The sequence below is a fragment of the Lepisma saccharinum genome, chromosome 3 (genome assembly GCF_977018435.1).
Source record: "Lepisma saccharinum chromosome 3, izLepSacc3.1, whole genome shotgun sequence".
Lineage (NCBI taxonomy): Eukaryota > Metazoa > Arthropoda > Insecta > Zygentoma > Lepismatidae > Lepisma > Lepisma saccharinum.
Window position 1 is genome coordinate 111536734 of NC_139231.1, and position 144179 is coordinate 111680912.

Here is a 144179-nt window from a genome sequence, read left to right on the forward strand (position 1 = left end):
CTCTACCTCCGCACAGCGCATCCCTCACCACCAGCGGGGCACTTTGGAAAAGCGGTTGTTGTTGCAGTTCGCGGTCGAGATCCGGTCGGTCCCGTCGAAACTCTCGGAACGAGCACTCTCACATTTCCACCACAGTGTAGCCCGATGTTCGAAAGTTCGATGTCACCCTCTGGGTTCGCTCGTACCTAGCGCCCATCGTGTCCGCACATAGATGGTCCTCGTAGTCTCGTCGTAACCGTTCACCGCAATGTCATTCACAGCTACATGCTCTCTTTCTTTACCGGCATACTCCAGCTCTATGTTCTCCGTCTTCTCCACGTGCAGCAACCATTTCAGAGCGATCTCGCTCTGATAGCCCATGTTGCGGTAGCCATCGCGGCGAATAACACCTATAGTGTTGTCCGCAAGAAAATGTCTTCGGTACCCCAGGGAGCATGTCGATGCTATGGTGAAGCAGTTCTGTAGACATGGGCGATTTCTAGGAAGTGCTGGCGAAATTTTAGTACTCGCTTCCGAAGAACTGTGACGTCCGGAATGCAATACTTGCAGCACTCGTAGGCGTTGTCGTACAGGTCGCACTCCTTCGATGCTCGGCTGTACCACTCGTAGAATTTCTCGCGGTGCTGCGGCGACATGTGGTCCGGATCGAAAAACCGTTCGTTGGGGAAGGGACCCTTGAGGTTGCGGTTTCCTTTGGTGTTGAACAAATGGAGGTCTCTTCCAAGTCGAATGTCTTGGAGAAACTTGACAGCGGAATCTGCAGGTAGTTCAATGAGTCCAGGAATCGAAACTTCTTCCCCACGCTCATAAACAGAATTTTCGTACCGTCCATGATCACCTCGGGTGCTTCCACATCCCTCTTCAGCAAATCGGACATAACGAACATACCGTAGTAGGCTCCGAAATTGTGGGCTACCAACACAATCCTTTTGAAGTAGGGTCGCTCCACGAACACATAGTCCATAAACTGTCGCAAAGGGTCCTCTCTCTCGAAACAGTGCTGTAGAATACCACACTGTACCCAACTTTTCATCACATGTCGATGCATGCACTGCAGACTTGCTGCACGACACACAAACAGGGTTCGTGCACATTTGTCGAGGGTCGTCCGACGTACAGAGTGCACTGCGTGGCCTCCAAATCGTAGAACATAAACAGGTATTTTTTTGGAGGCTGTCTTCTCACCGTCTCCTTCATCCCTCTGCATGTAGCACAGGTGGTTCATCTCGCGGTGTTCATTGCACGTCTTGCAGTATCTGTAGCCGCGACGATGTTTTGCACTCTCCGGATAGGTGACATCCAAAAACTGGTACCAGCTCGTGCAGCTTCGTATCTGCGTGCACATCGTGCCCCTACCGTCGCGAGTGCAGAGGTGGTTGTTGTAACACACATCGCTGTTGAACATTCTGTTGCATCGTTCGCAACGCACCACATGCTCCTTCTCGCACACGGGCGACGTGTGACACAGATGACAAATATTTTTTGCAAACGTTCCGCATGTTTCTGGAAAACACATAACAGCGTTCGCAGAAATAAGGAATCGAGAACGCAGCCACAAGATTCACAATGACGTCATAGTGGTTGTCTCTCTGATTCAGCAACAGGTATATGGACTTCTTCGGCTGGGGAATCTCTTGGGCGAACAACAACTCGTCAGATCTGTTCTCCAACACCACACCAACTTTGTCCGCTGGCTTATGTCGGTCCACAATATCGTTCAGGACGGCGTCCAAACCCTCGTCCACCCACGTCATAGCGTCCGTTTTCTCATCCGGTGATCTGAAGGTGAACGTCATCGTAGTGCACGTGGCGTTATACTTTTTCACTCGACGAATGTCCATTTCTTTGATCCACATATTTCGTCTGGGGAATCTCTCCCGGACCACGCACCATTTCCTCCTCTACCAGCTTTTCTCCGTCGAAATTGTCATCTCTGCTAGACGATGTTCCGGCTCCCTCCTGATTTCCAGCCAAAATACACACTTCCGACCTCAAACGTTCCAACAAATCACGGCGTCGACATGGTTCACCTCGAGCCATCATTCGGATAATCTCCTGCAGGATCATCCTCTTCCTCCCCGTTCCAACGCCTTCTGCCCTTTCATATTTCTCCGGCAGTATATAGCAAGCGCTCACATATATCGTACTCGATGCCAAGGATACCATAGTGTTAGCACTTGTAGTCTTCCCAAGAACAACAGCAGGCACATAACCGCTCACATCGATTGACGCCACTTACATTCTATTCCGATGTGCGCCTGCGCTCGCGCATTCTTTTGGCATACTCTCCACCCAGAGCATTCTTGCAATACAAACAACTGCAGTTCTCGGAATCCGTGGGAACAATTTCTAGTCGTGCGTGCTTTAGCGTGGGAAACAACAATCGCTGACCACACACATTGTCAAATTCGACATCTACGATTGGCACCTGGCCCCGTAAGTATTCCCACGACTCTTCGACCCTAGCTGCAGATGCAACACTGACACGTCAGCGATCCCACATGCATGTGGCAATCGGATGCGATCTTCGTACCCCGTGGGAAGAAATGTCACTCAACTCAAAACATATACTCTGACATTGCACAACAACTTCGTGTCTACAACATCTGGATCGACAATGCTGAGTCGCCTTCCCTTGGGAACCTACGAAGGTCGAACGTGTCCCATCTTCAACTTCTTACAAAAACCGACACCTGCAGTTCTCGGAATTCGTGGGAGCAATTTCGCGTTCTTGGTGTTCTATTTGATACTCCGATGCGCGCACACATGGATTGTTATTGGTTCACACAGCTGTGTCTTCACTTTCAAACGCACAGCACGGCCAGTCGCAACGCAGCCACTGAGACATCTACAGGCGACGACCATTCTTTACCTGACGCAGCCGCATCCAAAAACACAATCAATCGATAACGTAATACCTGGACACTACCTTTCATAACAACCAATCAATGACCATATTAGGAACTCCATTGTTTACCTGCCGCAGCCCCAAGCAACACATAAACAAATAAATACCTGACCGTGCCCATTCATAACAATTAATACCGCAACCAACAACATATAATCAATCGATGACGTCATAGCGTGGGATAATACTGTGAGAAAATAGCGTGGGAAAATAGCGTGGGAACACAATTCATTATTTTCCCACAGTGTACTCGGAGTGTGGGAAAATGTTTGAGGACGTCATAGCGGGGGAACGTAGCGTTGGAAAAACGTCATTATTTTCCCATGGTGTACTCGGGAGTGTGGGAAAATATTCGATGACGTCATTGCGTGGGAACACGTCATTTTTTCCCACGGTGTAAGAAAGAATGCTGATTCAGCCGGATTTTTGCCTTATGGCCCCTACTCAACTACTTGTATCTGTAAGGGTTCGAACCCGGAACTTCTTGATTCCAAGGCGTCAGTATTACTATGCCATAGATGAAACCCTGAGAAAATATACGTAACACTACAATAGTGTATAATAAATATCAGACAAGAAGAGACATTATAAAATTACAATGCTTTGCAATTACATATAAAAGCAGTGCTGTGCTGATGATTGCCACATAGGAAACTTGTAGCAACGTGTATGTAAATATAGGTTCAGTAACTGACTGCGTAATATTAGTCCTAGATCCAGCCCATACCGCCGTAGAAATATTTAGGTTCAGTCTCGATTAGGCTAAAGAGGCAAGAAAGACTCTATAAGAAAGACGTATACAAATATACGAAACGCTTCGTTACTTATCCACTTACCCTTAGGCACTGGTTTCACTGTCCTATTGTTGTTGTCCATCGCTGTTGTAGACAGGAGCATTGTTGGGCCTGGCGAACAATACAAAGCAATAGTAGTTCACGTACAATGAAGCAGCTACGCTTGAGAAACACGTGCTAATTACATGCGTGAGAGTTTTAAAAACTGAAGAAGGAAATTTTACGAAAAATAGAAAAAGCAACAAGAGGCTTATTTAGGAACGAACAACGGCGGAAAACCCTCAGAAAGTTGGCTTCATTTTAATTTATTGTCGAACTGTTTTATAATCTCTGTAGTATTTTGTATAACTTTCCTGCCTCTTTTGGCTAATCGCTACAATGAGGATGCTCTAGCGTACGAAAGACGTTTTCCGCTAGGGCTGGAATCGTAATGTTTCCTACTACACAGCTGCATAAAATATTTCGTAATTTCCATTTTAACCTTTGTAAATCGGGGAATATTGTAAAGGAAGTTTGGTTATACCACTTTGTTTCTCCAGAGTAATTTACTCCCTTCATTGGAAATTTACATCTCTTTTTTTCAAAATTTCGGGAGAGGCTGTAGCCAGTTATTTGTCCAGGATTTTCGAAAGGTGGTTAAGGATACATTTTTAGAAATCAGTCCTCATCTTGCTATCAATTCTTGTCTTTGACGTTCTTTTTTTTATGAATACTGGGACAAAGGGTGTTATGACTCCCACAAACTCCCTTGGACACGCCACTGGCTGTAACTCCATCAGTTCAGCGAGAGAAGAGGGGAAAAGGGAAAAGATAAAAGAAAGCCCAGTCGGAAAGGAATTAAGAGAAAACAGAGAAGGAAATGATAGAAAATATGGAAAGAAGCGAAATAAAAAGATAGAAAGAAACGAGAGAAAGAGAGAGAGAGAGAGATAAGCGGTAGAAGGATGTAAAGGGAGAAATGAAAAATAGCGAGAAAGAGATAGAAGAAAGCAAAGGAAAAGAGAAAGAGATGAGAAAATGAGAGAAAAGAAGGCAATGGAAACAGGAGGAATCGATAGATTCCCACCGACATTTTTAGAAAATCAAAAATCAAATGAAAAACAATAAAGAAGTCGGGAAACGCTCTTCAAAAACCCCGATAACAATTTTTGTCTTTGAATAACTTTACAAAACTAAAGTTAAAGACGTTAATTGGAGCTCATAACTCATGAAATAGGAAAAGCGACAAGAACGGGGTATCAACGGAACTGATTTATGATCAAAGCAAATTTAATTTCACTCTGATCAGTAAACGTTAGATTCATGGCTCTGAACCCGTGTTTACATTCAGGTGTAGATATTGGTACAATTTTCATTCAATTCACACATAATCTTCGAGTGAGGTGGAAATGTGTTTTGGACTTTCTTCGTAGATTCGGAAACCTTTAACTACTGACCCACACATAGTAAGTAGTGGTATTGACTGTATTATAAACCCAAGAAAGTATGAACCCCCCTGAAGCAGATTTGGCTACACTTAAAACAAGCTCAACATGCCCATATGAGCTTTTTGCTCAAGTGTGGAACCCTGTCTAATCCATGATTTTTGTAAAAAAGCCCTCATGGATTCCATGAGAAAGTATGACCCCCCTCAGATTGATGTGCCTATACTTACAAAAGGCACTTCTGTGAGATTGTTGTCCATAAACTTGTCAAAAATATGCTCTTTTTGATATTTTTTTTGGCCACACTTAATACTATGCTAAGATACACACATACACACACACCCACCCATATACACACATATTTACTTCCAGTTTAAGTTTAATTGGACCCCAGCTTCAATTTGTTTATCTAAAATATTAAAATATTATATGCAGAGACCCTCTAGAATTGCTCCGTGACTCTTTCATTTCTTACATCATAAACATATGATTTTTCCCCTATGAGAATAACACTACATATGGTGTCATCAGGTAATGCCTCATGGAATTCACAGATAATTTTAATGTTTGTCCTGTCATTCACCACAACTTGTTTCCTTTTTGAAGTGTTAATTACAAACATGGGTCTCTGTGCTTTGAATTCATCTGGATTGTAATACATATCAGTATTGCCTGTAGTGACCCTCTTGAAAGCCGAAAATGCCTCATATAATTTGAGGAAATCATCCTTGGACATGTCTAAATTGTAATTTTCTCTAGGAAAGACATCATTTCTGCCATTTTTAAGATATATGTTCTTGATGTTGCAGTTATCAAATTTACTTGAATTTTTTTCCTGATTATTGTGCCTTCCAGTCTGAAACAATACCACTACAAAATCAGGCATGTCATATTGTATGCTGGAGAATGAATTTGTAGCATCAAACTCATAATAGGTACCAGTTGCGGGCTTCTGTACACATTGATATGTATAAAATTGCAGAGGAACCTGTGGATTTTTTATTATATCAGCTTTGTATTTAAGAGCATAACTGGCCTCATACTCAACAACAGGGATTCTTAACTCCATAGTCTGAATAATGCATTTGCCTGCATCAGGTAGGGTATTGGGCAGAGCTTCCCCTGTAGAGTTTAATGTGCTGTACCTCATCAAAGCATTATTATCATTTGCAGCTCTTCTAAATGTGATTCTTAAACCACCCTTCCACATAATATCTTTGTAATCTGAGAAGAATTCTGGCAACAGGCGCATGGGGAACAGTACTGTGTGGTTCTTAGATAATATCTTATCACCAGCCTCAAATCCACCTATTTTGTAGTAAGAAGCCTCGGTTTTGGATAATTTTAATGTGGCCAAAGCTGTGGAGGTAATGCCGGGATAATCCACTCTGTTTATGACAACGCCATGCTTTCTGATCTCAATTTCAGAGAATATATGTGGCACAAAATTATCTACCAATCTTATATTTGAATTTGCCGGATAATCTGTACCATCGAGCTTTACAACATCAAATTTGATGTATAAATCTGCTCTGTGGGGGTGTATAAAGCCATCCCCTACATCAAGATCAACCTCAATCTCTGTGTTGGGTTGATTTAAATTTGCAAATGTCCTCCTGTTTGGGGGGAATGATTGTAGCTCATAACTCTCAATATTTTCCATTTTCTTCTTGTATGTATTTTTATTTAAATGTTAATCTCTACGATAGCAGTTGTTGTGGCTCCAGCAAAATCAACTAATTCTTCTTTTTCATTAGTGACCATCAATTCAATATAATCTATTCTATTATGACACACAGGAAAATATAATGTTGGGGATGGATTGTAGATGATGGGCTCCATAAATTCAGAATTAGGCTTGAATGTTGCAATAATGCCTGTTTGTTTGTGAGTGCCTATGCCATTTGATTTGGTGATCATACCCTCAGCCACATTACAGTGAATATTTAGAGTCTCTATGGCTAAGAATTTAGGTATATTCATAGCAGTGTGTTTAATGGCTGGTTCAAGTTTTGTGTTGTTCTCAAATCCTAACAGCTCTCCTATAGTACCCAGATCCACTGTTTCTGTGGCAGATACAATTTCTACTCTGTGAGTGACAGAATTTTGACTTAACACTACACCTCTGGGTAATTGAGCATTTAGAGTGGATAGATTATACTGCCCTGGAGTAATGACAATGTTTTGATCCCCTACTGCAATTGTGTTGTTGTGGTGTGTAATATTGGGGATTAGGTACATGCCATAAAATGCTCTGAGAGCTATTGTTTTGGGATACACTATGTCATCATGTAATTTGAGTTTCAATATTGAATTTTGGCTGGTGAGATGGAATACCCCCATGATGTTTCAGATACCACAAGGCTTTTTGAAAATCTTCAATTGATGGTTTATTTATTTGAGACATGTATCTAAGAACAGATAAACACAAATGTCCGCAATTAACATCTTTGAAGTTTTGAACACGGGCATTATTGTAATAAAAATTAGCTGAATTTAGATATTTTATTAAATTTTCAGGTGGAACACCTCCAAATGAATCAAACACAAATGCCTCATTTTTTAAATATTTAAGATAGCAGATCCAGTGAGTGCCCTGATTTTTGTACTTATCCAAATTAACAATGCCACACTCTTTGTTGAGTGGTTGTTCAGGTAAAGAATCAGACATGTACACACCTCTAAAATTTTTGATGCCCAGTGGCTTGATTAAAGCTTCAATATCTTGGTTTGTAAGCGGCTCTTGTTTTTTTTAAACTTATTCATGGCTTTTTTAACACCTTTGCCTTGTTTCTCCATTGCCAGGTTATGGCGCCTCTGCTCATCTAATTCTGCCCTATTTTTCTTGGCATCTATTACTGTTTTTGCTATGGCAGCTGATCCCCCAGCCAAGCTCCCAACAGCCCCGAGAGCAGCTAAGATGGCAGGGATAGTAAATATAAATCCCCCCACATGTGATTTTTTTCTTGATTGCTGTAATTTTTTTAATTGGGGGGTGCTAAGCAACAATTTCATACCATGCCCCTTTGCAATACAAGAATTTTTTTCTTGCGCTGCTTTTTAGTTAAAAGACTATCAATAGTTTTAAGAGATTTGAGACCTGCATAAGGAATTTGATACATAACACCCTTGGCCTTCATTGTAGGTTTATTATATACATATTCACAACCCCCACCCCAGTTTTTGTTTGGTGCTCATAGCTATTGTGGTTCCCAATGCTGCTATTTTTTCACTCAAAGAAGCATCTTTGCTTACAAATCTGCCAAATGCAGCCTCTTCTAATTTCTTATCTGCAACATGTCTCTTGTCAAGATCAGAATGTGTGTTGTATGCAATATCATGGTCTCTACAAGCAGCATCTAAGGGATTAACACCAGGATCCCCTCTGTTTAATCTATGATCCAATTTTGTGCCTGGACCACAATACTGATAGCCTGGAATATGTAGTTCAAATGGCAGCTTGTTTATAATGTCATTAACAAGGCCCCGACCCTCAGAAATATTCCAAAATTTAGGTGGTAGAGTATTAATAATTTTTATGAGATATCCAATCCCCTTAGTGTCATTCACTATAAAATTAGACAATTTTGTGCTTATCATGTCCATAATTCCAACCTTTTCATTGTAAAAATTGTTGTTGCCAGCATTTTCCTCCCCAGCTATCACCAATAGCCTATCTACAAGTTTCCTGACATCATCAACCCAGACAAATTCTTTGGGCAGGGTGTTGTATTGTTTGATTCCACTGCCAGTCTTAATTTGTGACCATATGGGCTTGATTAAATTATTGTATTTTGCTCCACTGCTCGACTTGACTCTTTTTTGTGTGGGATCATTGTTCTGGTATAGAGCATCTGATTTTATTAATATTTCTTTGTAATCCTCATAATCTTGATCTGTATAGCTGCCAGGCCTTTTCCGAGTCATCAATTCCCACAATCCAGGTGTGCCGGGGTACTTAACAAAAGCACCTTTTTCTCCAAGTCGAGATTCTGAATATACAATTATATCATCTCCCATAAATGTTACTCTGAAATTGCCAATTCTATGTATGATGTTCCCATCAAGCTCTGTGTCAGCATATAAGCCAAACACCTCATCTTTATTGTCTTTAGGTGTGGTTAAATATTTTTGAGCAAGAAGACCCAATTCAATAGGATCCTGAGTAGCTTCAATTCTTCTAGGAGCAATAGGACTAGGTGTATGAATACTGGAAAGTGGGGTGAATGGATAATCTAATATGTTCCTTGCAGCTACAGGTACAAGCTCTGTGATCAAATTTTGATTTTGCTCTGTAACAGTTTTGATATTTTTACCTAAATTATTAATAGCATCAATTACAGGCTGTTCTTTTTGTTTGTGTTTTTCATAAATTCCACGGTTCTCTGATTTCCATCCCTTAAATCTTTTTACAAGATAATCTCTTAATTTAAGATCATCAATAATTGGCTTTTTCATGGTTATTTATATATGTTTCAAAGTCTAGAAAATTGTTGATTTTATTTCTGTATTTGCCACTATTGGGTGTTCTTGTCATATCAATTGTGACAAACCCATAACTGTCCTGGTTCCAGCACCTGCTGCAAAACTTAGAAAAATCATTGTAGCTCAGGTCCCCACCTACATATTCATCATGTATGTGTTTGAGGTTGGTATGGTCTTGATGAAACACACATATAAAATTGCTGTTGTCTCGGATCAGCTGCTTCGGTATTTTTGAAAAAGTCTGTGCCAGGTAGAAGCAATCAATATTTTTGTGCCGGCCCTGTGTGAAGAAATTCCTAACCTTGTTTTGATTATCCAGTATAATGTCATCAAACACAACAACAGAATTATCGAGTCATTCATGGAGTGGCTTAACATCTGGTTCAAAAGTGGCAATATCCAATCCATCATATAGCTTCATCAGCTGCTGATATTTTAATTGTTCCAAGCTCTTAGAGAAGATATACAAGTGCCTGTTTTTCCAGTCTAACCAGTTGGGTGCCAATAAAAAATTATCAACCATTAGTGTAGTTTTACCACAAGCAGATGGCCCAACAATAAGACACCTAATATTATCAGGCAGCAAGTTGCCATTTCTCTTATTCTGTTGTTCAGGTTCTGGCAGCCTTTTTATAACATCCCAGGTGCTCATATTATCACTTTGTTTGCATCGATCCAGCTGTTTTCCGGATGACCCAGCCATTTGACAAATAACTTGTTGCCTTTTCTGCGGATAATTTTTTCTATGAGATATGTGTCAGGCTGTTTAGTTTTGCTGAGCTCTTCTTCATAGAACCTGCCTTTGAGAATTTCTCCTCGGTGATCCTTTATTATATATGTGTTAAGGGTCCCAGGTTTAACTTGAACCACTGTAAATAATTCGGTGCTCCAGTTTCTTGTAAAGCCTCTTTTGAATAAGTGCTTATATTTGCTGATTCTTACTTGATCACCAATCCTGTATTTGGCCTTTCTTATTGTTGGCTGATATTTAGGATAATAAACAGTGCTGATCAATTTTTGCTCATCAGATAAAGTTACTTCAGAGGGTTTCATGTTGATTGTGGAATGGACCGAGTTGTTATATTTATGTAGAAGTTCTGGAAGAATATTAATCCATTTATAATTACCTTGCAGGGTAAATTGCTTATACATAAGATTTTTTAAGGTTCTGTTGAATCTCTCTACAATTGAGGCTTTGAGATCACTGTAACTTGAATAATGTTGTATTGCCTGGCTTTTAATAAATTGTTGAAACACTGAATTATAAAATTCTTTGCCATTATCTGTTTGCAAATAGTGCGGGGATCTTCCACTCTGATTGATGATTGTCCTGATGGCTTCTGTAACACATTTTCCAGTCTTGGATTTGAGTGGCACAGCCCAGGCAAATTTTGAAAATGTGTCTATCACAGTGAGTAGATACTTGTAGCCCTTGTTGATTTTGTCTAAGTTTTTCAACTGTCCACTTGCCATTTCAATCAAGTCGCTCTGCCATAAATCATCTATGCCTTTTGTGACTACTGGGAGCCTCTTAAAATTATGTCTGGCCTGTCTGTGTAATTCATCAACAATAATTTTTCTAGACATAATATGTAAACAAGAATATTGCAACTATGGGGTGTTCAGCAGCTGATACTGCAGGATTTTCTAAATATAATTTGTCCCCTACTTGTATTTTAAATTCCAAAGTGCCATCATCTTCAGTATAGGCTGTTTCTAATGTATTGGGATCTGTAAAATCCTCCAATTCTACACTGGTGATTTTTTGTTTGTTGTCAGCATTTGTTATTGATAAGGTAGGGTAGTGGTGTGCCTGTGGCTGAAGCCAATATTTGATCTTGATTGGTCTCAATGTGCCCCCAACAAAAAACTGGTAATAAAATTGTGCAGGGGACAGCATATATATTTTGCCACCTGGTGTAAATGGAGAATCATATTCTCTGTTGGGGATGCTGTTCAATTCAAGAATTACTGTGTGCTTAGGATTCTCGATTATGCCTGTTATTTCTTTTTCTGCTGTAAGCAATCTACTTGTTACAGATTCAAGGTGCTCATTAATAGTTCTAACAACATCATCGTGGCCTGGCTTAATTTTTATGTCCACAGCAAGTTTCTTGTATTGTTGCACAATTTCTTGTAGCTGGGTGGCAAAAACAGACAGAGCATTTGCTTGATTGGATTCCATGGTCCCTAGCTGTTGCTTGATATTGGCTACAATTTGCTGTAAATTTTCAACAACTGCCAATTTTGAATTTTGAGCAGTAAGATCATGGACCTGTCTTCTGATATCCTCAAACAGGGCATGCAATTCATTAATATGTTGATTTGTTGGAAGAGTGGCAACTGTCTGAGTGAGATGTTTGATCTCTGCTTGGATATTCTTGATATCTTCTGATTTCAATATCCTATTCACTGCCCTCTTAATATTTTTAAGTTCCTGTGATGTAGGCAGATTTGATACTGTATTTTGTAAAAATTCAAGTGCCAATTTCACATTGTTTAATTCAGAAGCATCAGCCATATTTTGCATAGCATTTTGGAGCAGAGCTATATCTGCCTGGGAGGGTGTTGATTGTTGTAAAATTTCAAGTTTTGTTTGGATATCATCAATCAAGTGATGAAAATGAGATAGTTCAGATTCAGTGTTGAGGTTTTCAAGCTTTGTGATTTGTTGCTGGACACTGACAAGGGTATCTACAATCCCAGGCAATCTGGATTCTAGTACATTTGCCAAATCACTTTGCACTGCTGCTATTGTACCTTCAAGATGGGTTATGGAACTTTGAATTTTTCCAAAATCTTCATATGTTTCAAGTTGCAGCTTAATATTTGCAACACTCCGAGTTATTGCATTCAAAGCATCAGAAGATGGCAAATTGTTCATAAAATTTTCAAGTGTCTCAATTTTTTCTTTAACCTCGGCTATGGCATTGTTCAGAGGGTCCAGATTAGGTATTTGGAGTGACTGAATCTGTTCCTTTAGAGTGGAAATCACTAGATCAAAATCTTCTTGTGATTTTATGCTTTTGACAATTGTTTGGAGCTGTGCCTGGACATTATTTATTTGCACTTCCAATTGTTGTTTCAATTGCTCAGAGTTGTTGGCCTGGGTCTTAAATTTGGCTTGAAGAGCTGCTACAGCTTCTTCTAAACTTTGAAAATTATCCAATGTGGCCAGGTCAGTATATTTCTGAAGCAGCAATTTGAGTTCAGAATCAATTTTAAGAAGAGGGTCCATGCATTGTGATTGCAAATTTGTAATTTCTAATTGAAGACTGGCATTGAGTGTAGTTTGTAAAGCTTGTAAATCACTTCTTAATTTCTTGACTCTGACATCAAGCATCAGAATCTCATCACTGTGATCTTCATGTCTTGTATGGCCAAAAATATCATTAGGCATTTTGTTTAGTAGTTATTTATTATAGAGTATCTGATTCTTAATTCTATAAAAAAGGGTATAAGCTTGTCATAAGATCCAGGGACTTCAATATATAAGCAGTCACCAGCAGAAACAGTATAAACAGTGCCAGAAACCATGTTTGAGTGCTTAATTCTATAAATATTTCTCCCTATTGAAATTTTAACATCACCCTCAGGGGTTGTAATAAATTGCAATTGCCCACCTACAGGTAATTGGTAATGATTTAAATTATTGTTAAATATGTACAATATTTTGCCTGTTTCCTCATCAATATCTGTAAGTATGCTGTTCAGATGAATAATTAAGAAACCACTCAGTTTAGACAGTATATCAGAAGAGGGTTGTGGTGTTGCCAGCTCCATAATAGCCTGTTTTTTGAACCCAAATAAGTTCATGGGCATGTTTATTTATTTCAAATCATGCTCTGTAATTGGGCATTGATTCCCATTTTTCAAATCACAATGACCCCATGGTAAAGTATGAATTCCACATGATAAAATGCATCTCTTATCATCATGTGGGTCCAGGGCCACTTTTCTTACAACATTTGAAGTCAATAAGTGATCCACACTCTGAATTCTGGATTCTGATGTTTTGATTAAATTCTGGGATTTGAGGCAATTTTTATAATCCTCAAATTCAAGCTCTTTTTCAACAGTAACTCTGCCAATGCCCTTGGCTTTTTTGACAACAGCATTACATGTTTTAAAACTATACATCTTGGCACTTAACCCAGCAAATTCCACAATAACATCACCAAGTGTCTCATCTTTTAACTTGCCAGGCACTTTTTTGTTGTGGGGTTGAATCCTTGTATGTTCACTGGTATCAAAGTATTTAATCAATTCAGGCTGTGCAATATCTTGATAAACATCTTCTGTTTGAATATCAAGAACAAAACTATCCGTGTCCATGTACATCAATTTTACACGATCCTTATAAAAAGGTTTCAACACATCATAATACAATGTTAACATATGTGATTTGGCCAATTCCAATATCGCAGCCCCTACATAAATAGGTTTATCAAACTTAATCTTTGTTCTTTTCATGTTGAAAAGTGCCATATTTTCATCATAAATTCTTCTATAATTGAAATTAGGCTTTGCAACCAATTTTTTGCTCAGGCTGGGGTCAGTAATTATTTTAACATCGGTATGTTTTCTGACATTTTCAATTGTTTTGCCATACACAGAATTAACCATCAATTTAAACAAGGCCTTATCAAATTGGCTCTTTGCAGATGTTCGAAGCTCCGTGTTTGTATCAATATATGGTTTCAACCATTCTGAGTGCCTGAACCTCAAAACTTTTCTAACTTTGGTCACTTGAACACCATGTTTCATCAGGAACTGGAGGTTTTTGTGATATATGACATAACCCTGTTTTGGCTCCAGTGTCATCATGAGCTTCTTCTGTTTAGAGCCAGATGAGCACTGAACCTCAGGAATTGGGGGCAGATCAGAAAATTTGTTGTGCAAATCATCAGGAATTGTCACATCAACCTCTAAGAAGAGGCCATAATTACTGTCATCAAAATCCTTAAAACCTTCAATATTGAAATCTTCATCCCACTCAAGCCCTGCATATGGCAGTTTTTGCATCATGGCATGACCATAGAGGCTGTTTGCATCTACATACACTATATAATTTGATGGCCGTGCTGGATCATAATCAGGCATATATTTGTTATTTGCTCTGGCATATCTCTGAGAACATTGCACCATGCCTCCTCTTATACATTGCTCCATAAACAGATACATATTTTGATCTTGGATCAGATCCAATTGCATTCTAGTGTTCAAAAACATTGCAGACCATGCTAGCCCCGGAGCACTGTAAAAATACATTGGATCCAGCTTATAATTTTGCATGGAAGATTTTCTGAATGCCTGAAGTATATCAGCCAAGAGAGTGACATGAAGTTTTAAATATGCATTGTGATAATCACCAAATTTCTGGCATTTTAAATTGTTCCACATCAACTGGGCATGGTGATAATCATCATCAGTGATTCCAGATCCTCTGATTTTGCTGTAAAACTCTTGTTGTGGTGGCAGAGAACACTCATCAAATTTAGAAAAATCTGTAACATAGTCATATGGATATACACCCTTCCGCCTAATTAATTTCAGGTCCTGATTTGGAAACAAAGCACATGTGATTTTGAATTGATCATCAGATAATTGACTGGCCAGTGTAGCCAGGCTAGTGGACAGAATTCTGTAGGACTCAAGAAATCTTAAGTGAATAGGAACACCATTAACTTTAATTATTTTGCTAATAGATATATATTTCTCATCATTTTCAGCTAAAATATTTAAATCCTCCTTGTCAAACCCCTCGTACCTGATCAAATGATGGAAATCATAATTGGATGCTCCATGGCAAAATATGGGGATAAATTTTGGTCTCTTGATCTGAATATTACATCTATTACACAGGGCCATTTTGAATTTACCATCTGTATGAGAATGGTGTTTCACCTTGATATTTGTATCTGAAAATTCAGAATCACATACCGGGCATTTTTCTGCATTGTTGAAATCTTCAATCTGTTTCTCTGTTAAAGGCAACATGGGTTTTGATTTTAATAAAATATTAGATGCTATGTCACGGCACTCATTTTCTATTTTATGTGCAAATATTTTGATGGCATCTGGCCCCATGTATGAATATTCTTTAGTAACAACACCATCCTGTACAACCACATAACAAAAGCTGGAAGGTTCATGTAGCTGGTATGGTGTAATTGAAGATTCTTCAGGATCTGGATTGCAGAATGCAAAAGATTTGAGAATTGATTCAAAATCACAGACAATATATGCTGGGTGTTCCAACAAGGCTTCAAACTTTTTGAATTTGCAATTTTCACTTGGATTAGGCATCACCATATGAACAGGTTTATGGTTCCCACAGTATTTCAGATGCTCAATTAACTTGTTTTTGGCAATTTCTGCACTCTCTTCACGAACCCCCTTCACCATTTTTTGACCATAAAATACAGTTAAGCATCTTCTGCACAACTTAAATATTATATTAGATTTGTCTAGTTGTGTTCTCACTAAAGCTTCAAGATTATGTATCAGAGTATAATGATATTTGCCATCCCCTTCAATTAAGAGCAAATCAATCGGAATAGCAGAATCATCATCAATTGTACTGATTCTGAGAGGTTCTATCGGGCAATTGCCAGTGGAGCAAGTAAATACATTAATAGATAATTGTTTGCCATTCATATCCCTGGCTCTTTTTTCAAATTTATCAATATTCTGAACAGACATTGGATATTCTAAACTCTTCATTGCATCGTCAAAAAAGTGTTCATGTTGTTTATAACAACTTATTCTCTCAGGATGCCTTGAAACTAGAAACAAAGCAGCTAATATACACCACAAAAAGCATTTCTGGTCGGTATTTTCTATATTAACCACGGTTCTTCTGTTTTTAATATTATCAGGTAATGGCAGATATGTAGATCCTTGTAATGGAGTGAATTCAGAAATATTAACATAGAGCCTGTGTGGAGAGCCGCATAGGCTCCATCCAGACTCTTTTGCCGCAAATTCAGAGTGTTTAATATTCAATTGATCTATCAACCTGCTTATTATTGTGTCTGAATTTGCATTTGAATATACCGGTACAGTTTCTGTTATGTGGGGCTGTGTAAATTTTGTGCCATTTGGTTTCTTATATTGAGTATACAATTTGAGGGACAGCTTATAAGAGCCATTTTGTGCATTTAGAATTGCCTGCACATCAGGATTTACACTCTTCAAAAAATTCTCAATGCCACATCTTGGCTCTGATACAAACCGATAATCTCTTAATTGGCCATTAAAACTGCTATGGATGGGTGGTTCATAGCGTGGCTGCTTTGCTGCTCTGGCATTAAGAGGTGCTTCATGCTTTCTTTTCAGACCAGATGTGGATGGTTGTGAAGGCAATGTTGATGACTGTGCAGAACAAGTATTTTTATGTGTATATGTGAAGTATTGCATGTTATATTTTCTATTGCATTTGGGGCATATTTTTGTGGGAGTTCTGTATTTGTCTGGGTCACAAATCTTTTGGTGCTTGGCCCAATTGGGGCTGGATATATTCTTATTGCATTGATTACAATATTTTTGACTTGGCATTTTTGTTTGTTGTTTATTATATACAATTTCCTGGGATTCAAATCAAAATTCTATGCTGGATAAAAAATATCAGTTGGGTTCAGTACTGTGCCTTGTGTGTGTGTATGTGTGTGTGTGTGTGTGTGTGTGTTAATATTTTTGGCTTTGGTATTTATATAAAATTTCTTGGGAATCAAATCAAAACTCTATACTGGATAAAAAATATCAGTTGGGTTCAGTACAGACAAAAAACTGCATAGCTCTATGTTAATTAGTTCTTGAGATATTGTATTTAGGAACCACTTTGGCCGGAATAGAACTGCCCGGGCGAGGAGTATTAATCCCGCAGCTCCTCGGGGCGGGAATTTGAGGAACTGCCCCGAGTATTGATCCGGGCAGTGGAACTGGCTGCGCCGCAGCTCCACGGTGCGGGAATCTGAGGAACTACTGCCCCGAGTATTGATCCGAGCTGCAAGCAGCCTCACTGCGAGAATCTTAGGAACTAATGCCCCGAGTATTGATCCGAGGATTTACAGGCAATAAAACTGCTAATAAAACTGCAGGAGCTGCTAATAAGACTTGCCGGAAGGCAATAGAACAACTCGAGTATTGATTTTGTGATGTTTATTCCTAAGAACTGGGTTAATTGAGAATCAATATATTGATTCTTAGCACCGTGCAGAATTGCCCGGGTGTCTTGTATTAATATAAGCTTAGAGCTCTGTAACAAAACTTAAATACATACTTATGGCCTATAGACAATACGGCTTGGCCCTCTGAGCAACATACTCAAATTTTGGAAAAAATCGATAATTTTGTTTCTTTGATATCTTCGGAACCATAAACCCTAGAGACATGGGGTTTGTTGCTTTGGCATGGGCATGGCAAGATGCAACTTTTTGATGTCTATAAATTTTTCAAAATATCTTGTTGTTCTCTAGATCTTGAATAACTTGCCCATTTTTCAAGATATCAACATGGGAGTTGTTTATTTCAATTCTAAATGAGATTTAGAAGATTTTTGAAAAAATCGATAATTTTTTTAAATTTGAGATTTTTCAAAAACTATCAGTGCTGGAGACTTGAAATTTTGTAGCCATGTTCTAGGCGTGATTCTCTATATTTTATGTCTCTATAAGTTTCCTGATATAAGCAATATTTAAGCTGCAAATCTCTGATCTATGTCTGTTCTATAAATAGAATTTTTTGAAAAAAGCAATATTAACAAAGTTGTTAATATCTCTGGAACCATGAGTCCTAGAGACATAGGGTTTGTTGCTTTGGCCTGGGCATTTCAAGATGCAACTTTTTAATCTCTATAAATTTTTCAAAATATCTTGCTGTTCTCTAGATCTTGAATAACTTGCCTATTTTTCAAGATATGAGCATGGGGGTTGCATATTTGAAATCTAGAGGCTGTTTAGAAGTTTTGTTAAAAAATCGATAATTTTTTTAATTTGAGATTTTTTCAAAAACTATCAGTACTAGAGACTAGAAATTTTGTAGGCATATTCTATTCGAGATTCTCTACATTTTATGTCTCTATAATTTTTCTGATATTTACAATATTTAAGCTGTAAATCTCTGATTTTTATAAATAGAATTTTCTGAAAAGTACAATATTAACAAAATTTTGAAATCTATACATGCTAGGGCAATATAGCAGTTACTATACTTAAGATAACATACAATATCAAAAAGAGCATATTTTTGACAAGTTTATGGACAACAATCTCACAGAAGTGCCTTTTGTAAGTATAGGCACATCAATCTGAGGGGGGTCATACTTTCTCATGGAATCCATGAGGGCTTTTTTACAAAAATCATGGATTAGACAGGGTTCCACACTTGAGCAAAAAGCTCATATGGGCATGTTGAGCTTGTTTTAAGTGTAGCCAAATCTGCTTCAGGGGGGTTCATACTTTCTTGGGTTTATAATACAGTCAATACCACTACTATAGTACTTTCGCTTAGATTAAAGTTCACCTGACTTGTCACCATAAAACACACATTCACAATTATCTAAATGCCATGTATGTGCATTTAATAGGACTACCTGAGAAAATAAACGTAAGTCTTCAAACCGGCTATTCACATTGTCCACCAATGAAAAAAATGGTCTGGAACGTATGGTTTTCCTGTAACTCCTTAATTACGGTCGTCAATTGTTTTCAATGTTTCAAGAGTGTCGATGCCTTGTTTCTCTCTGAGAACTGAGGGATTTTTGTTTTACAAAGACAATTATAGTATTTTTAGTACTTGTACAGGGTGCGGCACGAAAAACTAGCCCGTCTCCGATCAGTATACAATATGTACGGTACATTTGAAATAATAATGAAACATGCACTGATGAACAAATTCAAACTTTTTTTTGCTCCTTTGAACGAAAATAGGCGATTATTTATAATTCGACCCCACTGAATCCAAATCTGAAAGTAGAAATGCTGTATCACCTATCGTTTTCCCTGGATTTTCATTTTTGGTTTTTAATAAAAATTTAATTCCATTTGTAATAATACATCGAAATTTGAAATTATTTTTGTTTGTTTGCTCATGAAATAAAATGTAAATATTGAAGTAAATAACTATGAAATATAAAAAAAAATAAAAAATATATATATAGGACCGATTTTGACTGTTTAATGAACAAATTTCATGCAAAAAAAGAAAAAAAAACACAATTTTACTCGCATTTTCAAAATTTCTTTCTTGAACTCGCCGTTTGTAACTGACACCAGAAACCTCTTCCTTGAGGTTCCAACAGTAGTCTGCTAACATGTTCTGTACCGATTTTCCTGCATATCGTTTCTCCATGACAGAAATATCCTGGTGAAATCTCTCGCTGCATTTGTCACTAACCACGCCTAAGTTAGGGGGAAGAAAGTCCAAATGCGAATGTAAAAAGTGAATTTTCAAGGACATATTGCACCCCATGCGCTGATAACACTTCAACAAGTTCATAACAAGTTCCTTGTAGTTGTCAGCTTTCACATTTCCAAGGAAATTACAGCATACTTGTCTGAAAGCTAACCATGCGCATTTCTCTTTTTCTGTTAGCAATTCCACAAAGTTGTCATCATGAATGATCTCACGGATTTGTGGCCCAATAAATATGCCTTCTTTTAACTTACTATCACTGAGTTTAGGAAATGTTTTTCTCAAATACCCAAAACCCTCACTGTGTTTATCCAATACCTTAACAAAATTTTTCATGAGCCCTAACTTTATATGCAACAGTGGTAACAAAATCTTGTCTTTCTCAAGTAGAGGGTGGTTCCTAACACTCTTCTCTCCAGGAATTAAGTTTTTTCCGTATGGGCCAATCCAAAATGTTGTAATGTTAATCTTCTGCCCGGCTGTCCCATTCGCAAAGAAAGCAACAAAATTTTGTAAACCCAGATTGCATGCCCAACAGTATACCAATCATTTTGAGGTCTCCGCATATCTGCCAACCATATTTTTCATAAATTATCACTTTTAATATTGTATCCATATTTTCATATGTTTCCTTCACGGTGGAAGAATAGGCAAGGGATACTGATGGGTATATATTCCCATTATGCAACAATACTACTTTTAAACTATTCTTAGATGAATCTAAATATAGTATCCACTCGTTTGGGTTGTGACTACTTCCAAGTTCTTGCAGAAGGCCTTCTACATCATTGCAGTGAGTTAACTCGTTACTAACAGAAAAAAAATGTGTCAGTAATTGTTGGCGTTTCCGATATGACACCTTAACACCATCTTGTAATAAATTCCACCCTCGGAGACGAGAACCTAATAATTCCGCTTGAACTTTAGAAAGGTTGGTATCTCTGACTAGATCATTTAGTTCGGTTTGGGAAATAAAGTGAGGTATATTTGGATCAGGAAAATTTGGATCGGTGTTTGAATATGAGGGTCCAGGTTCGTCATCTGGAGAAACACTGCTTGGTTCTGTTTCATCCACTGTCCATTCTTTAGGAGGCTTAGTAATTGGTATAAACTCATGACTCGTAGGTTTCTTGGCTGAAGGAACATCGGGATAAAATATAGAATGTTTTGATTTAGAACTATATCTTACTATGTTTGTTAAACAGAAGTAACAATCCGTAGTATGATCTTTCTGTTCTGTTCATATTTCAGGGTTTCTGAAGGGCATTGATTTGTGAGTGCCATTAAGCCAACCACGTAAAGTTCGCGAACAATTACAACGAATTTTACCTGGTGCCCAGCTTTTTCCCTCCTCTACTTTACTTCAAAATACAACTCATATGCTTTTTCACTATAGGAGTGATAGTATTTCTCTGTGACTTCAGAGTAAATTCCCCGCAAACATAACAAAACAAGTTCGGGTTATTCACACATTTGCGTGACATGGCGAACTCATTAATTGAGTTATAATATATTTCTTTAAAAAAAAAAAAATATGAATGCTCTTATCGTTTTGTTAAAATACAACTTACACTTCACTTCACTATACACAATATTTATTACATTCACAATTTCACGAACATACACAAACATAAAATACGGCTACTCGCGAAGTTATCGGAAAGGAAGTTAAGACTCGACTAACCCACAAAAGAACAAATTTTAACAGAGAAACAGGAAATTTCTCTACTGCCAGATGTTTCCTCCACTTAATATTAAGTGCCAGTCATAAACACACAAGGTCGCTGAAAAGTTCTTATCCATTTGCTAGGAACCAAACGTTAAGCCGGATGCGGAGCAGGGTGCGAAGACCTGAAACCATATAACTATAAAATGTGGGTGTTCTGCAAAAAATTTAGGTGATACAGAAAAACGGATGCGATATTCGTTATCAGCACATCTGAATACATAAAGATCACTTAGTTTTATTGAAAGGAGTATTTCATTGTTTATCAGTGGTATTTACTGTTTACAATAGATGTTGAAAGTGGTCACCAATAACCTGAAGACACATTAGCGTACGGGATAACATGTTTCGTAAGACAGCTTGCAGTTCGGCATGTACATTTTCTATACTAATCGGAACGGGGATAGTTTTCCGTGTCACACACAGTACAACGTCGTAAGATATAGCAAAATCCATTATTAATAACTTCTTTGTCAAATGTTTTACCGGTGCTTAAAATTTCTATCTTTCATGGGTCCATCGGGAACCATCTTTGCTTATTTTTTAAAGACATATCAAAATTCTACACATGTCAAGAAGCAAACAGGATAAAAAAAACGACGCAACCAAACATACGTCAAAAACACAGCCCAGTTCTACTATTTGATAGAAAAGTATTTGCGAAACTCCAGAAGTCTTAGAAAGTACTGAATACACGTATATAGCATCTAAAAGAGGCAGAGCCAGGGACGACAGCCTTTCAAAAACATTGGATGGGCTCTAACACTTGAATTATAAGTTCACAGAAAATCACATAAATCTTTCCATCCATGTATTATGATTTCAATTCCCACAAACAATGCATCCTAACTTTATAAATTTGTTGTTTACTTAATTCAATAACCACTCCATCACGAATGACGATAACAAATATAATAATAATCGTTTATTTTAAGTGTTGAGCACAGTATGAAACCTAATACAGCACTAAGTCAAATACAAAAGTACAAAGTTACACGAATAAAATACGTAAGCTGTAGAATAACATAACATAACAAGTTTGCATATGCACTTCAAGTTACAGTTTTCAACGAGATCTATTATATCTCTGATACTAATAATGGTTTATTGTTATATAATATTGTGCAATTAACTGTGTATTGTTCTAATAATAATAATAATAATCATATTTATTGAAGTGATGCTAACGATTAAACAACCACTATGTTATACAAAATTAAAAAATTGAATACATAATTATAAAATAAAACAGTGGATCCTACAATCTTATACATCAACATAAATTCAAATTGTAGGTTTCAACAAGATCAGCTACTAAACCTCTTGCATTGTTTAGGCATGTGAGAATTGAGATATACCTATGGGAATATCTGGGAATTTTATAAGCTATAATATTCAAAAAGTATTCACTGTCAACTTGGAAATTTAATATCTTCTTTACAAAATGTATCCTTTTCATTTTTCTTCTTCCTTCTAAGGAAAACATATTCAACTGTGATAACCATTCAGAGTAATGTTGGTCATAGTAATTTTTTTAAACTTTGTGCATAATAACCTGATAAAAAGTTTTTGAACTGATTCAACTTTTTGAAGGTGACTGGTTGCAGTCAGAAACCATAATTCATTTGCATATTCAAGAATAGGACGAACTATCGTTTTATACAGGAATATTAAGGTATCTTCCTTTTTAAAAACTTTCCTTGAGAAAAATATATAACCAAGCATTCTCTTTGCTCTTTTGCAAATTTCTGAAACGTGCTCATCAAATATGAGAGACGAGTCTATTACTATTCCTAAGTCTTTATGACTGTCGCACACTTGGATTTTATTTTCATAAATAAAATAGTTGGAGACTATATAATGAACTTTCTTAGTACATCTTAAAACTTTACACTTTTTCAAGTTAATTTCCATTTCATTAATCTTGCACCAATATGTCATTCTATCGAGATCAGCCTGAAGTTGAGCGACATCATTATTTGTTAAAATACTCTAAAAATTTTTTATATCATCTGCATATAGTAAACATGTGCTAGATTTAAAACATAATGTAACATCATTGAACAGAATTGGGCCAAGTTGCGACCCTTGAGGTACTGCACAAAGTATTTCTTTTTTTAGAAGAAGTTGTTTCACGAATCTTAACAGAGAAACTTCTATTTACTAAAAAGTTGGAAAAACATTTCAGAAATCGTGGTGATAATCCCATTTGGCCGAGTTTGTAAATTAATAGCTGATGGCTGACCCTATCAAAGGCTTTAGCCAAGTCAATAAATAAAATATCGGTCTGGGATTGCTTCCTAATGTTAGATTTAAGAGAGTCTATTAAAACAAATAAATTTGTAATAGTACACCTTTTTCTAAAACATCCATGCTGATTTCCATCAATATATTGTTTAAAAGAAAAAGACAAATAGTCAGCATATGTGTTCAAAAACCTTTGACATGGAATTTAATATAGTAATTGGTCTATAATTATTGAGATCATTGGCTTTTCCATCTTTGTTTTTAGTTACAGGTATAATAAACACATTTTTCCAGATATCTGGAAATATTCCAGAAGTAAGTGACATGTTGTAAATTTTAGTTAACAATGGTACAAAAACATCTTTGTTTGCTTTCAAAATAAAATTAGGTATGCCATCAGGACCTATTGAAGACCTGCCTTTTAGTTTGTTAATTGTATCACTTACATCCTTTTCCAAGATAACAGGTACATCAATTAAGTTGGTGTATGAATGAAGATTGATATTTTTAAAATAATAATAATAATAATAGCACGTCAAATTATTGGATGGGCTCGGACCCCGCGGATCTATATAAGTTCGTGACACTGTACCCAGCCACCATAAATTTTGACGAAATTTTGAAACGCTATAAGTACGATATATTTAATAATATAGTTTGCTTATTCATTAGGTTCGATGGTTCACGAGAATGGGGTGGATCCCTCCTATCCCCTTTCAAATCGCACCCTGCACATAAATAAATAGGTGCATGTTTGCTTGCTATTTTCATGCGACAAACTTCTGATTTTTCGTTCCATCGCATTCGAAATTAGCCTAGAACAAATTCTAGAGCTTTACATGTTTTGGAATTATTTTTTAAAAAAATATAAATTATATAAAAATAAAGAAATAAAAGTTTCTGTAAACTTTCTATTAAGATCAGAAATATGTGTGTACTATTCCAAAAGTGAATTTCTCATGCCCCCACATTGTATATTATATAAATGGAGGTTCAATTTCAATTTTGTACTCCCGCCCCAAATTAAAAACGTTCCTGTTCCACTAAACGCTATGCATCATCCAATTTTACAAGTTCAGCCACCCCGAAAAAAATTCTCCGTACGCCAGTGTTGTGAGCATCATTGTACTTATCTTACACTTTATTATGCCATTCCAAAGTCATATTAACCAGATTCTCTCTAAATGAAAAATTAACTTTAAATTTCATAATATGAAAATATAATATGACAATTTATTTCTCAATCAATACAACAATGAACAACTAAACTTTCATTTTCAGGCTAATGAGAAACGTTTGTCTTCATGTGTATAATGATGCCCAACAATATTTCTTAATTAGGTTGCTATATTGAGTTACTGTTCATGAGGTTTCTGATCAGAGAAACACATTCCATTCTTAAAATTTCGCACTTCTTCCATGCCGGAGATGATGACCTGTAAGAATGACAAAATTATTCAATTGGTACACTGTTAATAAATATATTCACTATTGTTCTAACGTTATCTACGTAGTATGTCATGAAAAAAATGTACATACAAAGACTCTGTATCTTCTTGAGAGTATATCTATATTTGTTTAATATACAGAATGTTTCCATACAAAACTGCCCAAATTTCACAGCGTGTACAAGACTTCAAGACGAACAACATTTTTTAACGTTCTGCTCTTTGATGCCTCGTTTCAAAGATTCGAGCCCTCGAAAAAGGCATTGTCTATCCTTTCTGTATGCCGCCATGCGGTACAATTTCATGGTAGCCACTGGCATTATCTTTTTCTGTTATTAAACGACAAAATTCTTAGTACGCTACCAACAGACTGTGTATGGGGGGAGGGAGGTGTATGAAGACTTCCAGACAAAATCCATGTAACCGAATATAACATTGCTGTTAGTTTCTTCTATCCAATACCATTAAATTTATTTGGCAAATGTGATTTTCATTGGCATGTTCCATTTCGGACACCGAAAAATTCCAATTAGTGAGAATATTTCCACTTCAATATATTTGTTAATGAAACTTGCTCCCCAAATTAAACTGAGTGTGGTACCCGTTAGTCAGCATCCAAAGTTGGAGGCAGGAAGCAACGTACACCCTCATATATCGTTTGATTGCTCACTGCTACTGTCGCGAAATCATTTTCTATCTCTCGCAGTCGAACTCAAACTCGAGAGAGAAAGACCCAACCGTTAAGATTCAAATTTGCAGGCTGCAGGATGCACACCGTCTTTTTACCCCAACGGTTTAGCATTAAAAAATTGGCATGTTTTATATTTATAATTGAATACATTTATTTGGACATGTTCTTTTATTGTTTGTTTGTGTCTTTGAATTTACAAATGTTTATTTTTTATTTATTACTTTATTTCTCTTCATTCATACAATGATTCGTTGTTCTTATAAAGGGTCTACCAATTTGAACGTCAGAACTTTGAAAAACTGTTGTGGCAACACTGGCTGGAATGACGAGATGGAACTGTGACATCTATGGGCAGTGGTCTGTGGCAAGTTATCATGGAGAGATGCACAATGCAACAATGCGTAGAAATTATTCGAATTTATTATCAAAATTCGTGTTCAGTTCGACAGACATTTCGTGCATTGAGAGGAATTTATGGCCAACATAATCGACCGACAGACAAACAAAACTGTAGGATTTGGACAAATGACAATCCGCAAGTGATTCTGGACGTACCCCTTCATCCTAAGAAAGTGACTTTGTGATATGGTTTTTGTGCCTTACAGTGGCGTCTCGTAGCCTCAAATTTGGCCGGGGCTTATTTTTTAAAGAATTTAAAATATAATGACAATTCACATGAATTACAAAAAAAAGGTATTTTTTTCTCCTAGACTACAAAACTGGACTTACTTTTTTTAAATAATTTAAAATATAATGGCAATTCACATGATTACAAAAGAAACAGGTATTGTTGTGAAACATACCTTTCTACGAACGTTGATTCCTGTTCTTCTGCTCAGCAAATTTTGTTATTACTTTTTCGTTGAAGCCCTCTATGTTTGAAATGTATCTCTATTGTAAGCAAGTGCCAAGGCATATGGTCTGTCTTGTCCCATTGCATTTCTTAAGCAGGTTTTAATACGCTTCAATGTGCTGAAACATCGTTCAGATTCAGCTGTTGCCACTGGAGTTATTAAAACTATGTTTGTCATTTTTACTGTTTCTGAAAAGGTACCCTCTAAATAATTTTAAATAAAAAATGAATGAAATCTACTGATAGAGTTTATGTTTTTCAACTCTTCACTACAATAAAGAACACGAAATTCACTCTTTAGTTTTCCCTCTTCTATGAAGGGATAATAAATCTGGGAAGATGCCTCTGTTTAAAGATTGTTCTCTTTCATTATGTCCTCGTAGAGCAAGTTCATGTCGACCACAGAATTTTAAGCAATCGATAATTCTATTTAATATATGCCTATTTTCCCGGACAAATTCATTGTCTTGTAATTGACAGCCTATGTCCTTCATCAATTTGTGTTCGAACATCAACCCTGCCAAACTCACTCAAACATAGCGAATGAAAGCCACCAAAACACTACAAAACAACACGCGAGATCGAACGCGACGCAACGGAGCTAGCCCCGAATCAGCACTCAAATACATTGCACTCTTTCCTCCTCTCTCTGCTAGCATGTGACCTTCACTGTAGCGTAGGTGGGTGTAGGCCACGCCTTCCTTTGCGACGTGCCCCGGGAAACGATAATTGACATCAATGCCGCTAGGAGCGCTGTCGTATCCATTGCAACAGACGATGTATTTACGTGAGTAAAAATCGCCTTTTAAAAGACTGTGTAATAGTTATGCGTTATGGTGATTGATAATTACGTGAATACGTCCGTTTTTCTTTAGAGGCTAAGCCCCGGAAGCCCCAAGGGACGAGACGCCACTGCCTTATTGTTTTGAGGACTAACATGGAAATCACGTGACTGTCAATATGAAGCGATATAGGAATATGGTGCTGCAGTTTTTGTGGCCTAAACTGTCAAATCTTGACATCAACAATCTGTTTTTCCAACAGGACGGTACAACTTGCCACACAGCTCGCCAAACAATGGAATTATTGCAGGAAAAGTTCCCCGGACGAGTTCTGTCCAGAAAGGGTGATGTGAACCGCCCATCAAAGTCATGTGACCTTATCCCTCTGGATTATTTTCTATGGGGTTATGCCAAATCTATGGTCCATGATACTAAGCCAGGCACAGTTCGTGACCTGAAACGGATCTTCGAACGAACCATTGAGGCTGTGCCGCTTGATATGTGTGCAGACGTGCTGGACATTCAGAATCCATTCCACCCACCAGAGCAGAGGAGGACATTTGAACGACGTATTGTTCAAAACATAATGGCATTGTTTGCTATTCAAAATAAAAAAAAAATGTATGTCATTATCACTTGTGGTTTTCATTCTATCTAATTTTAAAGATCTGACGTTCAAATTTATAGACCATATATAATATCTATATATGTATATTTGGGTCTAAACATATTTATGACATTTATTTATTTTCGCTTGTAAAGTAATAAGGTTCTTTCATACTTTATTTGTGTCTTTGAGTTTACAAATGTTTACAAAAGTTTATTTTTTTTTTAAATTTCTTTGCACTCATACAATAATAAGTTGTTCTTGCACAATACTAGGAATACTTGTATCTTTTAGTTTAAACATATTTATTTTATTTATTTACTTTCTCTTTTACAACAATAAGGGTCTTACATACTTTGTTTGTCTTTGAGTTTACAAATGTTTACAAATATTTATAAATGTTTATTTTTTGATTTCTTCTCACTCATACAATAATAAGTTGTTCTTCCGATAAATGGTATGATGAATAACTAAATAATAAAAATAATATAAATAAAAATAAAACTTCATTGCTATAAAAGCGGTCAATGATAAAACTAGTAATGGATGCAAAATCAAATAAAAAAATAAATTAAAGTTTTACTTACATCAGAAGGCGCGTGAGGAAACTCAGTTATCCCAAGAATGAAAACAAATTATGAATGGTACCTTCTAGAGTCGGTAGCAGAAACTCCAATAGAACAATTGGAGAGCGGACGGTGGATGGCGCTAATAATGTGGAGACAATGTGGTTGCGGGGTAACAAAGTTCCCCAACGCACCTGCCGGAGGGTTAATTGTAGTGAGAACCAAGAGTTACCTGGGGTTTTTGAATATGCAGACGTGAGGTTTGCTCCGTGTAAGTTGCAACCCATAGGCATTGTGCGAACAAGAATGTCCACTCGATTATAGCACTTGTAACATGCATCCCGTATCCACCATCCTCAGGCAACCATTTTGGTCGATCCGCTCCTGTAAAACAAGGAAAAGATTGCAAACGTATTTCTAAATATTTACTTTATTACTAATAGTACCAGTTCGTTATATCTAAATTTTCCTGCTCAGAGTCCTCTGTAAGACTTACTAAAATTATCGAGTTACGCTGAAACTGGGTATAGAGCTATGGAGGCTGTGGGAAAGTGAACGCTGACGTGAAAGAAAGTCCAAATTTTCACCATCAGGTGGAAATGTGGCGCTGAAATATGGTGCACAGTGAACAACATCCTGCTGTCTTACTCTTCCAAAAAGTTATTCACGTTGACAGCGCGCATTTAACACTTTTGTACTGGCAAGTTTTGAATGTCCCGATTTCTGGTTTTCCACCGGCTGGTGAAAATTTGAACTATTTTTTTCGTCAGCATTCGCTTCGTCATGGTCTCTCCATAGCATCTATACCAACTTTCACCGCAATTCGATGGTTGGACCTTGCTCCAGAGATTCCCGAGATAGAGTATGACGTCAGGAGATCCTATCTTGCATCTTCGGAAGTTAATTTACAATTACCTTGTTCAAAAAAGTAACTTGCTCACAGTTATTATTATTGTGTTTGTGTACAGTCACCCGCAATAATAATGGAGCATCTAGATCCTGAAAAACTAGCTTCCCTGCAAGGCGTTGTATGTGTTGCCTAACTGTACGGCGATAAGGGGATTTTTAGACCAAATTTTCAATGGCAAATTCTGCCACCGCCGTAGTTTTAGCCAACGCACATAACATTGTGCAGGGTAGCGAGTATTTCAGGATCTAGATGTCCTATTATTATTGCCGGTGACTGTACCAATACGGTCTAGAAGTGACTGCTTTTGCCTACATGTGGGGGTGCTCACTTATCATACACTGTTAATTGGACATTATTTATTTATTTAATAAAGAAATGATGCCACAAAACATTGTTCTATTGAGGCATGCATACATTTTGTGCATTATATTTGTGCAATACATACATTTTGTGCATTTTATTTCTACATTACATATATTTGTGCATAACTTAATTTGTTTCACTAATTACTATACATACGAACCCCTCACTCCTTTCTCCACTGATCCAGTAAGGCTCCTTGAATGATTGAAGTTAAATACAGTTCATATCAACGCTTGGATCATTTGCTACCACTTCATTATAATTTTTACACATTTTTCACATCGGAGAAATCTTTACAAAATTTGTTCTAGATTTTGGTACATGAAACAACCCGTGTTTCGGTCTGGTTCTCATTTGAGGTACACGATATAGTAATGCAGATACTAACCCCATAGGGTCTATTTAGTTATTACAATTTTGTATAGCGTGCTCATCAAATTTAAATTAAACCTTTCTTCAATTTCTTCGATGTTAAACTGTGATACAAGCTCAGAGTACGGAGTGAATTTAGGGTATCCCTTGTGTAGTGTTTTTACCTGTACAGGAAAGTAGACAAATATAGTATAGGGTGATAAATATGGAATAACGACATATCTAGTTTAGTATGTGTTGATATCTGGCAAAAAGCTGATAAACCCCATCTTAGGAGCCGGACGTTAGTTGTGAGACTGCTTTGGTCAAACCTGGACGTGTTTGCTGGTTAATGCACAAAAAAAAAACTGTTTTCGGCTGTGGAAAAAGTTTTTATGCATGTAGTCGCTAATTTAGTGCATGTGTGTGCCATGAATGTTTTACGTTGGTGTTCAAATGCGCACATTTGGAGCTCGTATCAATAGGGAGAGGTGTTGAAATATCTTTCGAAGAATGGTGACTGCTGCGACAAAGACAAATCCAACATGGCGGAGCGATAACTTTGGAATACCGAAGGGGTGTTAAATATGGAATGGTATCTTCAAGGTGAGCAGTGGGCACAGTGTGCCCTGTGTCAAGAATGTGTGCAGGATATTCAGGCTAAGTGTATGTTTGGGATGTCTGCAAATAGTTTCGTGTCGCAATAGACCCATCTTGGCTGTTGGAACAGTTTCTGCTGTTATGTCCCTCATTGCTCTATAACATGGTATAGTCGACGAGCTAGCTTCGTTAACGACAGGCTGGCTTGGAGTCCACGGAGCGCGCCCACCAGCTGCAACAATCACTATCAAAGCACAGTGTTGCCACATATCTACAATCCACATCTACTCTACGCCACTTCGTCCCTCCCCCGCACTTGCTCCTTCCCACGGTCTCCACATTGAAGTTGCAAATTACGGCAACAGCGTATCCGCAGTCATGTGACTGAAACTCCACGTGGAGTAGACGAGCAAAATGACAGCTGCGCATATTGTCTGAAGGTTGAGTGTGATTGGACGAAAACAACTCCACCCACATTCTTGGCGGCGGCTTCCTTCAGTTCTTGGACGTTAACGAAGTAAATGCGTAGACTATATATTTGACGATTATCTTGTTTCACAATTCTATTAGTTTGTCAATACATTCCCCTTTATTTTGTGTACAAAGATAAAATTTAGGTCTATATTTTATTTTTTGCATAGTGTAGTACAAGGTATTTCATATTTGTCAACGCTTTTCCTAAATGTAAACATTTGTCCTTTTCTAACTTTTGTTTACTTTTCTGCTAAGTGTCTATCTTTTACTAAACAAGATATATACCACAACACACCTAACATGTCTCTATACATATTAGTGCAAAATCTTCATTTTATACTTCTTTTTAATAGTTATGACACAAAAAATGGCATTCCATATTTGTCTCGTTTTGAAGTGAACTTATTCCTTTTTGCAGACCTGTGATTTCACTACACATCCGGTGCGCTAACCAAGTACTCCACGAAACCCCCGGAATTCACTGCTACAGGTCAGTCGTAAGTTCGATTCCAAATGAATAATGTCCAAATTACATTGCATGTTTGTAAAGAACCATTGTTGGTAACATTCATTAAATTATTGATATACTTACCTTTGGTTTGCTGTTCAGCGATGTATCCAGTCACAACTGTCATTACTACTGACACACTTGCTATTATTGTAAACAGAGTTCTCAAGTTAGCAGCCGTTCTAGAGGTAAATAAAGGACCCAACGAGTAGTCGAAAATCACCTTTAAAAATCAGAATTACACAATTAACACTAGCTTGGAATTTCGCACAAGAAAATATTAAAAACCATAAATATAATTTTTAAAGAAAGAGATGTAGAAAAGAATGGAACTGTTAACGTCGCAGCTTAGTGATCAACGGGTCCCAGGTTTCACACCTGGTGGAAGCAGATAATGGTTCAGAATCAACTTTAAAGTGTAGGTCCAGTCCCGATTAGCCTATCTGTGCACGAAATAGACTTAAAACTAAAGGTATAAAAAAGAAAGAAGGCACGTTGGGAAAAAAAATAAAAATTAGGAGGAAGAAAAAGAGAATAGAAAATCACAAAGAACCGAAATATAACAATACGTATACGAAGGAAAGAAGCTGTGAAGACTTGAAATCATTGAGGAAATGAAATAAATGAGAAAGAGAAGGAGGAAGGAAAGCAAATACAAAAAACAAAGATATAATGATTAGAGGAACATAAATAATGAAAAATAAGAAAGCAAGAATGAGAGAAGAAAAGATTAAAAGATTAGCAAGGGCATGGAATAATTAAGGAAGGAAAAAAACATGAGAGAGAAATGAAAATTAAAATAAGAAGCAAAGAACAACGAGGTGATAAGGAAAACTATATAGATTTGATTTGATTTGATTTTTGTTACTTATGGTCGCTCTTTTGCCACTTTTTCAGCTAATTCGAACAACAAGGATGAGTGATGATATGATGAAACTGATAATGGGACATTCACAAAGATCACTCATGCAGACCGGGATTCGAACCCAGGACACCTAGCGTCGGAAAACTAAATGTATGTATGTGTATATATCTTTACCTTTATATATATATATATATATATATATATATATGAGCACTTGCCTGAATCCACATGTAACTGATGAACGTTAGAACACCGACAGCGGAAGATGTTGCATGGACTGCAAACATAGTTGTGGATTGACAAGTACCAAGGAGGTTCATGGCGAAAGCGGAAACCCACACCAGCCAGAGACTTAACCAGTTTAGGGACCTTAAGTTAGGATTGCGTGTGGTTCTAAGGAATTTCTCCACCAGCAGGTAGTTAAGATACGCAATGAAGGCACCTGGAAAAACAAGAGCAATTTTACTTCTTGAAGCTTAAAGTTTGTCACCCACTGGCACATGCATTTTTCTACAAGGATAATAATCTATATTACACAAATCAAATTAAATTAAGGCACTTCGTTATGGCATATGTGTGCATACTTGTCCTTTACTGTCTGATTGAACATATATTAACTGTTCTATTCAGCACGTTTTCGCTCTTTCAAGATATAAAGAACTTTCTTCTGCACTTACCTAGTCCAGTACTTAAAATTTCACTTACCTAGTGTAGTGCAAGGTGTATCATACTTCTTCTTTTTCAAAGACTACAAAGTCAGAATATGAGACAGAGAAATTTACACTTGGCACAGATAAGGGTAGAAGGAAAAAAATACAAAGTGTTACTCAACTTTTGTTCTCAATGAAATTTTATCAAGTGATAAAGTGACACCTACATACTTCATTTGGGGGGTTAGCACATGAAACACATTAGATGTCACCATTCAACTCAGTACATGACATTCCCTGTGTGTGCGTGTGTGTGTGTTTATTTATATCTATTCCAACACACATTCGACTTGCCCCGAATTAGTACTCGTATTATGCATATTATATGTATTAAGTATTTTAATTATTGTAACTATCTTTTTTCATTTGCCAAAATATAGTAGTAATAGTACGTTTCTAAAGATGTTCTGCAAACACTAAGACACGTCTTAAATATTCTTAAATATGCTAACTTTTTTTAAAAATCAGAAATGAAAAACCTTAAATCGCTAAATGTAGCTAACCTGTATTATTTGAAATGTTTTTTTCTTTGTTTCCTCATTGCATTCTTATTTGTAGGATGTATATATCACAAACCATGCCATAAGAAGAAAATATGAAAGGATGTGCATAAAGCGTCGGTACTTTGGGTGGTAGATTGGCGCCAAACCATAATCCTGCCTGTGGTGCCAAAATATCTAGCCACTGGGCTGATGACCCATCTTCAAGTCATCCCAACATAAATGTTCAAGTGTTAAAATGATGGTTAATTAAACATAGTTATATTTAATTTAATTTAATTACATATCGGAGGTAGCGGGCAATTTTAAAGTTTTAGCATTGTTTTATTAGCAATATTAGTAATTTGACATGACATGACATTCCCCCGGTTAAAAGTGGTTGGATTAAACACTGTTTGTTTTCCTTTGACAATCGAAATAGAAGGAAGCTTTTCCAGGTGCAAGGTTTAGTTGACTGACAATAAGCTGTCAATTACATTTATACCATGACTTGGTTTGTGCAAATTTTGAAAAATATAAAGCAATATCTGTGAGAATATCTCTGCACAAAATGTTGATATTTGTAAAAAACCTATCAGACAATGGCTGATTGATTGATTGATTTGGTGAGGAAATTAGTGTATTTTTACTAAATATGTGCCGTGACGAAGTACATTAATATTGCTGCATCTGGAAGCTATTTTTTTTCTTTCAAAATTTAAATTCATGATAAATGTATAGGGTAGGTTCCTATAAGATTATGCGGTCTTCACAGAGTACGCAGTGTCAATTTTCAAAGTTGGTAGCATTGTGGGATAGTAGCTTATAGACGTTAGCAAACAGCAATACGGAGGGTTATGTATGAGCATGAAGGAAGTAACAACCGACTGGCAGGGACTGAGTAATTAGCAGGTAAGTACTTTAATGCCATTTCAGTGTAATATTACGCTTACGTCTGCCCAATAACGCTAAAACGGGAAGACAATGACCTGTACAGTAAATATCTGTGCACGCCTTGAGAATACATTGGTGTGGATTTCACATGTCTAGTCTGATTGATTCTGCCATATGGTGACCAAATATTAAATGTGACGTTGTCCTCAAAGAGTACGCATTGAACATGACCCAAAGAGTTTGCATGCTTACTCTTGAGGGACAAGGCAGTTTCTACGTAGTAAAATGTCTGGAATCTGTGATATTTTTTTAAAAGATGTCTGAGGTCACAATTTCTCAATAATTTTCTGTATAATTAGAAGAATTTACATAGACTGAATCACAAGTAAAATGAAAGTACAGTATCATATGTGCATAAATTCATACATAAAAGACAAACTTTGTAACAATAGTTATTATTTCATCTATAGGAAACATGTCACGCTACAAAAGGAAAACAATCCGTAAATTGGTGTTCACGGAGGAAGTATTGAATGACTGCTACAGGCGATTACAACTGGGAGAAAGCAAAAGGGAAATTGCCGCATCGCTGGGAGTAAATGATTGCACACTCCGGAAAAGAATGAAGGCTGTAAGTCCGTTTTCCTACAAAAAAATATTTTATTACAAAAATCTTTGGCATGTTACAAAAAAATAACTAGCCTATTCCTTTCCAATCATGGAGGCATAATGACATCATCACCATATGGAATAACATTGGAGTGCGCATCATCCCAAAGTATACGGAGCCAAGTAAAGGGGGCAAGCGTTGCAAAGGGAAAGAGCGCTTGAAATTTGATGCTGCTGTACCTTCCACATCTACAGACCTTTAAGTAGTTGGCAACTACCCAGGATGCTACGAAATCTACGGGGAACCAATTACAGAAGGCTGGATTCAATGTGGAGGTTGCGAGTAACGGTGGAATGAAGCTTGCTCTTCATATTAAAGACAGGGTGCCTTTCAGTGTGACATGTGTTAGAGGTTTTATTTCCTTCATCTCCACGACACTTTCAAGTGCGTACTTTTAGAGGACGTGTTGCGTACTCTTCAAGGACTAGTCCCGTAAGAGTATTATTTTGCATCCATTTAAAAAAGATTATTTCATATCCTATATTTTGTTCCCATTCATTTTATTCTTTGTTCCATACGAAAGTGAAGATACTACTTAAGAAGTAGGTGCAGTTGTTTTGTGTTTCTGTTTGTTTACGTTCCCGTAATATGACTTTAAACACTAAGTGCGTACTCTTATAGGAACCTACCATATTGCTTTCATGGTTACATCTGCCTCTGTGGCAAAGTGGTTGAGAACAGTGTGGTACTTAAGAAATTTCCAGAGAGAGGGAAATTCTAATGACTGTCTAGGGACAGCATGAGATAATGATTTTCCGCCATATAACATTTCCCCTTTATGGTTAGAATTTATCAAGCAGACGGGGGATACAAGTACCCAGAGGGGGGAAATCCCCCCTATATATACCGCCCTGGTTGGGACTGAATTCAAACCGAAGACTACATGTTCGAGTCTACCAATGGGATAAACTACGAGAGGAAAACATAATATATTTAGATATTTATATCGCTGTTACAGCATATTTTTATGTTCTAGGGCATACTCATTCAAATATTAGGTTATATAATACCTAACCGTAATGGCAAATAATTTAGAGTAAATATTTTTCGCTTCGTACTACTCAAAAGACATCTTACACATCGTAAAATAATAAAATAAAAAAAGTCAAATTCTAGCAGTATCGTCTTCTGCGATGGTCCATCACACTACACCGATTACCCTTTCAGCCAGCGTTCTCCAGTACGTTCAGAACTCAATTTAGAAATTTAAAAAAAAAATCGATAGTTTCACTCACCTATAGAACAAGCGACATTGAAGACCAATGTAAACAAACAGCTTTCTGGTGGTCTGGCACCTACGTCACTAATGTAAGGGAAAATTGGCTCTACGTGCCCATTAAGCACAGCAATGGCGTACCTGAAATGAAACAACAAAAATAATTAGAATCATTATTGACAATTTTAAATAGGGTTCGAAACAGCTTGAAGTAGAAGGAGTTTATTCCTTCATCGGAATCCTAGTACTAGGATGATTAATATCAGAACCTACTTTGACTAAAATTAAGCTATACATTTATATCTTCTGATGGATTTAGCTAATCTATACGTGTATCAAATTGCATAACCATGCTACAAATTCTAAATACTCGTACTAGATGATTAACAAGAGCTCAAATTCTTGGAATATCTAGCTTGGGAATATTCTATTCTTAGGGTGATGTGACTGTTAGTAGTATAGAATATACTATTACTGGAACACAAAAGTATGACCCCCCTCAGATTGGTTTTGGCTACACTTAAAACTATGACAAGATGCTTATATAAGCTTATTGCCTACAGTGTGCTACTCTGTCGAATCCAAGAATTTAGTAAAATAGCCCTCGGGGATTTCCCGTGAAAAGTATGATTTGGCTACACGTACAAGAGCTGCATCTGTCAGATTGTTGTCCATAGGATCGTAAAAAATATGGCCCTCTTGGCATTGTTTTGGCTACACTTAAAACTAAGTCAAGATGCTCATATGAGCTTATTGCCTTTAGTGTAATACTCTGTAAAGTATAATCTTATTAGCTACATCTACACACACACCTACACCCACACAAATTTACTTCCGGTCTACTTGACAGACACCTGTGGGTTTTTCAATTTTTTTTAAGTATATAGTTTTTGATTTGATCCCCAAAAAATTATATATAAATACCAAAACCAAAAATAGTAACAGACTAAGTATACACACTAAGTATACAAAGCTCACTGCTGAACCCAACTGATATTTTTTAAGTATATAGTTTTTGATTTGAGCCCCAAAAAATTATATATAAATACCAAAACCAAAAATAGTAACAGACTAAGTATACACACTAATTACACAAAGCACACTGCTGAACCCAACTGATATTTTTTATTAAGTATATGGTTTTTGATTTGAGCCCCAAAAAAATATATATAAATACCAAAACAAAAAATAGTAACAGACTAAGTATACACACTAAGTATACAAAGCACACTGCTGAACCCAACTGATATTTTTTATTAAGTATATAGTTTTTGATTTGAGCCCCAAGAAATTATATATAAATACCAAAACCAAAATTGGCAAATCAGAAATATTGTAATCAATGCGATAAGAATATATCTAGCCCTAATTGGGCTAAGCACCAACGTAATTGTGATCCTGAGAAACGCAAAATGGCCACTAAAATATGCCCAAAATGCCATAGAAAATTTAGCATGGCATATTTCAATAGGCATATAGGCACTTGTTCCGCACAACTATCTTCATCGTCCCTACAGCAATCTACATCTTCATCTGGTCTAACAAGAAAGCTTGTTACATCTGATAATACTAGACCAGCAAAGCAGCCATGCAAAACACCCATTGATAGTAGTTTTAATGGTCAATTAAGAGATTACCGTTTCGTATCAGAGCCAAAATGTGATATTAAGAATTTTTTCAATAGTGTAAATTATGATGTGCAGGCTATTCTAAACGCACAAAACGGCTCTTATAACTATCCCTCAAATTGTATACTCAATATAAGAAACCAAACAGTACAAAATTTACACAGCCCCACATAACAAAAACTGTACCTGTATACTGAAATACAAACTTAGACGAAATACTAAGCAAGTTGATAGACCAATTGCTTATCAAACATTCTGAGTTTGCTGCTAAAGAATCAGGATGGAGTCTTCGTGGATCTCCACACAGGCTCTATGTTAATATTTCTGAATTCAGACTTCTACAAGGTTCTACATATCTGCCTTTACCTGACAATATCAAAAACAAAAAAGCCGTGGTTAACGTAGAAAATACCGACCAGAAATGCTTTTTGTGGTGTATTTTGGCTGCTTTGTTTCCAGTTTTAAATCATCCACAGCGAATAAGTCATTATAAACAGCATGAACATGATTTTGATGATGCTATGGATGGCTTAGAATATCCAATGTTTGTCCAGAATATCGATACATTTGAAAAAGAGGCCAGAGATAGCAATGGCCGACCATTATCTATTAATGTGTTTTCTGCTGCTCTCTTAGAATCAGCAAACGTGATGATGACTCTGCTGTCCCGATCGATCTGCTCTTAATTGATAGAGACGGTACATACCATTACACTCTGATACGCAATCTTCAGGCTTTAGTCAGAAAACAACTAGGCAAATCCAATACAATATACAAGTTGTGTCGAAGATGTTTGACTGTATTTGATGGTCGAAAAATAGTAAATATATAATCTGTGATTTTGAATCAAATTTCAAACCGCTTGCATTCTGCAGCCCAGATCCCGAAGAGTCTTCAAGTACACCGTATCAGCTACATGAACCTTCTAGTTTTTGTTATGTGGTTGTACAGAATGGTGTTATTAGTAAAGCACACTTATACATGGGGCGGGGTGTAAGGGGTACCTTCTTCGTAGGCGCCCAAAAGTCAACCTCACTTCCACGTAGTGCACCCTGGACTAAAGACTAACAAGGCTCTGGCGACTGGCACTGTGGCCAGTATAATTTTCTGTGTGTTGTCCTGTTTTTTGTCCTTGTGTGTGCTGAGTGCCCGTTTACAGCCTCAGCTTTTAACAGAAGTCAGAACATTTTAAGATTTTTAGTTATGCAACATTAGAGTTGTTATTTGTAATGATAAGGGGCTGGCCCCCGTATAATGTGACGGGAGCAAAATAGCATAAGTGCTGACGCTCCCAAAATTTTAAATTCAAATTCAAATTCAAATTATACATGGGGCAAGATGCTATTAAAAAATTTGCACGTAAAATAGAAAATGAGTACCGTCGCATAGCCTACGATATATTATTAAAATCAATACCTATGCGGCATATAACAGAGGATCAGAACGAAGGTTTCAACAGTGCACAAAGATGCTCGGTATGCAATTCTGAATTTTCGGACACAAATAACAAGGTGCATCACCACTGTCATACAAACGGCAAATATGAAAAGGCTCTGTGTAGTAGCTGTAATATTAAGATCCGGAGACCAAAATTTGTCGCGATATTTTGTCACGGAGCATCCAATTATGATTTGCATCATCTGATCAGATATGAGGGGTTTAACAAGCAGGATTTAGATATTTTAGCAGAAAATGACGAAAAATATATTGTTATTAGCAAGGTAATCAATGGTAATGGCAGGCCTATACACTTAAGATTTCTAGATTCATACAGATTTCTGTCGGCTAGCTTGGCTACTCTGGCTGGCCAATTATCTGATGCCCAATTCAAAATCACATGTGACATGTTTACAAATTTGGACCTGAAATTGATTAGGCGTAAGGGTGTGTACCCATACGACTATGTTACCGATTTTTCAAAATTTGACGAGTGTGCTCTGCCACCGCAACAAGAGTTCTACAGCAAACTCAGAGCACCAGGAATTAGTGATGATGATTATTGCTATGCCCAGTTGATGTGGACCAACTTAAAATGCCAGACGCTTGGTGATTATCATAAGATATACTTGATGCTTGATGTGACTCTCTTAGCCGATGTACTTGAAGCATTTAGAACATCATCGATGCAAACCCGGTCCATTTTTACAGTGCTCCAGGCCTAGCATGTTCTGCCATGTTTCTGAAGACTAAAATGGAATTGGATCTGATCCAGGACCAGAACATTGTATACGAGGGGGCATGGTACAATGTTCAAAAAGATATGCCAGAGCCAACAACAAGTGTGTTCCCGAATTTGATTCTGCGCGACCATCGAACTATATACTTTATGTGGATGCCAACACCCTGTATGATTATGCCATGATGAAAAAGCTGCCATATGCAGGGCTTGAGTGGGTCGAAGATTTCAACATTGAGGATGTTTAAGACTTTGATGACAGTGACTATGGCCTGTTCTTAGAGGTCGATCTGGCAATTCCTGATAATTTGCACAGCCAGTTTTCTGATCTGCCGCCAATTGCTGAGTTCCAGTGTCCGCCTGGCTCTAAACAAGAAGCTGATGATGACTCTAGAGCCAAAACAGGGTTATGGCATAGACTACAAGAACCTCCAGTTCCTGATGCGTCATGGTCTTCAAGTGACCAAGGTTGGCAAAGTCTTGAGGTTCAAGCACTCAAGGTGGTTGAAGCAATACGTTGATACAAACACCGAGCTTCGAACACGTGCGGTAACCCAATTTGAAAAGACCTTGTTCAAATTGATGGTCAATTCGGTGTATGGTAAGACCATAGAAAATGTCAGAAAACATACTGATGTCAAATTGTTTACTGACCCCAGCCAGAGCAAAAAATTGGTAGCGAAGCCCAACTTCAATTACAGAAGAATTTATGACGATAATCTGGTGCTTTTTAACATGAATAAAACAAATATCAAGTTTGATAAGCCTATTTATGTAGGGGCTGTAATATTAGAATTGGCCAAATTACACATGCTGGAGCTTTTTAACGATATGCTGAAGCCTTTTTATGGTGATCGTATAAGGCTGATGTATATGGACACGGATAGCTTTATCCTTGATATTCAGACAGAAGATGTCTACCAAGATATAGCAGACCCTGTATTGCTTGACTATTTCGATACCAGCGAATTGCCTGGCCATCTGAATTTTCAACCCCACAACAAAAAGGTGCCAGGTAAGTTAAAAGACGAGACACTTGGCGATGTTATTGTAGGATTTGCTGGGTTAAAAGCCAAGATGTACAGCTTTGAAACATCCTGTGGTGCTGTCACCAAAAAAGCCAAAGGCATTGGTAGCGTAACTGTAGACAAAGAGCTCAAATTTGAAGATTACGAAGATTGTCTCAAATCATGTAGTACAATCAGAACATCAGAATGTAGAATCCAGAGTGTGGATCACTTGTTGACTACAAATATTGTAAGAAAAGTGACTCTGGAACCACATGACGATAAGAGATGCGTTTTATCATGTGGTATACAAACTCTACCATGGGGTCATTGTGACTTGATAAGTGGCAATGAATGCCCTATCACAGAGCATGGTTTGGAATAAATAAACATGCCTATGAACTTATTTGGGTTCAAAAAGCAGGCTATTATGGACCTGCCAACACCAGCACCCTCTCCTGATACACAATCTATGCTATCTAAACTAAGTGGTTTCTTCATTATTCATCTGAATAGCATACTTACAGATGTTGATGTTAATATAGGTAAAACATTGTACATATTTAACAATAACTTAAACCACTACCAGTTACCTGTAGGTGGTCAATTACAATTTATTACAACCCCCGAGGGCAATGTCAAGGTTTCAGTAGGCAGAAATATTTACAGAAGTAAGCACTCAAACATGGTTTCTGGCACTGTATATACTGTCTCTGCCGGTGACTGTTTATATATTGAGGTCCTGGGACACTATGACAAGCTTATACCTCTTTTTCTAGAATTAAGAATCAGATACTCTAAATAAATAACCGCTAAAAAAACACAATGCCTAACGATATATTTGGCCATACAAGGCACGAAGATCACAGCGACGAGATTCTGATGCTTGACGTCAGAGTCAAAAAATTAAGAAGTGATTTACAAGCTCTACAAACCACACTCAATGCCAGTCTTCAACTCGAGATTACCAATTTACAATCACAATGCATGGACCCTCTTCTTAAAATCGACTCAGAACTCAAATCGTTGCTCCAGAAATACACTGACTTGGCTACACTCGATAATCTTCAGAGTTTAGAGGAGCCATAGCAGCTCTTCAAGTCAAATTTAAGACTCAGGCTTCCAACTCTGTGCAACTGAAACAGCAACTAGAATAGGAGATTGGTAGTGTCCAGACACAGCTCTAAACAATTGTCAAAAGCATAAAGTCCCAAGATGATTTCGATCTAGTGATTTCTACTCTAAAAGAACAGATTCAATCACTGGAGATTCCTAATCTGGACCCCCTGAATAATGCCATAGCCGAGGTCAAAGAAAAAATTGAGACACTCGAAAACTTTATGAACAACCTACCATCTTCTGATGCTCTGAGTACCATCACTCGTAGTGTTGCCAACATTAAGCTGCAACTAGAGACATACGAAGATTTTGGAAAAATTCAGAATACCATAACCCATCTCGAGGGTACTATAGCAGCAGTACAAAACGATCTGACAAATGTACAAGAAACTCTGGAGTCCCGTTTACCTGGTATCGTAGAAACCCTTGCCAGTGTCCAGCAACAGATCACCAAACTTGAAAACCTCAACACCGAATCTGAGTTATCCCATTTTCATCACTTGATCGATGATATTCAAACAAAGCTTGAAATTTTACAACAATCAACACCTACTCAGGCAGACATAGCCCTGCTCCAAGATGCTATGCGTAGTGTAGCTGATGCTATTCAATTAAATGTTGTAAAATTAGCTCTTGAGTCTCTGCAGAATACGGTGGCCAATCTGCCTACATCACAGTAACTTAAAAATATTAAAAGAGCCGTAAATCGCAGATTGAAATCTGAAGACATCAAGAATATTCAGACAGAGATCAATCAGCTTACTCAGACAGTGGCTACTCTTCCAACCAATCAGCATATTAACGAACTGCATGCTCTGTTTGAGGATATCAGAACCCAAGTCCATGATCTTACAGCCCAAAGTTCAAAATTGGCTGTTCTTGAAAATCTACGGCAAATTGTAGCCAACATCAAGCAACAGCTAGGGACCATAGAATCCAACCAAGCAAATGCTCTGTCTATTTTTGCCACTCAGCTTCAAGAGATTGTGCAACAATACAAGAAACTTGCTGTGGACATAAGAATCAAACTAGGCCACGACGAGATTGTTAGGACTATCAACGAGCATCTTGAATCTGTAATGAGTAGATTGCTTACAGCAGAAAAAGAAATAACTGGCCTAATCGAGAATCCCTCGAATTGTACAGTGTCCCCAACAAAGAATACGATTCACCGTGTACACCAGGTGGCAAACTGTATATGTTTTCCCCTGCACAATTTTATTACCAGTTCTTCGAGAGGCGCAGACTCAGAGCGGTCAAGATCAAATACTGGTTACAACAGCAGGCTCACCACTACCCTACCTTATCGATAGCCAATGCTGACAACATACCAAAAATCACCAGTGTGGAGTTAGAGGATTTTATAGACCCCGATACACTAGAAACAGCCTATGCTGAAGATGATGTTCTCTCGAGTTTAATATACAAATAGGGGACAAGTTGTATTTAGAAAATTCTGTAGTATCTGCTGCCGAACACCCCATAGTTGCGATATTCTTGTTTACGTACTATGTCTAGACAAACCATATATGTCTAGACAACTTGCTACACAGACCAGCCAGACGTAACTCTAAGCGACTGCCAGTGGTCACAAAAGACATAGACGATCTGAGGCAAGCTGACTTGGTTGAGATGGCAAGTGGAAAGCTGAAAAACTTATACAAGATCAACAAGGGCTACAAGTATCTACTTACTGTCACACACACATTTTCAAAATATGCCTGGACTGTGCGGCTCAAATCCAAGACTGGAACATGTGTTACAAAAGCCTTTAAAACAATCTACAATCACAGTGGAAGATCACCAAGCTATATACAAACAGATAACGGCAAAGAATTCTATAATTTGGTGTTCCAACAATTTGCTAAGAGCTAGTCAATACGACATTACTCAAGTTACAGCGATCTCAAAGCCTCTATTGTAGAAAGATTCAACAGAACCCTAAAAAGTCATATGTATAAACAATTTACGCTTCAAGGTAATTATAAATGGCTTACTATCCTACCAGAACTTCTAGATCGATATAACAATTCGGTCCATGCCACAATCAACATGAAGCCCTCTGATGTAACCACATCTGACGAACAACTATTGATCAACACTGTTTACTATCCTAAATATCAACCAAAAACCAGAAAAGCTAAATACAAGGTCGGTAATCAAGTAAGGATCAGAAAATATAAACACATATTCGAAAAAGGCTTTACCAGAAACTGGAGCACTGAATTATTTACAGTGGTTCAAGTTATACCTGGGACCCGTAACACATATATAATAAAATACCATCGCGGTGAAGTTCTCAAAGGTCGATTCTACGAAGAAGAACTCAGCAAAACTAAACAGCCCGACACATATCTCATAGAAAAAGTCATCCGCAAAAAAGGCAACAAGCTACTGGTCAAATGGCTAGGCCTCCCAGAAAACACCTGGAATAAAGCAGACAAAGTGATACTATGAACACCTGGGATGTTATAAAGCGACTACCAGAGCCCGAACAGCAGACTAAGAAAAATGGCAATCTGCTACCTGATAATATTCGTTGTCTTATTGTTGGGCCGTCGGGTTGCGGTAAGACTACGCTACTGGTTGATAATTTTTTACTGGCACCTAACTGGTTGGACTGGAAAAACAGGCACTTGTACGTCTTTTCTAAGAGCTTAGAACAATTAAAATATCATCAGCTGATGAAGCTATACGATGGACTGGATACAGCCACTTTTGAATCAAATGTTACGCTACTCGATGACGGTCTCGATAACTCTGTTGTTGCGTTTGATGACATTATACTGGATAATCAAAACGAGGTTCGAAATTTATTTACACAGGTTCGACACAAAGAGATAGATTGCTTCTACCTGGCGCAGACCTTTTCCAAAATACCGAAACAGCTGCTACGAGACAACAGTAATTTCATATGTGCGTTTCGTCAAGATCATACTAACCTCAAACACATACATGATGAGTATGTAGGTGCAGACTTAAGCTACAACGATTTTTCCAAGTTTTGTGGTAGGTATTGGAACCAGGACAGCTACGGATTTGTCACAATCGATATGACAAAGAAGCCCAATAGTGGTAAATATAGGTGTAAAATCAACTATTTTATAAACGTAGAGACATATATAAACAACCATGAAACAACCAATCGTTGACGATCTTAAAATAAGAGACTATCTTGTAAAACGATTCAAGGGATGGAAATCAGAGAACCGAGGTTTTTGTAAACAACACAAGCGCACAGAACAGCCTATTATTGATGCTATTAGAAAACTAGGTAAAGATATTAAAACTGTTACAGAGCAGAACCAAAATTTGATCACAGAGCTTGTGCCGGTAGCTGCTCGGAACATATTATATTATCCTATCCTATTGAATTGGGCCTTCTTGCTCAAAGATATTTAAGCACACCTAAAGACAGCAAAGACGAGGTCTTCGGTTTATACGCTGGCACGGAGCTTGACGGTGGCATCATACATAAAATTGGCAATTTTAGGGTAACGTTTATGGGCGATGATCTGATTGTATATTCAGAATCTCATCTTGGAGAAAGAGGCGGTTTTGTTAAGTATCCTGAAACACCTGGATTGTGGGAACTGATGTCTCGCAAACGACCTGACAACTATACAGATCAAGACTATGAGTACTACAAAGAAATACTAATAAAATCGGATGCCTTGTACCAGAACAACGATCCTACACAAAAAAAAAGTCAAGTCTAGCAGTGGAGCAAAATACAACAACTTAATCAAGCCCATATGGACACAGATCAAGACAGGTAGCGGGATCCTAAAGAATTCGTCTGGGTTGACGATGTCAGGAAACTCGTAGATAGGTTGCTGGTCATAGCTGGCGAAGAAAATACCGGTAACCATAAATTTTACAACGAAAAGGTTGGAATTATGGAAATGATAGCCACCAAATTGTCCTATTTCATAGTCAATGACACTAAGGGCATTGGATATCTTATAAAAATTCTTAATACTCTACCGCCTAAATTTTGGAATATCTCTGAGGGTCGGGGGCTGGTTAATGACATCATAAACAAGCTGCCATTTGAGCTACATATAGCAGGCTATCAGTATTGTGGTCCCGGTACCAAACTGGACCATAGACTAAACAGAGGGGACCCTGGTGTGAATCCCCTAGACGCAGCTTGTAGAGACCATGACATAGCATACAACACACATGCCAATCTTGATAGGCGACATGTTGCAGACAAAAAATTAGAAGAGGCTGCATTCGGTAGATTAGTAAGCAAAGATGCTTCTTTGAGTGAAAGAATAGCAGCGTTGGGGACCACCATAGCTATGAGCACCAAACAAAAACTGGGGTGGGGGTTGTAAAATATATATATACAGACTAGCCCACCAATAATTGTTACAACTTAAATTTTGGATCTTAAGCTGGTCAATTCTATATAATAAACCTACAATGAAGGCCAAGGGTGTTACGTATCAGATACCATATACAGGTCTCAAATCTCTTGGGACTATCGATAGTCTTCTAACCAAAAAGCACCGCAAGAAAAAAAGCTCTTGTCTTGCCAAAGGCCACGGTATGAAATTGTTACTTAATACCCCCAATTTTTAAAAAAATACAGCATTCCAGGGAAAAATCCCATGTTCGGGACTTCATATTTAGTATCCCGGCTATTTTAGCAGCGCTAGGAGCAGTCGGTATCTTAGCAGGGGGATCAGCAATAGCAAAAACAGTAATAAATGCCAAGAAAAATAAGGCGGAATTAGCTGAACAGAAGCGCCATAATCTGGCCATAGAGAGACAAGGTAAAGGTCTTAAAAGAGTCATGAATAGGTTTAAAAAAACAAGTGCTGCTTACCAACCAAGATATCGAAGCTTTAATCGAACCACTGGGCATTAGAAATTTTAGAGGTGTGTACATGTCTGATTCTCTACCAAAACAACCGCTCAAAAAAGAGTGCGGAATAGTCAATTTAGATAAATATATAAATCAGGGCACTCACTGGATCTGCTATCTTAAATATTCAAACAAAGCATTTGTATTCGATTCGTTTGGAGGCATTCCACCTAAGAATTTAGTAAAATATCTAAAATCGACAAATATTTATTACAATGAAGAGCGTGTTCAAAATTTTCAAGATGTTAATTGTGGACATCTGTGTTTATCTATTCTTATATATCTGTCTCAAATAAATAAACCATCTATTGAAGATTTTCAGAAAGCCTTGTGGTATCTGAAACAACATGGGCGTATTCCATCTTACCAGCCAGAATTCAATATTGAAACTCAAACTACATGATGATATTGTATATCCCAAAACAATAGCTCTCAGAGCATTCTATGGCATGTACTCGATCCCCAACAATACACACCACAGCAACAAGATTGCAGTTGGTGACCAAAAAATTGTCATCACTCCAGGGCAATATAATCTGTCACTTCATAAGTCCGAATAATCAGGATAGCACAGTAGTAACTACAGTACCGTTTGACCCAATGACACCTCGTCTTCAGAATCCGATTACTTAGTTGAATAACCGTCCTTCACAAGCAATAGTAACTGGCTGTAATGACACTATGCAACGCATATTAAAAGTGAGTGACTTGAACCTACTCCCAAAGTTCGGGGTAAATTTAGAGAAACAAAGTCCTAGGGACTACATTGATCAGTTAGTTTCAACATTCAATCTAATGGGAGTTCCGGAGGAATACAGGCTGAATAGTATATATAAGTGTTTTTACGGCAAGGCTTTGTTATGGTATAATTCTCATAAGAAGAGATTTTCATGTTTTCAGGATTTCGTAGGAAAGTTTTTGCATCATTATGCTTCTGAACAAGTAGTACAAGCACAATTCGCAGCTCTACGAACAAGAAAATATGATCCTAATCTTGATGAAAACTTAGCTACTTTTGCCTTAAAACTCTATTCTGCCTATTCAAATTTGGAAGAAGACCCATCTGAATCTGATATGATTCAGTTAGTGTTGCGAACCGAGAAATGTGTCAGAATATGTGTCATGTCATGACATACCAAGTATGGACAGACTGATATCTATTTTAGACAGAATTGATTTGGTTCATTCCGGAAAAAAAACAAATCTTTTCGAGTTCCAGAGGACCAGGAAGAATTTATGAGAAGAAATAAGACAACCAAATTTCTGAACAACAAAGCCAAGCAATCATTCAATGTTGGACAAGTTTCTGTCAAAACGTAAGATTTTCGTAAGACCAGAAATTTTACATCTTCCCAAAATACCAAACCTACAACAATTGGTGGTGCAATTAGAATTTCGAGCAACGTTCAGCAATCAAATCCATGCTCAAATCAACAGATCCAAAATACTTTACGAACGGATGAAGGCTTTTCATCTCCGAATAGTGTTCAACCAAATACACAAAGTGGTTATAATAAACGTCCAGTAAGGAACCAACGGGGTAAATGTAATTGGAACACAGTACGAAGCAACACTGAACAATCTAAACAACAAACTCAACCTTCTTTAGCTGAGCCGTGGTTAAGGCCTTCGCAGAGTATGCAGGTGAATCCATCTGTACCTTTACCTCAGTGGAATGCAAATAATTTAAATTCCATGGTGCAATATCCTACTCAACCGTGGATATTCTCTCCCTGGACTACACCATTTACTTCTTGCAGTACTACAGTAACTCAGCCAAGTATATATCCAGCGAATAACTCTTTATGGTATGGTAATAATTCCAATTTGTTACCACAACCCGGGACTAGCAGTAACGTGAACCAAAGTCAAGTACCTTCGAGTAGTGGAGTGTTCAATTTAACAGGAACGACTGCTAATACAAGTGAACACTCATCCTTAAACATTTAAGGCAGAGTAATGATCTCCGGTTCCTCTGTCCAGTTAATTACAAGGAGCATATTCATCACTATACTCCAACATCAATTGAAGATAATCTCAATTTTCAGAGCAACACATCTATTGTTCCCAACCATTCGGAGAAGGAAGTTCTTACTATAAACTTTGTACTCGATTGGTATGAAGCTGAACCAGAATGGATAATGGACGATGACGGTGTTCTTGTTTCAAACAGAAGAGTTATTGTGTTTCCAGGTCAAATTTGTGATTTAACCATTAACTGTATTATTGATTGTGGGAGTCAAGCAAATTTAATGGATTATGCAACTTGGTTAAAATTGAAAACTATTATTCCTACTGCTAGATTATATTCAGTGGATAATGTTAAATTATTTTCTTTTGCTGGGGACAAAAGATTTAGAGTTATTGGTTCTAAGAATATTAGTTTAATAATAGCTTCAGAGCACTTTCATATAGAGTTATATGTTATTAAGCAGTTACATGCTGAAGTAATATTATAATTGCCATTCCTTTGGCGCTTCGGATCAATAATTGATTTCAAGAAGCAAAATATCACATTATCAAGTGATAAGGGAGTTCAATCTAATTATGTTTTAGAAACGACTGACACATTCCCTTCATGTTCTCTTCAAAGTAACTTTGTAACATTTGCTAAGAATTCTGTGGAAGAAGAGGATGAAAACTACTTAGCATCAGAAACCGATCTTAAAGCTTCTTTAGCTAATAATAGTTTGTTGATTGCTACTCATGAAATGTATGATTTATTTTTTAAGTTATTGTTAAGTTTCAGAACATTGTTTTCTGATAAACCAAGGCAAGCTAAAGTAGAGCCTTACGAGATTAAATTAAATACAACAGAAACAATTGTGGCTCCCATATATCCTATACCTATAGCTCGAAGAGATGATTTGGAGAAGGAACTCACTAAATGGAAGTCTTGGGGAGTCGTTCAAGAATCGGCTTCACCTTATTTCAATCCGCTACATATAGTACCAAAAGCTGGTGGACAGTGGCGGCCAGTTGTTGATTTTCGTCGTTTAAATAAACATGTGATATCTCCTCTAGTTCATGTGTAACCGATTAATGAACTACTTCAGAGATTCCAAGGAGCTACAGTGTTCTCAACCTTGGATTTATCGTCGGGTTATTTCCAAATTCCACTTACAGAGTGCTCTTACAAGTATACAGCATTCTCATACAGAGGCCGACAGTACGTTTTTAAATTCTTGCCGTTTGGCATAACGTCAGCAGTATCTGTTTTTGTGGAAAGAATGAATCAGATTTTTAATCCATCTACAAGTTCGTTCCTAATCTCTTACATAGATGATCTTCTTATATTTTCACCTGATTTGTCTTCTCATTATGAGCAATTGAAATATGTGCTAGAGACACTTCATAACGTAAATATGTCTGTAAAATTGTCTAAGTGCAGGTTCATTAGGACTGAAATTAAATTTCTAGGACATATAATATCTGGCACCGAAATAAAAGTAGATCCAGAAAGCAATAAGGAAATCTCCGAATTTCCAGTTCCAAAATGTAAGAAGGATGTTCGTCGTTTTCTGGGTTTGGCTAACTGGAGGAGAAAGTTTGTGCGAAATTTTGCAACTGCTGCAGCTCCTTTGTATCAATTACTGAAAGAAAACTCAAACTGGTGCTGGACGGAAGATCATCACCAGTCCTTTAATAACCTAAAGAAATTAATCCTATCATCTTTATAATTAGGACAACCTGATTTTAATAAGGAATTCAGTATTAATGTTGATGGTTCTAAGATCGGCGTAGGAGCAGTACTTTGGCAAACGGATGAAGATGGAAATGTAAATGTCATTCAGTATGTCAGTCGCACTTTGAAGGGAATTGAAACCACGTACAGTACACATGAAATAGAATGCCTTGCTATTCTTTACGCCGTGGAAAAGTTTACAGTGTATATTACTGGAAGACATTTTACAATCTACAGTGACCACAAATCGTTGTGCTGGCTTGAATCAGTAAGGACACTGAACCCTAGGTTGAACCGATGGGCACTTAAGCTACAATCATACAATTTTACAATCGAACATGTATCTGGTTCTCAAAGTCCAGTTGCTGATACGTTAAGTCGTTATCCTATTAGTAAATCACCAGTGACTACGATTAAAGAAATGTACATAAATCATGTAATCTCTGATATAGAACCCAATTTCTGGCGAAGTGCACAAGAGAAAGATCCGCTTTGTTCGTCATTAAGAAGAAAATTGGTGTCTCAAGAAGTAAATCTGATAATTAAAAGGAAGTATTCCGTTCATGATGGCATACTATTTTTCAAACCTTATGTAGATGATAATTGGAAGATAATAGTTCCTAGTGCTTTAATTGGAGATGTTTTGTATAAACAGCATGATTTAAAGGGACATTTCGGTTATTTTAAAATTTATGATTTTTGTAAAAGGTTTTATTATTGGCCTAAAATGCGTAAAAGTATTAAGGACTATTTAAGAAACTGTCTTTCATGTGCAAGGGATAAGCAATGCACCTTTAAAATTGCAAAGGGAGAATTACATGTGTATTCAAAAAAACCTCACTACTTACTTTCAGCCGACTTAATTGGTCCATTACCTTTGTCTAAAGGTTTCCAACATATATTAGTCATTGTAGATGTAATGAGTAAATTTGTGATGGTTTATTGTCTTATCCGTGCAACCTCAAAGGAAATAATTAACAAATTTACTTTAATCATTACCCAAAATGTAAGGTAATTCCCACCGACAATGGTTCGCAATTTAAGTCAACTGAATTTGAAAGTTATTTGGATTCTGTGAGTGTTAAACATGTGTTAACTTCACCATATGCACCTTTTGCCAATCCTGTCGAACGATACAATAAAGAGCTGGTGAGACTATTGAGAATGTTTTGTAAGTATAACCATAAATTTTGGTTTAATTATGTGCATATTGTCGTTCATCTATTGAATAATTCAAAATCGTAAACAACCGGTTTCACACCATCTGAACTTTTTATGCATGTTGATTATCACGATGAAATAATAGACAAAATAAGTTGGCCAGATGACTTGAAACATTTACCCTGGAAGACAAAGTGTATAATGGCTGAAGCAAATATAAAACAGAAAAACCAAAAGATTAAAAGGGATTTTAATGAACCTAAGCATCCGATAAAATCTGGTGACCTGGTTCTTGTTAGAAACCATCTTAAAAGCAAAGCTATTAGTGATAGCATTCACAAATTTTTCAGCTTGTATGTTGGTCCTTATCAAGTCAATGAAGTTAAGAATAACCATGCACATTTAATATCATTGTCGACGCCAGCAAAGGATCAAAAGCAGAACTTAACAAATCTTAAACTTTTTAATTGTACAGAAGAAAAGAGAAGAGAGTTATTGAAAGCAAGAAATGTGTAACCCAGATGATTTTTGTGTATAATGTGTTTATTTTCTGTATTCTCAATTAAATATTTGTGTATATTTATGAAAGTCATATATTTTGCTTCTTTGTATAAAGATAATATGACAAAGAAATTGCCTTAATTATGTATGAATGGCATGCTTGAACGCAAATATTTGTATTGCGTTAGTGTTTGTAGAAAGCAGTTTGTAATATGCCCTTTTTATTGTAAATTTTCTTCTTGTTCGACAATTTAATGTATATAGAATAATTGTCTCACGCAGAAAATGTTTCCTAAGAGAGGGGATTATATTGTGACAAGCACAATAGTTACAATGTTGTGTTATGATGAGTTTGTAATGTGAATTTATGAACGTACGTGTTGTGTTATGTTGAGTTATGATGAGTTTGTAATGTGAATTTATGAACGTACGTGTTCAAAATGAAACAAATGACTATCGAATATAGTAAACAGTTTGTAAAAAGTTATGTACCATATCTAAGTTATGAATACAAGAAATATTAATATTGGAATCTAGTTTTATGTTGATAAAATGTGTAGGTTTCAGAATGGTGCCTTAGTTTGAGTTAGTGCCTGACCTAGGTCAACAATTATGTTGAGGTAGGTTATTGCTACCTAAAATAGTTCCTTAGTTATGAAAAATGTTGATTCTACCTAACATAGTTCCTTAGATATGAAAGTGTTAAGAAAGTTATTTAAAATTAACTAATAGAAATTTATACATACCTTTTTGGTATAATACTCCAACATGCAGATACTCTAAAGACTAGCTAAGAACTGTTTGAAAAAATATCCTGTCTCTGATACATGTATAAGTATTGACATTTCTAGCCCCACTTATACACTTAAGGCCATTAGTGGTGGTACCAGGCCGCTTCTACGCCAAAAAATGGGGTTCGTGGGGTTCCCCTAAAGAGGAAAAACCATGTAAGGCAGGAAATGGGGCTCCCAGTGTTGCCAACCCTCCCCCCAAAAAATAACATAATTTTCTCATGGCCTTTTTTGGCCTAACCTAACCTATATCAAGGAGCTGGCAACCATGTCGTAGCCTTTCTCGCTGTATATTTTGAGGGGGGCTCACAGCTTTTCACGCTGTATGTTAACCTCACTGGCAGTGTTGTTAACTTATGCTGCCGAGTCATGTTACGTTTTCACACTCTAATCTAAACTAACATCGTACTCTATTACGACCCTATCTAACTAAAATATGTAGATAGCATCTTACGACCTGAACTACGTTACCCTGGCAACTGATGTTACTCTAGCAATCGTTATGTTGCCAACCCAGCCTAACGTAAAAGGATAGCATGTAGTGCTGGTGCATCGATTTTGTGCCTGGAAATGTGTCTTCTGGGGCTTGCCTTACGGTGCTCAGTGATGACGTAGGGTTCCAACTCGCGCGCATAAAAATAACCATGCCTATGAACTTGTTCGGGTTTAAAAAGCAGACTGTCATGCAAGCGCCGAGTCAGGCTGCAAATATTCTATGCTGTGTATTCTAGCTTCTTGCAGTCTCCTACACTGTGTGTATTCTAGCTTTCTTATAATCTTCTACACTGTAGTTTCGCGAGAATAATCCTGGTGGTGTCGACCAGATGACACGGAAAGAGCGTACTGCCTCCCCAAGGTTCTGCATATCTATTTTTGATAAACGCGAAACTAGACAACACGCACTCCTATAGAGTGCTCGAGCTGCTTTTTCTGTCATCTATTTGCGTGTATTATGTGAGTGGTTGTTGTTGCTGCAAGTTTCTAGGACCTTCCAGAACTGTTTACCTTTACGTGACTCGCTAGCTGAAGAGAGGCGCTGAAAAAAAAATAGATTCACGTGGAATTTGAACCCAAGACCACCAGTTTAATCCGTAACATGCAACTAAGGCAACGCACTTATGCTCCAACTTAATATATACTGATTTTGGTATTCTAATCTTTAAAATTGTAGTTCTATACAGACATAATACAGACCTGTTTTTCCTACTGTCGTGACAAAAAAAAACGGTATTTGTAGTGAGTGTGATTTTGTTCAATTTTCCGGTTTCGTAACCTTCAGTTTCCTGTTTATTTTTCTCCCTCATGCAACATTCGCTTTTCAGTGTGTAAAGCGAAATGCATGCATGCTTACTCGTAATGTTTGACTTCTTTATTTCTAGTTCGACATGAGATGCACACAATTTTAATTTTTGAAGTACAGTAGTAGTAACACACCGCCGTATACTAGATTTTGTGCCCTGAGGGCATATTTATTTTGCTTGTTTTTGGTGCCTTAATTGGGGGTGACGTTAATGAGTTGAAATTCTCGGAATTGTGTGTGAGTATGGTTTCTGGGGTGGGGGATGCGAAAAAACGTGTTTAATGTGTAAAACGTTGATCTTTCTTTATTTTAGTAGTTCCTGGAAACCGTGAGAGTTTTATCGGTCGTTCATTGAAAAGAAGATGACGGTTGAGAAGCTAAGGGAAATTTTATGAAATTCTCGGAACCGTTGAGCGGTATGTTTGAAATGGGTAGAGTTTAAATTGCATAAATATGCTTAAGGAAAACGTGACGTAGAAAACAAGAAGGTATAAAAAGAAGGGATACAAGATAATAGGAACATGTGGGGATGGACGCGCTTTAACCATTCTATATTTAAACTATGATTTATATCGTCCTCAATTTTGTGCACAAAAGCTAATTTGGACTTTTAAACAAATGGAATTAAATATTAAAAAAATGGGCGGGATATATTTTGTGTGGAGGATTTTGATTGGGACTCCAACCTGGAACCTTTTGAATAAACAAGAACATTGTCAGCCATCTTGTTTTCCATTTTGAATATCTGTTCGTACATAAATGCTAATCGGGATCGATAAAACATTTCTTTAAAAAAAAAGAAAATAATTATTAGGAAATTTGACATCATTGGGAATCAAACCTGGGATCTCTTGATTCCAGCATTAACTTTTATATCTTATTTCCTCTTTAGTCCATTTCCTCTTTGTGCACAAAAGCTAATCGAGACTTTTAAACAAATGGAATTAAATACCCAATCTTGTCTAACTTGGGAATCGAACACGGAACCGTTTTTATTAAAAACTTCAGCTTTAACAATTTTATATTTAAAACGTTGTTCTTTTTTCTCATCTTTAGTAGCTCCTGGAAACCGTGCGAGTTTAGTCGCTCGTTAATTGAAAAGAAACGAACCTGGCACCTTTTGAATACACAACAACATTTTCAGCTATCTTGTTTTGCTTTTTGAATATCTGTTCGTAAATAAATGCTAATCGAGACCGACAACACACTTTTTTTCTTTTAAAAAAAAGAGAAAATAATTATTAGGCAATTTGACAACATTGGGAATCGAACCTGAGATATCTTGATTTCAGCATTAACTTTTACATCCTATTTCCTCTTTAGTTCATTTCCTCTTTGTGCACATAAGCTAATCGGGAATTTTAAACAAATGAAATTAAATACCCAATCTTGTCAAAATTGGGAATCGAACCCGGAACCTTTTGATTAAAAACATCGTAATATTATACAATTAATTATCATCTCAGGTCATCATGACAATGGGGCCGCCATCTTGGCCGCAATGTTGTTGTTTTAATTTTGGCCGTAGACTCCCCTTCCATATTTTCTATTGAAAGGTCTTGTTGTGCAGATTTCGAATATACGATTACTTTCACTGTAGGTTAATTAGGAAACATTTTTCCGGACAGGTTTTTCAAGTTTTCAAATTTACCTACATTGTGTGCACAAAAGCTAATCGGGACTTTTAAACAAATTGAATTGAATATCCAATTTTGACAACCTCGGGAATCGAACCCGGAACCATTTAATTAAAAACTTCAGCTTTAACAATTTTATATTTAAACTAGTATGTATTTCACCCACAACCGCCGCCGCCGCCACTGCACTCAAAACACAGCCGGCATAATGTTTTATAAAGATACTATTTTCCCACAGATAGACTAATCGGGACCTATATTTGGGGACAAATAGCAATTGACTCCATTTGAGGGGTAAGGATGCGGAAAACATGTTTCATGCATAAAACGTTGTTCTTTTTTCTTACTTTTAGTAGTTATTGGAAACCGTGAGAGTTTTGTCGCTTGTTAATTGAAAAGAAACGAACCTGGAATTTTTTGAATACACAACAACATTGTCAACCATCTTGTTTTGCTCTTGAATATCTGTTCGTGTATAAATTCTAATCGGGACCGAAAACATTTTTTTTTTTTAAAAAAAAAAAAGAGAGAGAGAGAATAATTATTAGGCAATTTGACAACATTGGGAATCGTACCCGGGATCTCTTGATTTCAGCATTCACTTTTACCGCCATGTTGTTGTTTTTAATTTTGGCCGTAGACCCCCCTTCCATATATTATATTGAAAGGTCTTGTTGTGTAGATTCCGAATATTAGAATTGAGTTTTACAATTTTGCCAACATAGGGAATCGAACCTGGTATTTAATAAAAGATTCTACTTATTAAACATAAAAGCAAAAAATACAATAAATATTTTTTTAACCCACAGTTCTAATTAATATAATTGTTATACGTTTACCTAAACTGGAGGGGAAGTTAGGTGTGCTAGGAAGATATTGAGAAAGGACGATTTTATAGGTGGAAACGAACACTTCGCAACATAGGCAGGAGAACAGGTGTATCGTGATTGCCTCAGGCAGCTGAAAACTTGATCATGTTTTTCTCCATCGCCAAAAAGTGCCCGACCCTGTGGCCGAGTGGTATCGTCGACCTCCGTGGCGAAGTGGTTAGCACAGCGCGCTACAACGCTAGGGGTTCTAGGTTCGAGTCCCGGGTAAGGCATGGGTATTTGTGTTCGTCCAGTTGATAAGAAACAAAGAAAATGTAAGAATTGAAAAGTGTAAAAGTGAGAAAAAGAGTGAATGGTGGGGGATACCTCCGTGTAGGGGGTATTTCCTTTAAAAAAAAAGTGGTTAGCACATCGCGCTGCGACGCCAAGGGTCCCGGGTTCGAATCCCGGTCTGGCTTGGTTGTTTGTGAATGTCCATTCATCAATTTCATCACTCATCCCCATCTTCGCAAATTAGCCAAGAGGCACAAAACGCGAAGTAAAATAAACTAAATCAATCAATCAATCCATCGCCAAAGAGGTGGAGACTCAAACGAATCCTATCTGAGTTGTAATAGTTTTATTTTGCTCACAGTAACCAAGCTTATATATGCATTGCCTCCAGGGAAGGGGTTCAGTGAGAAACGGAGATTCTTAGAAAACATAAGGTATATTTCGTAATCGTTGAACTTGGGTATAGAATGAGCCGGAATCATTCAAGGGCATCTGGACCTACAACAAGCAGAACCGGGTTCAATTCTTTTCATGCATTCACTGTGTGAAATACCAGGTGTTTGTCTTCTTTATTCACCATGTGAGGGGTGGGGAATGCGAAAAACATGTTTAATGGTTAAAACGTTGTTCCTTTTTCTCATTTTTAGTAGTTCCTGGAAACCGTGAGAGTATTGTCGCTCGTTAATTGAAAAGAAACGAACCTTGAAGCTTTTGAATACACAACAACATTGTCAGCCATCTTGTTTTGCTCTTTGAATATCTGTTCGTAAGTAAATGCTAATCGGGACCGATAACACACTTTTTTCGAAATAAAAGAGATAATTATTATTAATCAATTTGACAACATTGGAAATCGAACCTGGGATCTCTTGATTTCAGCATTAACTTTTACATCCTATTTCCTCTTTAGTTCATTTCCTCTTTGTGCTAATAAGCTAATCGGGACTTTTAAACAAATGGAATGAAATACCCAATCTTGTTAAAATTGGGAATCAAACCCGGAACCGTTTGATTAAAAACATCGTAATATTATACAACAATTGTCATCTCAGGTCGTCATGACAATGGGGCCGCCATCTTGGCGGCCATGTTGTTGTTTTTAATTTTGGCCGTAGACTCCCCTTCCATATATTCTATTGAAAGGTCTTGTTGTGCAGATTCCGAATATACGATTACTTTCACTGTAGGTTAACTAGAAAAAGTTTAGGGACAGGTTTTTGAAGTTTCCAAATTTACCTACATTGTGTGCACAAAAGCCAATCGGGACTTTTAAACAAATTGAATTGAATATCCAATTTTGCAAAACCTAGGATTCGAACCTGGAACCATTTGATTAAAAACTTCAGCCAGACTGCAAATTTGCTTCTGGAATTTTAGTACTCTTCTGGCTCACTTCACCTTATTTAATGTAGCAGTGCTTACAAAGGTTTTCTTTCATCATCTCATCCTGACGTATTACTGGTTTCGCGCAAGTTAACATACGCTTACAATGACAATGCGCAATTCTTAGATATCAAGTATAATCCAACAATATATATATTGAATACTATTACGAAAAAGTGAAACATAAAACTGCATTGGTGAACGATATAAAAATTGGCAAGTGCATCCTCCCAACCTCAAATTTACTGCAATGCTAGTATTGCACTGAAATTAACGCCACTCTCTGTCCTGTCTGTTTAAACTCGTGAGAGATGGTCATTAATCTCTCACTGGGTGAAGTTATTGTCTAATATTATGAAATAAAATACTAATAATAAATAAGTAAATATTTTAATATCATATTTACTCGAATTATTCAATCATAAAAGAAAATCACTTTCCTCAAGAATTTACTTTTCTCTGCCAGCCCTTCTAAATTTTTACTTTCCATATACTGATTTATACGAGGTGTGGTCTGAAAGTAATTTAAATTAGTAAGGAGATGGATTTTTGCAAACGCGAAAACCGTTAAAAATGGTAATTGCTCCGAAGTTGTGTTTATGAATGTGCAGTGATGTCTGGACACATTTTTCACCCGTTCGAAATATCGAAATAATGCGAATTTGGCATAAAATGCGAATTGTTAGCGTTTTTAGCGATTTTTATAATTTTTATGTCCTAAAACAACGAATAATTCCATGAAATCCAATAGTACAAATATAAAAAATACACCAATGTGAAAAAAATAACAAAAAAACAAGGTCCCTACCGATTAGGCAAAAATAAAATAAGAATATCATTTGCAATTTATTGCATTAGTAACAGTGAGTCCTGATCTAATTTTCGGCATAATTCCCACCGTTGTTTTGGCATTTCTCGTAGCATGAAACTTTGTATGCCTATGGCATATGTGTCTGACAGCAAAAACTGGAACTATCTCTACCGCAGTGTAGCTGTCAAATCCTTGTCCTGTCAGAAACTTCTTCAGTTGAATAAAGAGCTGAAAGTGGGTACATTCAAGGCCAGGGCTGTACAGTCACGGACATTGCTGGGTTGTAACGACCTTATTGAAAATGCGCTGAAGCAAGCCATCCATGTCCGACCACCAAGCGCCTTGTGACTAGACAACCCAACCAGCATTGCAATTCTGCGGCTTGTACACCAGTCACGGGTAAGCATCTCTGTAAATTGAGTAGTGATGCCAAAGAGAAATACGAGATGAAGATTGTCGATCGTAATGTCTCGTGTTCTCGACATGGAATAATACTCGGTCCACGTTACGTTCCATTATTTAATGTTGTTTGGGAATGAACCTGACGGACTGGGTTTATATTCTCACTCCTTGCATTACAGTAAATTCCATATTTTACAATTATATTAATGCTTTGAACGAAAATAATGCCCAGAAAAACACCGAACACACGTTCACACCATTCTTCTCACCTACATGCACGTGAAAACAAACACACAAAGCTAAGTTTTAACTTTGTATAAGTAACTGAAATCATTCTGCAAGCGTCGCTGATAAGCAGTTTGTAAGTTTAGAAAAGACAAGAGATGCGGAGATGAAAAATTGCGTAATGAGGGAACCCTGTGACGGACTATAGCTAGGAAGAAGTTAAAGACTGAATCGATTCTGGAGAGGTGAGTGGGACATGCCATGGACCAGACGGGAGAGCAGTATTCTATTATTGGGGAGATGAATGATTTGAAGTACAAACTACAATTTGTTTAAAAGTCCCGATTGGCTTTTGTGCGCACAATGTAGGTAAATTTGAAAACTTGAAAAACCTGTCCGAAAAATTTTCCTAATTAACCTACAGTGAAAGTAATCGTATATTCGGAATCTGCACAACAAGACCTTTCAATAGGATATATGGAAGGGGAGTCTACGGCCAAAATTAAAAACAACAACATGGCGGCCAAGATGGCGGCCCCATTGTCATGACGACCAGAGATGATACTTAATTGTATAATATTACGATGTTTTTAATCAAACGGTTCCGGGTTCGATTCCCCGGTTTGACGAGATTGGGTATTTCATTCCATTTATTTAAAAGTCCCGATTAGCTTTTGTGCACAAAGAGGAAATAGAATGTAAAAGTTAATGCTGAAATCAAGAGATCCCAGGTGCGTTTCCCAATGTTGTCAAATTGATTAATAATAATTATCTCTTTTTTTTAGAAATAAAGTGTGTTATCGGTCCCGATTAGCATTTATTTACGAACAGATATTCAAAAAGCAAAACAAGATGGCTGACAATGTTATTGTGTCTTCAAAAGGTTCCAGGTTTGCTTCTTTTCAATTAACGAGCGACAAAACTCTCACGGTTTCCAGGAACTACTAAAAAATAAGAAAAAAAACAACTTTTTACGCATTAAACATGTTTTCCGTTCCACTTTCTTTCTATAGTGAAGGACCATATTCCTGAATTTTCATGAGTAAAAGAGAGCGCCATATTGCCCCCCTGACTTTCTGGGCACGCCACTGGTTCCACGTATATAGCTCTGGTTTGGTGCATGCATATGAATAATGTATGCGCTGTGGAGCAAGACGCTATTGCAGTATTATAAAGAAACGGCTACTCACAATATTTCATTGTCTTTTTTGGGAAGGGGGACTTAGGTTTACGGCCACGTCTTTCATTTGATCTGTTTTCTGTCCCTTGTTCCCATTTCTTTCCTTCCGTCTGTCTTCCCTCTATACGTATTTCCTTCGTAAGTGCTTCCGGCGCATTCTTTCTGTTTGTGCGTGACTATAAATCAGAAAGGTGGGTGCAAGGGAGGAAAGGGGAGAAATATCTGGAGTGCGAATTGTGGAACCTTGCTTATGATTCCGCGCGCGTGTGTTATTATGTTGCTAAGGTTGGCATCTGCTGCGTTTTTAACATCACCGTACGGAGGCTCCTAATTTTCGCGATACGATCTGAAAAAAGGCAAGGTCGAAGCAATAAATATAATGACTCCATTCCACATCGATGACCTTGAACCAGGAGGGAGACAAAAAAACGCGTAATACGCAGGTGGAACGGAATTGTTTGAAAACGTAGATTCATCGTCTTACGCCAGGTTTGTGTGCCATTAAACATGTTTTCCGCTTTCCCCACCCTTCAAATGGTAGCAATTGCTATTGGTCCCCAAACATAGGTTCCGAGTCTATCTGTGGGAAAATAGCAGTGGCGATGCTACATAAAGGGAAACTAGGGCACTGCCCCACAACAATTTTAACATAAAAAGTTAATCTGAAGAGACGATCGGTATATACGCGTAAATATTTTTTTTGTTTTTTCCCTCAACTCTATGTTGCTGCAACCAGACTTACAGGGTATGCACCCTGTGCGAGGTTAATATATTTCTCCGTCCTGTTGGAGAGAGTCCAATTTCGGCTCTGTCCCGGAGACGTGACGTCACTGACTGATCCAAACATTTACAGCATAGGCAAGGGACTGTCCCCTCACAATGGAAAAGCGCAAAATTCGTAGCCGTCTCTGGGCAGAGAACGAGGTGCCCTGCCCATTCATGTTTGCCTCGTTCACCGTTAAGTGTTTCCAACGCTTGGCAGGCAGTTCATTCGTTCTTCCAGCTTGCAGCAATAAGATAGAAAAAAATCCCTCGAATGCTTTTCTTCGCGCTTGTTCAGGCGACCTGAAAAGTTGACAACACTTTTTATTGCACAAACTAGTCCCTCGTATTTTCAAAAAGATCCTCCTTTCTTCCCATTGTAATACGGATTTGCATTTGAGTTAGTGTGTGAGTTTGCGTTGCGTTCCGTCTGTGCGTATTGGTCGCTTATGAAATAATTAGTTTTTCGCGATTTTATAGTTACTGTACGTGTTTATTTATTTGTGTAATTGTGTCTGTGTTCCAGCAACTTGACATGCAAGAATATCTTCGTAAGTATAAACGAACATTTTGGGGGTACATGGCCAATGTAAAGTGTTGTAACTGAACTTAACGCTGCATCATCTTCCTATTTAGTCATTGATATTAGTGGATACTTGGTGAATATGACATTGAATCATGTAGAAACTTTAATATCTACGCCTTTCAATTCATTGACAATGGAAGAGAAACTGCAGTGTAACATTTTCCTAATCATTCCAGTATATACCCAAAGTTTAGTTACTGCAAGCGTACAGGGTTCCGACGTCAGTATTCGAGATTTTTTTGTTCGAACAATTTACTTACTCCATATCAAGGAACTCCCCTCAAAAACCTTAAAGAGGAATATAGAGGTAAACTGCCCCCCCTCCCCCCCAAAAGAAAAATGTGCCCTGCCTGACTGAAAAGGCACGCGCCGCCCCTGGAAAATAGTATCTTAATAAAACATTATGGCGGCTGTGTTTTGAGTGCAGTGGCGGCGGCGACGGCGTAGCGGTTGTGGGCGAAATACATACTATAGTGGAGCCCAAGTTAAGAGTTCAGTATGGGCTCTTATGGGCTTTTACTTTTGAGATCACCACCCCTAAACAAGTGTGTTTCTGTCAGAAACAAAAGTCGTTATCATTCGAAGAGAAAATAATAAATAAGCAAAAACCAGAGGAAATGTAAGGCTTTGATGGTTTACGCCTTCTTTTGCAATTCGGACCATCAAAACAAGACGTTTTCCTTTCTTGTGTTTACCGTGATTTGGGGAGTTAAAGCTAACAGCCGTCCGACGGTTGCCACTTGCTGCAAACACGTGTTGGGAAGAGGGAAGGAGGCGGGGAATGTTCAGGCAAAAGTTCGTGAATAGGCTTCTGTCGGGGTCAAGTGGTTTGTTGTTTGCGTGCGAGCTTTCTCATTTTGGGTATTTCTTGGGGGAATTTATTATTATAATTATTCTACAACAGCAAAATGGCAAGGGGTGGTATTATTAAGCATAAAAGTATCCAGAGTCTTACAAGTAAAGAGAGACAAGTTGTAATAAATATTATTGTATACTTAAATCAGAAAAATCCTGGTAAAAGTGTTAGTTGGACTGCAAGCGAAAATGCTGAAACGACTGGAATTTCGTTCAAAACTGTTTACAAAATTAATAGCGAATCGATTAAAGGTCCTCTTGCAACACCAAACGAGAAGAAAAACGTCAAGAAACAACAGGTACGCAAAATCCAACGACTTCGAATATAACGTTTATACGAGGCGGTGTGCGGCGAAAATTCCCAGGCACATTGTATACATATAATACATTGGCTGATTTTTCTGGCTGAGGTTCACTTGCCTCTCCCAAAATGATGACTAAGTATTATGAAAAGTATTGATAGCATCATATTAAAAGATAAAAAAGTAATCGAGCCGTTTTCCCCAGATAGTTAAAATAATGCCAGTCTCCTTCTTTCTGTAATTATTCTTCATACAAATACAATACAACTCCTTTTATTTCACACCTCTACTAATAATTGATTGATTGAGTTTTAAGTCCACTTCTATGCACAGATAGGTTAATTGGGACTGGACCTACAGTTTTATGTAAGATATGAACTACTATATGCCTCCAGCAGGTACCCTGGATCCCTTGATTATAATGCGGCGACGGAAATTTTGCTAATGCTATCCCCTTAGAATCGAAGGGCCCTGGGTTTGTTTCCTGGCGGAGGTACATTCTAGGATGGATTATACATTGAAGATTCAGTCCCGATTAGGTCATCTGACCACAAATTAGACCTAGAACGAACCCTTATAATTGTATTGATGTGAATGACGTGACATGTCCAATGGGCGTATGTGCTGGTCATAACTCCCCCTTGGATAAGTAATCCTAAAAGAAGAGGGTCAACGGCAGGAGAAGATGGCATATGAGGACCGGCTACTATCAATATTGTGGTCCAGGGACCAAGCAGAGTATCTAAAAAATAACTAGTAATCAAGTAGTCAATAGTTTTCATATCTAAGAGACTACTCAGGCACCATTCTCAAACAAAACTAGCCACTATCTGGAGGATAAGTTAAGTATACTCTCAACCAATCAACAAGTGGTCACATGACCCTAAAAGTAGAATATTCCCAAGCCAGCTTAGTTCTCAGACACTCCACCAAAGAGTTACTGCTAACTAATTAATAGGGATCACATTATCTTTGCAGGATATTTATGAGTTAGCTTAGTTCTCGGGACATTCCCGAATTTCACTTACAAATATAGTTCGCATTCTCAAAATCTGCAAGTTTGGAGGAGAGGAAAGGGAAGGAGCATACTAATATACCCAACCAATCAACATAGTCACGTTACCCTAGGATAGAACTGGACTCTCAGAACATCAGCTGAGCTCTTGTTAATCATCCTGGAATATCAATTTGCTACACCTATATAATAGCTAAGTCCACCAGAAGATATAAAAATATAGCTTAATTTTAACCAAAAATAGACCCTGATACGTATTAATCATCCTAGTACGAGGATTCCAGTGAAAGAATAAACTCCTTCTACTGCTTGATTGAACATACAGAAAAAGTAAAAAAAACTCTCCCCACATCAAACGTATTACGTACAAGGTTATTACAGTTGTATTTTCCTTATATTGATTGCCCAATACATGTAAATTGGTCCATAAACCACGCCGATTAACCCATACGATCAGAACTCAATTTTAGAACTATTAAAGAAAAAACATTATCTCGATATATACAACAAATATATACTATACAACATTAAGTCACTAGTGTTTCGAAGAAAGTTAAAGATATTCAACAACAGTTTGGAACATATACATGTTGGAGATACAACTTGGTCACAAATTGGGCGCAGTCTCCCTGTATTTTCGACACTACAATGGTTATAGTTGAATTCTGTATATGAACACATACCTGATGGTTTAAGTGTCCGGAACATCGGTATGGAGACCGTCTTTTTCGTAGCACGGCCGAACTTTGGCACACTTCGCAATCCAAGTGTGAGTGAATAAGACCTTTTTTCCAGCGGTGACGTTCTCCTCAATAACGTTCTGAAGGGCCTCCAAGAAGTCCCACAGGTGGTTAATCAATGACAAAGGTATGTGTTCATATCAAGTAATCCGACAATTACCATCGTAGTGTCGAAAAAAAGGTGGCACGCCCTCTTTGTGACCACCCTGTATAACAGTACCTGATCTCAGCAACTTTGCCTACAAATCGCAAACGCGGTGTGAGTGTGTGTAGTTGCATTTGGCCATAACATAACCGAGTTCCACACATCAAAACTGGTGCATATCTGATATTCCTGGTTGATTGATTGATTAAGTTTGTAACGATTGATAAATTTTGGTAAATTACTTTTTATTTAAATTACTTTTCAATAGCCCTCGTATAAATTCTTTTGGAGTTTTAATCTTTTGAATGTACATTTTATCTTTGTTAAAATTGTAACGCAGTTTCTGGCGAGCGAAAAAGAACGCGAAGCAAGTTGAAGCAGCATTATTTTTCTTTCTTAACAACAATGGGTTCTTTTTCGTTCGGCGCTGCGCGGGTTTGTAAATAAGTTTAGCTTGCATTGTGTTTCTGGATATGCCTTTTTGGAAGGGGTAATTGTTGGATGCTAAAAATAACTTTTCAGTTTGTCGAAATCTTTTGTTGGGGAATAGAATTGCGCAATCCCGCAAGTATAAATACCAGCAGTTTCGCTGGCAAAATAGGGAGGATTCTTCTTTGGGATTTCGATCCTGACAGACGTATTGTTTGCCCAGGGCAGCAAGAAGAGAGGAGACCAGATGCAGAGAAACGTTTACGAGCAACGCCGAGGAGGCGGACCGCCATTCGTCCGACCACGGAATTCAAGGAAGCCATTGACCAATGAACAAAGAGAAGCCCATGAACTCTGGAAGCAGGAAAGGAAGAAAGTGAGAGACCGAGAAAAGGAGGAGGCGAGGAAGAGAGAAGAAGAAGAGAGAGAACAGGCACAATCAACATCAAGACCTGGCCAGCCTACCAGAGGGAAGGAAGTAAACCTCATGCCACAGCCCATGGAAGAACAGCCAAATCCAGAAACTCCAAGCGAGATGCAAACCAAGAAAAGGGAATACCCCTGCAATTCTTCCGATGATGAAGAAGACATGGACGAACCATTTATTCATCCTAAAAAGCCAGTACGTGCTAGAACACCACCGATAGCCAAGCCAATTGATACATCCAACACGTATCAAACGTTCTCAGATAATGACGAAGAGACAATTGATCGACTGACTGCCAAGTTACCAGCAGTCTACATCTACAACGCAGATAGAAGCCATCAATTTCACCTCGGTGACAAAGATAATAGATGACAAACAAGCCAAGATCCGAATTCTACATGATGGAATGAAGATACAAGCCAACACCAGATCAGCTTACAACAAGCTTATCAATCACTGCAAAGAGCACTCGCTCAGCTACGCCACCGACAAACCACGCCGAGAGAGGCCGGTCAAAGTAGTACTCCGGCATCTGCCGATCGACCTATCAACGAAAGAAATACAGACAGAGCTAGCAGCGCAAAACTACAAAGTACAACAAGTTCAGCAGATGAAGAAACGAGACCCGAAGACCTTCATTAAGACACCGATGCCATTGTACTTAGTCTCATTGAGCAAAAGCGAGACAACACAAAACATCTACAGCCAAGATCACATCCTGAATTATGAGATGAAAGTGGAACCATACCGCTCTCCAGGTATACTGCAATGCCACAGATGCCAGAGGATAGGGCATTCCCAGAGCCAATGCAAGGCTCAACCAAGATGTGTGAAATGTGCAAATAATCATTTCACAGCAGAATGCCAAAAGAAAGACCGAAAACTCCCTGCAAAATGCTGCAACTGCGGAGGAAACCACCCGGCCAACTACAGGGGCTGTAAAATGTTCCAATCAATACATCAGATGAAACCAAAACCAAAGCTAGATGATGGGAAGGAACAGCAGAAACAACTACCATTCAGCTTACCACAAGAGAAGCCACCGGCTAAGACTACTCCATCGACTACCAAGAACTATAGCCAGATACTTCAAACTACAACTGAAGAACAAGAAGAGACAAATGAAATCATCAAATGGATACTGACAAAACTGCAAGACAAGAAAATAAGAACGCTCATCAAAACGGCGAAAGACAAGATCGAAAAGGCGAAGAACGAATCAGATAGAACCGTCGCAGCCCTGCAGGCACTAGTCGAGTTCGTCACAGAAGTATTCTAAACAGACAACCAAAAACAACCTAGATATAACACGAAATGTCATAGCAAAACGGCCCTTTTAGGACCAAAAATTAAGATAGGCCCTTGTAAGGACCAAAATTTTGTCGGCCCTTTTAAGGACCAAAACACTCAGTTCGTAATAGAACTGCCACTACAGACCGAACCTCGAGCGACAGTTGCAGAGGTAACAGAAGCCAGATCACCATACTACGCCACTACCACAACTTAAAACAGATGGGAGTCAAGGAAACGGTACTTCTACAAGAAAACTTCAAGAAAATGCAACGTGCAACGTGGCAAAATAATCAGTATAGCAGTAGATTCCGGAATCGTTAGGTGATTAAATCGCTTGTCGAGGTCCAGGGCTGGGAGAATACGGGCGTGTGTGGGGAGTGGCTGGTCAGCTCTCCCTTCCACAATGTCCGAGGTTCTCCGTAAGCCACCTTTCTGGATTTGTGCTGGTCAGCATGATTCTTAAAGGGGATTTAGCGAGCATATAAATAATTTGATTCATACATATTTAATCTTAATAATTTAAAATTTTGATTCATAAATTCTGTTGGAGTTGTCACTGGTCAGTGTGACTCCGATATAAATTCAAGATATACATCCTTCTCGTCGAGTAATTATTCTTAAATCATTCTGAATTCTCCTGGTCAGGAGGTTCATTTAAATAAATTTGTTTCTTTGATACTTAAATCCGAGAGCATACCTCTGGTCAGAGGATGTCTTTTAAATCTGATAGCTTATATAGTTTCACGTCCATTTTTAAAGTCTGAGTATCCGGAACGTTTATTGCTTTCTCTTATTTAGGTTTAATATTAGATATAATTTTGAAACAGTTATAATAGGTGACCGGTCGAGTATATGTTTTTATAGAAATTCGTTTAATGTAAAGGTCTATTGTTTTGCTTTTGCAATGTGAGTAGCCAAGAAGGGTAGACAGTGTCCCCTGTTATGTTAAGGAATTCCACGTGGACATTTGTAATTTGTGGCCGAGAAATGGCTTTGGTATTGGGTAGAGAAAGGCTCCCCTTATATTTTGTTATGAATGTTATTGGAGGTTGGCCCCGAAGAGGGTAGTATACCTCATGAGTTCTAGAGAACATAACGCAGATGTGAAAATATGACAAAAGCACGAATAGATATTTACGGCAACATGTTATGTAAATTTTTCTTTTCTTTTGTTTCCTGGAAATTTTTGTCGACCATTACTGAATAATTTGTCACCTGTTTATTGAAACCAAGTTAAGCTGGGTTAGTTCCATGATGGGATATGGACAATATATATATAAGAGAGAGCTCTCTGGATTGTATGTTTACTCGAAAGCAAGTTTCAGTCTGTTACGGAAGTCAGTTTTGAACAAATTTAATTTTGGCATTGTAGTTTTCTCTTGATCAGAAGATTGTATATATATTTTTTTAACCTAACTATGCTTTGTAAATAAATTTATAATCGTTAATTGGTATTTCCTTAGCAAATTTGTCTCATAAGTATAAATTAACTGGCATCCTTTGGGTTTGGTGAGGTGTCCCGCCATCACTGGTCAGTGAGGCGGAGGCTTTATCAATCCAAAGGACGTCAGATTCGATCGTGCTGATTTCGCTCGCGACTCGCATGCGTATCCTCACTGGTCAGTGGGATGCGGGTGCGATCACGAGGGAAGTTCAAGCACGAGGATGGTTACCTTATTTTGGAGCCTTAGTTAAGTAAGCATAAATTTAATTTTAATTATATTATTATTCAAAAGCAGACCTTTACCCGAACTTTGGGATGCGGGGTCTCATGCCCCGCAGGAACTGAACGTAGTCGTGGCATTTATATATTTATAACAGAAAGATATTTGATAGGCAGCGACGCCCGGTCTTTGTCTGTCGAGGGGACCGAGCCGGTGTGTCGTGTGTCTTGGCAACGGGCTGACGGCCTTCATTGTTGCAAGTTGGTGTTTTAAATTCACTTTGTGCACAGTAAGGCTAATCGGTACTGGAACTACAGTTTAAAGTGACCCGGCGGCGACCCTACCCAAGACCATCTTGAGGTTCAGGCCGCAGCGCTCAGTCAAGACGTCATCATCTGGAGGCAATCGTCTTAACGCTGTAAACCCATTGTCGTATTTTTATCATATAGAATTAAGGTATATGTATTTCTTTTATGATGCTAAATTTCTACATTTACCCTCCGGATGAATATAGTTAGAAGAAAATAGTAGAATATTGAATATTTACACCAAAATTGAGGAAGTCACTATGGAGTCATTCCATGCGAAATCAACACAGCCTTTGACCTGACCATCTCCGATTTTCATGAAATTTGGGGAATTGAAACTATGCATGGAACTTAGTAACTATGAAAATTTTTAGTTTCGTGCGTCTTGTAATTGTTAAATTATTCAAGGTCAAGTTAGCAGAAATTGCCCTTTTCGAGCCCGCTTAGCTATACTAAATCTGCTGTAATTCCGCCCCTATTTTGCCTAGGAAGCTCAAATAAAGCTTATTGTACAGGGAATTGAATAAGCTTTCCAGCGATATATAACAGGCTACCTTTGGATAAAAATATAATTTTGTCACGTGACCTTGACCTTTGACCTTGAATATCTCAAAACATGTCATCACCAAAAATCTTGAAAAAAATATATTTGGTCCCTCATACCATACTCTAAAACATACCAAAAAATCATTCTGGGACTGCAATGGGATCAGAAGATACAAAATAATATGTGCAACTATGTGACTGATAAAAGCCCCATTACATGAACTATGAAGAGTCAAATGTCCCTTAACACCCCCTACAAAATGTGAAGGAGTTATCCTGGGTATAATTGGTCATAAAAGAAATAGGTTAGGCACAGGGAGATCCCTAGCCATGTGTGTTAAGCGCAGATCCGGCATATTGTTGACAGCCATATTGAATTCAACGCAAAAATTTCAAAGGAAAGGGGGTTATGTGATATATCAAATCAGGCTAGAATTTCACGAGAAATGAAGTGACGAAGGATTTTCCAACGTATCTTACGCCAGCAAAAAGTTATACACATATCTTTCACTTACGATATATGCACATTATAATGTTGTCAATGTTCCTGTGAGCACACTCGTTGACGTCTCTCACACTCGCATAGAACATTTGGTAATGTAGCATGTTCAACAACATCGCAAGCAGCAACTATGCCTTCTCTCAGATGGTCAATATCAGGGATTTTTAGTGCATGCACCATTCTCTTCAAATGTTTCTGAAGGTAAAAGTCCTCCTAAGATATTAGATCTGGGAAATGTGCAGGCCTTTTAATAGATCCCCATCTGCCCATCAATCTTCCTAGACATTTACCATGAAGAAATTGCGAAAATGTCTACATAGTGTGGTCACACTCTGTCCTGTTTCAAAACTCTCGAAAAGTGCCATATCCCGTAAGCAAGGGTGAAAAAACCTGTTCACTTAACAAATCCAAGAAGCCCTCACCATTTAAGGTTCCGTTGTTGAATATGGACCAACCATTTCCGTTCGCTATACATTATACCACATAATTAGCTTACCAGCAACAACCATTCGACTGAGCAAATCACAGGTATTCCATATTATTTTTATTAACTTCACCGTGAACATAAAAATTGGCCTCGTCACTGAAGAATTTTTCATTCCAAAGGAAGTGTCACGTAATTGTTTGAGATATTCTTCACTATTCAACTATTTGGTGAATGTAGCTGATTAAAATCATATGCAATGGTGCGTATACTTCTTTCTCTCCCAAGATGTCAGCGTGATCTCGATGAGTTCCTAACACGTTAGGAGCATTCCAATGTTTTTTTTTAACACCTCGAAAAGGAGAAAATGGTTACCAGCATGCAGTAATAAATTTTTGCTGGTTAAATATATGTTGGAAAATTCTTCGTCACTTCATTTCTCGTGAAATTCTAGCCTGATTTGATATATCACATAACCCCCTTTCCTTTGAAATTTTTGCGTTGAATTCAATATGGCGGTCAACAATATGCCGGATCTGCGCTTAACACACATGGCTAGGGATCTCCCTGTGCCTAACCTATTTCTTTTATGACCAATTATACCCAGGATAACTCCTTCACATTTTGTAGGGGGTGTTAAGGGACATTTGACTCTTCATAGTTCATGTAATGGGGCTTTTATCAGTCACATAGTTGCACATATTATTTTGTATCTTCTGATCCCATTGCAGTCCCAGAATGATTTTTTGGTATGTTTTAGAGTATGGTATGAGGGACCAAATATATTTTTTTCAAGATTTTTGGTGATGACATGTTTTGAGATATTCAAGGTCAAAGGTCAAGGTCACGTGACAAAATTATATTTTTATCCAAAGGTAGGCTTGTTATATATCACTGGAAAACGTATTCAATTCCCTGTACAATAAGCTTTATTTGAGCTTCCTAGGCAAAATAGGGGCGGAGTTACAGCATATTTAGTATAGCTAAGCGGGCTCAAAAAAGGCAATTTCTGCAAACTTTGACCTTGAATAATTTAACAATTACAAGACGTACGAGACTAAAAATTTTCATAGTTACTAAGTTCTATGCATAGTTTCAACTCCCCAAATTTCATGAAAATCGGAGATGGTCAGGTTAAAAATTGCACATATCTGTGTTGATTTGGCATGGAATGACTCTATGGCCATCACAAAAATTCCTACCTTAGCACAAAGAAAGAGTTGCAAACCGTTAGAAACTTCCTGGCGGAAACAAATTAAACATTGTATTGCTTTGAAAAATATTATCCGGAATATTTGTCAGCTGCAGTAAGACTCGTTACAGCTTTTGTGTGAACTTTTGTATATAAAAATCAATGGATTAAATCAAAACCCCGCATGTTAGGTTGACAGTAAACTTGCCAACGTACCAAATCAATTAATTTTTTTTTTAACTTTACCCAAAATTAATCAACCAGATAATGCATATATTCTATGTAGCTATACAATCTCAATACAAAAACTTAATTTCTATAACCTCTCAGAAAATGCGAAAGAAATTGGTTACTAGGGCAATGTTACATTTCTGTGAATAAAGACTAAACCTAAATCACTTGTCACATTGTAAATTCAACCCTTTTGACTTTATTGAACGAAAAATAATAAAGAAATTGAATCTTTTCATTGTGGTTAGTAATAGGCTATCTGTGAAATAACTTAAGTTTCAACATTTTAATTGAAAAAAATATTAATATTTCGAGATTAGCATTCACTTGGAATATTTCCTTACACTGTGTTTACAATCTGTTAATAAAATCGTCAAGAATGTTAGTGAATTATGAAACATTATCACTGATTTCATTATCAAAATTAAGAACATCGAAGCTTCACAAAGACAAAATATAAAATAACAATTCACATGAAACAATTTTATAAAATTTACTACACTTGTAGTTCATATAACATAGCTAGGTAATAAAATGCTTTGTGTGTAAAAGCATTTGTGTTGAAACATAAGTAATATAAATCTTGGATAATTTTACACACCAATATTTCATCGAAGTTCTTGTTACACATCGTACCCTTGTATTTGAATTCATAGCATATCTTCTTCCATTAGCCTCCGATTAGCCTAGAGAAGCATAAAAGCGGAGTAAAATAAAAATTTAAATATACACATGTATCAATTTGGCCCAGTTGTATAACTTTCTTTCATTAAGCATATTTTGAAACTGAACATTTGTGTAAATTATATGAATATGTTATCGAATGCTTGCATAACATTTACACTAACAAAACTGCTTTGGTAGATATGACCGTAATATTTTAAACGTTGACTAAATCTTGAAACTCATTATTTTGCAATCATAATCAACAACGCATCTTAACGTTAATCTTAACGTTATAATTCAGGGTAAATTATTTGATATTTCTAAAAAAAAAAAATGGTGACAAAAATAGAACTTGACCAAATCTAAGAGTATATTATATGCCTATTCCGGATACTTGAAATCTTTACATCATGAACTATTTCTGTTATTTATTTCTGAACATAAAACCTTTATTACTTAACTTGTACTTCTTCGTAGGGACCGAATTACACTACACATTTATAATTTTCAGCAACATCTTGAAAAAATGTGAACGTTACTCTTACCTTTTTCATCATAATTGCCTCTGCAATTGAGCACACAACAGTTATACACCATACCTTTTGTACATTTAAGCATATTTGCACGTCATGTAAACTCGAATGCAATTCATAAATTTTCATTACAATTCCATATTCACTAAAAAAGTCCAACATTGATTCCCAAGAAACAACTCAAACATGGCGGCTATCGCCTCCAGTTGCTGACGCTTAGTCACGTGACAAGAGCAAGCGATCAGGCTTTCAGATAGAGAAGGTAATGCGCTACCACTCTGATATTCCTAGGTCTGATTGCACAGCATGAGGGGTGTCCACGACACGATAATGCACATGCCTATACTACAATAATATGATAATAACAGAGTTTAAAAATGTACGACTCACGTAATGCAAATTCCAATTATCAAGACCATAGACTGCAATAATGGGAGGAGATACAACTTGCTCGAACGTTCATCTGCAATAAAGAAAAAAGGTCTTGAGAGTAATACGTGTGAATGCATAACATTATGTATTTTTTGTATAGCATCGCATTCGTTTGTTGCCCAAAATCAAATTATTAATCAAGGTATTACTTTTCTAAGTATAATATAATATAGCCTTCGATTTTCCAAATAGCATTAATTAGAAATTTTTGATGTTCAGTGTGCAATGCCAATTAAAATCAGCACTTACCGAATTAATTAATAATGTTAGCCTGAGAAAACTACAACATATCACTAGATACCGTGGTTGACAATAATAAAGTATGATACGTTCAAGCTGCTTTACTTATTAAACGTATTATTATTAAGTTTGGTATTATGTCGTTATATTATTCTTATTATTAATAACTCAGTATTAATCAGAGGTGAGCGATAAGACTCGGTGAAGTACATAGTCTCCTCTCAGGTACAGGGATAGTGTTAGGCAAAGACAATGCTTCACATCACAGAGGAATCAAACCACATTATTGCAGTAGACAAAACTAAAGGATTTATTCTTTATTTATTGCGATTATAATGCAAACAGGCTTAGTACGAAGGTGAGGATTTCACTTTGACGATGACTTGACTCAACTAAAACGCATAAACTCAATGCATGGCTATCGGCATGCCTATGATCACATAGACCTAGCTTGCGTGCCGAACTACCACACCAAGAGATATGCAATAATAACTCAGCCAATATTTGCTCTTTTGCCTTTTATTCAAAATTAATCCTTAGGCTAGCTTTATTTCTTAACGTAGAATGGTTGCAGTATTGTGCATAGCATCAATGCATGGCCATCGGCATACCTATGGTCACATAGGCTTAGCTTGTGCCCCGAACTACCATACCAAGATGTATGTACAACACCGAGAAGTTCTTTTAAGTTTAAAATCTTCGACGATCCGTGGCGAATGTGTGATACAAGGTTATTAGAAGTATAGGTTGGGCCAATCCGTTGTTTACTCGTGATGACGAAACGACGGTAAGAGGTGAATTTATCCATGAAATGAATTCCAAATCTATGCGCTAGTGTTGCACTATGCAGATAGGAAACCATGCCAGAAACTGAACACACGAAATCGAGTACACAAATGAGCATTTCCACCCATTTACATTTTATGGCTTCAGACAAATTGAAAATAAATATCGATGGGTACTTATTGTTATGCGGGACAGAATATTATTGATCGGAACGGTATTTTTTTTTTTTAAAATCCCGACATTCGGGACGGGAAATATTTGCAATTTCTAGACTAGTAGTGAAATTTTGGGACGGGAAATTTCCGAAATTTTCCGAGGCTCTGGAAATCTCAAATTCTACACGTCATTTTCACCTTAAGTGATTGTCTTTGCATTTCTCGAATGAAAACTAACAATTTTCGATAAGTTCCAGACACTTGCAATGTAGAAAAGTTCAAGAATTAATATCGTTTTAAAAATGACCATTCGGTATTTCCCGACTGCTCGGGATCCAGTAGGGAAGTCATTTGCTGAAGTCGGGATCGGGACGGAATTTTTCTTTCCGATCCCGGTCCCGACTTTTCGAGAGACCGCACACCACTTGTTATTATTATTTATTTTAGTTCAGCACAACATACATCTTCCAAGTACGTTGAACATAATATACTGTGCATACCAGAAAAGAAAAGTTCAAATTAGCATTTATGTACGCTATATTTACACTAGGCTATGCACTTGTATTTTTTTCTTCAGTGCACAACATGTTTCCGCGAATATATCATGCCTATGCCATGCCTATGCCTAACATAAAATATAATACTGTTCAACTTTGCTTTCACTAAAACTTGGCATGAAGTAAAATTTAATTCTCTCAGGAACTGGCGTGCCCAAGGGGGAGTTGGTCGGGGTTATAACCCCCCCACCTTTGGGCCAGTATACCTAAAAAATAGGAACGTCAAATATAGGAAAAGATGGCAAAATGAGGAATGACTATCAAAAATAGTGTACGTAACCCCTCCCTTTCGAAAATCCTGGGCACGCCACTGCAGTCTCAGGTTAACATGCAAGGGCACATTTTTTCCACCTTTCGATGTGTAGTCTTTAATTTCTGCAGTACAAACCAAGTGTGTCTTCTTACCGATGTGTAAAATGATTAATACGACAACTTTCTTGTCGGTTTTGTTATAAGCACAAAATATACACGAAGTTTTGTTCAAAGCTAAGTTGAGTTACTGCGAAGCCGTAATTAGAATTTGATCAGCTGTAGAAGTTTAGCTTTATGGTTTAATTTTTGCTTTGTAACTTGGCCATAATGTAGAATCAGTTGCAAAAGTATATTGCAGAAATATAGTTTTCTTGAAATATTAAGGGGGTTCTAAAGCCATGCTAAAGCATAGACCCAAATTTCTAAGGGTAACCGTACAACTAATAGAGATTCGGTAAGGAAGAAATTTTCCGAAATAAAAGATTGTTTTATTCACTAGAACATGTGAACCTTATAATTCTGTTACGATTGAAGGGATTTAAGTAAATAACAGAAAATATAAGGTCTCCGTCATGTTCAAACTGGTCCGTACAGATGGCGCTGAAGTGGTAGTTTTGTTAATACCGGTGCATTTTCTTTCTTTTATGACTAGTATGGAAGATTTCGTGGTGAAACAAAGATCACATGTTCTTCCCGCAAGCATCTGAAATACTATGTGAAAAAATGAAAACATTTCGTACCTTCAGAGAGTAGTGCCTATCATTAAAACTTTTGAAGTGGCGTTTCGTCGCAATATACTCCGTGGTGCAGATTTTAGCCAACACTGTTGCCGATATTTCAGGCCGTGTTTTCTAACGATATGATCAATACAAGTGCGTCGAAATCGTGAAAGTTAAACCAAGTTACCAGAGAATAACGAATACAGTACATGTTGGAAGAAGGAAACATCGGAAAAAACTGAAAGGTAAGTCTTATATTTAAATGCTTGTTGCTTAATCCATCAAAAGTAAAACGTTTGCAATATGCAAGAGTGATGCAGAATGTATGATTTATTTATATGTTGAGGAAATACCTTCCGATATAATTTCTGTGAGAATATCGATTCAACGTCTCAACCTTTACAACGCAGCACGCATTTTTCCTTACAAACGAAGTTCATAATTCTTTGCAATTGTAAAATCAGAAGAGAATGTTATACTAAATTAGGCATAATGCAGATATGTATTACAGTTTTGTGATTATTACTAGAGCATGAAATACCTTCATATAGATTATATTCTGGCGTTAAATCGATATTGCACAAAATGCTCTACTATCGTTCTTGGGAGATTATTTTCGTATTTCACTGGTGCTATTCAAATGTACGTACATCGGAATTTGTATTACAAATCAGTCGTTCATTATAGTTTCACTTTTCCCTTGTAGAAGGTTGGAACGAGTTGTTTCTGACCTGTTTTGAACAAGATTTTTCTCTTTTATTTTTTGAAACTTGAACACAGTTCATAAAGCTCGCAAATGTTAAATGCAATAAGTAGGTTAAGCTGTTAGGTTGGATTGGAATAGATTTATTGTGAGATCCCCGAATTTTGTGCAAGTTCTGGACAACGTTCTGTTATCTTCTTTCACAGAATCAGGTTAGAAAACCGGTTTTGTAAGCTGTATAAAACATTTGGTTTTCTCGTTCTTTCATAATTTTGAACGCCTTGTAATGGTAGCGCAACATTTCCAATAAGTTCAAGCTTTATGTATTTAAAGTGTAAAAGTACACCCTAACAGCTAAAAGAGTAAAGTCCTAACAGTCTACCAAACAATAGTTTTCGTGTTTACTGAGAATTTACAAATTAGTATAGATTAGTAAATATTAGAAGTTCACATATTTTACAAGTGCAAGGCCAATTATTTATTTGTGGTAAGATTGAGTGATTTTCAGATAAATCATAATTTGTCCAGATTATGTTACGAATATTTGATTCAATAACCTACTGAAGTCAAAGTCCTATTCATAGGCGTGCGCACGGGGGGCTCACGGACGTTCGCAGATTTTTTCCACATAGGGACAAGCAAGATATTTTTCCGTGGGGCATATTACCCCGATAATAGTGCTGCCCCCTCAAAAAAACCACTTGAATTTGAAATTATCGATACTTGCGTCCCTCCATTGCATACGTAATAATTAATGTAAATTACTATGACTGAAATCAAATTATACGTGTGAAATATATACTTTTAGGTGGAAATTCGTTTTCGAAGAGGGAGGTGTGGTAATCCTTGCCCCCCTTCTAGACGTTCCATGCCCCTACATTATTATACTTTCAACTAGAAATTTAGTGTAGAGGAATCTTATGACTTATTAAACGATATTAGTTGCAGTGGCGCAACCACAAGGGGGCAGAGGGGCATTGCCTTATCACAACCTTGGACGGAAATCAATTCTAGGAGGGCAAACATTGAATTAAGATAAAGTAAAACTAGCAGAAATTAAGAGTAGCAGGACAATAGGATACTCAAAATGGAATTAGTTTTCACGTCTTTCTATCATCATTTTTTTCCAGACGGCCAGGAGCACTTGTAGGGTGGCAAACAAAAATAAATTTCGTAAACTTTTCTTGCTCGGTTCGCTCGCAATATCTGCTTTTCTTACAGTCTTGTCAAGTTCATAGTCATAGCTAGGGGACGGCGGGAGTTGTCCCTGGACGCTGAACAATCTGAATGAGAAAAATTGTAAAAGAGAACGCCATGGCGTCCCGTGATTTTTTTTGCGCCATATTAAATCAATACAGTTTTCACTTTGCAAAAATTTGGATCATGAAATCTTCTTGCTCGATTCGCTCGCAATTTATTTGCTGTAGTGCATTGTAAATTACCAGAGACAGTGTAAGAACAATTAAGTACTTCAGACAGTAGCTCCTGTAACAGCTTGGTTTGGAGGAAAAGGAGCGCGCATATTTCAGAGACAATTTGTAACATTTTTGCTATTGGTTTGTTATGGGGCGGATGAATTGATTATGTAATGTATATAAATAATATGTCATATATACACACACACATATACCCATCAATGCAATAGAACTAAAACAGTGAGATAAAGTGAAGTTAGTCCCGACTAAACTTTCAAGGCTTTTGCCCCCTCCTAATCAGAGGGTCTGCGCACGCCTATGGTCATATTTAACATGCACTGTAAAGATAGATCTGAGTCACTGAAGTGAGCTGATACTGTGAATCAACCCTTTCATAATTCTGTTATAAAAGGACCACTTCGTTAACCATTATGGTGCAGTTTAGATCAATTATATTCACATCCACTTACACAACATCTCTAAGTTGTTTTCATTTTATTATTAACTCAACTTGTCTGTGGTTGTAACATTGTAATGAAAATGATTTTTTTCATCTTTGTTAAGTTCATAGTCTCATACACCATATTAACAATATTTTTATTTGCTCCTTTTGCAGATGAACATTTGAGAATCTATTTGATGTGTCTTCTAAGAATACCTTGAAATTTGTAAAAAGGTCAACAGATTTGACTAACAATGGCAACCCAATACCGTGGAAGTTTGTGGATATGCTTCTATGGAATAAAAATCGTCTGTGTGGATTGTTTGAACCGTACACAATTTGCACATTACATGGTTGGATGGCGATGGTTTACAAGATATCAAGAGTCCAAAATATACTCAAGAAATGATGTTGCAAGACTTCTTAATATCTGGTTGCAAGTAGTCAGCAATTGGGAACGGTATATTTGAGAAACTGAAAATAATGGGAATGGTATAACTTGTTTGTCTTGTCTGTCAAGTTATAGCACACATTCATTGAAATTTTTGCTAGTTCCAATTTTGAAGGGTATTTGCTCAAAATCTTAGGATATTCATTGCTTTCTGAATGGAATGATGATTTCAAGACAGCAAGAAGCATACGCATCTATGAGAGAACCACATAATGTTGCAGGATGGGCAAGAAGGAGAATAAAGTTACTACATTGAAAGAAAAATGTTAATGTGAATTTATACGTATATCCCGAATATATAGTTTTAGTAATCCCTTCATGCAATGATTTGAATTTTATTCTAGTGGTAATTATTATCATATTGTATCTTCGAAAACGTCTCTCACAATTCTTGTCTGAGTATCTTATCTAAGATATCGACAGTGTTTGGAAAGTTACTTTTCAAAAGTAAAGTATTGCAAATTTCACAGTTTAATGTGGAAAACGGTGTTTGAATTATTGTGGCACTTACAGCGTTTACCAATTTTAGTCTTCAATTATAACTGCTGGTGTCCGTGTTGGAGTGGTTAGAACAGCGCGTTACGACGCTAGGAGTCTCTGGTTCGAATCCCGGAATGGGTATGCTTTGTATGTGATCCTTCATAAGTTTCATCATTTATCACTCGTTTTCATCTTTGCGATTAGACAAAAATATCAGAAAAGCGTAGTAAAACAAACTAAATCAATCAACCACATAATTATAACTAAGTTAATATATTTTATATGTAAATACAGAGGTAATAAAATCCACATCTTTTACTTAAAAATGAAAAAATAATATTTTATTGTATTTTTGTTGAGCAAACAATATATTATTCAGAATTACTGTTGAACTGTGGTATACCAATGAGGATTGTTGGAAATTATTCTAATTAAAATACACTTGGAATATATACATTCTGGTTGTTGGCAATAAATAAGATTGTTCTCATGGTCTCACGATTTCAATAATCACTAATTCATCCATTGTTTCAGGCGAGGATATGATTCAAAAAATTGTAAAAATTGAACAGAAGAAAATTCCTTTCTATGCAAAAAAAATAGTAATTGTACACTTCTGTTCACATCAATTGGTACATACTTCAACTGTTCGACCCTATAAAGAGTGACACTTTATGTGAACAGGAGTGTACAACTAACTTCGAAGTTAGTTACTAGTTAGGTGGAAAAATAATTGAATTTCGGGTACTAATGTCATAAAGTAAGTAGTTTACAGTTACTGTTACACGAAACTGTTACTGTTACTTCTAAAGACAGCTGCATAACAAACCAGTATAATTCGTGAAGAACTGTGAAACCGGACTTTGGACATTGTGCGGAGGCAACTTGTGTAAAATTGTACTTAAGTATTTTGAAACGAACAAACACTTGCTGCTCGTTTACCTTTATTCCCGGTTTTCAAATAAAGGCCTCCCCGATGGCGTGGTGGTAAAGTCGTCGCCTTGTAGCTACTCAAGAGGTTCGATACATGGTGAAGGCGCATTGCACAGTGGTTCGGATCCCACTTTAAACGGTAGGTCCAGTCCTGATTAGCCTTTCTGTGCGTAAAGATGACTTAAAACACCAATTTAAGTTTTTCAAATAAATAATTTTCTTAAAATATAGTAATTTGAGATTTAATTTCCATTGTAACACTGTTAAGTCTTGTTTTCATGTCATTAAAATGTTGACGAAGGAAAGCTTTTATAGTATAAAAAAATATACAAAAAAGTAACGTTTCCACCCTCTAACAGGATCTTCTTCAGACGAATATTCACAATTGACAATAAGCAAAGATTATTTGGTCTTATCGTCATCCTGAGAAAATGCTTTTTTGTATCAATTGTAATTCTACAAGAAAAATACATTAGGAAACTGAAATTTACGGCCTTGTGGAAAAATGAACATTAATACTTTTAAGCATTTTTCAACAATGTTTATAATTGAAAAAATTGAAAATGTGTTTTATCTTTAATTTCATTTTACTAATACAGGGTGCAGAAAATAATATCTTGCGAATGGTATTTCAACAATGAAAGCACGGTGCATTGAATACGTTCTACCAAAGAATATTTTGAACAGTCGGTCCATACACAAGAAAAGAACTTCGCTGGATCAAGCGAACGAAAGCAAGTCTCTGCACAAGTAGTGACGCGAGACGGCTCTACCAATGAACACGTGAGAAGGAACGGGATTCCGCTGAACGGCGGAAAGCTGCTGTAGTTACCAGCTTTCGCAGCATCGTGTACTGCTTTGCTCTGCCCACTCGATCCCCTTCTCTGCCGCTATGTGCAGCCTTGCTGCAGCAGAGATAGTTGGGACAGAGTATAAAGTCTCCAATCAAAAGCAGAAAGTTCTGTCATACAAAATGAAGTGTATAGTCAACGCAGGCACGTATCCAGAAATTTCTTTCGGGGCGAGGGGGGACAATATATTTTTAAGTGGTATAGATAGAACCTCACAGGTGCATAGCGGGGAGGGGGGGGGTCAAGGAAAGTTTACTTTCTCTTGGTAGACAAGGCCTAGCATTAAGAGCCCATAGTGCGGAGGCAAAAAAATGGGGAGCAACTGTCCCCTAAATAGTAACCACCGTTTAAGGCTGCCATTTTTATCACGTGTTCGTCCGTTTCTTCTCATCAGGCATCAAAACATCTTTGGTGTCTTTGAGTGTCTTCACGAAGCTGTTACACAATGGATGGACAATCCACTCGACGATGCGAGATTCAAAATGTGGGCTGTGAACTGGATGCACACAGTTCTCGAATATTTCTCCCTGATTCGAGCCTGAACACCACTAATGTGTCTTGTCTTCCCATGTATGCAGCTCTTATAAAAGCTGAAACCCACCTAATTGTTCATATTCAGGCCTAAGCACTCGCAAGTGTTCAAAATTGTCCGTCACAGCTTCCGCAGTCTTGTCATATATCGGCACGAAACAAAGGAACTATTCTCGAACACAGCTGGATCGAGAAACAATTAATGCACAGTGAAAACCCTTCCGTTCCCAACACATCTAATGTTTCGACTTCCAATATGATAAAATGCTCACTCATTTATCTCCAGTGGCGTGATGGGGGTCATAACCCTCCATTGCCTCAGTATTTCTAAAAAAAAAAAAAAAAATGAACGTCAAAGGCAGAGAAATATGGCAAAATGAAGACTGACTACCGAGAAAAAGTATACGTAACACTCCCCCCCCCCATCCCTTCGAAAATCCTGGGTATGCCAGTAGAGCAACGGCACGACATGCCAGAGACCCTGGTTCGGGTCCTGGCAGAGCCTGAAAATTCCGCTAAAATATCTACAAATCCAACATCTTCCTGCTTTCTCTTCTCGACATTCATATAATTTTCGGCTGTCCCATTGTAGTGGTTAAGTTTTTGAGTGTGAGTCGAACCCAGTTGGCTTAAATAAAAGTAATTTTTATCCCATGAAAGTCTCGGACTGCAGACACGAAATTTGGCCCGGGTACAAATAAAATTACAGTTGATCTGTACAACTTATTTATGTCTTAATAAACCGCCCCAATATCCGGTACTCCTGAAATATTCACTTTAGACCTTCGATCTCTTCGGCTCATGCCCCGAACTAGCACTACACTGAGGCTCCTAGAGTTCCACAGACATCAATATTTTCAACTTTGGACACGAACTAGAAGTAGACTTCTGTAGTTTACGGGAAATTGTCTCACTAGTCCTCTTCATTTTCGAATTACTAACAGATTCTGTTGTACTGATCAACCGGGAAATTGAAGCCGGGTATTTACGTCTTCATTATATTCTAGAATGTTCCGCAGGTAAAACGTTTCGTTAATATTACCAGTGGTTCGACTCCACCTCTTATTTAAGAACGTTTCCTTTCCCGCTTTCCAAAGAATAAATAATACAAAGAATCGTCCTACTCGTGGCACGCTTTGTTGTGCAGCTTCCAAATGATGACAAATCTTTACACAATGATCGCGTTCGCTGCGACAACAACAATGAAAAAGCAAGAAAAGTTTACGTGCAATATTGTCAATAAAAGGGTTATAGAACATTCTCCGTCTTGCCTCGATAATTACTCTCCTTAAATTATCGTCACATTATTCAAGAAGCCAAAAAACTAATTTATCCAGTGTAAATTGATAAGATTTCCTGCGGGGACTCGGCCCCCTGATCTCCAAATTGGATACGTGCTATGATCAATAATATGGTTATGGAACATTCTCTACCTTGCTTCGATAATTATTTCTCTCCTTAAATTATCGTCTCATCTTTCAAGAAACCAAAAACCTAATTTTATGTAGTGTAAACTGAAAGATTTCCCTTGGAAGGAGCTCGACCCCCCCTGATCCCCATCTTGGATACATGCTATTATCAATAACAGGGTTATAGAACATTTTCTGTCTTGCCTAGATAATTATTACTCTCCTTAAATTATCGTCACATTATTCAAGAAGCCAAAAACCTACTTTATCTAGTGTAAACTGAAACATTTCCTGCGGAGTCGACCCCCCTTATCCCCACATTGGACACGTGCTATTATCAATTACAGGGTTGTAGAAAAATTTACCTTGCCTCGATAATTATTTCTCTCCTTAAATTTTCGTCACATTATTTTATTTCACACACACAAGAAACCAAAAAGCCTCATTTTATCTAGTGTAAACCGAAAACTTTCGGGGGGGCTCTAGCACCCTGAGCCCCCTTGGATACGTGCCTGAGTCAACGCAGCATTTGCTTCAAACTTGTTCACAAAATGTTTTCAATTATTTCAATTACTGTCCTCACTTGGTTCGTTTCGTGTTTGAATTAACTACACTTATTATTGTATTTTCTTTTCTGCGTTCGGAATATTAAAATAAATACTGAACATAAAACAACGAATTTTATATTAATATTTAACTACACTCATTATTGCATTTTCTTCTCTGCGTTCTAAATATTAAAACAAATACTTAATATAAAACAACGGATTTTATATTAATATTTCGACTATTAATACCCTCCACTGATGATATATTGTTTATTTCTGTATGAAGAACATATAACTAAAATCTCATGATTATCAATTTCCCTGATTTACTACTTTTTTTTAAATTCACTAACTCACCTTTAACCAATATGGCTTCATCTCACATCGAGTACCCTAATCGACCTACCTGTATGTATATACCTTGGTTATATTTACGCGGAGATCTGGCAACATGGCCCTCGGTTGCCATGGCAAACGGTGCTGCCATCTGTTATCGAAAAATTACCACAAAATTACCTTTAGTACGGCTTTAATTTAAAACTAAATTAAAGACGTACAGCCAACTACAAAGATTAATTCATTGATTTCCATTCACTTGATCATACAAGTATAAGTTTCACTATGATATGGGATATGTCAATAATATTAATGTCTAATTTTGAATACAAGGAAATTAACCTATAGTCTAGTTATATCTATATTAAATTAGTAAAAACAATAATACTTTAAGAAAGTTAAGAAGTAATGTAGTGTATTTTGTAATAATAAGAAAAAGTTTTAAAGTTAATTTCCATTAATAGAAAATGTGACACAAATAATCTATAAAACATTTGTTATACACTCCTCACAAAAAGTATGGAATATTGTTACGTTAGAAAATAGGTGATAGACACGGCTTTGAAATGCAACAACATATGGTATCTGTGAGGTCGACGTTCCCATCTTTTCGCGGACGTATGGCACTGTGACTATGTCCTATTGCCTAATGTAATAACATTTGAAATTTGTTGTGCCTAATAGAATAATATTACAAACTTTTTGTGAGGAGAGTATTATCAAGCTCTTTAGTGTGGTTCTAAATTTATGTATTTTTATTCTTGAAGAGATAGATAATAGTATGCAAATTGTCCATTTTCATTTTTTTTAGTTCTACATCCTGTGTTGTTTTAAATAATGGAAAGCAGATGATGTCTTCTGCTTATTTCAATTTGTGATCACCAGATTGGGGAAAGCAGACTGGAGGAAAATGGTGATGGGCAATTCGCTTACCATTCCTTTTGCCATTGGTGTACAATTCTCTCTCGTTTTTGCATACATATTCACATAAAGCAATAAAAATACAAACTGCTAATTTTTCATTCTATTTTGGTTATTTATTAAACTGTAAGTGTTTGAATTTATATTTGATAAATTTACTTTGCTCTTCCGGCCATTTAAGTCAATTGAGATGATGAAGAAGTGATAAAATAGATGAATGACCAATCACAGTTCCCCTTACTTATAAGAGCGACTACAAGAAAAAGAACCTTCGTCGAAAAGTATCCGCGCACCTTCCTCCTCTTCCATTCAACTCTGACTATAAGAAAGCATGCTCCCCTCCACACTGGAGTACGGTACACAGGAGTCGCGAGTTCCACTATAATAGTAATATAAAAATGTACACTCACCTCACTTAGTTCTCCGGCAGTTTGTTTCTTTATACATCATATTTGGAGAAGATACAATTCAATCTATACACACCTTATTACTGACTTCCTTGACCCTGGATGTACAGGGACAAGGAAAACAAAGAAATTAGCATATTTTCTCTTCGGAGAAGATGTTGAATCTAAACCAAAAAGAACAGAAATAACAAACTCGACAATGTAAATTGATGAGATTTAGTAAATCATTTGATGAAGTGAACTAATTCCGAGTGGACTAATCGCAAAGGACATAATCAGCTCAGATCCTATTACGTCTTCATGGTATGTGACGTAAAGTTCCCGCCCAACCGTTTGACGGCGTTAGTGGCTATCGCATCTTCTTTTCCACAGCCTGTAGTACACATCCTCATCTAGACATTGTTCTTGTTCTGATGTTTAATATCTGCATACTGCAGCACTGCCGTTCTGTCATTTCACGTGACTTCATATTGAAGTGATGCATTCACTTGGCCGGTCACACGTCATCGCACGCAAAAACTTTAACCGTTACCATGGATATGGGCCAGGCCTGATGTGATATTTCTTATGCGATATCCTCGCTTTTATACTATTTTCGAGAACACAGATTCAAGTACAGATTAATCACTCACTATCTACAAAAGGATGCTATCAACAAAACTGACATCTATACATGTTTAGAAATACAAATTCACATAGTGCACTCTCGCAATTCTAAAAATATATTGAACTACTCATAATAGAGCATAAAATAAATATTAAACAAAATATATACATTACAAACAAGGTGCAATATTACATATAATAACACGGAAATTACGCTTTCTTTGCTCAAAATAAATATATTAGTGACATATTTTAAAGATGTGACGTCACATAAAAATATGAATCATATGAAGTAAATACATTACGTATTATGTTCTACAGCACTGGTTATGCACTTACTATTAGTCATTGGTTTCACTGTTCCATTGTGGTCATCCATAGCTGTAGCAGACCTGAGCATTGTTGAGTAACTAGAGAACAATGCGTAGCAACGGCCGTGTCGGTAGTATGAAGCAGCTTCGCTTAGGACTCAGATGGTAATTAAAACCGTGGGCGTTTTTATGTGAGAAATTGTTCCCGTTCAAGAAGGAAATTATATGTTGAAAGAAGCAGAAGCAAAGAATATTCTCAGGTCATTGTTGAAGGTCGACTCCCAAGCTGAAAACTCTCAAAAAATCTGCTAGATATTTGTAGCAATGGATTTCAAATTCTTACGATGATAAATTTCTGCATTTTTTTCAATTAACGTTGTCCTCTTTATTCTTTTAAATTTTGAATTGTTGATTTAAGTCAACTTTATGCACAGAAAGACTGATCGGAACTAGACCTACAATTTAAATTGGGATCCGAACCATTGTGCCATGTGCCCGCACCGGGAATCTAACCCGCTACCCCTTGATTACACGGCGACGAATATACCACTACGCCATTGGGGAGGCACATTTACGTTGCTTTTCTGGCACTTTCTAGCTAATCGTGACTACGAGGATTAGATAAAATTGATGAAAGGACACGTGTACGAAAGAATATTCCTTTGGCCAGGACTGGAACCCGGAACCTTCGGTGCCGAAATCGTGATTCGACCAATCAACGCATGACACCGAGGCAACTGCGTAAGAGTCAAACAAGGAACTAGTCTGTAACGAGAGGCGCTAGGAATGTCAGCGGCCCTTCAGTGAATTAGTTTCAGCAGTGACCATAAAGCAATATACTTTATGCACAACCAAATAACTCAAACGGTACCATTTTGACTCCTACCCCCTCCCCCGCATTAGCAGCGAACGTCAACAAGTTTACATTCCAGAATTATAGGGTTGATTACAAGAATGTAGCAGGAAGACGATTGTATCTCATTAGAAAGCCGAATAATTATTTTGATTAGAGAATGTCTTATTGTCTAATGTATTTTGAGTGTTGTATAAAGTGATTTTCGCTTCCTGTACCAAATTTTCCAGTGAAATTTGCTACAAAGATGTCTCATATTTTGAATTACAATATGGCATTATGCCGAGATTAATATCTCTTTATTATGAATGGGTGAATGTAGAAGTGCCTTTTTTAAAAAAAACTGATAGTGCGGGTAATATTTTAAATGTCTTTTAGTCAATTTATCATCATGAAAAACAAATATTTCTCAATTTTAACCTGGAATAGTTGAGATATTTTTAATTATATTCCATATGGAACCACTACAATATAAAACCCAGTCAATACACGATCCAAGGATATTATATTTTAATTGATTGTTTAATTCTGAATATACAGTGCCCAGTATATAATATCATGAACAAACCGTTTCACCAATATCTAATTTAAGCATTGAATGTATACTTGCTGTGACTTATCGAACGAAAAGAGATTTACAAAGTAGAAGATCGTGATAAGTCAATCACATTGGCTATTGTTGCTAGTCAAACCAGCTGTGTCTCTGGCTCACTACCCGCCCTTATTCGTTTTTTAAAACACGTTTTTCAGTTCCATCTGTTCGCAATTAGGGTATGGAAGTGTTTCTCAATTTTGTGTGTTCGGAATTAGGACCATTTAGGCGTTGTTCGTAATTAGGACTGTTCGCAATTAGAACAGAACTTTTGGTTGCGAGAGAACGTTTTGATTGCGTGTTTTGCTCGTGTGCGATATTCAAGATATATATTTTATAGGGGGTGGTATACAGTGCCGCGAAACACCTGTCGCATTGCTTAGCACTGCATCTGTTCTATTGGGCTCCCTGAGTGACTGTACGAAAGTTCAACCCGCATACCAGACAGTAGAAATTCTTGATTGAGAAGGAACAAACTGGTTGTGAGGCAGGGAAATAACTGGCATAAGAAAGAACATGCATAATGCTCATGGTAGCGCCTGAGGGTGCGAAGGGGAGAAGGGGTACTCCCCATTACTTAACATTTCTGCTACTTTTGGCTAATCTTGAAGATGAGGATGAGTGATGATATCATGAAATTGATGAAGCAACACACAAAGAACACCCATGCCCAGGCCGGGATTCGAACCCGCGACCCCTGGTGTCGTAGCGCAGTAGGAGGTTAAATGTAAAAGACGTACAACAGAGTACACAACATTGCCTTGTTCGAAGACTCGTTCATTAGCTACACATATCTGCGAGTAATTTTCAATTGACTCAGTGCCAGTTCAGAAGAAAACTGACTGACAATTTGCCTACTATTACATTTGAGACCCACTGTACACGTCTATTATTCCCACTCACTCAGGAATTTCCAACGAGACCATTATCAAGGTTAGGAATTAGTTCTGTAATTGGACGAGAGACCTGTTCTGAATCTTGTATGTTTCGGCACGCATGAAATATTTAATAATGCTAAGTTCTCAAGGGTAGACACGCAATTGTTTTCGCAATGCAACACGTGAAGCAATAATTGTTTACTTTGAAAAGAATTTACTGTGAGAATTAATGAGAAACAAAATCAAGAGAAGTAAAACACTTGAGAAACATAGAGGGAAAGAAAGGCTAATTAGATGGAAACATGAGAAGGAAACGAGAGGGGAGAAGACAAATAAGAGAAAAGAGAGAGGTGAGAACGAGGAAGGATATGAAAAAGAAAGAGAGGGAAGGAAGTGAGAGAAGAGGGCACGAATAAAAAAGCAAAGAAGAAGCTAGAGAAAGAAAGGAAAGGAAGAAAGAGAGAAGAAGAGGGAGCAAGTATCGAGAGAAGACAGAGCGAGAGAGAGAAAGGAAGTTATGGGAAAGGGAGGGAGATGGAAAGAGGGAATGAAACGAAAGAGAGGCCACTTTATGCACTTTCTGCTAATCGGAACTGGACCTACAGTTTAAAGTGGGATCTGAACACTACTATATGCGTCGAAAGGGCACTCCTTTTTCTAAAGGAGCTAGAATTGTAAAAATGGATATTACATAGCTGTTTTATAGGTAGATTCTGGATAATGTATAAAGTATATTTTGCAATTACCGTATGACCTTCGTTTTAAGAGTTGTTCAAAGCCATGAATGGTAATCGGAATCATTTTTAGGAAGTTTGCTGTCGTGTATGCACACTCAGAGGTTAAATGATTCACACACGTAGGTAAGTAGTACAGAAATAGAGCATTCACCGGACAAATTCGTTTGATACCATGCCTACTTTGGCCAAAATTAAGCTATATTTTCATATCTTCTGGTGGATTTAGCTAAGTTCTAGGTGTAGCAAAATGCCCAACCATCCTTGTACCCTCGTACTAGGGTGAATAACAAGAGCTTAAATTTTTGAATATCTAGCTTGGGAATTCTACCCTTAGAGTCATGTGACACTTTGTGATTGGTTGAGAGTGTATTTAATTTATGCTCCAAACAACTCTACCGCCAGATGGTTAGTCTTGTTTGAGAATGCTGCCTGAGTTAAGTTATTGCCTGACCTAGGTTAACTAATTTATATTTGAAAATTCTTGTTTATAATCCTCATAATCACGACTAAACATAGAGAGTAATGTATATATATATAAAGTACTAATTACTTTTATAAAAAAATAGACATTACTTTCAACACATCCTGTTTCTTATTCTTATTTGCCAGGAGTCAAAACTTGCATGTGGAAGTTTCCTGCAGGTATGCAAGGATGATGTTAGTAGTCTGAGATAATGGCCTGAGATATTAATCAGCTCTATTCATGTAATAGGGTAATGTTATTGTTTTGTTTTCTTTGTATGTGCACGAACCTTTGAGTTCAAGGTTGGATATCGACGTTTCTTAATTTTTTTCATGTGCATTACCTCTTATACTTGGTTCGTCATTAATGGGAATTTTCCTTCATCGTTCATGAAACTTTGAGTTCAAGGTTGGATATCGTACAAGCAAGAGTTTGTTTATGTTTCGGGATCATTGATAGGCTATGTGAAGCCTGATATTCGAAGTTAATTGGCTGCGAGAGGTATATCATAAGAGGGGGTAAATCTTTGAAGAGCTACGTCTACACTTAACCAAGCAAGGGGGCTAGCCCCGTGAAATAAGAACTACACTCACGAATAACTTTAAACACTACAATTGACTGGTCTGTCAGGGGTGTGAGAGAGAGATAGACAAGGAATTTAGGAACGTTCGTTACCTGTAGATCTCGAAGTGACGATCGACTCGCTGGTTCGTTGATGAAACTCTGATGAACTCTCCTGAAATAATGCTCCTTTCCGATAGTGTCCTACTCCTCGCTGTAACTCCTTTTGTAACGTTCGGTAATCCATCGGAGGCAACAACTATTCACGCCATAACATTCTTAGTTCAACAACTTGTATAATTCCGAGACACCGACTGTGCACGCGATAGATTTCAGATACCGACTGTCTGTAGAAATATTCTCCCGAGCTATTTAAACGAATTTCGAATTTCGGCCGTTGAGAGACTGTCTCTCTCAATAACGGTGCTTTCAGCGTAAAGCTGTGTTTGCAGTATCTTTCCTGCGATTCCGGAAGAATTCGTATCAGCGGATTTTTACATCCGCTGAAGATCGCAGTTGGCATTTACATGAAAGAAGCTCTTTCCAGCTTCTTTCATACTCGGGCCCATTTTATGAAATGATTAGACTATCGGACTATGGCGCACGGGATCCCGGATTCGAGTCATGCCTTCGGCATGATACGATACACCTACCTGGGGCAAAAAATTAGATTCACGAAGGGAAGTTAATTTCTTGTAACGCGAGACCGGCCATACCAGTCAATTATAGAAGACATTATTTTTACACCAACCCCCAAAAAATACAATTATACAAGTGTGGGTGTAAAGAAAAATAAATTTTACACACAACCAAAAATCATGCACTTAAATATTTAAACATGCTGGATTGTAAAGAACATTGATGGCACGCATACTACGAGGGTTCAGCTGATGCTGACTCTCCATTTCTCATGGTGTTACCGTAGCGGTGTTTATCACTGTACACACGGAGGAGCACACACAAATACTGTAGCACACGTAGGAAGAAAAAAGTTTATTCGCTTCCTTGGCAAGGTCAGTTCCATTGTTAAGGAAACGCGGAATAAGTTTATACACTTTCAACTGTTTAGACAATTCCTGTAAGTTCTTAAAAAAACCTTGGGAAGCAGCCCCAAGAACAAAAGTGGAATGCAATATATACAGCAGGATTGTAACGGGCAACATTCTTTATTGTATTGGCAATAGTACACCAGTCTCAAACAAATAGTGGCATTAAGTAAAATCCTTATTGTGCAGGCTTTCTGCCAAACAAGCCACAGAGACAGCGAGTCCGATACTTTCTCTAGGAAAAGTCAAAGGGAAGATACTATCTTTCCCTTATTCTGGTTGAAAATCAGTTGAATAACAGGATGTGGCCTGGCAAACGCAAGAGTGAGATAATCTGTCATTAGTGGAGACGAGATCAGATAGCAATCGCTAGTGACCTCAACCAAGGTCTCCACATGCACATGTGGTCCCCCGACCCTTCCACGTGCATGAGATAGTGACCGCCCTGATAGCTTGTCCTCTTAAGCGCAAGACAGTAGGAAATGGACTTATGCGAAAATAGCCACTGGAATAGAGAAGGTCTCTTGAAGGTTAGGGCAAGTATCGAGGCACGCTGACTGAAATGGTATAACCCCCCCCTCCCCGCCCTTTTAGGAAAACAGCATCCTGTACTAGGGGAATTCCAGCCTGACGCTGATGGTGTCGCTTCTGCCAATCTTAGGTAAAAAGTTACTGTATTATTCTATAGTATGGCGCCTTAGATTATCTCCATTCAGTTACTTATAGGATTAGAACTTAGAACTTAGATCTTAGAACTTAGTATCTTAGAACATAGTGTCTTAGTATTGGACATTATGCTATATGCGCATTACTGGTCTTATATATCCGAACTTAAGGAACCTTGTGTAAATTAGAGAGAAAATAAACATTAGAAAATGCATTATTGAAGTATCCATGAACCACCCTGAGCTATAACCCCAAGTGACGTCAAAGCCCCCTTGGCGTTGCATAAGTGGTGGATTTTCGGCTTTCTCTGCCATAATACGGCGGAGGGTAGTATTCTGGTACATATTTTGTTCTTTTTGTTGTTATGTGGTATTTCATACACATGGGTGTGCTGTCTCTCTGTTGTTGGTCCTTTTATTGTTTTGTCTCTGGGCGATTAGGTGTTGTCCATTAGATTATTTGTGTTGTCGTTATGTTCTTTCGAATGGATTCCATTCGTTTCGATCTGATCGTTGTTTCGATTCTTGAGTACCCACTTTTGTGTTTGGTTGACTTTCCCCTTTCATGGTTTTAACACGCCAACAGGCATCCGGTGACACCAAACCCCTTCTTAGTGCCCGTATAACGTGCCCTCTCCCTGGGTGTTCCACAGAAGCATTACGAACACCTCTCCCTGAAGATCGCCATTACGCAGGCACAATGCCAGATCATACACAAAGCGGTAGTGGTTAAGGTGCCACTACAACACCCAGTTATGCACGAGTTCCTTCTATCCAACCAGATAATTTTAACGCAGATCCAGGTGAAAGTATTACCGAATTCTTTAACACTTACAACAGAGTAGCTAACATTTTGGGATGGACCGAAGCACAGAAAGTAATGTTTTTACCGGCATATCTAAGGAAAAGTGCTCTTGCATACTGGGATTTAAAGCGGACCAATGCTAGAAAACTTAGCGGGATTTGCGCAGATTGAAGAAACTCTTACCAAAGCGTATCAGCCGCTATTACCTGTAGGCCAGGCGTATCTTGATTTAGCAGCACGGAAAAAGCAACATACCGAGTCTATTGAAAATTACTTTTACGACATTCTCAAGTTATGTCAGAAAGCAGATCCAAACATGACGGACGAAGGTAAAATAAACTTCATGTGTAACGGGTTAGAAGCTAAGGACACAGAAAAACTCATAACTATGAAATCAAAAACGTTGGATGACTTGCTTGCTAATTTACGACTGTCAGAACGTGCAAAACGACAGGCCGAAATTGGATCAAAAACTTACGCCCAAGTAGTGCGTGGGCACACAGTGAAACAAGGACATGTAACAGACCAAAATGGACAGCAAACACGTTATGTTCACACTATGGATCAGTCTAGTTCCGGTAATAGTTCTCAAAATGGTTCTACCCCCAATGCAAGTTCTTTCCGTGGAAACACAAATAATAGAGGACTTTCATCTTACAGGGGCCGCCCAAACAGTAACAGGGACAATGAAAAACTTTGCTACACTTGTGGTTCGCGATACCATTTTGCTAGAGCATGCCCTAAACGAGGATCTTATTGCACGGGACACGGAAGAGTGACTTTTTCTATAAGAGGACAAAATTTCCGAGGTCGCTACGACCGAAATTTCGAGATAAATCAGAGAGAAACTCCTCAGCGCGAGCCTAGAACTCCATCTCCATACCGAGGAAAACCAAACGTGTAAGGGGAGAGCGTCTCAGGGGTCGCTTACGCCCAAGTAGAATAAAATCCCTGCATAATCAGCCTCATTGTGCATTCAATTGTTCTTCCTTCTCACAGCAAAATAAATACCAAAATTATCGTCCAACGATTAGCATAAACATTTTTCGGAAGAAAATTCCTGCCTTAATTGACACAGGTAGCACTTGTAGTCTTTTATTCATTGGTATGCTTCCCCAAAATTCTTCTATTACAGAAAGAAAAACAGGATCTGTTACGTTATCCACTCTTTCAGGAGTAGCTAGCAAAAATACTCCTGTATGTGAATTTTATTTTTGGATCGGTCCTCATAGATTTACCATGCCCTTGGCAATTTGTGCCAATGCTTCATTGCGTAACAGGATTATATTAGGAGCAGATTTCTTTAATCGTTTCGTGAAACACTTGACACCCTCAGACTTGCATTTAAGTAAACGTAAACATTCATTTGTTCCGTATGTTACTGACGCAACTGTTCATACATGTTCGGACGAGCTAAGGAATAGATATGAGAGAGAACAACATAATAAATGCTCAATGATGCAGGAAACGCCAAATGACGACAATAGAAATAGGGTTCAATCAGAGAATCGAACTCTGGACCTCATTTGGAAAAAAAACGTTAAGGCAAACGGGTTCAATAAAGTTTTGGAAGGGAATACGGTTCTGAATCATGAACTTCACGGTTCAGAGCACAGACTAAAAGAATCCATCATTATTCCACATACTTTACAAAAGCCTCGTAAATTTGTTCATTTTCATAAAACTAGCTACGAGGGAACTTTGCATCAGTCTTCTTCGACAAAACATGTTGGGGGAAAAACAGGGAACAGCTCGAGGCAAAACCGCAGATAAAATCTTTCCCAACAGCGATCATATTGCATCGCCTGATACCAGTGACGCAACTGATAAACCGCTAATCGAGCAACTTCCATCTTCATGCAGCAAGGGAAGGGAAGAAAGATCCCCAGAGGAAAGTAAATTAAAGACAATCTCTTTGCATACGGTAACTTTAGAACCCCACCAGTATGCAGAATTAGCAATTTCTTTTTCTAAATTGTTTCCACGAAATAGAGATTTCATTCTAGAAGCTCATGTTGGTCTATATGACCAAAATCTTTGTCTTATGCTGAGACTCCTGATTAATACTACTACTACACTTTATGTTCCAGTCATAAATATGAATCACTTCGCGGTAGTCCTTCCCGCTAATTACGTTCTTGGACTTTTACATGAACCTGTCGATATTTCTTCCAATGCTGTAAATTCAAGTTTACAGGAAGTAGATGCTATAAATATCGAACAGTTTAAAGGAACCTTCCAGAAAAGTGAGAAAGAGTTCGATATCAAAACAGACGTGGATATTTCACCTGATTTGTCACCTTTACAACGGCAACAAGTAATAGAACTTCGGAAAAGTATAGATCTTGTTTTGCAGCAACACCTGAAGAACTGGCAAATTACAAATGTTTACGAAGTAAAGATTCCACTGAAGGATGACATACCGATACGAAGAACCCCATACAGAGTGTCCCCGAATCAACGGGAATTTATAAAACAAGAAATCCATAGAATGCTTGATCTTGAGATTATACGGGAAAGTGAGTCCGCTTACGGTGCCCCTATCCTGTTGGTAGGTAAGCGACACAATTCTTTACGCATGTGTATTGACTATCGACAATTAAATGAGAAAATGATTGTTCAGGTTTGGAATCTCCCTACAATTCAAAAGATTATTCGTTATCTTAGTGGAGTCCAGTATATTTCTCATTTAGACCTTTTCAGTGCGTATTGGCAACTTTCAATCGATGAAGAAGACAGACACAAGACCGCGTTCGTATCCAGTGAAGGTACGTTTGAGTTTTGTAGGTTACCTTTCGGTCTTGCAAACGCCCCTGCTGCATTTCAACGATGCGTAGATAAAGTATTTGCAGGGCTCAAATGGAACAGTCTATGCGTTTTTCTGGACGATATAGTTGTTATCAGCCCCAACTGGCCTCAACATTTAGAAAGGTTAGAGAAACCCTACAGAAATCGAACCTAAAGGCGAAACCTTCAAATGCCGGATAGGATATCCAGAGGCTGAGATCCTTGGCCATATTATTGGTAGAGATAGAGTGGTAGTAAACCCTAAAAGGTTTCTGCAATTTTAGATCTTCCACCTCCAACTACGTTGAAAGGGATACGTAGCTTCCTTGGATGTTGCGGATTTTTCAGGCGATTCGTTCCCTCTTTCAGTTTGATAGCCACACCCCTAACTGACCTGACTAAAAAAGGAGCCTCATTTTGTATCTACATGTTATGAGAAATACTCATTAAACTGGAAGTTTGATTGCGATTTTCGTATCGCTGATAAGACCTTGGTCTTTTTTGCTTATTAACCAAGTTAACTCCACAATGGATGTAGAGATGGATGAAGCAGATGATGTAAGTATTTTCAGTGTCTCTGCAATTCCCTTTCTTCAATCTCCAGTAGGGAATAATTTACTTGATATTCATGTGCCTTTGGATGAGAGTATCCCATTCACCTCATCTCCTTCCGAGTTTGATTTTGACCTGCCAGATACTTTTCCATCAACGCAACCAGTACGAATGACAGATGGGGTCGATATCCAACTTTTATTTGTTCCACCCACCTACGATGGTGAAGTAGAGGCCCTCCTCTACAATTTCCTGGTCTTTGATTTTCCTATGATGTTTGTTGCACCCCGCAACCCCTACATTCACGCTGGATTTAACGTGTTAGATATAGTCTCGCCTCGAGGAACCACCTCCTACTTTTTTGTCATTTCTGACCTCATCATGTTTTTGAGACTTGCCTTCCCTCTCTCTCCTGGCAAGAGGACTGGCTTCGAGAGTTTACACAGTCTTTCGGAGGAGGTATTAGCCAAATCATTAAGAATGCAGGTGACCATTGGACCCTACACACACACACACTTCGATTTGAAGGATGGTATTATTAGGCCTTATGTCTGGAGGCCCGTCTGGGCCTATATGAAGAATAAACTTTTCATATGCCTCCATTCAAATGTAAAATTCTTTAGGTTAAGTTTATTATTCCATTTTACATGTGTTACTGTTTATTTGCATTCTTGTGTTATTTTATCTGTATAGTTATGTGTTAATCAATTTTTCTCAGAGATTTGTTTTTTTCTTTGCTTGGAGACGAAGCAATACCTGTTAAGGGGAGTGATTCTTAGTGAGAATTGTGTCACTCATAGGTTTTTTAGTTCCAGAAATGTCCATGATGTCACTCCTTCTGTTACTTTTCATTTTGGACTGGACGTGGTCTAGGCCGACCATAAAATTGATGCCTGGAGCATACTGGAAACAGCTCCCGCAGGTGATACTATACGAGGGTAGTGTCCCTCTGACATACACCGAAGATCTCACGCCACCTATGGTAATGAACCCAACAATACTGGACCTTACCAAAGGGGTACAGATCAATCAGGTAGACGAATATCATGATATGCAGGTATTCAATACACTGGATAAATTGGTAAGTGAATATCAATATTTAATGTCAACGCATCTAAATACCACAGAAATAGTATTCAACACTCCTACAGATGACTTTGAAAGAGTTAAAAGAGGCTTAGCTCTAAATTTCATTCGAAACTTTGCAAGTTAGTGTTGTGGAATTGTCAGTGAACAACAATTCCAACAACTCTTAGTAAACGAACGAACACTTAATGCAGAACTTCATAAAATCACTTCAAGCCTGAAAGGAGAACACCAGCAACTGCATGTCATAAGAACTCAGATTCGTGAGTCCATTAGTCAGACAAATGATACACTAGTAACCATGAAAAAACAAATATATCTCCTACAAACTAGAATTATGGATGTATCTTCAGAATTGATTAGGGATGAAAATGCTACGACATATAAATTCTATCGTCTTGCCTTACAGTCAGTTATTTTACACCAAATAATTCTAAGTAACTCCAGAAATTCAGAATTAACAGAAATAAGAACCTCATGTTTTGCTAATGAAATTCCCTTAATTTCAATCACACCTCAAGTTTTGAAAATATATTTGAAACGTTTTCAATTTACCTTAGGGAAAAAGGGTTACCAATTAGCAGTTCCAATTTCTCAATTAATGAAGTATTACACCATGCCCTTGGCCCACTGTTTATTCACAACAACGCAGGTGGCAATTAATCTGAAAATCCCCATTACAAGAATTGGTGGAAATGTAATATTAGAAGAATTTCTAGCAGATCCTTTTCGATGGGAAAATAATACTTGCAATATAGTACACCCGCCTCTGTTTTCAGCAACTAGTTCTCAATCTATTCGACTTCTACCAGGAACATTTTTATCCACATGTGATACACACAATTCACCAATGTGTTATATTCCACGTTATGGTCACGATGCAACATTAGGAAACTCTTGTGCACAAAAAATACGACAAGGTGCCACGATAAAAGAACTAGCAGGACACTGCATGTTTCAGTGCTATGACGGAAATAATGTTATCATTACTGAAATAGCTCCAGACCATTATGTCATAACGAATCCGCCTTTAGTGATAACAGGCGAGTGTCATAACGAGACGTTTAATCTCCATACGTATGCTAACGAACCAGGAGCACTAGAAATAACATTGCCTTGCCACTGCTCTCTCACTATAACTCAACAAACATTCATCCCCCGAACTTTCCCTTGTTCAAGTAAAACAAGCGATGATATTAAATTCTATCACATATTACCTGCCTCATGGGGAAAAATTCCAACCATGAAGATCGATGTACTATTTGCCGGGACAATGCTGCTGAATTTAAACACTTTAACTACTGTTTAGATACAGCGTGGCCAGACAAGATTCCTTTCTTAAAGATTACAACTCAAACTGAACATGACTAATGACATAAGTAATTTAGACAACTTAGAAGACTTGCCAAAACTTCCTTATCCTGGAAACAATCATGTTAAAACTTCACTTATAATAATATGGAACATAGGTCTGACTATTTTGATTGCATGGACTATATATAAATTTCGACTGTTAACCACTCAAATCGTTGATCTTAATCAAATTAACAATGTTGAAGCCTTAAGTTTTGGACTAGATACATTAGATGATATTCTTATCTATATAATAGTCTCACTAATTCTTTTTTTTTTTTTTTTTTTTTTTGGATAATTCTGTATTGGATAGGGAAACAGTACAAGAAATGTTTCTGCAATGCAACTCCAATGTTTAATCGAATGAATCACTCTCATTCTAATCCTATCTTTTTCATGAACGATGAAGCTCCTAGACTTCATATTCGAACTAGGAATAGGCCAGTACCTAAACCTGCTCCACGTACACACAATCCTGGACGCGTTCCGGCACACTTAACCATGGCAGCATGACTGACCGTACATTTACTCCTTATGATGTCTCTCGCCACCACTATTAATGGACTAACCATGAGAACTTTTATATCTTCTAGCCTATATAAAAATCAAGTGGACTCTCCCATTCTATATGAAACATCAGTTCCCTTGATGTATCGATTGCAGTATACTCCTATCACTTCAATCTATCTAGATTGGGAAAATTTATCCGCTTCACTAGGAAATACTTCCATTTTAACCGACCCAGCAGTACATTGAAGGAGTTATTTTAGAGCCACTAAAACACATATAAGGACTTTATTCTCAAAAGACACAGACATTAATGAAATTTACGACCGCATACAATACTTTCCGGCCCAAAATTGGGTTACTATTAAGGATTTACCCTTGAACGACGTGTCCGAGTTATTTCATGTTCTTACCTCCTCCACATCCCGCAATAATTTCATTTCAATTATTGCATGATCACTTAAAGACTGTAGTCCGAAAAACAAGTAACTATAACTATACTCTAGCTATTCCTACGAGTAAATTAGGAAAATATAATATCCCAATAGTAGAGTGTACTATCAGTTCCACAACTGCTTTAGTAGCTGTTAAAGTACCACTTCTAAACAAGCATGCAAATTATATTGCATATAACTTTAAACCGTTACCTTTTCAATACTACGAAAATACTTTCATTACACCTCTATCCATTTCGAACGTTATATATGACACCAAAGGTAAAACATTATACAAACCTCTTTGTAATTTTTCTCAAGACACCCTCTGTTTTATAACTCCCTTTAGAGATATGTATACTCCCGAAAATCGATGCATACTTTCAAATATTCAAAACGACGTGCCTAATCAAGTAAAATACTGTCCCTTGAAATGCATTGAAAATCCATGGCTTATTTCCCCAATTCTGTTTAATGTTTCCACATATCTTTTATTAATCCCTTCTAACGTTGAAATTAATGTAAAATGTGAAAGGTTTCTTTTCAGTTTTCAACGAGAATCTCCCTTTGGAACACTGGTGATCCAATTAGGATGTCAGTGTCATCTTTGCATCTATAATGCATGTTATCAAGCTCAATTTCCATGTATACTTCCAAATCCGTCGAAATCCCAAATTTCGAGGATATTACCTATTAATTGGGTAGATTACTCGCAGACTTATCAAACGAGCTATGAATGTACCCTAGATATACAAGATACCCCCATCTGTAGAATCTGGACTGCCATAGAACTTCCAGAAAGTAACAAATCAGATTCCAAATTGCCTATATATATTTGGCTCTCCTTAATAACTTGTGTCTTGTTCAGTCTTATTTTCTGGATTATATATCGCATTAATGTCAGAAAACATAGAAATGTTAATGTTCCAGTTGCCATGAGAGCAACCGCTATGAGGCCCCGAAAAGCCAACCTATATGCGAGTGTATTTTGGAAGGCTAAGGAAAATCAACTTGCTTATAGATTCATCTCAGTTACAGATTCCATTTCCATTCCATTGTTTGAGTGGTTGATGCTGCCATACTCCAGAGTCGGACAACCAATGACCCGGCCAGAAAGAACTTACTCTACCCAGTAACATCGACGTCAGTACTACCCCCGGTGAAGTGAGATTCTCCCCAAAATATTCCCAGTTGTATCCAGACAACCTCAGATTGACCAGGCATACTTCAATCCCCAGAGAAAACCTGTTGCGTGACACAAACATATTTCAATTCCGCTGAATTCAGTCTCCAGTTGGAACTTTCCATACAGCAACATCAAGAATTCAATTTACTAGCATATAAGGAAAACGGACTTCTTCAAGAAATGAAAGATGAGTAAAATTATAATAAATGAAATTATTCGTATGAACATTTATTAACTCCTAGGTGCAGTGAAGAAGGAGTACACACACTTAGAAGTGAAACTTACGGCTATCACGTAGACAAAATCAATAATTGCAACGAAGGAAGAAACACTTATATACAATGTTCAATATGTAAGAAGTGTACTGTAACACTACACAGACGCTCAATGTATAAATCATAACTATCTAGGTTAAGTAACTAGGATCTTAAGATCCTCATAGATTAAATGTAATTGATGAGTATTTTAATATTTAGTTAGGTTCAATGAGAATCTACATTTTTAATGAAACAGTTAGGACTTGAGGAAAATAGTTAGTATTATGTAGTGCATAAATTTAAAAGATATTGCCCTCTATACGATTTACTAGTATCAATATTCATTTTGTTATTATTTCTGGTATTTTATTATTACAATATCAGTTTGTTTGTTATTCAGTTTCATTATTATTTCAATTTTATTTTTTAATCCTTAATTTATTTTTATTATTTTATTTTTTAATTTTTTTGCCATATACGAGGGCAGTTGAATTTTAGGACGTAATTGACAATAGATGGAGACCATCTAAGATAAGGTGGGGAGTTATGTAAAGGCAAAATTCTTTATTGTATTGGCAATAGTAACACCAGTCTCAAACAAATAGTTGCATTAAGTAAAATCCTTATTGTGCAGGCTTTCTGCCAAACAAGCCACAGAGTCAGCGAGTCCAATACTTCCTCTAGGAAACGTCAAAAGAAATATACCATCTTTCCCTTATTCTGGTATACAACACAGTTGAATAACAGGATGTGGCCTAGCAAACGCAAGAGTGAGATAATCTGTCATTAGAGGAGACGAGGTCAGATAGCAATCGCTAGTGTCCTCAACCAAGGTCTCCACATACACATGTGGTCCACCCAACCCCTCCACGTGCATGAGATAGTGATCGCCCTGATAGCTTGTCCTCTGAAGGGCAAGACAGTAGGAAATGGACTTATGCGAAAATGGCCACTGGAATAGAGAAGATCTCTTGAAAGTTAGGGCAAGTATCGAGGCACGCTGACTGAAATGGTAACCCCCCCGCCCTTTTAGGAAAACAGCCCTGTACTAGGGGAATTCCAGCCTGACGCTGATTGTGTCGCTTCTGCCAATCTTATATAAAAAGGACTTTACTGTATTCTTCTATAGTATGGCGCCTTAGATTATCTCCATTCAGTTACTTATAGAACTTAGTATCTTAGAACGTAGTGTCTTAGTATTGGACATTATGCTATATGCGCATTACTGGTCTTTTATATCCGAACTTAAGGAATCTTGTGTAAATTAGAGAGAAAATAAACATTAGAAAATGCATTATTGAAGTATCCATGAACCACCCTGAGCTATAACCCCAAGTGACGTCAAAGCCCCTTTGGCGCTGCAGGATCTACGTGAAGGGTTCACAAGTACAAACATTCAAAATTATATATTTATATATATATTATATACACATGGGGCGTTCCGCCCTCAAACTATTGTCTGTTTATTTAATACACATAATTTGAAAAAAAAATAATAACAGTAGTGGCAGAAATTGAGATAGAAAATCGTTTGTCTTTCTGCCGGTCTGAAAAAAAAACTATTTCCCTATGTTAAACTTCGAGTTTCTGTTTTTGACATATAGTACTGGTCGAAATGTTGGTTGACCAGAGGGAAACAGAAAAAATACACTTTATTGGCGTTCTTTATGCAGCGGAAGAATACTCCAGTAGTCCTCGCTGTGGTAAGCGTTCGATGGCTAGCTGAAGATCGTCGAACTGTTCTGGAACATCCGGCGACGAGAGTCGAACCGGGAATACACGGAGCATACGAATCGACGCGGACACACGCATTTGTATACGCGACGCGACACACGTACAGATGAGATATATCGGAAACTGGAAACAAGTTTATTCAATGAGTCCGAAAAACGTCACCCAAAGGATATTCCTGGACGAAGGAGAACACACTGGCAGTTTGTGCGAGGGAAAAAGTTCTGGCTCGCGAACAGTGGGAGTCCAGAAGGAATAGACACAACAAAACGGCACTGGTATAGCTTCCATTTTCACGTATTTCGGTGATTGGTTCCAAACAAAAAACACGATCGATGTATGTTGGGCAAGCCTGGAACCGATGTCGAACCCTCGAACATGTGTGAAGAATCCTTGCCATCTGGAGGAGGGAAAGTGACACTGTCGACTGCAGACTGGGTACTGTCCTGGGGGTTCGAAGGTGAGCACTGGACGACGCACTTGGAGGTGAGATGAGTTACGGAGATGGTCACTGAGGCCAAATAGTGAAGACTCGACGAGGGAGATCCTAGAGTGGACAGACGGACAGCGGCGGCAACGTGAATTCTGAAGTGTCACGCTGGCACAGGGTCGAACTGGCGTAGACTTCGTTGGCGTTTCTGCTCTCCAAACTGATGATTCCTGATGGAGGTGCTGGTGATAGCTGTCCATCAGCACTGATGACTTCTATAAGGTGCTGATCACTAATTAATATGAGTCGTTGGGGGTTGGGGTGCACTGCTGTAGACGAACCACTTCTGGTAATCGCGGGTCGCATAATAACTGGTGTTTGCGTCTCAGGAACGCGATGATCACAAAGATGAAAAGTCCTGGGGGGATGATGCACTTCTGAAAGGGTCTGATCACAAAGATGAAAGGTCTGGGGGGTGGAGTGCACTTTTGCCCTGGAGGTGATGAACATCTGGAAGATGCTGATGAGGAGCATGATGATTCCTGGGGATGCTGGATGAATTTGATGTGGTGTTTGCGTCAAACTTCGGCAACAATCCTTGCTGGGCTGAAACGGACGGTGTGAAAAGGTAGGGTAAGAGGCAGATGAATAATAAAAAGGAAAACCAGACCAGATCGTTTAAAAAAAGAAGGGTGTGTGAACTGAAACGCTACGTCTTGAATAAATCCAAAATATAGCGATTGAAGCGAAATCAAGGAAATGTAATTTTAAAAAATACAATTACAAAAAAAGGCGAGATATATGGGGGGGTTAAGTTTAAAAGTAATTCTTTAAAATAAGCAATTGCAAAAGCAAAGCACTAGCCCCAAAGGTTATTCGTTAAGATGGGGACGGGTTACCGTGGCGAGAACGATAATAGTAATAATAATAATAATAAAAATAATAAATTGATAAAGGACGTTATCTTCCCGCGGGTGGTGACGATCTTGCAACAAATGAAATGTCCCGTCCATTGTAGTCAACGTGACCGCAATGAAGGATGGGAATTATTTACTTTAGTGTACAAGGGGTAAAAAATTGACTAAAAAAAAACAAAGATGGCGTAAATACGAATAAAAGGGGGGTTCGAAAATGAATCAAAAACACAAGGGCAATAAGGTATTGCATATGGCGGGGTAAAAGCTATGAGTAGTAAGATTCGTTGCGATTAGGCAAAGGTATCGGTTCAAGCGACGATTTATTTCGAGAATGAAATAAAAGACAATTGCAATGAAATATTGAAAGGAAGATTTTCAGAAGAAGAACTTAGCAAAACTGAATACCCAGATACATATCTTATTGAGAAAGTATTACGTAGAAAAAAAAAAGTTATTAGTGAAAAAGTTGGATTACCACAGACCAAATAATTCTATGACAACAACATGGAATGTGGTAAGACGATTGCCTGATTTACTAGAAACTTGAAAGAAAAATGGTGAGTTGCTACCTAACAATCTTAGGTGTCTCATTGTAGGTCCATCTGGTTGAGGAAAAACTACGCTACTTGTAGGCTAGATAATTTTTTCCTTGCCCCTAATTGTTTTCTCAAAAAGTTTGGAACAACGAAAATACCAGCAGCTTATGAAACTGTATGAGGGACTGGGCATAGCTATTTTTAAATCAGAAATAAAGCCACTTGACCATTGTCTTGAAAACTCCGTTGCAGTTTTTGATTATGTAATTTTAGAAAATCAAAATGAAGTAATATTTTTTTTTTTACTCAGGCTGGTCATAGGGAATAGACTCTTTTTATCTGGCTCAGACTTATTCTGAGATTCCCAAACAGTTACTTCGTGATTGATATGACTCAAAAATCAAACAATCAAAAATATAGAATCAAAATTAACAATTTTGTAAATGTTAAGCCATTATAAGATACGTTGTGACGTTATAAATAAACCTTAAACAAAAATGACAAAACTTAAAATTGAAGACAATTTGAATTTACGTGACTTATGTGGCTAAAAGACTGGAAATAGAGGATAGTATGAACAACACAAGCGTCAGGATCAACCAATTATTGATGCTATCAGTGGTCTTGGTAGAGCAATTATGGGTGTTACAGAACAAAATAAGAATCTCATGAATGAGCTAGTGCCTCTTGCTGCTAGAAATTATGCAGATTTTTCTCTTACACCGCAATCCAGTATTCATACTCCTCTAGTACTCCAACAACCACCTACAAAGGCCATTGGAGATTCAGAAATAATTGAATTAGATACTTTGGCAAGATATTACCTGAGTACTGGAAAATTTGACAAAGATGAAGTGTTTGGATTATATCCAACCATGGAGCCTAATGAGGGGGTAGTTTGGAAAAATGGAAAATCTAGAGTTACATTTCAAAGAGATGACTTAAAAGTCAATTTGGGTGGAGCAAATAGCTGGTCTAGATATCCTGGCATTGTGGGACTGTGGGAATTCATCACCAAGAAACATCCTAGAGATTATACAGATGAAGATTGCCAGAGTTACTCAGAAATTTTAATACTGTCAGATGCTGTATACCAAGACAATTATGCTTGTCAGAATAGAGTTAAATCTAGCAGTGGAGACAAATACAAAAATCTGATTAAACCTATATGAAACCAACTCAATACTGGTAGTGGCATTAAACACTATAATACTCTACCCAAAGAGTTTGTGTGGGTGGATGATGTGAGAATACTCATAGATTGTTGGTCATAGAAGGAGAAGAAAATGCTGGCAATAATAATTTCTATAATAAAAAAAATAGGCATTGTTGATATGATTAGTGCTAAACTAGCCAATTTTATTGTAAATTACAGTAAAGGCATAAGATACTCAATTCAAATTATTAATACTCTACCTCCTAAATTCTTGATGGGTCAGGGTTTAGTTAATGACATTATTAACAAACTTCCTTTCGAAATGCACTTACCTGGTTACCAATACTGTGGTCTAGGAACTAAACTAGAACACAGACTGGATAAAGGAGACAAAGTGATTAATCCTTTGGATACAGCTTGTAAAGACCATGACATTGCCTACAATACTCACAATGACCTAAGTGTTCGTCATAAGGCTGATCAAAGATTGGAACAAGTAGCATTTGGAAGATTAATCAGCAAAGATGCTTCATTAGGTGAAAAAATAGCACTATTGGTACAACCATTGTCATGAATACAAAACAAAAATTAGGGTGGGGACTATAATTCTAAATATATATATAAATTCCCATTATGATGAAACCTAAAGGTATTGTAAACCAAGTACGTTATTCAGATCTAAAATCTCTAGGATCCTTAGGCAATCTCCTCACTAAAAACAACAGGAGAAGAAAAAATCTTGTTTGAGTAGAGGTCATGGAATAAAATTAACACTTAGTACACCTCAGTTGAAAAGATTGCAGAGTTCTAGAAAAAAGAAACACACTGGTGGATTCATATTCAGTATTCCAGCTTTTTTAGCAGCTCTGGGTGCTGTGGAGAGTGTAGCAGAGGGTGATGAAGCTATAGCAAAAACAGTATTTGACACAAAGAAGAACAAAGCTGAACTAGATGAGCAAAAACGTCTTAATCTAGCAGTGGAGATGAAAGGCAAGGGTATTAATGCTTTGAGAAAATATATAAAAAAATAGAACCATTATCCAACTATGATATTGAAAATATGATGAAGTTACTGAAAATTAAATACTTCAGAGATGTTTTCTTGTCAGATTCTCTACCTATCAAGGGACCATATAAAATAGAGTGTGGAGTAGTCAATTTGGATAGTTTCAAAAATCAAGGCAGTCACTGGATTTGTTATTACAAACAAGCTAATATAGCTTTTGTTTTTGATTCTTTTGGTGGAATACCACCATCAGGCTTAGTTAGTTATCTTAATACTTTTAATCTTTATTATAGTGACGAGCGTATGCAGTGTTTTGAGGATGTAAATTGTGGCCACCTATGTGTTTCTATGCTGGCCTTCTTATCTCAAATAAATAAACCATCCATCAATTGAAGATTTTCAGAAAGCATTGTGGCATCTAAAGCATCATGGGAGTGTTTCATCTCACTAGTGAGACTTCAATACTAAAACTTAGCTTACACAATGATATTATCTATCCTAAATCCATAGCTCCATGTGCTTTCTACAGTATGTATCTTATTCCTAATATCACAGAACACAATAATAGGGTTGCAGTACGAAATGAAAAAATTATTATTACTCCTGGTCAGTATAATCTATCAACATTACAAGCTCATCTACCTAGAGGAGTGTTACTATCACAAAATTCTGTTACATACAGAGTAGAATTAGTTTCTGCAACTGAAACATTTGATCAAGGTACACTTGGTAACCTACTAGGTTTTGAGAATAACACCAAACTTGAGCCTGCCATCAAACACATAAATGGTAATATTCCTAAATTCTTGGCCATAGAGATTTTGAACATCCATTGTAATGTGGTAGAAGGAATGATTACCAATTCTGATGGCAACATAGGTAGTCACAAACAAACTGGAATCATAGCATTTTTCAAACCAAATTCTGAGTTCATGGAACCTATCATCTTCACAAACTCCTCACCTATCTATTTTCCAGTATCTCACAAACATACAGAACACATAGAGTTAGTAGTAACCAATGAAATAGGAGAAGTAGTAGATTTTCCTGTTGCTTCTAAACAGCAATCATAGAAATTAATATATAAAATAACCATTAACATGGAGCATATTGAAAGTTATGAATTACAATCTTTTCCTCCCAATCGTCGTACATTTGCTAATCTCAATGAACCCAATAGTGAAATTGAATTTGATGTGTACGTGGCTGACAGTTTTGTACATCCTCACAAGGCTGACTTGTATATTAAATTTGAAATAGTAAAACATGAAAATAATGATGCATTTCTCCCTTGTGCAAACATAGAACTAGTAGATAATTTTGTACCACACATGTTCTCTTAAGTGGAAATTAGAAAACATGGTACTGTGATAGATAGAATAGACTATCCTGGCATTACTTCTACTGCCATAGGAACACTTAGGTTTTTCAAAATAGATGCAACCTATTACCAGGCAGGGGTATTTGATTCAGGAACCAAAATTCTAACAAAAACCACACAGTACCATTTACCATGAGTCTGCTGCCCGGTTCCTTTTCAGACTACCAGGACATCATATGGAAAGGTGGTTTGAGGGTCACTTTTAGTAGGGCAGCGAATAATAATAATGCCCTAATGCGTTATAGTACTTTAAATTCTGATGGTACAACATTACCCGGTATACTATTATCGTATGGGTGAAACACCTACGAATCATATATTTCGGACTTCTTTACATTGCTAACGTGTTGCGGAACATTTCTTAAGGCGAAATAATGCATTTCTAACTAAGATAATGTTTATTTTCTCTATTTACGAATACTTACTGTTACTTGTTGTTTCGAATCTGTAACACATTATGGCCGTGATAGCATACTGGTTTAGGGGGCGTTCTGAGAGTGTTTTGTCGATTTATGCAGTGGTGCAACCTCGTTCACCGGAAAATATCTACTTTCGTGCCCCTATTTGAAATTATGCTAATACGTCGCATTTACGTGTAGAACTTGTAAAATAACCTTGCGATTTACCACGTTCATTGTCCATAAACAGCAATTCGGAACCATTTTCCTTTCGCAATTCGGAACCATCTTCCTTTCGCAATTCGTTAATGCTCTTCCTTTACGCACAACACTCTTGCAACCTTGAATATTGACGTCAGACGAGGAATGCCTACGTGGTTAGGTTAGGTTCCATTAGCATAAATACAAAGAAAAAAATAATATTTTCGCTAAGAGACGCGTTACCTTTGTATTGCCTAACATGAAAAAGGTCTCTCCTGTGACGTCAGAACGCAATGTTGCTTGAGTGTTGTGCGATAAGTGACACCCATTCGGGTTGGAACCATCTTTCTTTCGAAATTTGTTAATACTCTTCCTTTACGCACAACCATCTTGCAACCTTGAATATTGACGTCAGACGAGAAATGCCTACGTGGTTAGGTTAGGCCTGTTGGGTTAGGTTCCATTAGCATAGATACAAAGAAAAATTATTATTTTCGCTAAGAGACGCGTTAGCTTGTATTGCCAAGTGACACCCATTCGGGTCGGAACCATCTTTCTTTCGTAATTCGTTAATTCTCTTCCTTTACGCACAACAATCTTGCAACCTTGACTATTGACGTCAGACGAGGAATGCCTACGTGGTTAGGTTAGGCCTGTTAGGTTAGGTTCCATTAGCATAAATACAAAGAAAAATTGTAAAAACAGCTCTCTCCTGTGACGTCCGAACACAATGTTGCTAAATTTTGTGCGATAAGTGACACCCATTCGGGAAAAATGGCTTGTTCCGAACTCGACAGGTGGTTCTAGTGAAAACACGGCGAGGCTGAAACACTGGCTACGGGGTTGCATCGTCTTAACACACGGAACATTGCACTCTCATGCAAAAAGCAAATGGCGGGAGCAGAAACAGCGTGTCGGACAGAGATTTTCGCATAAAACAAAACGCATTCACATTAAAATGGATCAAATCTACATTCAGGAACTTCCAAAACGCTCAAGAAAATGATTTCCGTAAGTACTTTCTCCTGTAAATTTGAAGGAAATTTGAAGGAATCCGTTTTACCCATACGATAATGTTACCCATTACCCAACACCTTACCTGAAATAGCCAAGTGTATAATCAAGACCATGGAGCTAGGGATACCAGTAGTACAAATGAAACTAAGTATGCTCTTAAATACCAAGCAAATATTCTAAAAAATCCACAAGTTCCTATTGGATTTTACACTTACCAGTGCGTCCAAAAACCAGCCTCTGGTAGACATTATGAATTTGATGCCACTAATCAATTCAGTAGTATACAGTATGATATGCCAGATTTTGTAATTGTGTTGTTCCAGACTGGGAGAGAGAACAGTCAAGAGAAAGATTCTAGCAAATTTGATGATTGCAAGATTGAAAATATTTATCTTAAAAATGGATGTAATGAGATTTTCCCCAGTTAAAATTATAATCTGGACATAACACAAGTTGATTTTCTTAAATTATATGAGGCTTACACTGCTAACAAAAGAGTGACTGAGGGAAACATAGATGTATACTATACTCCCAGTGAATTCAAAGCACACAGGCCAATGTTTGTCATCAACACATAAAAAAGAAAACAACTGGTAGTCAATGATAGAACTAATATGAAGATTTTAATAAATTCCATGAGCCTCTGCCTGACAACATTTTATGTAGTGTTATTCTTATTGCAGAGAAGACTTTTGTTTATGATGTGAAGAATAAAAGAGTCACAGAACAATTTTAGTTGTCAAAACTCTCTCGATTGTTAATATTATTTAAATCCAAATATTATAAAATTAAACTCTTAAGTTAGTAACATACTTGTAGCATTTACTAGATCTGAGCAAATATGAGTATCTCAAAAATAACTAGCAATCAAGTAGTCTGTAGTTTTTTCATACCTAAGAAACTACCTTGACACCATTCTCAAACAAGACTAACCACCTGGCAGTAGAGTTGTTTGAAGCATAAGTTAAATACACTCTCAACCAATCAACAGAGTGTCACATGACTCTAAGGGTAGAATTCCCTAGCTAGATATTAAAAAAATTAAGCTCTTGTTAATCACCCTAGTACGAGGGTACTAGCATTTTGCTACATCTAGAACTTAGCTAAATCCACCAGAAGATATGAAAATATAGCTTAATTTCGCCAAAGTAGGCTATGGTATCAAACAAATTTATTCGGTGAATGCCATATTTCACTACTACGTAGGTACTTGGTAATGTAAATATTAACACGAGGATGCACATAACGATTTAATACTAAACTTACAAGAACCTTTTCAAATATGGCTGACCACACGATCTCATCAATCAATAACTTTACAAACAATTTAATATCGATTCAGATATTATGCACACTTAACATTCCCCTCTTCTATATTTGACTTAGTTATATTTCAGTCTATCCGGCGGTTTTCTCTGTGGAGAGGACCTTCTACACTGATGCTGCTGTTGTCGCTTATGTTAGCTGCATGAATAATCCAAATACGATGTAGACGGTCATACGATGTGGGGTAGAAGCTTCTGGCGCCACAGAACTACTGGCATCACTTCCACTTTTTCCTGTAATGAATAAGTCTTCATAGCAGAAAACTGATCCGCGGTCTTGAACTGTATCTGGTCCATGAATTCGTTCATCATTATCTTCTTCCTTCTTCTGACTTCCAAAATGATATCTATCTTTCTTGTCTTGTATCCACTTCAACTGATCTTCATGCACGACCCGGTTTCTACCTCCAACATTCACCAGCCACGTAACTTTACTTTTCCGTACTATAATTTTTCCCTTGACATACCTCATAGCATTCCTCTTGTCCTTAAATGGTAGCATAACCCATACAAAACCGATGGCGCAGTGGTAGCGTCGCCGACTTGTAATCAAGAGGTCCCGGGTTCGATACCCGGTGGAGGCACAAGTGGTTCGGATCCCACTTTAAACTGTAGGTCCAGTCCCGATTAGTTTTACTGTGCACAAAGTGGACTTAAAACAACAATTCAATTCAATATCATTTGCTGTGGCGTTTTGTCACCTGATGCGTCATGTTCGCTTCTCAAAGCCACGAATACTCTCTGCAATAATTCTTCAACGTTGACATACGTACTCTTATTCAATTGCTCCCGTACAGCACAGTCTAGCTTTGTTTTCACTGTCTCCACGTAGCGCTCGACCTGACCATTGCTTTCAGGATGGTATGCAGGAGAATGGTACAAATTGACGTGACGTTCATCACAGAATGTTTTAAATTCTGAAGATGAGAATGCGGGACCATTATCTACCACAACACACTTTGATAGCCCAAAAATAGCAAAATGTTTAATTAGATAACGCTTTACTTCTTTAAATGAAGTAGACGAAACTCTACCACAATCTAACAATTTGCTGTAGGCATCTACTATTATAATATAACGAATACTTCTATACACAAAAAAAAAACCATATGCATCCTTTCCCACGGATGTCTGCATTCAGTCCATGCACTATAGTTCTTAGCAGTTGTATTTGGCTTGGCTGCCGCACACATTTCACATTTATTTACATACTCTTCAATAGCTTTAATTCCCCTTGTACTTTATGGCATAATTGCGAACCTAATCCATTTTGAGATGCGTCACACTGTATAACAACTTCTTTATTCTGGTCGTATGGAACAAGGACCTTGGAATTTTGCAGAGTCAGTTTAGCTGCTTCGAATTGCTGCTGACAATCATTTGTCCATTGCCACGGCACATTTTTCTTCAATAAATTGTAAAGATCTGACAAGATAACTGACATTTTACGCACACATCTTCTGTAAAAATTAATACCTCCAAGGAAAGCCTTTAACTGTTTGGTGTTGCAAGGACTTGGACATTGAATCAATACTTGCAGTTTCTTTTCAGAAGGATATGATATATCCCTTCCTTACTTAAAGTATATTCTAAATAATCAATTTTGTTTTTTGAAGAAGGAACACTTGCTCCAATTGACCTTAACATTGTACTCTTTCAAACGGTGTAAAACTTCAAGTGTTCTGGTAACTGCTTCTTCTAAACCCTTGCTAACAATAAGTAAGTCATCTTGGTATGGTATGACAAAATCTAATCCCTGTAGTATGTCTTCAATAGTTCTTTGAAATATTTGTGATGCGATCCATACACCAAATGGCAATCTAGTATGATGTACCAATTCCCATGGGGTATTCATTATGAGTAACTGTTTAGCTTGATCACCAAGTTTTATTTGAAGGTAAGCACTTCTGAGATCCAAGGTAACAAATACATCACATCCATTAACTTTCGGAAACACTTCGTCTATCCTGGGCAATGGATAAGTTACGTTTTCAACATATTTATTCACAGTGTTCTTGAAATCGCAGCAAAGCCTCAAATTACCATCATTCTTACACACAACGACCATAGGACTCGCCCAATCACTTGAATCAATATTTCCTAGAATGTATTCCTCAATCAATTTGTCTAATTCAGACTTAACTTTGTCACGTGAACCATACGGAACATTATAACATTTCTTAAAAATTGGTGTAATGCCTTGTTTCATTATAATCGTGGCGGTAAAATACTTAATTAGCTGCAACAAATGATTATCAAATAGTTCTTTATATTCGTGCCTAATGAATTTTATTAATCCTTGCACATCACAAGATGCAATCAGATTTTCACATTTAACCATCTGTGACTTAATCAAGGTTTGCCCACGCACAATTTTCAACTTTTCCGCTGTTAACACAGACGAATCATTAGTCGTATCCTTCGACTTAACCAAAGTTTGCCCTTGAACAAATTTCAACTTGTCAGATTTTAACATAGACGAAATATGATTCATGTCTTGATACACTTCCAACGATGGCCTTGAGTTGAGATAGATTAATGTGACAATCAGGCAATAAATGCTTAATCCATTGTCTTCCCATGAGTGGATATTTTAAATCACATGCGACTACATATAAGTCTAGTATTTTATCTACATGTTCATAACGAACACTTACAGCAACCTTTCCTACTAACGGCAAAGTCATACTGCTAGCACATCGTAAAACACAGTCAGCTTCCAGATATTGCAAACCATGCAGTTGACTGTCACAAAATGTTTTACTTGCAATCGAAACTTGTGAACCTGTATCTACTTCAAAGTTCAACATAGAATCATTAATATTGAGAGGAATTACATATTCGGACGAAGAAACAAACTTACTAGTAACTTTATCCCAATGAGCTATTCTCATAGGCAATGAAGAATGGTCAGATTTAAGATATGGTTGCGACGAAACTGAACTTTCATTACAGTGAGACAAGGTATACCCAATCGATCTTTCTTGCATAAATTTACTTTCTCCATTTATTTCCATAGTAATCATTCCAACCCTTAATTCATTTACACCTAACACCTCACTGTCCATATCATCCGAAGAAACTGGTTCAACAGCCTGCACAGCGTTAGCCTTGTACTTGCTATAAGGTTTAGTACTATTAGTTTCTTTATTGCGCTGTAACTTGAAACACTGGGAAACATCGTGACCGAATTTCTTACAGTATCTTCACTGCTTGAAATATTGTTGCTTTCTTTCCCGTTCATTTTTACTTCCCTCATTATCCGATTGATTTTGTTTAAACCTAAGATTGGATCCACTTGACCCAGTATTTTGGAATTTCCAGCTATCCTGTTTTGGATTAGAATTGGCACCGGAGTTCAAATCGTATCGCCCTTGTACTTATTTACCTTTGCGCGGTTAGTGTTCACAAAATTTACATTGGACTGGACGTAATACTCCTTCATATCTGCTTCTAATTTTTCCATCTGCTTAGCTACCTCAAACGCTTTGTGAAATTCCATTACATTGTCAGCAATGAGTTTCTTGCGAATTGTGTTAGATCTGATTCCGCTAATTAGTGAATCAAATAAAGCAATGGAAAGAAACTCACCATAACCACACTGGTATCTTTCTTAATCTCCTTACAAAATCTTCTATTTGTTCGTCTTCTTCTTGTACACATTTTCTAAGCTTTAACCTTTGCACATTATAGGATTTATCATGAGGCAATTTAGGTGCAAATAATTCACGCAGAACTCCATATGGCTTGTTTCCAATGACATATATTAATCTAGGAACTATCCTGTCCTCTGGAATGGCTTGTGTTTGACAATAATTATCAAAGTGCTCCAAATAAGCTACTATCGATCCATCTTGGGGATCATATTTAGCAAAACCAGCTACTAAAGCCATTATACATTTACACTATAACACGAAGCTTAGAAGTGAAACATACTTTTCCTGGATTTCTAAATAAATTCTCGTCTCCATGTATAAATCTCTGTCGTGTATGCACAAGCAGAGGTTAAATGATTCACACACGTAGGTACTTGATAATGTAAAGATTAACACGAGGATACAAAATAACGATTTAATACTAAACTTACAAGAACACACGATCTCATCAATCAATAACTTTACAAACAATTGAATATCGATTCAGATATTATGCAAATTTAACATTTGCATTTGCCACTTCGTGCTTTCCCTTTCTTTACTGCTTTCGTTCGAAAATATTGATTTTCTCAAAATTTCTGGAGTGACTGTAGCCCCATCATCTCCCCCATGAGTATGAGAGAGGAATGGAAGCGAGGGGGTGAAGAATGTGAGGAATAGAGCGGTGAGGGACAGAGAGGGAAGAATCCGAGAAAATGAGTGAGAATTAAACACAAAAGAGAGCGAAGTAAGTGAGAAGAAAGAAATAAAAGAATAGAAGCTATAGAAACAGAGGGGGAAGCAATATAGACAGAAATATAAGTAAAGTGAAGACACAGTGACACAAAATAAGGGAGCAACAAAAACAAGGAAGAAGAGGGGGAGAGAGATAGGTAAAGACCCAAAGAGAGAATGCACGCGAGATTTTTGGTTGATTTGTAGATTGATTGATTTGTTGTTTTAAGTCTACTTTATGCACAGATAGGCTAATCGATACTGAACCTGCAGTTTAAAGTGGGATCCGAACCACTATGTGTCTCCACCGGGTATCAAACCAGAGACCCCTCGATTACAAGGCAACGACGGAGTTTTTTTGAGAATGCCAATAGGCCTATAGGCGAATCCGGACTGAACCTTCAGGATGAAGTGGTGTCCGAACCACGAGCGCCTCCACCTATTAAGCCTGGATAGCCTTGATCTCAAGGCGAGAACATTACCACTACGCCAACCCAGGGAAAAATCTTTTAATGCCATCTTCGTAGATGTTCACAAATTTGAAGGCAAAACAGCTCTCCTCATCATTGTTAAATCGTCTCCCTCATAGAAATCTATTCATATATGTAAGAAGGAAGAAGGGTGATGGTACCAGGTTCGAAGAATGTGGAAGGTGGGGTGAAGGTTCAAAACCACAAGTCCGCATAAATGTGAATGTTTCTGAAATTCCGTGTGCAGCTGCAATGTCAGCTAGCAGCAAATAACCTGTTGACATCAAACCACGACGATCCATAACGATGACAAGTTTTTATAACACGCTCTTGTTATTTTCGATCGTTGTTGTAGGTAATCTCAAAACACAGACATGACCTTACTGACTGACCCTTACGACCAAGGTTGATTGATAATAAATCAGATTGATTTAAGGCCGTACTAAAGGCAATTTTGTGGTAATTTTTCGATAACAGATGGCAGCACTGTTTGCCATGGCAACCGAGGGCCATGTTGCCAGATCTCCGCGTAATCAAGGCAGATACATACAGGTTGGTCGATAAGGGTACTCGATGTGAGATGAAGCCATATTGGTTAGAGTTGAGTTAGTGGATTACAAAAGAAATAGTAGTAAATCAGGGAAATTGATAATCAGGAGATTTTAGTTATATGTTCTTATTAGAGAAATAAGCAATATATCATCAGTGGAAGGTAGTAATAGTCGAAATATTAATATAAAATCCGTTGTTTTATATTAAGTATTTATCTTAATATTTAGAACGCAGAGAAGAAAATACGGTACTACTTTACTATACCGGAGACACCCGTCAATGATTTATTTCACACTTTTTTATATTGCTAACGTATTATTCTGCATTCCGGAACATTTATTTAGGTGAAATAATGAATTTCTAACGAAAATAATGCCTATTTCTTACATTTACGAGTACTTACTGTTCTTCCTTATTTCCACACAATATGGCGATAGCTTACCCGTTCATCGCGCGTTGTGCCAGTGTTTTGTCGATTTGGAGTGTGCATGCAGTGTTGCAACCTTGTTCACCGAAAAATACCAAAATTTAGAAAAAATTAAAAACACCACGAAATGTTTTCACGAAAAAAGTTCAATTTTCGACATAAAGAGTAATTATTAAACCATTGACGTTAGCCCAAAAATTCACGATAGCCCCACGAACCATCACGGGGACGAGGTATGCCTACTAGGTTAGGTTAGGCCTGTTGGGTTAGGTTCGATTAGCACTCCTTTCGTTCAATTTAGCATATGCGGAGAACGGCACGTCATCTTATAGCGAAAAGATGGCGTGGGTTGAAACACTGACTACGGCGTTTACGTCATTAAACACATGGATCATTGTGCTCTCATGCAGAAAGCAAATGGCGGCAGCAGCAATAACTCGTCGGAAAGAGATTTTCGTAGAAAACCAAATGCATTCGCATTAAAATGGATCAAAACTACATTACCGAACATCAACAACGCTACAGAAAATGATTTGCGTAAGTACTTTCTCCTGTAAATTGGAAGAAATCCGTCTCCGGTATAGTAAAGTGTTACCGAAAATACAATTATAAGTGTAGTTAATTCAAACACGAAACGGGCCAAGTGAGGACAGTAATTGAAATAATTGAAAACATTTTGTGAATTCGTTTGAAGCAAATGCTGCATTGACTCAGGCGCGTATTCAGAGGGGGCCTCGAGCCCTCCCAAAGTTTTCGGTTTACACTAGATAAAATGGGTCTTTTCGGTTTCTTGTGTGTGTGAAATAAAATAATGTGACGAAAATTTAAGAAGAGAAATAATTATCGAGGAAAGGTAAATTTTTCTATAACCCTGTAATTGATAATAGCACGTATCCAAGGTGGGGATAAGGGGGGTCGAGCCCACCCTCAGGAAATATTTCAGTTTACACTAGATAAAGTAGGTTTTTGGCTTCTTGAATAATGTGACGATAATTTGAGGAGAGTAATCATTAACTAGGCAAGACAGAAAATGTTCTATAACCTTTTTATTGATAATAGCATGTATCCAAGATGGGAATCAGGGAGGTCGAGCCCCTCCCCAGGGAAATCTTTGAGTTTACACTTGATAAAATTAGGTTTTTGGCTTCTTGAATAATGTAACGATGGAGAGAAATAATTATCGAGGCAAGAGGGAGAATGTTCTTTAACCCTGTTATTGATAATAGCACATTGTAAACTGAAAGATTTCCCCCACCGGGAAATCTTTCAGTTTACAATAGATAAATTAGGTTTTTGGTTTCTTGAAAAATACGACGATAATTTAAGGAGAGAAATAATTATGGAGGCAAGATAGAGAATGTTTCATAACCATTTTATTGATAATAGCACGTATCCAAGGTGGAGATCAGGAGGTCGAGCTCCCGCAGGAAATATATCAGTTTACACTGGATAAATTAGTTTTTTGGCTTCTTGAATAATGTGACGATAATTTAAGGAGCGTAATTATCGAGGCAAGACGGAGAATGTTCTCTAACCCTTTTGTTTACAATATTGCACATAAACTTTTATTGCGTTTTCATTGTTGTTGTCGCAGCGAGCGCGATCATTGTGTAAAGATTTGTCATCATTTAGAAGCTGTACAACAAAGAGTGCCACGAGTAGGACGATTCTTTGTATTATTTATTCTTTGGGAAGCGGAAAAGGAAACATTCTTAAATAAGAGGTGGAGTCGAACTACTGGTAACATTAACGAAAGGTTTTATCTGCGGAACATTCTAGAATATAATGAAGACAAATAAATACCCGGCTTCAATTTCCCGGTTGATCAGTGCAACAGAATCTGTTAGTAATTCTAAAATGAAGAGGACTAGTCACGCTTTTTCCTGTAAACTACGGAAGTCAACTTCTAGTTCCAGTTCGTGTCCAAAGTTGAAGATATTGCCGACTAGGAGCCTCAGTGTAGTGCTAGTTCGGGGCATGAGCCGAAGAGATCGAAGGTCTCTAAAGTGAACATTTCACGAGTACCGGATATTGGGGCGGTTTATTAAGACATAAATAAGTTGCACAGATGAACTGTAATTTTATTTGTGCCCGGGTCAAATTTCGTGTATGCAGTCCGAGACTTTCATGGGATAAAAAGAACTTTTATTTAAGCCAACTGGGTTTGACACACACTCATTTCCTTTGTTTCGTGCCGATATATGACAAGACTGCGGAAGCTGTGACGGACAATTTCGAACACTTGCGAGTGTTTAGGCCTGAATATGCACAATTTGGTGTGTTTCAGCTTGTATAAGAGCTGCAAACATGGGAAGACAAGACACATTAGTGGTGTTCAGGCTCGAATCAGGGAGAAATATTCGAAAACTGCGTGCGTCCAGTTCGCAGCCCACAGTTTGAATCTCGTATTGTCGAGTGGATTGTCCATCCACTGTGTAACAGCTTCGTGAAAACACTCAGACACCAAAGCTGTTTTGATGCCTGATGAGAAGAAACGGACAAACACGTTGTGATAAAAATGGAAGCCTTAAACGGTGGCTACTATTTAGGGGACAGTTGCTTCCCATTTTTTTTGCCTCCGCACTATGGCCTCCTAATGCTAGGCCTTGTCTGCCAAGAGAAAGTAAACTTTCCTTGCCCCCCCCCCTCGTTTTGCCACCAAAGAGCACCACTGGTCTTAAACATACACTTGTGAGTTTACATCTATACCCCTTAAAAATATATTGTTCAGCCCCCCTCGAAAGGAATTTCTGGATACGTGCCTGCGTTGACTGTACACTTCATTTTGTATGACGGTACTTTCTACCATTGATTGGAGACTTTATACTCTGTCCCGACTATCTCTGCTTCAGCAAGGCTGCACATAGCGGCAGAGAAGGGGGGGGGGATCGAGTGGGCAGAGCGAAGCAGTACACGATGCTGCGAAAGCTAGTAACTACAGCCGCTTTCACCCGTTTCACGCAATCCCGTTCCCTCTCACGTGTTCATTGGTAGAGCCGTCTCTCCGCACTACTTGCGCACAGACTTGTTTTCGTTCGCTTGCTCCAGCGAAGTTCTTTTCTTGTGTATGGAGTGACCGTTCAAAATATTCTTGGGTAGAACACAAAGCAACGCACCGTGCTTTCATTGTTGAAACGCCATTTTCCGCACCCTGTATTAGTAAAATGAAATTAAAGATAAAACACATTTTCAATTTTTTCAATTATAAACATTGTTGAAAAATGCTTAAAAGTAGTAATGTTAATTTTTCCACAAGGCCGTAAATTTCAGTTTCTTAATGTATTTTTCTTGCAGAATTCCAATTGATACAAAAAAGTGTTCCATTTTCTCAGGATGACGATAAGACCAAATAATCTTTTAGTTTATAATATTTTCGGGTATATTAAAACCTGCAAAAGTTCTTATTCGCAATATTGGAAGAAAACTGAAGATGGAAATTAAAAAAACATTAAAATCATGACTTGTTATACTTTTATAGTATTAAAAAAATATATACATAAAAACGTAACGTTTCCACCCTCTAACAAGGTCTTCTTCAGACGAATATACCCAATTGAGGATGGAAACATTACGTTTTTATGCATATTTTTTATACTATAAAAGTTTTCCATGGTCAGCATTTTAATGTTTTATTAACATGGAAACAAGACTTAGTGTTACAATGGAAATTAAAGCTCAAATTACTATACTATAAGAAAATTATTTATTTGAAAACCTTGAATTCATGTTTTAAGTCCTTTTTATGCACAGATAGGCTAATCAGGACTGGACCTACAGTTTAAAGTGGGATCCGAACCACTGTGTAATGCACCTCTACCATGTATCGAACCTCTTGAGTACAAGGCGACGACGTTACCACTACGCCATCGGGGAGGCTTTTATTTGAAAACGGGAATAAAGGTAAACGAGCAGCAGAGCGATTATGTGTTCGTTTCATAATATTTAAGTACAATTTTACACAAGGTGCCTCCGCACAATGTCCAAAGTCCTGTTTCACAGTTCTTCACGAATTATACTGGTTTGTTCTGCAGCAGTCTTTGGAAGTAACAGTAACATTTTCGTGTAATAGTAACTGTAAACTACTTACTTTATGATATTAGTATCTGAAATTCAGGTATTTTTCCACCTAACTAGTAACTAAATTGAAAGTTAGTTGTATACTCCTGTTCACATAAAGTGTCACTCTTTATAGGGTCGAACAGTTGAAGTATGTACCAATTGATCTGAACAGAATTCGCATAGAAAGGAATTTTCTTTTGTTCCATTTTTACAATGTGTTGAATCATATCCTCGCCTGAAACAATGGATTAAAATCGTGAGAGCATGAGAACAATCTTATTTATTGCCAAGAACCAGAATGTATCTCTTCCAAGCGTATTTTTATTATAATAATTTCGACATAAGGCTATATAATCTCCAACAATCTTCATTGGTATACCAGAGTTCAACAGTAATTCTGAATAATATATTGCTTGCTTAACAAAAATACAATAAAATATTATTTTTTTCATCTTTAAGTAAAAGATGTGGATTTTATTGCCTCTGTATTTACATATAAAATATATTAACTTAATTATAATTATATGGTTGATTCATTTAGTTTATTTTACTACGCTTTTCTGCCATTTTCGTCTAATCGCAAAGATGAGAACGAGTGATAATATGATGAAACTTATGAAGGATCACATACAAAGAATATCCATGCCGGGATTCGAACCAGTGACTCCTAGCGTCGTAACTCGCTGTTCTAACCACTCCAACACGGAGACCAGCAGCTATAATTATATATGAAACTTAATGCCAAGTTGTTGGTGGTCGTCTGTGATAAAGTAAATAGTGCGCTTACATTTCATGTTCTGAACAATGTCTTAAAAGATACAACTAATCTAGAATAAAGTAATAATTACAATTATTGTAATAGTAACTAAATTAGATACTTTTTAAAGCAACATTAATTACAACTGAATTAATTTCTCAAGTGATTAACTATAAATTACTTTTGAAAAGTAACTTTCCAAACAATGTTGATATCTTAGAGTTCAGCATTACTCAGATAAGAATTGTAAGAAAAGTTTTCTAAGATACAATATGGTAATAATTACCATTAGAATAAAATTCAAATCATTCAAAAATCATTGCATGAAAGGACTACAAAAACTATATATTCTGGATATACGTATAAATTCACATTAATATTTTTGTTTCAATGTAACTTCATTCTCCTTCTTGCTCATCCTGCAAAACATTATGTCGTTCTTTCAGAGATACGTATGCTTCTTGCTGTCTTGCAATCATCATCCCATTCAGAAAGCAATGATGGGCAAATACCCTTAAAAATTGGAACTAGCAAAAATTTCAAGGAATGTGTGCTATAACTTGACAGACAAGACACACACGTTATACCATTCACATTGTTTTCAGTTTCTCTAATATACCGTTCCCAATTGCTGACTACTTGCAACCAGATATTAAGAAGTCTTGCAACATAATTTCTTGAGTATATTTTGGACTCTTGATATCTTGTAAACCATCACCATTCAACCATGTATCTGCAAATTGTGTACAGGTCAAACAATCCACAAAGACGATTTTGATTCCATAGAAGCATATCCACAAACTTCTACGGTATTGGGTTGCCATTGTTTGTCAAATCTGTTGTCCTTTTTATAAATTTCAAGGTATTCTTAGAAGACATATCAAATGGATTCTCAAATGTTCATCTGCAAAAGGAGCAAATAAAAATATTGTTAATATGGTGTATGAGACTATGAACTTAACAAAGATGAAAAAAAAAAACATTTTCATTACATTGTTACAACTTGAAACAAGTTGAGTTAATAATAAAATGAAAACAACTTAGAGATGTTGTGTAAGTGGATGTGAATGTAATTGATCTAAACTACACCATAATTGTTAACGTAGTGGACCTGTTATAACATAATTATTAAAGGTTTGATTCACTATATCAGCTCAGATTCAGATCTATCTTTACAGTGCATGTTAAATATGACTTGGACTTCAGTAGGTTATTGAATCAAATATTCGTAACATAATCAGGACAGATTATGATTTCTCTGAAAATCAATCAATCTTGCCCACAAATAAATGATTGGCTTTGCACTTGTAAAATATGTAAACTAGTAAACTTTCCTAATCTATACTAATTTGTAAATTCTCAGTAAACACGCAAACTATTGTTTGGTAGACTGTTAGGACTTTACTCTTTTAGCTGTTAGGGTGTACGTGTACTTTTACAGTTTAAATACATAAAGCTTGAACTTATTGGAAATGCTGCACTACCATTACAAGGAATTATGAAAGAACGAGAAAACCGAAGAGTTTTATACAGTTTACAAAACCGGTTTTCTGACCTGATTCTGTGAAAGAATATAACAGAACGTTGTCCAAAACTTGCACAAAATTCGGGGATCTCACATTAAATCTATTCCAATCCAACCGAAAAATCTTGTTCAAAACAGGCCAGAAACGACTCGTTCCAACCATGTACAAGGGCAAAGTGAAACTATAATGAACGACTGGTTTGTAATACAAATTCAGATGTAAGCAGTGAAATACGAAAATAATCTCATCTCACAGGAACGATAGTAGAGCATTTTGTGCAATATCGATTTAATGCCAGAATATAATCTATATCAAGGTATTTCATGCTCTAGTAATAATCACAAAACTGTAATATCTTCATTATGTCTAATTGAAAATAACATTTTCTTCTGATTTTACATTGCAAAGATTTATCAACTTCGTTTGTAAGGAAAAAATGCGTGCTGCGTTGAAAATGTAGATATGTCGAAGCGATATTCTCACAGAAATTATATGGGAAGGTATTTCCTCAACATGTAAATAAATCATACATCCTGCATCACTCTTGCATATTGCAAACGTTTTGCTTTTGATGAATTAAGCAACAAGCATTTAAATATAAGACTTACCTTTCCGTTTTTTCCGATGTTTCCTTCTTCCAACATTTACTGGATTCGTAATTCTCACAATTTCGAAGCACTTGCATTGATCATATCGTTAGAAAGCACAGAGTGAAATCTCGGCAACAGTGTTGGTTAAAATCTGCACCACGGAGTATATTACGACGAAACGCCACTTCAAAAATTTTAATGATAAGCACTACTCTCTGAAGGTACGAAATGTTTTCATTTTTTCACATAGTATTTCAGATGCTTGCGGGAAGAACATGTGATCTTTGTTTCGCCACGAAATCTTCCATACTAGTCATAAAAGAAAAAAAATGCACCGGTATTGACAAAACTACCACTTCAGCGCCATCTGTGCGCAGACGTTTGAACATGACGGAGACCTTTTATTTTCTGTTATTTACTTAAATATCATTATTCGTAACAAAATTATAAGGTTCACATGTTCTAGTGAATAAAACAATCTTTTATATCGGAAAATTTCTTCCTTACCGAATCTATATTAGTTGTACGCTCATTCATTGAAATTTGGGCCTATGCTTTAACGTGGCTTTAGAACCCTCAAGTATACAGGCTAACTGGAACTAGGCGCAGATTGCCCCCACCCCAACTAGTATTATATATATATATATATATATATATATATATATATATATATATATATATATATATATATTATTGTGCCTAATATTTTTGAAGACTCGAATGTTCTGTCTGATCGCCAACTTTAACAGGGTCGAGAATATTGTTTAAAATTTGATTTGATTTAAGACCACTTTATGCTCACGATAGACTAATCGGAACTGGACCTACAGTGTAAATTTGGATCCGAACCAGGGTGCAATATGCCTCAAATAGAAATCGAACCCGAGACCTCTTGAAATAATAGGTTTTTATTTTCTTTGTTTATTCAGTATACTCCTCATATCTGATCTTTCAGTTTACAGTGGCAATGGGAGAAATTATGATTACGACATAACAATAATCATCAATTCCAGCCCTGGATCCTATTTTTGCAAATGACCTCCGTCATTTCCCTTTTTTACCCCCATTCGATACCTGCGTTCCATGTCGGACATACGTATTCCCGGGAATCCCTCACTTCTTGTGGGGAATCCCTGCCGCATTCATTTTCGACACGCGATTTGTGCATCATTCGCTAGCCCAGGTGTGGTTTCTTTGGGGATATCGTGCCGCATCTTCTTTATGAGTACTATTTGTCGGCATATGGAGGTGTGAAGTAAATTTTCACACGATTTCGGCATCCTCTAGCTCTGACACGGTGCGTCATTCGACAAAATTCCATTTACATTTTCGTCTTCATTTCACTTGGCGATTCACCTCCTCCGCGTTGTAAACGGAATTTTGCACCACCCTGTATTATGTATTCACCCTGTAATGTAAAAATTAAGCCTCAAATTGAAATTGGTTCTGTAGAGATCATATGAGATGAAGATAAATCCAGACTGCAAATGGATTTTGCTAAGGACTTCCAAAAAAGCCATAAGCATGGATAATCTAAAGCATAACCTCATATATAATAATAACAACAACAACAACAATTATTACTATTATTAGATTCCTGAACTTGGATGTACTATTGCAGTCTTCCGCGATTGCGTAATTGTAGCTCAGTCGACTTGATATCGGAGGTTCATGGGTTCGACCCGCGGAGGTTCGAATCTCACTTATAATCTGCAGGCCAAGTTCCGATTGCCTATGTAGGCATAAAGTGGAAGAACAAACTCCGAGTGTTTTATGTTAACGCTTCCTTATCATTTTCATGTGCTCATTATTCATCCTCATCGTCACAAACAGCCAAAAGTGACAGAAACGTGACTCAAGAGAACGAAACTAACAATACAATAAATTAATAGCAAAATTCAAAATACCTTTAAGTACAATAAAAATATAAATGATGTACGTAAAGAATATTTTTACAATAAATTTCATAATATTGGTGCATTGAAGCACTGTATATTTTCAAAAAATATATATAGATTGCCAGTAAGTGCTAGGCTTTCACGAGGCCTGAATAAAGTAAGCAGTATGGGGATAAATGGTTGATATACATGTATGATGCACTTTAGATAATTTATTTATCCTTATATAGATGGCTTTTCCTGATTCAGTTCCATTCTAAGTAGTGTAATTGACTGTATTATAAACTCGATAAATGATGATCCCCCCTCAAGCAGATTTGTCTACACTTAAAACTAGCTCAACATGAGCATATGAGCTTTTTGCTCAAGTGTGGAACCCTGTCTAATCCAAGATTTTTGTAAAAATGCCCTCGAGAATTTCCTGAGAAATGATGAGCCCCCTCAGATTGATTTGGCTACACTTACAAAAGGCACTTCTGTGAGATTGTTGTCCATAAATTTGTTAAAAATATGCTCTTCTTGATATTTTTTTTGGCTACACTTAAAACTAAGCCACCCACACCCACATGCACACCCACACCCACCCACACATATTTACTTCCGGTCCACTTCCGGTCCACTTCCGGTTTACTTCCGGTCCACTTCCGGTCCACTTCCGGTTTGCCTACTTCCGGCCCACTTGTGGCCAAGTTGTGACCTATTTCTGGTTTATTTATAATGCATTATGTTTTGCAACAAATTATTATGCAATAAATTATTAGACATGTGTTGTTTTCTGATTGGTTGCTTATGACATAATGTGATGATGTGTTTTATTCTGATTGGCTTATTGTTTCAGATATTTTCAATGCGGTCCGTGCTTAGGCTATATAAAGAGATTTTGCATTGCATATCAGCCAGTATTGTGAGAGCTGTTGAAGAGAAAGGGTGTGTTGTTCCAGTGCTGCTCATATTTTTTAAACACAAAAATATTGCAGATTTGTATAAATTGAATTACAAATCTATTTGATTTAATATACAGAATTTTTGACAACCTGTCATAGGTTTATTAAGTATAGAGTTTTGATTTGAACCCCAAGAAATTTTATATAAATACCAAAGCCAAAAATATTAACACACACACACACACACACACACACATACACACACACACACACAAATCACACTGCTGAACCCAACTGATATTTTTTATTAAGCATAGAATTTTGATTTGAATCCCAAGAAATTGTATATAATAAACAACAACAAAAATGCCAAGTCAAAAATATTGTAATCAATGCAAAAAGAATATAACCAGCCCCAATTGGGCCAGACACCAAAGGAATTGTAACCCAGACAAATGCAGAACTCCCACTAAATTTTGTCCTAAATGCAATAGAAAATATAGCATGGAATATTTCACATATAAACATAAAAATACTTGCTCTGCACAGTCATCAACATTGCCCTCACAACCATCTATATCTGGTCTGAAAAGGAAGCATGAAGCACCTGTTAATGCTGGACCGGCAAAACAGCCACGCTATGCGCCCATCCAATGCAGTTTTAATAGCCAATTAAGGGATTACCGGTTTGTATCAGAGCAAAAATGTGGTATTAAGAATTTTTTGAACAGTATAAATCCTAATGTGCAGGCAATTCTAAATGCACAAAATGGCTCTTATAAGCTGTCCCTCAAATTGTTTACACAATATAAGAAGCCAAACGGCACAAAATTTACACAGCCCCACATAACAGAAACTGTACCGGTATATTCAAATGCAAATTCAGACAAAATAATAAGCAGTTTGATAGATCAATTGAATATTAAACACTCTGAATTTGCAGCAAAAGAGTCTGGATGGAGCCTATGCGGATCTCCACACAAGTTATATGTTAATATTTCTGAATTCAGCCCATTACAAGGATCTACATATCTGCCATTACCCGCCAATATTAAAAACAAAAGAGCCGTGGTTAATATTGAAAATAATGATGATAAATGCTTTTTGTGGTGTATTTTAGCTGCTTTGTTTCCAGTTTCAAGGAATCCTCAGAGAATAAATTATTACAAACAACATGAACACAATTTTGATGAGGCAATGGAGGGTTTAGAATATCCAATGTCTCTTCAGAATATTGATAAATTTGAAAAAAAGGCCAGGCATATCAATGGCAAACAATTATCTATTAATGTATTTATTTGTTCCACTGGCCGTGGCAATTGTTTGATAGCACCTCTCAGAATCAGTACATTTGATGATGATTCTGCTGTTCCGATTGATCTGCTCTTAATTGAAGGGGATGGCACATATCATTACACTCTGATACATAATCTTGAAGCTTTAGTGAGAACACAACTAGACAAATCCAATACAATATTCAAGTTGTGCAGAAGATGTTTAACTGTATTTTATGGTCAAAAAATGGTGAATGGGGTTCGGGAAGAGAATGCAGAAATTGCCAAAAACAAGTTAATTGAGCATCTGAAATACTGTGGCAACTATAAACCTGTTCATATGGTGATGCCAATGCCAAGTGAAAATGCAAAATTCAATAAGTTTGAAGCCTTGTTGGAACACCCAGCATATATAGTCTGTGATTTTGAATCAAATCTCAAACCTTTTGCATTCTGTAGCCCAGATCCTGAAGAATCATCAATTACACCATACCAGTTACATCAACCTTCCAGTTTTTATTATGTTGTTGTACAGGATGGTGTTGTTAGTAAAAAAGATTCATACATGGGAGCAGATGCCATCAAAATATTTGCACATAGAATAGAAAATGAGTGCCATGACATAGCATCTAATATCTTATTAAAATCAAAACCTATGTTGCCTTTAACAGAGAAACAGATTGAAGATTTTAACAATGCAGAAAAATGCCCGGTATGTGATTCTGAATTTTCAGATACAAAAATCAAGGTGAAACACCATTCTCATACAGATGGTAAATTCAAAATGGCCCTGTGTAATAGCTGTAATATTAAGATCCAGAGACCAAAATTTGTCCCTATATTTTGCCATGGAGCATCCAATTATGATTTTCATCATTTGATCAGATATGAGGGGTTTGACAAGCAGAATTTAAATATTTTAGCTGAAAATGATGAGAAATATATTGCTATTAGCAAAATAATTAAAGTTAATGGTGTTCCTATTCACATAAGATTTCTTGATTCATACAGAATTTTATCTGCTAGCCTGGCTACACTGGCCACTCAATTATCTGATGATCAATTCAAAATCACATGTGCTTTGTTTCCAAATCAGGACCTGAAATTAATTAGGCGGAAGGGTGTATATCCATATGACTATGTTACAGATTTTTCTAAATTTGATGAGTGTTCTCTGCCACCACAACAAGAGTTTTACAGCAAAATCAGAGCATCTGTAATCACTGATGATGATTATCACCATGCCCAATTGATGTGGAACAATTTAAAATGCCAGACATTTGGTGATTATCACATGGCATATTTGAAACTTGATGTGACCCTCTTAGCTGATATACTGCAGGCATTCAGAAAATCTTCCATGCAAAATTATAGACTGGATCCAATATATTTTTACAGTGCCCCGGGCCTAGCATGGTCTTCAATGTTTTTAAATACTAAAATGCAATTGGATCTGATCCAAGATCAAGATATGTACTTGTTTATGGAGCAATGTATAAGAGGAGGCATGGTGCAATGTTCTCAGAGATATGCCAGAGCAAATAACAAATATATTCCTGATTATGATCCAGCACTGAAATCAAATTATATACTGTATGTGGATGCAAACAGCCTGTATGGTTATGCCATGATGAAAAAATTGCCACATACAGGGCTTGAATGGGTTGAAGATTTCAATATTGAAGATCTTAAGGATTTTGATGACAGTAACTATGGCCTGTTCTTAGAGGTTGATCTGACAATTCCTGATGATTTACACAACAAATTTTCTGATCTGCCCCCAATTCCTGAGGTTAAGTGCTCACCTGGCTCTAAACAGAAGAAATTGATGATGACTCTGGAGCCAAAACAGGGTTATGTCATATATTACAAAAACCTCCAGTTCCTGATGAAACATGGTGTTCAAGTGAGCAAAGTTGGCAAAGACTTGAGGTTCAGGCACTTAAAATGGTTGGATCCATATATTGATACAAAAACAAAGCTTCGAACATCTGCAAAAAGCCAATTTGATAAGGCCTTGTTTAAATTGATGGTCAATTCTGTGTATGGCAAAACTATTGAAAATGTCAGAAAACATACCGATGTTAAAATAATTACTGACCCCAGCCTGAGCAAAAAATTGGTTGCAAAGCCTAATTTCAATTATAGAAGAATTTATGATGAAAATATGGCACTTTTCAACATGAAAAAAACAAAGATTAAGTTTGATAAACCTATTTATGTAGGGGCTGTGATATTGGAATTGGCCAAATTACACATGTTAAAATTGTATTATGATGTGCTGAAACCTTTTTATGGTGATAGTGTAAAACTGATGTACATGGATACAGATAGTTTTGTTCTTGATATTCAAACAGAAGATGTTTATAAAGATATGTCACAGCCTGAATTGCTTGAATATTTTGATACCAGTGAACATACAAGAATTCAACCCCACAACAAAAAGGTGCCTGGCAAGTTAAAAGATGAGACACTTGGTGATGTTATTGTGGCATTTGCTGGGTTAAGAGCCAAGATGTACAGTTTTGAAACATGTAGTGGTGTTGTTGCCAAAAAAGCCAAGGGCATTGGCAGAGTGACTGTTGACAAAGAGCTTGAATTTGAGGATTACAAAAATTGCCTCAAATCATGTAGCACAATCAGAACATCAGAATCCAGAATTCAGAGTGTGGATCACTTGTTGACTACAAATATTGTAAGAAAAGTGGCTCTGGACCCACATGATGATAAGAGATGTATTTTGTCATGTGGCATACATACTCTACCATGGGGTCATTGTGATTTGAAAAATGGCAATCAATGCCCAATTCCAGAGCATGATTTGAAATAAATAAACATGCCTATGAACTTATTTGGGTTCAAAAAACAAGCTATTATGGAGCTGCCAACACCACAACCCTCTTCTGATATGATATCTAAACTAAGTGGCTTGTTAATTATTCATCTGAACAGCATACTTACAGATATTGATGATAAAACAGGCAAAACATTGTACATATTTAACAATAATTTAAATCATTACCAATTACCTGTAGGTGGGCAATTACAATTTATTACAACCCCTGAGGGTGATGTTAAAATTTCAGTAGGGAGAAATATTTATAGAATTAAGCACTCAAACATGATTTCTGGCACTGTTTATACTGTTTCTGCTGGTGACTGCTTATATATTGAGGTCCCTGGATCATATGACAAGCTTATACCCTTTTTTATAGAATTAAGAATCAGATATTTAATAATAAATAACCACTAAAACAAAATGCTGAATGATATATTTGGCCATACAAGACATGAAGATCACAGTGATGAGATTCTGATGCTTGATGTCAGAGTCAAGAAATTAAGAAGTGATTTACAAGCTTTACAAACCACACTCAATGCCAGTCTTCAATTAGAAATTACAAATTTACAATCACAATGCATGGACCCTCTTCTTAAAATTGATTCTGAACTCAAATTATTGCTTCAGAAATATACTGACTTGGCCACATTGGATAATTTTCAAAGTTTAGAAGAGGCTGTAGCAGCTCTTCAAGCCAAATTTAAGTCCCAGGCTACCAACTCTGAGCAATTGAAACAACAATTGGAAGAGAAGATTAATAATATCCAGACACAGCTCCAAACAATTGAAGGGGTCCGCCGTATAACGTTGTAAGCGCCAACTTTTCCAATGTGGAGATTTTGTGGCAAAAACGGAGTATGCGACATTCCCCACCATGTGGTAAATTTAGATTGATGATATAGTAGGTTGGTAGCACTGCAAACCGAAGTGAGAAGCGCGGAATTCGGCTCTTGTCGCCGGAAGAACGTTGTATGCGCCAAACCGAGCCAAACAATGGACGCTGTGTCGGGCGTTACTCTGTCACCGGGTGATCAAAAACGCATAAATAATGGTAAAAAACGGAAAGTTAATGTTTCGCATTGGGAGGATAAGAAGAGGAAAGCTTTGAGAGATGCTGGCATGCCATATGTAACAAAGAAGAAAAAAACTGTACCCGGAAACTGCCGCCAGAAGAGGTGAGTAGAATAACGTTGTAACCACCACTTGTTGCAATACGTTTACGTATTGCGGGGCTCTGATCGTATTTGTCAGTGTTACCCTTGAATAATGTAGAGTCCGTAGACAAAATTGTGCGTATGCCTGTCTGTCGGCATCCCATTTTTGATTCCGGAACCATACAACCGAGCAAGCCTAAAATTGCCACGATTCTTAGTTGTACCTGCCTACACCCAGGGAAAACTTGTTTGGGCAAAATATTTTTGCACCAGTTTTGTATGACATTTATGTATTATGGCTTTGGATGTCCAAGTGAAAAGGATAACGCTCCTTATTAAGAATATGTATTATATGTTAACCCACAAGAAAATGTATTATCCTCATTTAACATTATGTTATACTTTTATAATACCATTTTTGTACTTTTATCTACTATTGCTTTACTTGTATCATAAAATGAGGTATTGACAGGAATACTGTGGTACGTTTTTCATTCCTGCCCCGTCCCTAGTTAAGCGACACCAGCTAGTTCGGGGTATAACGTTGTAAGTGCCAGTCGCTTACAACGTTGTTACCTCATTACATGGTGTAAAAAGCTCTCTAACGCATTAATGGCTTATTGCAATGAATTGTTCTTTTGGTTTTATGTTTATTTCAATACGAACTATACATTCTAGCTGAAAAAAGTTCGAAACACACGCCCATGTATTCTACAAATGTTTTTGCTCATTTCTGAAAAATCACTTTTTTGTCACTTACAACGTTATACGGCGGACCCCTTCAATTGTCAAAAGCATAAAATCACAAGAAGATTTTGATCTAGTGATTTCCACTCTAAAGGAACAGATTCAATCATTACAGATACCTAATCTGGACCCCTTGAACAATGCCATAGCCGAGGTTAAAGAAAAAATTGAGACACTTGAAAATTTTATGAACAACTTGCCATCTTCTGATGCTTTGAGTGCAATAACTCGCAGTGTAGCCAATATTAAGCTGCAACTTGAAACATATGAAGATTTTGGAAAAATTCAAAGTACCATAACCCATCTTGAAGGTACAATAGCAGCAGTGCAAAGTGATTTGGCAAATGTACAAGAATCTCTAGAATCCCGCCTGCCCGGTATTGTAGATACCCTTGTTAGTGTCCAGCACCAAATCACAAAGCTTGAAAACCTCAACACTGAATCTGAACTATCTCATTTTCATCACTTGATTGATGATATCCAAACAAAGCTTGAAATTTTACAACAATCCACACCCTCTCAGGCAGATATAGCTCTGCTCCAAGATGCTATGCAAAATGTGGCTGATGCTTCTGAATTAAACAATGTAAAATTGGCACTTGAATCTTTGCAAAATACAGTATCAAATCTGCCTACATCACAGGAACTTAAAAATATTAAGAGAGCAGTGAATCGCATATTGAAATCAGAAGATATCAAGAATATCCAGGCAGAGATCAAACATCTCACTCAGACAGTGGCCACTCTACCAACAAATCAACATATTAATGAATTGCATGCCCTGTTTGAGGATATCAGAAGACAGGTCCATGATCTTACTGCTCAAATTCAAAATTGGCAGTTGTTGAAAATTTACAGCAAATTGTAGCCAATATCAAGCAACAGCTAGGGACCATGGAATCCAATCAAGCAAATGCTCTGTCTGTTTTTGCCACCCAGCTACAAGAAATTGTGCAACAATACAAAAAACTTGTTGTGGACATAAAAATCAAGCCAGGCCATGATGATGTTGTTAGGACCATCAATGAGCACCTTGAATCTGTAACAAGCAGATTGCTCACAGCAGAAAAAGAAATAACAGGCATAATCGAGAATCCAAAACATACAGTAATTCTTGAATTGTACAGCATCCCCAACAAAGAATATGATTCACCATTTACACCAGGTGGCAAAATATATATGCTGTCCCCTGCACAATTTTATTACCAGTTTTTTGTTGGGGGCACATTGAGACCAATCAAGATCAAATATTGGCTTCAGCCACAGGCACACCACTACCCCACCTTATCAATAACAAATGCTGATAACAAAGTGAAAATCACCAGTGTAGAGTTAGAGGATTTTACAGATCCCAATACATTGGAAACAGCATATGTTGAAGATGATGGCTCTCTGGAATTTAAAATACAAATAGGGGACAAATTATATTTAGAAAATCCTGTAGTATCAGCTGCTGAACACCCTATAGTTGCAATATTCTTGTTTACATATTATGTCTAGACAAATTATTGTTGATGAATTACACAGACAAGCCAGACATAATTTTAAGAGACTGCCAGTAGTCACAAAGGGCATAGATGATTTATGGCAGAGCGACTTGATTGAAATGGCAAGTGGACAGTTGAAAAACTTAGACAAAATCAACAAGGGCTACAAGTATTTACTCACTATCATAGATACATTTTCAAAATTTGCCTGGGCTGTGCCACTCAAATCCAAGACTGGAAAATGTGTTACAGAAGCCATCAGAACAATCATCAATCAGAGTAGAAGATCACCGCGTTATTTGCAAACAGATAATGACAAAGAATTTTATAATTCAGTGTTTCAACAATTTATTAAAAGCCAGGCAATAAAACATTATTCGAGTTACAGTGACCTCAAGGCCTCAATTGTAGAGAGATTCAACAAAACCCTAAAAAATCTTATGTATAAACAATTTACACTCCAAGGTAATTATAAATGGATTAATATTCTTCCAGAACTTCTACATAAATATAACAACTCGGTCCATTCCACAATCAACATGAAACCCTCTGTAGTAACTTCATCTGATGAGCAAAAATTGATCAGTACTGTTTATTATCCTAGATATCAGCCAACAATAAGAAAGGCAAAATACAAGGTGGGGGATCAAGTAAGAATCAGCAAATATAAGCACTTATTCAAAAGAGGCTTTACAAGAAACTGGAGCACTGAATTATTTACAGTGGTTCAAGTTAAACCTGGGACCCTTAACACATATATAATAAAAGATTACCGAGGAGAAATTCTCAAAGGCAGGTTCTATGAAGAAGAGCTCAGCAAAACTAAACAGCCTGACACATATCTCATAGAAAAAATCATCCGCAGAAAAGGCAACAAGTTATTTGTCAAATGGCTAGGACTTCCAGAACACAGCTGGATCGATGCAGACAAAATAATAATATGAGCACCTGGGATGTTATAAAAAGGCTGCCAGAACCTGAACAGCAGAATAAGAGAAATGGCAACTTGCTGCCTGATAATATTAGGTGTCTTATTGTTGGGCCATCTGCTTGTGGTAAAACTACACTAATGGTTGATAATTTTTTATTGGCACCCAACTGGTTAGACTGGAAAAACAGGCACTTGTATATCTTCTCTAAGAGCTTGGAACAATTAACATATCAGCAGCTGATGAAGCTATATGATGGATTGGATATTGCCACTTTTGAACCAGATGTTAACCCACTTCATGAATGTCTCGATAATTCTGTTGTTGTGTTTGATGACATTATACTGGATAATCAAAACAAGGTTAGAAATTTCTTTACACAGGGCCGACACAAAAACATTGATTGCTTCTACCTGGCACAGACTTTTTCAAAAATACCCAAGCAGCTGATCCGAGACAACAGCAATTTTATATGTGTGTTTCATCAAGACCATACCAACCTCAAACACATACATGATGAATATGTAGGTGGGGACTTGAGCTACAATGATTTTTCCAAGTTTTGCAGTAAGTGCTGGAACCAGGACAGTTATGGGTTTGTCACAATTGATATGACAAGAACACCCAATAGTGGCAAATACAGAAATAAAATCAACAATTTTCTAGACATTGAAACATAAATAAATAACCATGAAAAGGCCAATCATTGATGATCTTAAATTAAGAGATTATCTTGTAAAAAGATTTAAGGGATGGAAATCAGAGAACCGAGGAATTTATGAAAAACACAAACAAACAGAACAGCCTATAATTGATGCTATTGGTGAATTAGGTAAAAATATCAAAACTGTTACAGAGCAAAATCAAAATTTGATCACAGAGCTTGTACCTGTAGCTGCAAGGAACATATTAGATTATCCATTCACCCCACTTTCCAGTATTCATACACCTAGTCCTCTTGCTCCAAGAAGAATTGAAGCTACTCAGGATCCTATTGAATTGGGTCTTCTTGCTCAAAAATATTTAACCACACCTAAAGACAATAAAGATGAGGTCTTTGGCTTATATGCTGACACAGAGCGTGATGGTAGCATCATACATAGAATTGGCAATTTCAGAGTAACATTTATGGGAGATGATCTGATTGTATATTCAGAATCTCATCTCGGAGAAAAAGGTGCTTTTGTTAAGTACCCCGGCACACCTGGATTGTGGGAACTGATGACTAGGAAAAGGCCTGGCAGCTATACAGATCAAGATTATGAATATTACAAAGAAATATTAATAAAATCAGATGCTCTATACAAGAACAATGATCCCACACAAAAAAGAGTCAAGTCGAGCAGTGGACCAAAATACAATAATTTAATCAAGCCCATATGGTCACAGATCAAGACTGGCAGTGGAATCAAACAATACAACACCCTGCCTAAAGAATTTGTGTGGGTTGATGATGTCAGGAAACTTGTAGATAGGTTATTGGTGATAGCTGGGGAGGAAAATGCTGGCAACCACAATTTTTACAATGAAAAGGTTGGAATTATGGACATGATAAGCACAAAATTGTCTAATTTTATAGTGAATGACACTAAGGGGATTGGATATCTTATAAAAATTATTAATACTCTACCACCTAAATTTTGGAATATTTCTGAGGGCCGGGAGCTTGTTAATGACATTATAAACAAGCTGCCATTTGAACTACATATTCCAGGCTATCAGTATTGTGGTCCAGGCACAAAATTGGACCATAGATTAAACAGAGGTGATCCTGGTGTTAATCCCCTAGATGCTGCTTGTAGAGACCATGACATAGCATACAACACACATTCTGATCTTGACAAGAGACATGTTGCAGACAAGAAATTAGAAGAGGCTGCATTTGGTAGATTTGTAAGCAAAGATGCTTCTTTAAGTGAAAAAATAGCAGCATTGGGGACCACCATAGCTATGAATACCAAACAAAAATTGGGGTGGGGGTTGTGAATATGTATATAATAAACCTACAATGAAGGCCAAGGGTGTTATGTATCAAATACCTTATGCAGGTCTCAAATCTCTTAAAACTATTGACAGTCTTTTAACCAAAAAGCAGCGCAAGAAAAAAAATTCTTGTATTGCAAAGGGCCATGGTATGAAATTATTACTTAGTACCCCCCAATTAAAAAAATTACAGCAATCCAGGAAAAAATCACATGTGGGGGGATTTATATTTACCATCCCTGCCATCTTAGCTGCTCTCGGGGCTGTTGGGAGCTTGGCTGGGGGATCAGCTGCCATAGCAAAAACAGTAATAGATGCCAAGAAAAATAGGGCAGAATTAGATGAATTGAAGCGCCATAACCTGGCCATTGAGAAACAAGGCAAAGGTGTGAAGAGAACCATGAATAAGTTTAAAAAAAACAAGAGCCGCTTACAAACCAAGGTATTGAAGCTTTAATCAAGCCACTGGGCATCAAAAATTTTAGAGGTGTGTACATGTCTGATTCTTTACCAGAACAACCACTCAACAAAGAGTGTGGCATTGTTAATTTGGATAAGTACAAAAATCAGGGCACTCACTGGATTTGTTATCTTAAATATTTAAAAAATGAGGCATTTGTGTTTGATTCATTTGGAGGTGTTCCACCTGAAAATTTAGTAAAATATCTAAATTCAACTAATCTTTATTACAATAATGCCCGTGTTCAAAACTTCAAAGATGTTAATTGCGGACATTTGTGTTTATCTGTTCTTAGATATATGTCTCAAATAAATAAACCATCAATTGAAAATTTTCAAAAAGCCTTGTGGTATTTAAAACATCATGGGGGTATTCCATCTCACCAGCCAAAATTCAATATTGAAACTCAAATTGCATGATGACATAGTGTATCCCAAAACAATAGCTCTCAGAGCATTTTATGGCATGTACTTGATCCCTAATATTACACACCAGAACAACACAATTGCAGTTGGTGATGAAAAAATTGTCATCACTCCAGGGCAGTATAATCTGTCCACTCTAAATGCTCAATTACCCAGAGGTGTAGTGTTAAGTCAAAATTCTGTCACTCACAGAGTAGAGATTGTATCTGCTACAGAGACAGTGGATCTGGGTACTATAGGAGAGCTGTTAGGCTTTGAGAACAACACAAAACTTGAACCCGGCATCAAACACTCTGCTATGAATATACCCAAATTCTTAGCCATAGAGACTCTAAATATTCACTGTAATGTGGCAGAGGGTATGATCACCAAATCAAATGGCATAGGCACTCACAAACAAACTGGCATCATTGCAACATTCAAACCTAATTCTGAATTTATGGAGCCAATCATCTACAATCCATCCCCAACATTATATTTTCCTGTGTGTCATAATAGAATAGATAATATTGAATTGATGGTCACTAATGAAAAAGAAGAATTAGTTGATTTTGCTGGAGCCACAACAACTGCAATCATAGAGATTAATATTTAAATAAAAATACATACAAGAAAAAATGGAAAATATTGTGAGTTATGAGCTACAATCATTCCCCCCAAACAGGAGGACATTTGCAAATTTAAATCAACCCAACACAGAGATTGAGGTTGATCTTGATGTAGGGGATGGCTTTATACACCCCCACAGAGCAGATCTATACATCAAATTTGATGTTGTAAAGCTCGATGGTACAGATTATCCGGCAAATTCAAATATAAGATTGGTGGACAATTTTGTGCCCCATCTATTCTCTGAAATTGAGATCAGAAAGCATGGTGTTGTTATAAACAGAGTGGATTATCCCGGCATTACCTCCACAGCTTTGGCCACATTAAAATTATCCAAAACCGAGGCTTCTTACTACAAAATAGGTGGATTTGAGGCTGGTGAGAAAATATTATCTAAAAACCACACAGTGCTGTTCCCCATGCGCCTATTGCCAGGATTCTTCTCAGATTACAAAGATATTATGTGGAAGGGTGGTTTAAGAATTACATTTAGAAGAGCTGCCAATGATAATAATGCTTTGATGAGGTACAGCACATTAAACTCTACAGGGGAAGCTCTGCCTAATACCCTACCTGATGAGGGCAAATGTATTATTCAGACTATGGAGCTAAGAATCCCAGTTGTTGAATATGAGGCCAGTTATGCTCTTAAATACAAAGCTGATATAATAAAAAATCTACAGGTTCCTTTACAATTTTATACATATCAATGTGTACAGAAGCCCGCAACTGGTACATATTATGAGTTTGATGCTACAAATTCATTCTCCAGTATACAATATGACATGCCTGATTTTGTGGTGGTATTGTTTCAGACTGGAAGACACAATAATCAGGAAAAAAATTCAAGTAAATTTGATAGCTGCAACATCAAGAACATATATCTTAAAAATGGCAGAAATGAGGTATTTCCTAGAGAAAATTATAATTTAGACATGTCCAAGGATGATTTCCTCAAATTTTATGAGGCATTTTCGGCATTCAAAAGAGTCACTACTGGCAATACTGACATGTATTACACACCAGATGAATTCAAAGCACAGAGGCCCATGTTTGTCATCAACACTTCAAAAAGGAAACAAGTTGTGGTTAATGACAGAACAAATATTAAAATTATCTGTGAATTCCATGAGGCATTACCTGATGACACCATATGTAGTGTTATTCTCATAGGTGAAAAATCATATGTTTATGATGTAAGAAATGAGAGAGTCACGGAGCAATTCTAGAAAATATTTGCTCTATTATCCTGTTGTACAACACACTTTGCAGGTTTCAAACCTCAACTGTATATCAGCTAGCAGTGAATATCTCATGTGTGGGCATATTATTTTGTTGTATGTATTTCAATCTTACACATTTTATCAGGACTCAAACCAAGAGCTCCTGATTACAAAGGCAGCAATATTAACACTTCTCCATATGGAATATATCCACATTTTACTGGGTTCTGAGACCCTAATACAGACAAAATTGGATTTTAAACTGTCATAATATTCTCTAAGCCTTGCCTATGCTCGTATTATCAGAATAAGAATTGGTTTCAGCATGAAAGGCAGTTCATTGCCACTGTGTCAGAAAATTTGTATCTTTATCTCAATGATCTTTGTTACACTTTCCCCTGTTGCACAGAAAGATTAATAGCCCCTTCAGTGAATCACACAGAAATATTATTAATGGCCCCTTCTAGCTGTGTAGATTATATCTCTTGCGTGCCGGCAAGGCATGTAAGCAAAACATTAGTCTTTTGATAGATTAATATCAATTCATGCATTTCCGAGCTAAATAATTGCTTACCCCGAGCAATAGAATTGATCAGAGATTAGAAAAAAAGCAGGCAACAGCTCAAATTTTGCTTGTATTTTGTATTGAATTAGATCTGTAAGTTATAGAGCATAGGAATATGGCCAAAAACAATATCAAAAAGCCATATTTTTGACAAGTTTATGAACAACAATCACACAGATATAGCTTTTACACACATGGCCGAATCTGTCTGAGGGGGGGGGGGATTCTTGGGATTTTGACAGAAAAACACACTATAAACAATAAGATCATATGGGTACTTGACATAATTTTAAGGGTAAGCAAATCTGTCTGTTGAGGCTTCTTCTATTCTACACTAGAATTCAAAATTCTTAAAAAATCATGGCATATCACACTTGAAGAATTGGGGCATATGCCCCTCTTGACATTGTTTTAAGTGTAGCCAAATCGGGTTGTTCAATCAAAAACCTCTTCTTTTCTACACTTGTAAGTGGTGCTTATAATACAGTCAATACAACTACTATTCTACCTCAAAATTAGGTTCATCCAGCATACATAGGGTTCGCAATAGAAGCGAAATTCTGTAATTACGCAAAATTTCCGACAGCCATAATTTTTTTTCCTCACTCAAAGTTGCGGCACTAGCATTACATATCCTCATGGAGTGGTCTTTTGTTGTGCCTCTCTCAAGATTTGGTCCATCCAGCATCCATAGGGCAAATACTAGAAGCGAAATTCCTTAATTACCCAAAATTTCTGAACGCCTTAATTTCCGTTTTTTTTTTGTTTGTTTTTTTGTTCTTTTCAAAGTTGCGGCATGAGCATTACATATCCTCATGGAGTGATCTTTTGTAGTGCTTCCCTCAAAATTTGGTCCATCAACCATCCATAGGACTGACGCCAGAAACAAAATTCCTTAGTTACGCAAAATTTTCGAATGCCGTAATCTCAGGTTGTTTTTTTTTTTGTTTGTTTGTTGATGTTTTGTTTTTTCAATGTTTCAGCACAAGCATTACATATCCTCATAGAGTGGTCTTTTGTCATGCTTCCCTCAAAGTTTGGTCCATCCAGCGTCCATAGGTCCGACGATAGAAGTGAAATTCCTTAATTACGCAAAATTTTCGAACGCTGTAGTTTCAGTTTTCTTTTTTTTTCAAACTTGCAGCACGAGCATTGCGTATCCTCATAGAATGTTTTTTTTTGTCATGCTTCCCTCAAAATTTGGTCTATCCAGCATCCATATATGGCCGACACTAAACGCGAAATTCCTTAATTACGCAAAAATTACGAACGCCGTAATTTGCTTTTTTGTTGTCGTCGTGCTTCCCTCTAAATTTGGTTAACCCTAATTGTTGGGAGACACAATGTATAAATTTTATCTCCGCTAAAAGCCCTGTCTTTAAGAAAGAAAACAAAACAAATTTCCTTCTCTCTACGATAATTAGTTCTCGAGCTACGATTTTTTTGTACTTGAGGCAAGTTCGAGAAGTGCATGCTTGAAAAGGTGCCAGCTTCAACGGGAATACAGGCATCCGAGGCACCGTCCGCTAAAGGTTTTAAGTCCACTTTATGCATAGAAAGCTAATTTGGATTGGGCCTACAGTTTAAAGTGGAATCCGAACCACTATGTGCTTTCACTGAGTATCTAACCCAGAACCCCTTGGTTATAAGCTGACAACGCCTTTGGGGAGGCAAAAAAAATGTGTACATAAGCCCCCTTGAAAATCCTGAGCATGCCACTGGGTCTATTGTTCAAAAGGATTAATCTTGTGTTATCCGCAAGATAAGATTTACTGTTTTGTTTATCAGAAGGCAGGACAAGAACGGACAAGAAGGAAAAATTACATCCTTTACATTGGATGAGTCATTGCTGTCAGAATTGATATGGCAAGGGACTGCTTTGGAAGAGCTAGACATGACACTGGTACCAGTAGCAGCCTCCCTCCAGAGAGATTGGCACCAATGCACAGGTGGCAGAATAAAAGGTCCTGCACGTTTTAAAGATAAAGCACTTGTTAAAGACATGAAAAGC

At 37.2% G+C, this 144179-nt stretch overlaps 1 protein-coding gene across 1 annotated transcript; it reads right to left on the reverse strand.

Moving 5' to 3' along the window:
- Positions 1 to 22700: 22700 nt before the first annotated feature.
- LOC145985303 (DNA damage-regulated autophagy modulator protein 1-like) lies at positions 22701 to 88203 on the reverse strand. The gene is made up of 7 exons (XM_083119155.1): positions 88106 to 88203; positions 74983 to 75055; positions 37007 to 37128; positions 33237 to 33460; positions 32238 to 32376; positions 29180 to 29331; positions 22701 to 25436 (listed from the first exon to the last, which is right to left on the reverse strand). Exons 1-7 carry the CDS (start codon positions 88164 to 88166, stop codon positions 25356 to 25358), a joined length of 852 nt encoding a protein of 283 aa, XP_082975281.1. The 5' UTR covers positions 88167 to 88203; the 3' UTR covers positions 22701 to 25355.
- Between the last annotated feature and the right edge of the window lie 55976 nt (positions 88204 to 144179).

Coding starts and splice junctions, on each gene's coding strand:
- LOC145985303 (XM_083119155.1), bottom strand. CDS start 88,166: ATGCTCAGGTCTGCTACAGCTATGGATGACCACAATGGAACAGTGAAA. Junction 37,129..74,982: donor ATAATTGGAATTTGCATTAC/GTGAGTCGTACA, acceptor GTTTCATTTCAG/GTACGCCATTGCTGTGCTTA. Junction 32,377..33,236: donor TCAGTTACATGTGGATTCAG/GCAAGTGCTCAT, acceptor TGATTTTTAAAG/GTGATTTTCGACTACTCGTT.